The sequence below is a fragment of the Callorhinchus milii genome, unplaced genomic scaffold (genome assembly GCF_018977255.1).
Source record: "Callorhinchus milii isolate IMCB2004 unplaced genomic scaffold, IMCB_Cmil_1.0 Scaffold18, whole genome shotgun sequence".
Lineage (NCBI taxonomy): Eukaryota > Metazoa > Chordata > Chondrichthyes > Chimaeriformes > Callorhinchidae > Callorhinchus > Callorhinchus milii.
The window spans coordinates 12,268,470-12,410,253 of NW_024704759.1; the positions used below are offsets into that span (position 1 = coordinate 12,268,470).

At 39.0% G+C, this 141,784-nt stretch overlaps 2 protein-coding genes across 2 annotated transcripts; both read right to left on the reverse strand.

The window, feature by feature from the left end:
• Window positions 1-2,765: 2,765 nt before the first annotated feature.
• On the reverse strand, window positions 2,766-97,732 carry kcnb1 (potassium voltage-gated channel, Shab-related subfamily, member 1). The gene is made up of 3 exons (XM_042341952.1): window positions 97,166-97,732; window positions 9,113-10,861; window positions 2,766-2,864 (listed from the first exon to the last, which is right to left on the reverse strand). The coding sequence occupies exons 1-3, from the start codon at window positions 97,730-97,732 to the stop codon at window positions 2,766-2,768; spliced, it is 2,415 nt and encodes an 804-aa protein (XP_042197886.1).
• A 14,231-nt stretch (window positions 97,733-111,963) lies between these two features.
• ptgis (prostaglandin I2 (prostacyclin) synthase) lies at window positions 111,964-128,039 on the reverse strand. The gene is made up of 10 exons (XM_007911362.2): window positions 127,962-128,039; window positions 123,434-123,557; window positions 122,347-122,525; window positions 119,945-120,088; window positions 119,085-119,239; window positions 118,678-118,859; window positions 115,741-115,918; window positions 114,668-114,849; window positions 113,743-113,894; window positions 111,964-113,001 (listed from the first exon to the last, which is right to left on the reverse strand). The coding sequence occupies exons 1-10, from the start codon at window positions 128,036-128,038 to the stop codon at window positions 112,854-112,856; spliced, it is 1,521 nt and encodes a 506-aa protein (XP_007909553.1). The 5' UTR covers window position 128,039; the 3' UTR covers window positions 111,964-112,853.
• Window positions 128,040-141,784: the final 13,745 nt, after the last annotated feature.

Here is a 141,784-nt window from a genome sequence, read left to right on the forward strand (position 1 = left end):
TGCAGATGATTCCGTGCTGCCTTTCGCATCGAGAGGACTTCTCCAAGTGCTTCCCACCACCACCCAGAAATTAAAGGCACTATTTCCAATGCAAGGATTATTATTACTGTTATTATAATCACTCTGGTCTTAATGTATTACTGAGTTTGTTTGACAAATGATGATTTGAGTAATGTTTGCATTTGACCAAGCAGATTCATCTGTTTACAGTGAAGAACTGTATTGTTTCTGAGCTAAATATTTGGGGTAAAAAAATCAGCACTTCGAGGTTTAATATATAATAATAATTCGTTAAATAATAATATGTTAAATCATTTCATGAATTTCTGGTCTCAATCAGAGTGATTTTTTTCAGGCGAAACGCATGATAACTGGAGGTTGGTTGTATAGCAGACTTTAATAACTCTTTGCCCAAATTGAGATTTTTCTAATGTAGAATAAGGTGATCGCTCTCCAGGTCAATTGGTCTCTCGAGTTCTATGGGCGTTTTATTGGGATAATAAATGAAACCTTAAAGAGATGGAAAGAGAACCTTGAGCCCCCCCCCCCAATTATTGATGAGGGATGGTAAGGATATTTAGTGGATTCCTTGGTAAGCTGTTATTCTCTATTGCTCCGTAATATTCCGAGGCTTGAGAATCGTGCATGCTTCAGGCGAGAGAACTCAACACTCCAGAGGATTGTGCTTTGAGCTGTTATAGGTTCTTTTTCCTTTTGGTAAATTATTGAGATTATGGATTTGTGGAGAATGAACACTGACTTTCCAGAATAGCCTGTGGCTGGCGTCTTGAGTTTCCCACTATCATTTGCCTTGAGGGTCTGTTCTCTTGAAGATAGGGGCTCAAGAGCTGAGCTGTTGATGGGAGGGAGTTGTTTGTCAATATTGTCAATTACCATCATGAAATAATTGAGAAAGTGACATTAACGTTGAAATGGCTGAATAAAGTCATTTTACGCTACGGAGTTCAATGGATGGAAATTTATACTATGCAACAGTAATTTCCCCTTCGAAAAAATGCGCTTTAATATTTTATACCAACATGTTAGAATGTAGTTAGAATGGTTCTGTATATACTAGTGTTTTTATAGCTCTGACCATCATTCATGACGGCATTAGAAATTCTCTAAACACCAGGTTATTTCCAGTGGGTTCATGTATCTTGTATTCCCTGGGCTTTTGCTTCAATTCACTTTAGCTTCAGGCCAGGTGATACAATGGATAGTATTAATTTGCAGTCTGATGGATATAATATGCCACAACTAAGTAAGGTTGGAATGGAGCCAGGATTCAAATAGCTCAAACTTTGATGTACTTTTATCAGCGCTGGCAGTAAGCTGTGCGTTTTTCCTCTGATTTAGCATCAGATGAAAGAAGATCATACCAATTAGATGATGTGTTTGAACTCAAACAGCAGTGAATTCAGCATCAATTTACATCTGAAGCTGACTAATATGTGTACATTATATTAATTAAAAAGTGTCGGTGGACCATGCAGACTATAAAATCCAATTTGGGAAACACGTCCTCGGAATGTGAATAGATTTCATATTCCTCCCACGAGATCTTCCATTAAGCTGTCAAATTTTATCATGTATATATTACCTGAAGTTGTTTTAATCTATAGTGATGCTCTCTTTCTTCTCATATAATATGCAGCATTCATAACAGGAAATACACTGTATATGGTATTTAGTATTTGTTATTGTTATGTAGCAAGCATTCTTTGCCTCAATTACTAGACATTTATGATGAGAGTTTTTTTTAAAAAATGAATCCAGGATGCTTGATGGGAAGGAGTAGGGTATCTTTGATCATAGTACATATTGTCATTCTGTGGAGAATTATATCATTAGGAATGGGATTGAGAATTATAAAATCAGGTACAGGCAAAGGTGATCAAACACAGAATAGAACATAATGGTTCTGGAATGAGTTTCTTCTACCATCCATCCTTATTGCCTATTCTAAGTACATTTGTTGAGATTTTGTTTATTATTGATGACTCATTCCACGAGCATCTTTGCTGGCCAATGTCAGATGGATTGTGCTGAGTGTGTGATGTGTGTGTGTCTGGCACACATAAGAGTACAGACAGATTTCCTCCTAATAACAAGGCTCAAAAGGTACTTTCTTAGTGATTTTATTTACTGTTTTGAGTTATTAATAAAATTATGAATGTTATATAGCTATTTAATTTGACCTGACTATTTTCCTTATTGTCCAATTGCTTATTCTAACACATACTGAATAAAAAGACCACATAGAGTTTCACATTTTATACATACCCTTAATTTACTTTTTTAACAGTATGGAGTGGGGAACATTGCTTTAAAATCCTTAGATTTTTTGACATAATTTATCAGACGATACAGTATCTTAATGTCACAGATATCACAGTTCCATACCACTACATGCATACAAAGACATTGATCTTCACAGAAACAATTGTTAAATCATAAAATGCAATAATTAAAAAGACTATGCAATAAAATTTGCAACCAAAATATAATTCAGGAGACACGATTAACAATGAGTGATTTCTGAATGACACAGCCAATTCAGTTAAACCCTTTTTAGGTCAACAATGATTACTCAATTAAGGTAGAAATGCACAAATGTATTAGTCCTGACCATCTTCTGTGGAAAGACATGGATTCCTTCAAATTTTATTAGATGATGTAAATAGGTAACGCAAATAGGAAAATGTCTGACCTAGTGGTTTCTCAGTGTTATAAAACTATTGATCTGAACAATTAGCAATGCATCACAACTTATGTTCTACTATCCTCGAAAGTGTATAATTGTTGCAGCCTAACTTAAATGGCATCAGAGTAGCACACTGGTTGTCCAACGTATACAAATCCTACACGGGATTAAATATACAACTTAAAATAACATGGATTCATTGAGGAATGAATGTCACTGTTTCCCCCCGCCCCCCCCCCCACCGTTTACCTGTTAAGCCATCAGTATTTTGCTTTGTCGTGTAGACACTGAGGATCTGTTGACATTGCCATCAGCAGGGTTAACAACTCTTTAACTCTTTGACAGACAAGTGCATGGAGGCAGATCCCAACATCTGGCATGAGATGCCAGCGTTAAAGGCTCTCTGCTTAAAACTGCAGAAAGGCCTTTAACTATAGAAACAAGTGTCCAAATATTCGCATTATCAGCAGCCCAGGTTGCTAAATTTCAAATCTACTAATTTTCAATCAAGTGAATCGAACAGTTAGTGTGTACAGATGGAGGAATGTATTGACTGCAGTTTTTTTTATTAGTAGTAGTATTATTCAGCGACACTGCCAACATGGATCTAACACACAGGATTGTCTTAATAGTATTAAAGCTTCTTATATATTCATAAAGACAATTTTACATTAAAAAAAAGCCATAGATTCTCTTTAAACATGAGTACTTTATAAAGTGTACACTCCCACAAACTATATATATATATATATATTTTTAAAAAAGTGCTTTTTTTTAATGTTATGTTCATCAATGACACATTTCCCCGCACGTGGAGTTTTAATATCCATTTTTGCATTGTAGAAGCAGAAACGTGGGTGAAATTAAAAGTAGTTTTCTTGGTACTTATGGAACTGTGATGTAGCCCAGGGCACTTGATTCTCTCACATTTATGTCCGCACTTTGGTCTGCCTTATTTTTTTTTGCCAACTTCATTTTCTCATCAAACAGCATCTTCCCTGGAGAAATGACATGAGCTCTGCCTCATTCTCCAACCCCCTCCCCCCTCTCTCTCTCTCTCTCTCACACACACACACACACACACCCACACACACACATTTACTGCATCCATAGAAACCAGATTGTTATATGACAATATTAATTACTTGACATCAATCAGCCTTTGGTGACGTTTTAGCAGACGAGCAGTCAGCTACGAAAATCAATTCACAAATAACCAGTGTTCTAGGAAACGGACACCAATTACTTACATCGTTGAACGGAAAAAAAAGATGCTTTTTTTTTTACACGTCTAAACTCAGGAATTCATGATACGAGACCGTGATTTTGTTTTACTTTAATTGGCCTGATGGGAACCCGGCTAAAGTACCAGTAACGTTTATTCGAACAGAAAAAAAGAATAGCCTACTCTGAGATGGATGAAAGTTGGGTGTTTCATACATCTGCTGCTCAAAGTGCCAATGAAGATGGCGAGTGAGAAGAAACTGCAGAAGTAATGCAAACATCTGCAGCTCAAAACCCAAATACTTAACCAGCTCATGCTTGCATTCACTCCCACTTGCCTCTGCATTGAGCTGTGCTCAGATTGTCATAATTAAACTGTAAAGTTACAATTATATGTCAGATACATTTCAATAAGACAGCACAATGCCGTTTGCAGCAGGAAATAATAATAATCCTTGCATTTGATATAGCGCTTTTCACGTCGGGAGGATGTCCCAAAGCGCTTCACAGAACACACTGTAAAGTGAATTGACTGTATATTTGTGGGCGAATGCGGCAGACAATTGCCCACAGCAATGTCCCACAAACAGTCATGGATTGAAAATGACCAATTTATTATTGTTTTGGGTTTTGGAGGGATTATTATTAGGCGTGTGGAGTAAGGAAACTTGCCCGAGGTTTCGCCCTCTGCCTGGAATTGAACTCGGGTCTCTCGCTTGCAATGCGAGTGCTCTAACCACTGAGCTACAGGACTTACCGTTGGAGGTTAGTCAGGTTGGCGGGAGGAAAATCTTATGGGATAAGCTGGCAAGTGGCAAACGTTGCCTTGGCTACGATCAGATCTCAAACTCACTCCGCACCGCTTCAGCAGCAGTGTGGATGCTAATATTCCCCAAGCATGAAAGAAATATTCACTGGGAACACCCTTTGTCTTTCACTGGTGATTCCCCAGTGCATTTTTTTTTAATCTGGGGCCCTAGCACTTAAAGCAAGCTGGATATCAGAGGTTTTATTATGTACAATGTGCTGCCTAGACTAGACAAGACAAGGCACGGAGGAATCTACCATCATCATGTGCTTAAAAGTCCCCCAGTCTTGCTCATGAATTTGTAATAATGTCAGGCTTTTGAAACTGCATCTCATCCACTCGGTTTCTATACCAATGCATTCTTCCTTAATTGTGCTTTCACGCAGAAGCCCTCCTAGGACCAAATATGCACTCAGTGTGTGTTTTAAGTTTCCTTTTTTTGGGGGGTGGGGGTGGAAATACAACATCTAAACTTACAGTGGAATTATTTCAAGGTACAGTTTGAGTGCCATGTCTAACATTGTCCAACATTCATCCATATGTTCCTTCTGTGTTTGACTCTCTACCTCTCACTACCCAAAACTCAAGAGCTGCTTATCTTTTCTTTCGTTCTCCCTTTGAGTGGATTTCCCAGTGATCTGTTAACATCTCACAACAGTGAAGTTCATCAGAATGAAAGAACGAGAGAGCTTAATGAAATCCTGTTGAAATAGTCAGACCGAGGAACTCTGTTAAATAAACTGGAATGAAATAACTGTATGCACATGAGACGAGCAACACTTTTTGGCATTTGTTAGCTTAATGGAATGATCATAGTTTTCCCCCCCCCCCCCCCAATGAACAAAACAGGTTGGTTAATACAGATTCCGTTAACCCTCAAAGCTTGCGGTCAGCGACAGGTTTTCAAGAATAAAAAGTATATCAATATACTTCGTATGCTTTTCACAGAGGGAGCTAAAAGGTAACGTGCCACCACATGGATTCCTTGAAGCAATAAGGGACACAGACCGAGGATGCAACAGCAGAGCAGTCGACTGCTGTGAAACGTTACGCGTAGCAAATTGCAGTGAGAGGAGTTTTCCGAGTGGTTGTTTGGCAAGTGGGTGCATGTTCTCTTTGCTTTAATAGGCAGTCAGACCTGCCTTTGGTACCAAGGGTGAGTTGCACCATACTTCATGCAGATTCCATCTCTTTGACAAATCCTTTGGGAGTGTGGGCTTAACAATTGATCCCTTCTCTGTATCTCCACACCCATCTCCTAAAATGTAGACGCTATCGATTTGCAGGCATGTGGTCGGTAGGATTGGTATATGTTAGCTTGTGACCGAAATTCTCGACATCCTGTGGGCAGTGGTGATATGCGGGTTTTACAATGAAACCGAGAGGTGTGTGTGTGTGTGTGTGTGTGTGTGTGTGTGTAAAAAAAAAACCACAAAAAAAAAACAAAGTCCTTTCTCGGTGCTAGGAAATCTTTCTTAGCAGAAGAAAGGAATTGGATGATATTTCACACTGATAAGTTGATAATTAACACAAGAAAATAGAAAAGCATCATCACCAAAGCAAATTGAAGTTTACTATTAACCTTCTGAAAAGAGGTACTGTAAACAGTTTGATTCTACAGTGCAAAAGAGCAATTTCATAAAATGTGTAAACAGTCGCTTGTGTGTTTTTATATATTTATATTATATATTTGTTGATATATATAATATCATATATGCTTCTCATATATAACTGACACGCCTTGTCCCATACTCGTTTGCCTGGTATCAGTGTTATAGATTGAACTGATGTATACATATCCTTGGACAATCTAGAAGACCAACATTAAAGCCGTGAATTTCACCTCAAATTGCACGTACATCATCTTTTTTTGTAGACATGCATTTTTGTACAGTTACATTCAAAGGAATCTTCAGTTTCTATGATTACTATTGTGTTTTTTTTTAAAAAAAAAACCAAACCCCTGAAGATATTAAGATCGCTATACCAAAAATAATTTCTTTTAAAGTGCTAGGATTTTGCGTCGTTGCCTTCTGCTAAAGCCATAATGAAAAAATAAGCATTATTCCGCTTCTTAAAAATAAATCTATCATTTTTTTTGTTTCGAAAACTGTAAAACCTCGAATCTGGTAAAACGCGCTGAGATCGGGTTTTGATACAGTACGTGAACACGAGTCGTCTTTGCGCGATAAAGTCTATGGGGTCGATATTGTGTTTAGAATTGGAAACCTTTTGTGAAATCTTCCATTTAAAAGTGAACTCTGGGTCTGATTCAGGTGCTCCGGGAAGCGAATCGTCGTTGATTCACGATAACATAAAAGTTCAATGCTGTGCGAGGCATTTTTTTTTTTTCTTTCTTTTTCACGGAATTATCTTTTGACGATCAGAACAATAATTCGTGTGAATAGCCTTTTTTTTTTCTCTCTCTCCCTCTCTCTCTCTCTCTCGAAACAATCCACCAGCAGCAACTTAATGGAAAAAGCGAAGGCAGTGTTTGGGCAATTTGTCGCAGGGTTTGCCAGTGTGTGTTTTTTTTATATATATATATATATATATAACGTCAAATCACTTTGTTTGACAGACTGATAAGTCCTTCTTGTGCGTTGCATCGAGAGAGAGAGAACCTGTTGGTGCATCTCAATCCATGTACAGCCCCTAATCTGTCGCATTAACCGGTGCAACTCACCCATCTCCCTAACATGTTACTGTCCTGACCAGTGCCCCCCCCCCCCACCCACCCCCCACCCCACCCCCACCCTACCCCCCACCCTACCCCCACCCCCTGGAGTTTAATGCGATTAACTTGAGAAAATACACCGTCATTTTCCGCAATTTTTTCCCGCAACGCGCAATGTGTTTTTTTTTGTGTGTGTGTGTGTGTGTGTGTTTTTTTTGGGGGGGAGGGAGGGAATTAGCGAGTGTTTTTCGCAAGATCTTTCATCTCGGAGGGGGGGGGGGGCGGGTATTAGGACGGCAGTGCTCGAAGGGTTAACAGAGGAAATGTTTAGCAAACACTACAAATTCTACAGCCAAACGCCGCCTAATCGCGACTAAAATAAGTTGCATTCTCAGTGCAAGCGGTTTTTTTTTTCTCTCTCTCTCTCTCTCTCTCTGTGTCTCTGTCTCTCCTTTACTTGAAATAGTATTTATATCCACTTAGTACAGAGCACACGGCGCAGATAGTGTACGTCCCGACGCAGTTGCAGAGAGTGCGCAACCGGAGAGACTGTCGGCGCAGTCCAGGCAGTGCCCCCTTTTCTTTACAAAGGATACACCTGGAATTCCAGAGCGCTTTACTAAGTCTCTCCGTCCCTCCTCTCTCCTTCGGGTCCTTTTTTTTTTTTACCCCCCCCCCCCCCCCCCAAAAAAAAAAATAATTCGCTAAACGCTGATCCGCACTCCCCCTCCGAATCGCCCACCGCCGCGACGTGCGATCCCGACTTCGGTATTTCCTCTGCAAGTCATCGGATAAGTAGAAGGGGCTTCGTTAACACAACCCCCTCTCTCCCCCCCTCTTCCCCCCCTCCCCCAGAAAAAAAAAGTTGAGTGCGGTACCAGTCTCTGACGGTACAATTCACAACTTTTTTTTCGCCGAGAACGGTCCTTCCCTTCTTCTGCGAGTGCTCATATCCCACAGAAAGGACATTCTGCGATGTTCCCGAGGTCCCTTCCCACTAAACACACACACACACACACACTCCTTTTAGACGGTAAAGGTAACACCGGGGGGGGGGGGGGGGGGTGGGATGGGGAGGGGGGGGTGGGAGGGGGAGGGGGGGGGTGGGGGGGGGGAGGGGAGGGGGGGGGGGTGTGTGCTGCTCGAAATCGGTTTTTCATGCCATGCAAAAAAAAATTAATAATCATAATAATAATAAATTAAAAAAAAATACAAAGCTCTGTTGTTTTTTCTCTCTCTCTCTCTCTCTGTCTCTGTCTCTGAGGACAATTTGAACAGTTTCCACAGCCCACACACCAGCCCCCGGGCGGCGGGGGGAGGGGTGGGGGTGGGGGGGGGACGGGACGACCACCCCCCCCCTACCCCCCAAGTCAGATGTCAGCCGTGTACGGGGACGGGGACGGGGAGGCGCAGTCGCTCTCTCCGGGTGTCGGGCGGCGAACTCCCGGTGCGATGTGATTCTCCACCCGGTGGTCCCCGTCCCGACGGCCGCTTTTGCGGACCCGCAGCTCCGCGCCTTCCGCGCTCTCCACGCAGTTCAGGTCGAAGAGCTTCGGCGACTCCGCTAAGTGGTTCTCTTCCCTCCGGCGACCCGAGCGGTCGCCGCTGTTGTTGCTGTTGTTGCCGCCGCTGTTGTTGCTGTTGTTGCCGCCGCTGTTGTTGCTGTTGTTGCCGCCGCTGTTGTTGCTGTTGTTGCCGCCGCTGTGATGGCGGGAGTGAAGCCCGAGGACGGGGACGGGGACGGGTTCGCGCCGCCTCGGGGCTGATCGTCTTCGTCGCTGTCCGCGTCGATGTACTTCTTCACGCCGTCGTGGTGGTGGAAAGTGAAGCCCTCGGGTGGAGGGCTTTCGGGTGGTTCCCCTCCAGACGCGGCGGTGGGGGCGGTGGCGGCGGTGGGGGCGGCGGTGGGGGGTGTCCCTGCACCGGGCAACGAGACGGGGTCCGCCGCCGCCGGGTTTTGGAGAGGGTCGACCCCGCCGACGTCCGTGAAGTTCACCCTGAGGGCTCGAGGCTTCGCGGGGAGGGCGGTCCTGACGGCGGCCATGAGGAGAGGGCTGTGCGCAGCGCTCCCGACCCCCGCGCGGTTCCGGCCGCCACTCCCACCTCGTGCGCTCTCCGGCTCCCGGTGCCGTGACTGAGCGGCTCTGCCGGAGAGCGCTGCGGGAGGACTGTGACCGGATTTGGCGGAGTCGGGAAAGTCCGCCGCGCAGCTGATGAAGCTGTCGATGCTGGACACGCTCCTCATGTCCACGACCCCGTCCCCCGGTGCGCTCAGCAGCGGGTCGGAGGGGTCCGGGATCCTCCCCAGTTCCATCTGCTCCGGCTGTCCGGCTCTCGACCCGCGACCCTTCGGGCTCGCGTTCATATTGGGTTGAGACTGAGTCTTTCCCATTTTGCTGTACATCTCCTGGAGTTTCTGGACATCCAGGTGCTGCGGACTGGGACTCGGACACGGGCTGCGCGCCTTGTCCGGAGAGCTGTGCCCCGGGTATTTAGGGTCGAGGGACCTGATGGAGCTGGTTTCGGAGGCGTTGCGCTTGCCCCACTTCAGTTTGTTGGGCGAAAGGTGGTTGTCCTGGACCTTCTCCTTCTTCTCCTCGTCTTCCCCGCCTCTCTCCACCACCACGTCCATCAGCTCGACGCTGCGAGCGAAGGCGTCCTTCATGTTCATCGAGACGATGCTCCCGTTTCTCTTGGCTCTCTCGAGCGCCTCCCTCCGCTTGATGGCCTTCTCCTGTCTCTTCTGCTCTTTGTAGAACTCCGAGAAGTTGTTCACGATAATCGGTATCGGAAGAGCAATCACCAGCACTCCCGCGATGCAACAAAGCCCACCGACTATCTTGCCCAAGAGAGTCTTAGGATAGATGTCCCCATAGCCGACGGTTGTCATGGTGATGGTGGCCCACCAGAAAGAGGCGGGGATACTCTTGAACTTGGTGTCGTCTTCATCCTTTTCTGCGAAGAACACCAGACTAGAAAATATCATGATGCCCATGGCCAGGAACAATATCAACAGCCCGAGTTCGTTGTAGCTTCGGCGCAGCGTAAATCCCAGCGACTGCAACCCCGTCGAATGCCTCGCCAACTTGAGAATCCTCAGGATCCTCATGATCCGGAAGATCTGAACCACTCGCCTGACGTTTTGGAACTGGAGCACACTTTTGTTGGATTCTGTGAGGAAAATGGTGACGTAATATGGCAAAATGGCTAATAAATCTATGACATTCAGCGGGCCTTTGAAGAACTTCCATTTGTTGGGGGACGACAAGAAGCGTAGGAGGTATTCCATCGTGAACCACGCAATGCAGACGGCTTCCACATGAGCGAGTTGTGGGTTGTCTGTGACCTGTCCGTATTCATCCATAACTTGTAGTTCTGGAAGCGTGTTGAGCGACAAGGCAATTGTGGATAACACTATGAAAAGAATAGATACGATCGCCAAAACCTGCAAGAGAAAACATTTCACTTATTAGTTCGGTGTCATTTTTAAAATGATTTTCCTCCTAATGATAATAATATTTGCAGTGCAAATTGAATAGGAACTCTGGTCAGTTAGATCACAGTTACTGATGATAATAATACTAATAATCCTTGCATTTGGTATAATAATAATCCTTGCATTTGATATAGCGCTTTTCACGTCGGGAGGACGTCCCAAAGCGCTTCACAGAACACACTGTAAAGTGAATTGACTGCATATTTGTGGGCGAACGCGGCAGCCAATTGCGCACAGCAATGTCCCACAAACAGTCGTGGATTGAAGTGACCAATTTATTATTTTTTTTCTTGAGGGATTATTATCAGGCGTGTGGAGTAAGGAAACTTGCCCAAGGTTTCGCCCTGCCTGGAATCGAACCCAGGTCTCTCGCTTGATAAAATATCACAGACATCATGTTCGTCTGGTAACACTGCACGATACACAAACTCCTGAGAAACAACAGCGACTGTAATTGTAGGACATGCAGCAAAAAGTAGAAATATTCCGCATATCCAATAAAACCACACACAAAACCTTACAAAACAATGAAATGTTTAGAGTATATGGTTTTGTTTTGCTATTATACACATACAACTGTCTCTAAACTGAGCCAAGATCAATACCATCTCTGAAATGCAATCCCTAACAATACTTTTATCAAGACGTGGCAAAATCAGATCTCTACTTTAGGAATCAGCATTTGATGGACCCACATCATCAGTTCGGCAACAAGGAATGATTAATACAGTGACAGCATCAATTTAACATAAGAGACCTCATTAGGGTCTGAGACAAGAGCAGTTTGTTGTTTTATAATAATAATAATAATCCTTGCATTTGATATAGTGCTTTTCACGTCGGGAGGACGTCCCAAAGCGCTTCACAGAATACACTGTAAAGTGAATTGACTGTATATTTGTGGGCGAACGCGGCAGCCAATTGCGCACAGCAATGTCCCACAAACAGTCGTAGATTGAAAATGACCAATTTAGTCCTATCACTGTTAATGTGTTTTTTAACCCCTTCCTCAAACTTTACCACCTTTCCAATGTAAATCAAAAGTCTCTTTGCAGAACAAAATGACTGAAGCCAGTTTTCTGACTAGGTTTGAACAGCTACTTTAATTTACAGGAGCTGAAAATCATCTTGTGGTAATGGACAGATAATGACCAGAATATAGAATGAAAGTGCATGTCCTGAAATAAGGTGATAGTTATAGCAAGTAGCACATTTAGAAAGATTAACAGCTGTAAACTTGGAGTTATCCATTACCTGAGGCAATACACAGTGAAATCCAATTCTTTTATAATTTGGGATTTTATTATCATTGCCAAGGTTCTTGATTTGAAATTTTACGGTAGTTTTGAGCACCACTTGAACAACTATGAATGAACTTGCTTGGTTGATTTGGACAAACTCAGTGAGATTTCTTCAGGGTATCAATGGAAATGATGCATTAACATACATCAACGTGCAAAAATAATGGCAGGACCTGGTGGTGCAATGTCCGTTGCCACCTGACGGCAAGATAATCCATTTTTATTTGTTTAAAAATAAATGAAATAGGACAAGAAGTTCATGACATTTATTAGCATAGATTCTAATTGCTCTGTTGAAAATTGTACTAGCAAGAACAGCCCTTAGCGATGACGAATCTTTTTGCTCTACATAGAAGATGCCCCATCGGTGGCAGTGAATGTAAGGAACAATTTCAACATGGAGATGCTCATCAATGTGACGCCTAGCCATATAGAGCAGCACATTTATGCTCAATCAGAGCCTTTTGTTGTTAACGCGGCTTATTACAAGACTGAGCCGCGGTTTATAGACCTGTACATCGCATTCTAAAAGGTCAGCCTCTAGTCACTAGTCTGTAAACTAATTACGTTTGAACTATAACTGTGTTCACCTTCATTTTTCTGAGTTTGAATTGCAACTGTACCCCCTTGTTCTGGATTCCCTGATCATCTTGAACATATTGCTGTATTAAAGCTGAATTTATCTACAGCCTTTACAGCAGTTCAAGGGAATACAGTAGTTCAATGTAATCGCCCCTAATCCCTCTTCTGTGTGAATATTCCCAATTTCTGTAGCGCCACTTTATAAATCTGTTGGCATCTAATAATTTAGCTGCTCTTTGTTTTAGCCTGTGCAAAGCCAAGATACCTTACTGTAATAAAGCAAGCCGTATTGCAAACAGAATTCCAGGTGGAGCTAGACCATTGCTCTGTACAAGTTCAATATCACTGCTTGTGACTTAAGATCTAACCTTTTAGTTAGAGGTGAACAACAGAATGCATACATCCCTGTGGGAAACCCTACCTAAGCATTGTGATACAAGTAATGTTCTCTTACCAGGGCCTGCTGTTTGTGTCCTTTGAGGACATTGCACATTATTTCAAGTCACCAGATATGCCACAAACAGTCAGCTTCTCAGTGAGGTTGAGAAATGATTTTTTTTACTTTGCTAGGAATCTTGTACTCATTGATTACACAGTCAATTGCTTGAATGGAAGCTATTTTTCTTGTGAAGGAGTGGGGCGTATTTTGAAGGATGGATTTTTTTTAAAAAAAACTAAATACACTTAGAGTGTTGGAGGTGAGAAGGGTCAATTTGTATCACTCGGATAGCACAAAACTTGAAATTAATTAAAATCAGAGATCTAATCTCGGCATTTGGATTGAGTGGGAAAGGAAACGCAGATACTTAATCAATAATAAACTCTATTTTCAGATCACAGGGACAAAAAAACTCATTTGTTACTGGCTTATCCACTGCCTTTCAAGTGTATCTGTTCAAGCAGTTGATGAAGATAAAGATGGCTTGGAATGAATGACCCACAGAGCTGTTCGAACCTTTTAGTTTGGCATCAACACTTAAAATTTGTTTTTAAAAGCCTTGCATTAGATACAGTCAATTCACTTGACAGTATATTCTGTGAAGCGCTTTGAGACGCCTCGAAGACGTGATAAAGCACTATCAAATGCCAGGATTATTACTATTTGATGTAGTCGTTGTCACATCAGGAGGACAGCATAAAACACCTCCCAAGCTATACTGTAAAGGTACTGTTTTTTTTCTTTACTCAGAGAGTGATTTACTGGAACAGGTTTCCAGGAAGGATGGTTGAGTCCAGAACCCTGTGCTTTTGTAGGCAATAATGGCATATTTATTATGATAAATCTCCTAAAATGGAAGATTTATTCCAGCCACATCATCGGTCCACATGACTGTATGCATTATGTAAATAGCTTATACATTTATTGTGCGCTTCTACACAGGATTTATTTATTTCTCCACACTGTAGTTTGATCGATGGGTGGCAGGTCTCCATTTTGTGCAAATTATTCTAAGTACACACTGACTGACTAGGGCTACCTCGAATTAATTTTTTAAAACACAAATTGTTGAGGCCATTATTCTACCAAATACCAGCAGGGATATCACAGAAATATTTTACTAAGTGCTGCAATTACAAGCTGGAAAAAAAAGAGTGCATTGAGGAACTGTTTTCACTGAACTTACAAAGGGGAATGAGGAGAATGCACTGTTTGATACAGTGTTCATCTCTTCAAACAATTGCCTGATCTACTGTCATTTGCATTTTGTTTTTGAAATAGATGGGTTTTTATTAGTGAGCGTTAATCCCTTCATCCATAATTGTACTCGGCTCATTTGAGCCTGTTGTTCCTTTCATTTTAAAATAGGAAAACATAAATGTATGTTTGCACTGGAGGGCGGTCGATGTACGAGGCCAGGAAATTCAAAGTATTATTATTACAACACGGTCTTTAATTTGGAAGCTGCTTTTCTGTCAGTTATTTTAAGAACTGATGAATTCCTGCTGATGACAGACCAGCCAACCTGGCTCAGCAATGGTTCTTGGAAAGGGCAGACTGGGTCACCGGTGGGGCAGGAATTAGGGCAGACTCCTGTTAACTCCAAAGCCCGAATGGTTTGAATGATTCTAGTTGGACAAATAGTGGGAAGCTTGCCAGATAGTTTTGAACTGGTTTAAACTCCAGCAGTACCCCAAAACACACTCTCAAGCCATGTGGGGGTGGCATACGTAGGTGGAACTATAATCAGTCTGGTTTGGACGTGAAATTTTTTTTTAAAAACATGTTACAACTATGGCTGCCAAACTTGTGCTGGTATCAAGTTGTCAGCCCACCTTATAATAATAATAGTCCTGTAGCTCAGTGGTTAGAGCACTCGCTTTGCAAGTGAGAGACCTGAGTTCAATTCCAGGCAGAGGGCGAAACCTTGGGCAAGTTTCCTTACTCCACACAGTAATAATCCCTCCAAAACCAAAAAAACAATAATAAAATTGGTCATTTTCAATCTACGACTGTTTGTGGGACATTGCTGTGCGCAATTGGCTGCCGCGTTCGCCCACAAATAAACAGTCAATTCACTTTACAGTGTGTTCTGTGAAGCGCTTTGGGACGTCCTCCCGACGTGAAAAGCTCTATATCAAATGCAAGGATTATTATTATTATTAATCATAATTAATAATAATCCTTGCATTTGATATAGTGCCTTATCAGCGCCTTCGAGACGTCTCAAAGAGCTTCACAGAATTGACTGTATATTTTGTGGGCAAAACGCGGCAGCCAATTGCGCACAGCAGTGTCCCAGCAGTCGATCAATATAGAGGCAGCTCGAAGGGAGATGCCCAAATGGTGGGCTGTCACATCCTCGTTGGACATTTTGGCAGCAATTTGAACCTGTCGCCAATAAATATTATTAATGTGTGTTAATATGGATGCCCTTTAGTCCTAAACCTGCTGTTGCTCCAATACTGCCAGGCAAAGTATTGACTACCGGCCTCCTTCAAAGTACAACTGTCCTGTTGTTGTACGTATACAATAACAAGTGCAAATGCGTTTGGAATACAGCCGCGTACAGAACCTTTAATACTGTTAAGAACACATTAGTTTTCAGGCTCCTGTCAAGCCAGATTAACTAATAAATGCTCTAGGCACTTCTGTAGGGCAAATCCTTAGATAGCTGCAGGAAACTGCCTACAAAGCAGGAAAAGCCAGGTTAAAAATAGCATCGATATAATCTTTAGGATGTCTGCGGTAGTAAGACAGCGCAGATCTGGTGCTTTTTATAGCCTCTTGCATAAGGTGTAAAATATACTGTAAAAGGAGAATGACAGAAGGAAATAACATTTTAAAAACATTTGGAATAAACTGAGTATTGTACGGCAAATGAGCAGCCAATGACATATGAAAGCCTAGCGGTGCAGTTAAAATCTGATAATCATATCAGTTAATATTACAAAGTGCTTTACATTAAACATTTCTACCCCATTCATTTGGCACAATGGCAATTTAGTGCCATTAGGGGAAAATCATAAGGTGCTTTGCATCATTTATTTTATACTTAATGACATTGCAAATAGCCCAGACAGCCTTTATGTTTATGATGTATGTATTTAGACATTTAATTTTCCTGATTTCACAGCAATTAAATTAGTTAGGTGTAATTTCATATCAATCTCTAGCTCCCAAGGAGTTCTTATTCGAAAAGGTTATGTAATGGTTACATGTTAATCAATATCTTCTACACGCCCTTGGATAGTATAAAAGGTCATTTGATTCTGCCTTGGTTCAGGTGATGGAGATTATCCTGAAGATCTTTTACATACTTCATTCTACTCTTAAGCTGAGTAGAACCTTGTGAGGTTTTCCACAAGTTTAAAGCAAATCATGAAATACCATGAATTATTTGTGCCTCACATTTGCTTTGAACTCACAGTCTAAGCTGATACGCCAAAGCATTTGTGGGGGAGCACTTGGTTGTCAGAGGTGCTGCCCTTCAATCGAGACGTTAAACCAAGGTCCCGTCTGCCTGTTCAGGTGGACGTTAAATACAGTAAATTCCTGATAACTCGACCCTGGCTTAACTTGTCACTACCACTTAAGTCACCATGCTGTTAATATCCCGGCCGCATTTATTTATGCATTTATACACATGCCTAACTTGCCACTCCTGATAACTCGTCGCTGAGCCCTTTACCCTGGGAGTGACGAGTTAGCAGGAGTTTACTATTATCCCACGGCACTACTCACAGAGAAGGGAATTTCTACCAGGATTCTGGCCAACAATCCCTAAATCAAATGGGTGATTTCACTTCGCTATACATCGCTCAACATAGCTTCCTTTTATTATCTTGCTTTTTTTTAAAAAAAAAGTAAATGTGTTGGTTTTGATCTTGCCTGCTGGTAGCAAATGTAACCGATCTTAATGAGGATCCTGAATGAGTTGCCCTGCTTCGTTTGGGCTTAAGCTTTCTGTGCTCTAAATATTTAATCCATATCCACAGATCTTCAATTCACGAATTCATTAACTACAGATGGATTTTTAATTTGTTAAAAGTACATGTTAAGTAGCACAGCTTCAAATGACTGAACCAACGACAATCTCCTTCAGGGACTGATTGTGATGTTGATGATAATAATAACAACACTTGTATTTGATATAGAGCCTCATCACATCTTTGAGACGTCTCAAAGCGCTTCACAGAGTATACTGTAAGGTGAATTGACTGTATATTTTCACTCCTGGCAAAACAGATAGATAGGTCAAGGTGGTCTTTGGAGTATTACAGTTCTGAATGAGTATTATTTGTCCACAGTCAGTGAGTGGAGCTGTGTAAGGATATAGGTGATAGGCTCACAGAGCTTGGTGCAGGAGAGAGGACACGGGCTGCAGAGCTCTGGCTTCCTCCTCCCTTGCCTGTCTGAAGCCCTTCCTCCCAACCCCACCCCATTGCTCTCCACCCTTCTTGATTCCAGCCCCCAGCTCAAGTGCAAACCCTTGACTTCCAGCGCCTTTGGGACATCCTTCCGATGTAAAAGGAACTATTTATATATGAATGCAATATGTCGCTGTTGTTGTCTTAATCTTATGTAGGGAGGAGCCAGGGAGTTTGAATAGTTGATCCTGAACATAATGAAGGTATGAATGAGGGGCTTGGCAGCTCGGAGGGAGAGACAACAACAACAACTTGTATTTAAATAGCACCCCACATGCAAGGTAGTGCCTCAGAGCGCTTGACAGTGGTGGAGGTGGGTGATGTTGCAGAGGTGAGTGGGAGCTGAGCTCGTGAGTGAGAACCCAGAGAGGAACACAGAAGAATGCTCAGTTTTAAACTGCAATAGGATTCTTGTAAATAACCCCTCGTACTCCTTGGTGACCTTTATCAGTGGCTCTGAACTGGAAAATCCACGAGTGTTTGAAAACGCTGAGAATTCGAATGCTCTTGTGTTTTTTTTCTTTTTTGTTGCTTCAAAAAGTACGCGGACTGTGTTTACAGATGGTGACTTTTCAATAATTAATATACAGCATAAGGTCTGAGACGCATTACTTTCAGTTTAATGCAACTGCGTTTTGTTCTGGTCTGGCTCTCAAGGCTTTATGTTAATGAGACTGGCACCTTTCAACATACTGGATGCCCTTCATTCCCCCAGAGGGAATGCTGGGCAAATTCACCCTCGTTATTTATATTTTTTTACTGTACCTTCAGCTAATTTATCCACTCCTGGGTTCACGACCGCCACAAAGGTGCATCTCTCTAGGGTTCAAATCCCTCTTTTTCTACAGCACTTAGTGTGAGAGCTTGTCATTATCCAAGTCTAAGTTGCTGATTCTTTGAGGAAGGTGCTTGCTGAGGAATAAAATGTTCCACTGATTGGGTGAACACAGCTACTGGAGTTAGACAAAAAGCCTAGTTTAGTATTAATAATAATAATCCTCTGAGCATTGCGTTTACGTTATTCCTTTGGGCTTCAAGTCAAGTAATGCCATGGACAGATTCTTTTTTCCCCTAGTACTGTATTATCTCCATAGAATTAAAATTATCCGAAGACCTTGAAGGGTGAATGGAACAGCAACTAATTGGAGCAATAGGGTTTTTCTCTCCTGAATAAATGTGTCTCTTTTATAGTTTTAAGTAAGCTGAACTTGTAGCACCCTAATAATTAGACTGACTGAATATCTGCCAGAACTCTTAACTGAATCTATTTAAAATGTCCTTTATCAGTGACAGCTAAATGTCAGTAAATCAGTATGCGTTTTTATGGCCTATGTTAAAGGAAGAAAAACTTTGCACCATATCTTGTCAAAGTGTCTCGAAGAACTTCACTGGCAATTACTTGCAGTGACTGTTTTGTTGGCAGACCAGTTAATCTGGAGGATTGTTGGCCAGGACACTGTGAGAACTTTCCCTTTCAAACACTGGAACAAGATACTCCACAATATGCAGGCAGACAGGACCTCATTTGAAACATCTCATCTGAAAGATGCATCTTATCTTTAGCGCTCTGGGACACTGGGGAAAAAAAGCCACTGTCTCTAAAACTACCATTTCCCCTCATGGTAAATAAAATCCTTCTTCCTTTCCACAGACTTCTCACATTCGGTATAAATATTTGGGCTGCTTTAAACCCGAGGGAGGGAAACCTGTGATCTGCTGCTGTTTTATAGCAAACTACTAAGCTTCACAACAGGGGGGAATGGCAATCATTGTTGAGAATTCCTCTTCCATGCTAAATATACCATGAAGTACAGGGCACGCCTCTCAGACACCACCACACTCAGTGGATGCACTTGTTTTGACATCAAGCTTTCAAAGCTGTTTCTATAGTACTGAAAACAGCCATAACTAAACTAGGTCAGGTTTTTTGTCTTTCATCCCCCCCCCCACCCACCATCACCACTTTTGCCACTGCAGCCTTGAACAGCAAACTGCAGCAATCTCTAACTGAGTTCTTAATTTTGGAAAGAATCTTTTATTTGCGGTCGCTTTTCAGTTGCAAAGGATACTCAAAAACAAGTGCATCGTTCTCGTATTGTTGTTGTTGCCTCGCCCTCCAGGCTGCCAAGCCCCTCATTCATACCTCCATTATGTTCAGGCTCAACTATTCAAGCTCCCCAGTTACTCCCTACATAAGAATGCAACAGCAACAAATTGCATTTATATATCGCGCCTTTCACATCGGAACGATGTGTTGTACAAATGGATTCCGACTCATCATTGAATCGAGATCATGCAAGATCTCTCTTAGGCTATTCCTGCACTGATTGCCTTGTGTTTTCAGAGATCATTAGATACAAAATCCAATAACCCCATGGATGTAGTTTGGCGTGCTTATGGGAGAGGTTAAAAAGAATGCTGAGAAAATATATATATATATAAAAAACTCTCTCTTTTTAGGCTTTTAACAGCTGATAATTAGCACATTTATCTATCATCTTCAGGTCAGAGACAAGCATCCATTTCCCGTGAGATGGCGTACAATCCATAGCAAGGTCAAACAAAAGCCACTCAGATAGTTCATTTACACAGTGGATTACTCTCTGTCGACAGTCATATGGAATTAGTTGTAATTAATGCTGTCAGATCCTTTAAAGATATGCTGTTCAATCAAGATAAAGTATCTTGTCCAGTGCTCCGCTGTCACCAACTCAAGGCCCGTACAGTACTTTCTAACACGGTAATTGCAGATGGGTGAAAGGGAAAGTGATGAATCGCTATGTGGGAAAAAAATGTTGTTTGTTCTCTTGCCGTTATAAAAGGCGCTTTTCAAAATAGTACACTGATGCTCTCTCAGTCTGTACTGTCTTCAGAATCTCCATTTAGAGCACTGGTTTGAGGTCTCACACTCATTTCTTCTTACTTTAAATTGTTTAAATACACAATGTAAAAATGTATTCTGCATTTTATTTTGAGAAACACCATAGAGGGATGAGTGTTACTCCCGGTTTGGCCATTGTATGTGATACAAGGGTTCAAATGACTATAAAATTGGATGTTCTGCAAGTACTTAAAATGGACTTTACTATATTATTAACGTTTTCCGAAATCACAGCGGTGCAAACCACCTATCCAACAAATCAATTCCAGCAATTCTGCTTTGAAAAACGAGACAACAATAATTCATCATTTTAGAGGTTTTCATAACTTTTCTAAAAACACTGCTTCTTTTTCTTCACCTTCTCCCCCTCTAGCAATCTATTTAAAAAGGTGACACCTGATTCCCTGATCTGCTTACTGATATTTTACTCCAGTTCCAACATACTCTCCAGCATCATCTCTGACACCTTGCACTGAGATATAAAGACTGCAGTTGGAATGGATCTAATGGTTAAAAGAGTTAATGCAGTACTGTTTCTTTGTGAGTTTTGCTGTGACACAGTGACTACACTGTGAGCATTTTGAGATGTCTTCCCAATGTGGCCAAGGCACAAAAAGAATTGTTTAAGGAGTACAATGATATTAAGGCTCTCTATGCAGCATGGCGAGATGGAGTTTGGGAGCCACATTGCAGGATGTTGCCCAGTATTTTCACAGGACCTAACACTCCAGCAAGTCTCCCAATGTTCCAGAGACCCTTCACGTTGAGGGTAAAACAAATGCAGGGAGGTTTGCCTGCAAAATCAGCCAAGTTGCCGTCTGTAAGTAGAAGGAAATTCTGCCACAAGGGGTCTCTACACCATATCACTCAAGTTTGTGAAGAAATCCATTGCTGCACTGCAGACAAAAAAAATCGCTTGAGCTTGTCACTCAATCACTGAGTTGATGTTTGGCAGATTGTGCCATTGCACGTGCGTAGAATCTGCATCCTTTTAAGTCAGACAGCATATAGGCGAATAAAAGCACATCCTAGGATATGCAGCGCAAAGGCTAAACGGTTTGAGTTCACGCAAAACAATACAATAAAACCCAAATACAAAGTAAGCCAATTATTGTCGTTATTATCTGATGGATATTCACGTAATGCTTGTCCCGAGTGTTATGTATGGCCACATTGATTTCTGCCAGAATGAGAGGGCATTTGCCAACCCTTTCTGAAAGGCGTCATCTTTAAGAAACAGTGTTTGGCAAATCTTTCCTTCTTTAGGGAGAAAGCCGAGGCAGAGGATCCATTAATCATTTTTGTAATGACATCACGCACAAATGTTGTTGTGACACAGTTTACAGCACAGCGCTCTGTTCAGTGTGGTTACAAACTATAAATACTTGACAATATAATTAACAATGCTCTTCACCCTCCCCCCCACCCCCCCATTCCCTGACTAATTGTTCCCCTTTTTAGTAGCAGCAGGAATATGCAAAAAACAGAGCAAGTTATGCTCAGATTTCTGTGGCAATTTGCCAGGAAAACCACTTGCGAATTTTCGCGAAAAAAAACAGTACAAATCGACTTTAACATATACGATTGCAAAGTGATTTTGGGGGGAGTCGGAATGATGGCCCGAAGCGGGTATTTTACCAGGAATAAAAATAGAAGTCGCTGGAAATGCTCGGCAGGTCAGGCAGCATCTATGGAGAGAGGAAAGTAGTGAAGTTTCAGGTCAATGACCTTTCGTCAGCTGCCTGACCTGCTGAGTGTTCCCAGCGACATCTGTTTTTATCTCAGATTTCCAGCCTCTGCTGCATTTTGCTTTTTATTTTTACCAGGAAACCTCTTTATGTTGCTGCACTGTAGTTTGGGCAATCTCAGACCAGCTCTTTATTTTTAGTGAACTCTCAAAAATTGCCTCAAAGTAGGCTTCAATGGGAAACCGGGTTGTCTTGTGCTATGTATCTCTTCGAGCCAGCAAAGCAAGTAATCTGCTTCCATATTTCTACCAATTTTGCTCTGATTCCAGGTGTTGAAAGTTATATGACAGCAAATCAGTGATCCAGTCAGGAGGTGAAACACATTCTCCAAAGTGTTTTTGATGAGACTGGTCGCCAAATGTACAGAAAACTATAATGAATTATAAAAGATGGTTGAATGTATCTTCAAGGCTGTATAAGCCATTGGCTATTATTAATGGTATTGGGCGGCAATCCTAGAACTATTTTTATTCTTCTCCCAGTTGTCCCATCTCTATACGAGTCTCAAGTCTCTCTTGCTTGTCCATCCTTTCCTTTATTGTTTAGATTTAAACCTCTCCATGTCTCTTTCTTTGATGCTACATCTGACTTTTGTATAGCTCTTCTCAGTAAGTAAGGACTGACTGGAAAAAACCTATGTTTTGTATGTCTCAATCAATGGGAGACCTTAACTCTAGCATGACTGATTTACTTGTCTTCATGATTATATTACTCCATATCTTCACCAAGATGCATTCGCCTACAAAACACACAGTTACTACTTCAATATATCCTGTGAAGCACATTGAGATGTCCTCCCGACATGAAAGGCACTATACCAAATGTAAGGATTCTGGAAATTGAGCAAAATATAAAATGTCAAATACTTTGTGTTACTGGCAACACACCATTGGTCCTAGTCATTTGTGCAAAGAAATGATTACTTAGTGGTAGAGTGAGGGTACGACTTCAGAAGCAAGACTGATGGATTTATTTTAGAAAGCAGAAGAAACATTTGCAATAGTTCACTGTGCAATGTAAATAGGAGCTGAGGTGAGGTTGGAAGCTCTGTGCTAATACCACCTGGAGGAGGTGTTTTCAGGAGCAGATTGATTTACCCCACAGCAGTTTAAACACAGTGGGTGCAAAGTAAATTGAGTTCTGCTCCCCGTGTATCTCTTGAATGTAACCAGGCAATGCTCAGAGCACCTAAAACCTTTCAGGAACAATTTTTACAAAGTTACATAAGTGGACTCTTACAGAGAACAGGCACAATTGAGCCAAATGTTCCTGTGCGTTGAAAGGTTTTGTGATCGTACATAAGAAGTCAGTTGTGGTTCCTGACTCTTTAATGTCAATTTTGGAGATCTATAATTTTAGCGGCTAAGCAACATCATCAATTGAGTATTAGATTTTATGGATCGATTAAAACCAAATGTCCTGTCTAATTAGACAATTTCAGTTTTAGTCTCTCTTCCCTGAGGTTAATCAGTTATAAACCTCATGTACTTTTTTTCTGTTTGTTTGCTGCAGTTAAAGGTCTTTCGTTAGTAAATTTATTTTCAATGCTTTTTTGTTTCATAAATACACTTGTATCTTAGGACATCCTCATCAGCCACCTTAGGTTTCAACCAGCAAACTGGTAATAGCGGTGATTTATATTTAACCTCATCTCTGAGATGGATTGTTCTATCTACCCATGTGTCAGTCCTACTGTGTATTAGTAAAGGAACATTTCGATTAATTTGGACTTTAGATTCAGGTTGAATTTGGAAGATGAGGGGATGGAGAGATATTCTGAAGTTTCCTTGATTTCCTTTGGGAGTCGGGGAGGATTTTTATAGCTTTTTAACCCCCTGAGATTAACTGGATGAGGGCAGAATCTGCCCTCATAACAGGGCAGATTAAATGGGATCAGTTGAAGGAACACACTTGATGGTCTGAAGGATCCTTCTGACATCCATATCTTAAGATGCACAACACAAATAGGACAACCACTTCTTTCCAGTCGCTGGTCCTGGTGACTAACGGAACTACGTAAATGATTGGTGCATTCGTAATAATAATAATAGTGCGTTACTGGCAGTGCTCGTGTCGAAGAGATGAATGTGGAAATGGCCTCCAATCTCAGAAAATGACTGTTTTTGTTAGGGTACACTGCAAATACAAATAATAATAATAATCCTTGCATTTGATACAGCGCCTTATCACATCGTTGAGACGTCTCAAAGTGCTTCACAGAAAATACTGTAAAGTGAATTGACTGTGTATTTTGTGGGCAAAATGGGATGAACAGATGAGGCTTTACACAGCAAACCTCGAAAACTGGACTGCCCAGGCATTTCATTATATACCTGGGGATTTGTTTCATGTATAAGACATGAACACGAATCAAGTGCTACTGCTTGTCTCACAAATCTACCGCACCGAAGAAAATAGGGATCGTCCTAATAGATTAATGGTCCATTTCAGAAACTATTTTGAATCCTTCATTTAAAGGAAAAGTAGGTCTGATTGGTCCATGACAACATCTCAAACATTTTGATTCTATTTTTTAAAAAATGGGCTACAATTTAATGTGTGCACATGCATCAATAATTTAGCATCCTTGATACATTTTCTTTAAAGATTTATTCGAAGTGAAAGCATGTTTTTGTGCTACCAAGCTAGTGGGACGTCCTCCCGGCATGAAAGGCGCTCTAAAAGTGTAATTTTGTTGTGGTGGTGCATCCCTTGCATTGGCAATCTAACTAATGTCTTTCCATTCAAGGAGTTGCACAGACTACTCGCGATATTGTTTTATCACTTGGGATATCCTCCTGACGTGAAAGGCGCTATACAAATGTAATTTGTTGTTGTTGCGAATGCATTTTATCTGCAGTTGGACTGAGGGTAGATTGCATCATTTGCTTTTATCCCTTGAAAAATATATATGCTTTTTAATAAGATACACGGCAATGGGAATACGTGACCTATTTTTAAAATATAAAACATTTAAAACTTATTACTTGTTTTTTAAAGTACAAAAGAGGTTTGCAATTTGGCCTTATACACTGTCTTTTATTCCAAAGTCTTGTTCCCAGGACAAACAAAACCGACAATATCGGTGTTATTTATAATTTTAAATCATATTTATTCGGATATGAGTATTCAATGGCTGTCTACCACCTCAAACGTAATTGGCCTCTCGTGGTCTTTCAGCTGCCCATTGTTGGCAATTTGAAATGATGTTCTTCCCGTCATGTAAAGGCCCATTAGGCCTTCCTGATTTACACAGCTTAATATAGAAACTAAAGCCTATTACAGTTATCCTTGGCTGTCCTCGGCAGAACCCAGCAAAACTCTGCAACAGCTCATTACAAGCCACTGCCACCGTAACCTTTATCACAGGGTTAGTATTGTCAGGCGCATCAATAAGTTTCCATCAACATTTGTTGCGTTGCTTGTCACTCTTTGAAAGTTTTGATTTTCAAGAGGAAACGGAACACTGTGTATGTTTCGGAACGCAAAGGATCTTCCTTTGCTGTGTTGCTCACAGTCCATAGAGTTTCCTGTGCCTGTGAAATCATACTGCGCGGAGCTAGCTTTGCACAGACCATTTCCAGTCGTGTGCTTTGGACGTGTCGATATACAGCTTTACGTTTCCTGAGTTGCTGTTCTTTCCACCTCACTTCTGGTTCAAGCTTAACTCCACTTACACTACAGCAGATCAGGGCTATTGGACTTCAGATTAATGCTGTATGCACGCACGCACATGGAGTGCATCAGCATCCTGGAAAAGGTCCAGGATCAGACTCGGAAGTGCTTTATTTTCCATCAGAGACTGTTATGATGTCATCTGACAATAAACCTGGCAACACGTGACGAGGCTTTAGCCATGGATTGTGGGAGAAGGGGCTGATCGTTTCAGTTTTAGCTTACATCTCTTTCCTCTCCGTTACTATGTATATACCTAACTCGCTGCCAAACTCTTCACAGCTTTTCCTTTGGGAGATTAAGCCACCCAGTGCTGGCTATTTATCGCTGATTTTTCTTCCTGCATATGTCCAACTATTTATTTTGCGTTTCATTCTTTCTCTCTTATTGCTCTTTTTGTTTCTCTTCCTTTGTCCAGAGAGCTGACTTAGTCATTTAATATTTACAGTTTAAGGAGTGTTAAGAGTAATACATTCATCATAAGATCATGAAAACCAAATCCGACTTTTATTAAAACAAGCCCCTCTTGTGCAAACATTACCGCTATGGTTGAGTGTTAGTCATTCACATTAGATTGGAAATGCCTGTTGCAACACACTCCGAGATGATTGACAACATTCAGGCAGCACTTTTGGAATACAATCAGGATCCCTGTTGTCTCCAATATTCTCAGATCAGAAGAGCTGAGAAGGAACCCTTTTTTCAAAGGTTATATAGGTAGAGTTGTCTCCAGAATGCTTCCCTGATATTTTGGGAACCATACAAATGTCAAGAATTATACATAAAAAACAACCAGTGAATGAACAAGACTAACACAGGTTGGTTATGTTCGAGTGTGGTTGGGAGGCTATCTTCATATTTCATTTTATGAAATTAAATTGCTCTTGTATGAACCTTGAATGACATTTTTTTCATTAAATTACATTGCAGATAATTCCTACAGTGTGACTTTTCTTCTTTACTTTATTCCTTTGTCCCAGGCCCTGAATGTGGGAATCTGTTCTGAATGGTTTGTCTGTTCCAATTGGAACAGACTTCTTAGGCTGACATGCAAGTGCCAGGGAAATTGCCTAATCTGTCCTCTCCATGGCCTGCTCCCTTTTTTGTGACAAATCCAACTAAAAACCATTAACCCGGGCATTGTATGTCATGTGATTCTGAGTTCACGGCAAGTCCTCTCCACTTCAGCATTCATCTCTCCAGAGTCAGTGCTAAACTGACAACCCCATGTGAGGCCTGAATTACTTTCCCTCACAGCCGTGGACTGTTTGCCAACAAAAAGCCGAAGGGGTGGGAATCACCATGTTTCTTGACAGATTCGCTAACACCTTCCTCTACTTCGATAAGAATGGTCAAGTTTGAAGGTGGTCTGAAGATTCTGACGTCGCCATTATTGTTGCTGATTGTGGAACGTAGATAATCCAAGGTTGTTACTTCCAGGTTAGAGAGTTTCAGTGGTTCCCTGTTTCTACCGTAGAAAGTCTCAGCTCGTCTCTATTGACTGAAATATAATCCGATGAGACCAATCATTATTAAAATTGGATTATAGTGCAAATATGGTGTTGCAACTGTATATTAAATATGACACTGATGTGTCTGTCATGGGTCACTTATATCCATGCCGAGTATAGTTTGACCCACGATTTTTTAAAGTGGAGTTTGATTTAAAGGGCAACTTGGCCCAATATTCTTAATTTTGGATTTTCTTAGAAAATTTGTAATACATATTGTGCAAGTCGCTATTGTTTATATATAATTCTATGACAATTTGGATATAGAGAGCATCGTAGTTCAAGGAGCGGACATTAAGTGACAGTTGTTGTTGTTGTTGACAGTGTATTGAGGGTAAACGCTGAACTTTTTTTCCCGACAATTGTTTCATTACAATCGCCTAAGATTTGGATAACAAAGTTGTTCGTAAAAGCCTCAGAAATCAGACCACGGTCTGTCCGGTAATTCAGCGATGGGTGTCCATCCTTGGGTGGATTTGTTAAATAATGGTAAATTATTGGTGAACAAATGATGAATAATTTTAATGGAAATAACAACTAAAATTTGTGATGCTGAAAATTTTCTAACCTCAAGGGCTATGTTCTGTGTTCTCACTGCTGCTAGAGGGCTCCATTGCAGTGGATGGATGATCCTACACTGTTCTATGTCAAATTGTAACCTTTCTTAAAACCCTGACATTTCACTGTCTGAATGCTTCTTGATGATTTAGAATCAATATTTCTTTTCGCATTTAGAATTTCAATACCCGTCCAATGGAAGAAATGGAAACTCTGATAAAAATAGAGTGCGCATAGCATCGTGAATTTAGTAACATTTCATAAACTTCCTAACATGGCGAGCTGGAGCCCTGTGATCTCGCAATTTATTTTAACAGCGAAAAGATTGCCACTTTCCAGCCTGTCACTAGGTCTGAACTTCATTCAATATTAAAACTAGAATGAATTGTTTTTTTCAGTTACATTAATCCCTTTATATTTAACCCCTTACTAAAATTTCTATTTCACCATTACTTGTATCATTGTTCTTGCCGACAATTCTCCAGATAAACTGGTCATTCAGATCCTGATGCTTGCAGGACGCTGTTGTGTGCAATTTGGTTGCCGTCTCTATCTACAAGCACAATTTCTACACTTGACAGCAATTCTCCTTGAAGGGCTTTGAGAGATTTTAATGTTATAGGTTAGGTGCTATATCGAATTAGTAACATATTAATACATAGTATTGGATGTACATTTGAACGGAAGTGGGGGGAAATCCAAGTCAGGAACCTATGCAGTACAATTGGGGATTGACAAGGTGAGAACCAATGACATTAGTCTGGAGCGGTCATGTACAAAACAATAAGATTCATATCCAGGATCAGTAACTTGCGTGATATCTGCAATGAAACCAGATGCCAAGGTTATTCATTAGAACTAAACTGCCTTATTCACAAAGGCTAAATACAGTACGATTGAAAACCAATAAGAAGCTAAGGGAACCACAGGACCCAATAAGAATTTTAACACAGTATCGAAGATGGTGTCAGACGGGACCCAAATTTACCAGGGGGAAAAAAAATGTGAGTGCACACTGCATTCTTGTGATGTAGGATTGATAGTCCATAAATAATTCACTATAGTCAATGAGGAAATTGGCAACTGGGTTTGCTGGTTGGTGACTTATCAATAAGATTGATACACAATCAAAGTAGTGTTTATTTGCAAGTGATTTATCAATAATCTAGACAATTCAGGTCAGGAAACCGAGGCGAATTGCACTTGTTGTTCCTTGCTATGTGTACAAAAGGACAATGCATCTTTATTTTTTTCCAAGCAAAAGTTTAATCCATTAGACGGATTTTTAACAGTCCCACTCTCTTTTAAATAAATCTTCAACCTGATACGTGTAACCTTGAAATGAAGTTTGCACTGGCCCCATCTCATTGAATGTATCAAAGATCTGTTTTGCCTCAGAATTAAGGTTGTATTTAAATTCTCGAGAATCTGAAATGTTACATAAATAAAGGAAAATTATATCCAGGTGTAGTTTCTCTCTCAGCATAGACTACTGTGGCCGGTGTCCGTCCGCAAGCTAACATGTATGTATGCGTCTATTCTGCTAGAGGCAGTTTGTGTGAACGGAAAACAATGGCCATATTTTGGGCCTTGAAGATTTTTCTTGAAGATTTCCATGCGGGGCAGAGCTGGGTGCAAACAGTGACGTGAAGTGCAAAGATGTAACCCCCCTCCGAGTCTTCTGTCTGGACTGTCACTAGAATTTGCTGATGCGCTAGTCAGAGTCGTCATCGGTAATAAAGAGGTGAGCTGCTCACGATTCGTTGCCAGGGTAACCGTGCGTGCCACGAATTTAATCAGTTCCCAGCTGGGATGCTGAAGGGGATTCCCTTCTCTCCCAGTGGAATAATTGAAAAGACGCTGACTCACCACATTCATCAGATAGATTCCCTCTCTCCTCCCACCAACCCAAATAACTAACAATAAACCTGAACCGGGGAGTGGGTGGGTAGTGGGGGGCGAAATAAGTGACTGGTTTGGTTTGAATTGGCATGGGGCGGGGTGGGGGGGGGGGGAAGAGAAGCAGAAACTCCAACCCGCCTTTTTCAATTAAATGAATTTGTTTAACGGAATGCTTTCCTTTGATTAAACACAACAACATCTCTAGTTATATTTTGCTTAGTGATTTGCTGGAGCACTTGTCTGTCAGGCCATTTAATCACGACAGATACACAAAGGTTTGGAAACAAATCACTGACCTGCGTATACTCGTAAGGATCTGTTTGTACAGAAGGGAGGGGGTAAAACTTATCCGGAAGAATCTTTTTTGTAACACTTTGTAAATCTGAAGCAGTGACATATTTACGTATTAAGCGTATTGATGGATGTGATAGTTGGAAAGGAAAAGGGTCAATTTGCAGAGGAATGGTTGCTGTTCTTTGTGTTGGGAGAGCTACATATCCATTGACTCTTGTGGGGAGGACATCACGACTGATCAAAGAGCGAAGACAATATCACCACTTCAGATCGAAGAGCTTTTTAGTCCGGTTCTGTAACGGGGCTGTGCCCAGCCCATCAAACTGATCTATGCTGAGATGGTAAATAGACTGTAAATTGGCTTGTGCTGTCCCATCACTTATTAAAATGTACATTTAGGTCAAATGTTTCGATAATGGTCAGGGTTTTACGAATGAACCAACTGGCAGTAATCCAAGGAGGAATCGGCAGGAACTAGATTCTGAAATGCATTTGTGATGATGTTTTTGATCTAATTACTTACTCCAGTTGACAGCACCCATCATTTTGACTGTGACCTTATTCTAAAAGGTATCCTTGAACTTTCCGGTTACTAATCTCGTGCGTTGCTGTTTCTGTATTGGCGGATCGCTCATATCAATCCTCTGCCACTTTCTTCCATCAATTTTATTTGGTGTTGCCCAATTCTATTCAAGTTTTACAGCTTTGTAATTGTTCCAGATATCCACTAAAGATTAGTACCAACTAATTGTGGACTACTACTCTATTGAAGTCCAAGGTTAAAGAGGGACTGTCTTCTTGGAAAAGCGTAATTGATAATGAATAGAAATAACATTCTATCCTGTGTAATCTAATTGTACCATCGAGAAGAAATTATAAACCAGGAGAGAGAAGCTTGCGTGGTTAATCAGAATGCTGAAATTAACATTTTATAACTTGGAACTGTTTCCGTTAATTACATTTGGATTCTTTTGATTTGTCTTTAAAGCTTGGTTTGGTCAGTTTTTATCTGTCTGTTAGTACGATGTCCAAAATTGCAGTCCCACAAAAGCATCGTTGGTTTGTGATACCATTTATATAAAAAAAAACTTTTGTTGGATACAGAGCCTTTCGTCCCAGGAGGACATTTCAAAGCACTTGACAGGATTTACTGTAAAGTGTAGTAACTGTGTATTTAGTACGGCAAACACCGGAGCCAGTGTGTGTACGACAATGTCACAGGAACAGCCACAAAGTGAAACATTAAATTGTTATTTCATATTTACTAAGAAATAAACTGAAATTGATTACCAGGATATTCTACATAATGTTTGATTTGGTTATTAGTGTAAAAAAAAACTGGAAAAGAATTGTACAACTAATGTAACAAATATTAATGATTTGAAACCCAACATGTTTGTTCCCTGCGTGAAGATTTTACAGGACATTGTGTCAGTCTGCGTCAATTACCTATTCATCCGCTATAATGCACAACAGCAAGTATTCCAACTCCCTGACTGTGAAAGTCTCTCTCACCGCAGACTAGTGCTCTGTTTAAACAATGACCCCGTTCCTCTGAGACTCATTTCGGTTTCAACCAAGGTGATCAAAGCTGCGTGTTATTTCAGAGCGTTTTAATGTGTGGTTGTCTGTATTTAGTTTACCCAGCAAGCAGTATTGAATTGCTAGCCACAATGTACTGCAGTGTTCCCTTACCATACAGAAAAGGGCATTAACTTTGGGCTGCTTATTTAATAGCACTAAATCATATCTCCGGCCAATTCCTAGAGACTCTACTGTACTTGCAACCGTGAGTGTTGCTCCTGTCCATGGAGGGATTGAGCTGCAAATTTGCAACAAAGATACTTCAGAGATCTTGAAAAATCGGATGTCTAATGAGGTCTACATCAAATACAGAGCCAAATACCTCACTTTCACTGGGACATGCTCTTTCCTAATTTGTTTATCTGTCGCTATCAGTATTGGATGTTCATTGTTGGTGCGTAGATGATGCCTAATTTTGGAAACCAAGTACCAAGTCTGTACATAAGAATTTATCTTGTTTTGCAAGTCAAAATTGTCAATGAAACATGATTTTGTTTTAAGACACTTGCCTTTAAATAAACCTCCCTAATGGCCTATTTTACAGGCTTGTAAATATAGATCACTGTTGGCATGTTGCAGTTATTTTCTTCTAACTTAGCAATTTCGGCTCCAATTGAATGCTTTGGAGAATTGAAATCCTCGTGCTTTCAGCAGGATTATCAAATCAACAGAAAACTATTTCCAAATCGAGAACTGTTTTATTCTCAAATCTGACGTGGCAGATTCCAGGTGGGCTCCTGCTACCCAGCCTCCGACACTTTATGCCAGTTTGTGTCTTTGGCCTTCGTGCCTTTAGCCGTTAAACCCTGAGCCAGTTAATGGCCTTTGCTACCGCCTGTCCCCGTTAATTCTCGTCTCTGATCATACACCTAGCCTCTGTCTCTTCTTTATATGCTATTCTCTAATTCTTTTCTATTTTCGAGTTCTGTACACAAGGCTAATTTGCCAGGATTAGTTATCTTTCTTTTATAAAATACGTACTGAATCCCACCCTGACCTTCATGTATTAATGTGGAGAAAGAGAAACTGGACAGGATTATTTATAGTTGTACGAACTGAGTTTACTTTCACCTTCCTTTTCAGATTCACCTGATCCAGACAGATTGCAGGTGATGGGTAGTTTAGATAGATAAATGCTCTCTGTGTCTGACTGCTCGCATTATCTGTTTTGTCCTGGCCATTAATAATGTCTGATACTGGGTTATAATAAACAGTTTTAAAAGATTCAACTTAAAAACATTTTGTATTTATAATTCGAACCTAGTATGGACAAAAGCACCGACAAGTCATTGTATAAGCTGCAGAACAATTCGGGACGTATATTCCTAACATTTTAATATATTTCATGGTTGAACTCAATCCTATGCAACTGTATTTTGGATTACAGATATTGCCAACATCCCTCTCTCATCTTAAGTTTAGGTTCAAAACTGAAACAATTGAATTGGCCATTAATCTCGTTTCTAGATAGACATTCATGAGAATAGCTGCCGTATTTGCCAACATAACAATATAACGTATAAAAATCTAACTCCTTATGTCTAGTGTTTCGAGACGTTTTGGTATCAAACGCAAGTATTGTAAGATGCTTTTTTGGAAAATGGTTCAAGGCTGACATTTAAAATGCCAGGAGAAATACGGTGGTGAAATATGAGGCATGTGAAATGTACATGGATTCTTCCCTTGAAAAAAAACATTTTTCCCCACATTATTATTTCAGAAGCATTGTGGCTTAAGCAGTACGGATGCTATTCAATTGAGTGTTTTCCCTTTTGTACTAAGTAGATGGATTTAAGTGCGTTTTTATAGGATTTGTTTTGTGTAAGGCAAAACTTTGCTAAATAAGCAAAGTGAAATTTACTGCCTCCAGACAAACTGCATTTCAGTGCTGTAATTAGAAAACTCCCTGCAGGATGACACATTGCTAATGCGATGCGGATTGCTGCCAATGGTGCCATAAAAAGGGATATTATTTTGTTGAGTCTTAACTGATAAATGACAATAGCCAACTCTCAAATCCATTTTCAGCAATTTTGTTCATGTCAAGGCTACCTATAATTACATGATAATTTCAATGAATTACGGGGCATCATATCAAATCTATCAGCTGGTGATGTACAGTTTCCCCACAATAGGGAAGTCCTGAAATCCATTATATTCTTGGTATCACATGAATCATAGCATTCAATTAATTGTAACTATTGTATTGTTGAGTGGTTTCAGACTTTAGCCTTGTCATCACCTGATATTAAATCTCATTGTGATGATGACGATATTTACATGTTGTGACCTTGATTCTTCTATAACTGCACTATGGCCTAAAGTTGTGTGGAAGATGGCGTGTTTTTTAAAAAAAACAGCGATTATTCTTATTGCAATTAACGAAAGTGCTCCAAGGACATGATGTTGTGTTGTGAACTGATGCAAAGCCATTATTTTACACTCCAGCACGAAGTTGTTGTTTGCTATCCTTCCCCACTACAGCACGTCTTCACAAACCTTTAAATATGATTATAATAAGCCTTTTTGGTGCTTCCAAGCTGTTTGAAATGATTAGCATTTATTAGTCCTTTTTTCATTTTCAAATTAAACCAACCATGCATGCTTTGTTTTCCTTTTTTCCATTTTTAAAAATAATTTCCACGATAAATATAGTGTTTTCACGGATGAGGGGTAAATCAAGTTCCCGTCTACATGCCCAGATAGATATTAAAGATGCCATGGAACTACTTGAAAAAAGAAAGCAGTTTCTCTGAGTGTCCTGGCCAACAATCCCTCAGATGAAATTAGGCATTCCCTTCGTGGTTGTTTGTGGGATATTACTGTATCCTTCCAATGAGAAAGCACAGCGATTATTCCTGTGTCCTTCAACTGAAAGATTACTATTTTATTATATTTGCGTTTTGGGGAGAAGGAGAGAAAGACTTGATGGGTTTTGTTGGGTTTTTAGCATCAACTCTAATCAAATATTAGTTTTGGAAAATCACATGCAATGAATTTTGCACAGATTCTCAAATGCCGTCTTGTCTCCTGGGATATATTACAGTGCTTGATTGCAGCAATGTCTTAAAAAGCTCTTAAAATAACCTTCATTGTGATAGAAGTCATTTAGGTCTGATTAAAAGTTACATTTTGCTCTTTTGAAATACTGGTACAGTCACGACGTGTCACATGGCTTGCTCCAATATTGCACCAGGTTCATGTGTTCATCCATGGCCTTGCCCCCTCCTACCTCTCTGACCTGCTGACTCCCTAACAACCTGCCCGCTCCCTTCTTTCAGGGGGTTCTGGCCTGCTCCATGTCTCCCACCCGACCCGCCCTACCATCGGTGGCCGGGTTTTCAGCCTCTCTGCCCCCACAATCCCTGCGCCTCTCGTCCTCCGTTCCCTCCTTCAAGGCCAGTCTCAAGAAACCTCCTCTTCGATCGTGCCTTTGGTCACCCTCCCACCTCTCTGACTTCCCTCACCCGGACACCACCCCTCCCCCATGCTCGGGTCCTGACCCCTGACTGTCCAGCACCTTGGGACGTCCTCCTGCCATGAAAGGCGCTCTATAAATGTAATGTTGTTGTTAATCCACAAAGGCGAAGATTTCAACTTTTATTCTTCCAAGTCTCAGACAGCTGTTGCTTTAAATTCCCAGTTGTGGTATAAGACAAATCTCCTCTACCCTCTCTCTCACTGCTCCGCACCACTATAAAATATGCCATTGCACAAACGAGCAACCAAGCAGAGAAATGTAAGATGTAAAGATAATTTTTAATGACCTTTTTGAAAACGGTGACATTTCCAATTGAATATGTATTTATGAGCAGTTAACGTGGTTCAATCAACGTAATTGAAATTCACAACCGCGGTCTAACTGACATTTTTATTGCTATTTGCTTAAAGCGTCTCTTTCAAATACTCTGCGCTTTCAGTTTGACATTTAGGATCTAAGAAATGCAGTGATAGGCATTTCTTTAATCCACCTGTTTGCAGACTCCAAGGACCTCGTAATCTCATGGAGGGGCACAAACATCATTTTAAAATCTCTAGTGATGGATGTTTTGTACAACTGGGTTTTGCATTATTTACACATTGCTACTACATTAAAGGGCTAGGGTAGGTTCATAGCTGTGACAACGTCATTTGGTGATCAGTAAGAATGCAGAGATTGTTATTTTGCTATTAAGTAGACTTTCACTCAACTTTCTGGGTTCACAAAATGGTTTATAATCCTGCAGGTTTACTTATTACTTAATTAAACGCATCATAGTAGCATTCAAAAGGGACTTAAAATGCCCACTTTTGAGCAAAGCATACGGACAATACAATACTTTGTTAGATAATTGACCTCAGGCTTTGGGCTTGCAATAATACTTGGGAGTACCTTTGCAGTTTTTAATTGGAAGTCTATTAATGAATGTTGAAAATATTTGAACAGAAATAGATTGACCGAGTCAATGCGAATAATCTTCTTACAGATTCTGGAAGTTTAAAACCATTTAAAATTTGGGAGTTCTCAAGAATAAGGGCAATGTGGCTGAAACCTAATTTAAATGGCTGGGTGTGTGCTTTCATGTTACCAGCATAATAAAGTGACTGGGAAAAAAAAGATAGACTTTCTCTCTGTTAAAAATAACAGATGCAAAATGCACGCAGAGTGAAACTGGTGCGAATCATAAACATCTATCTGTCCTTTGATTAGTGATTTGATTAGGATAGGCAAAGGCTAAAGCGTGCGATAGAGAATTGCCTCCATCGTAACCTTGTTAACTGATTATTTTTGGAAAACACATCTGAGCTCCTTTTACACTCTGCTATTGTCCCTCTGAGAATCTCTCTCCAGGACATCTGCCTGTCCAATTCCCAGGACAAGTGGGTCTTAATGGGTTTTGTCTTTTATTACCATATTTAGAATATTTTTCTGTGTCGCTGTTTATCTATCCAAACACCGACAGCCAAAAAAAGCGTAAATTTTTTTTAATTGAGGGAAATAATTATTGCATCACATTTCACAAATTTCCACCTTTATGTCATCCATTGCGGAAACATGGGTGCAGTGATTTCAGTGTTCAGCCTTTAAAGATTTTTTTATGATTCTAAATTCATAGCATTTGGCAACATCTTCTAATTTTCTATTAAGCTAACAAGTTCGTTGATCTTTTGTACCATCAGAAAATGACTTCAGAGACCTGTTTATTTTGGATTAGACAGAGAAACTTAATGCAGTCTCTTTTTAATGATTTATTTTATGAGGCTATCCTTTTCACTCCAAACCACGTAAAAGTTTATAGACATAGAACCACTCTTAGTTATTAATTCCCCCCAACATATAACATTACAAAGTGATTATTCATACATATCTAGAACATAATAAAATAGCACTCCCTGCATTTGATATAATGCCTTATCACACTGTTGAAACATCTCAAAGCGCTTCATAGGATTTGACTGCTCTTCCCAGTGAATTTGCACACAACAATGTCCTGCAAACAGATTTATTTGGGTGATTGTTGTCCAGGACATTGGGGAAAAAGTCGCACATAGCCAACAGTACAGTTCAAGCTGATCTGAGCCACTTGTGCCCATGGAATATATGTTTTGGCTACAAAATATATAGTCAATTCACTTTTCAGTTGCGCACAGCAATTGCGTACAGCGGTGTCCCACAAATAATCATGGATTGAGTATAGCCTTTATATAGATGGTTTAATAAATCCATTAGAATCGATTTGACAATATTCTGATTTATTTTCTCACTAGCTGATCTCACTGCACCCTTATATAATAAGGTCATCATGTCCTTTTGTTGTGTGAATTGGAAATGCATAGAAATCATTTTGCTGTAATGGTACCAATTGTATTTGTAAAGGAAAGACACACACTCGGTCCAGGTATTTTGTTTGAAAGAAACCAATGTTTGTGATTATGTTTACGACTATCACTGCCTCGGGGTTTGGATGAAATTCATGAACCATTCGTGCTTTGTTCTTGCAGTTTCTGGTGTAATCTTGAACTGTGGATGCCTTTACTTTATGTTACTGGCACATATTGCAGATGTCGTTTATTCTACCTCCTGTATCAGACAATCTAAAACTTTACTGCAATTATACTGAAATTATTGATCGCGGCAGTGAACAAGGGAAGATCAATTTGTGAGGATGGAGCTTCCTTCAGGTAGGCACATAGGAACATGAGTGGGCGTTTGGCTCATAAAACCTGCTGTCCTATTTTATTAGTTTGACAGCTCTTTTGAATAGGTTGAACATAGCTGTCCTCAATTGAACTCCATGACGGGTAATACTCTTGCCTTTTTCTCTTGATATGGAATGCCCCACCATTTGTGGTTGAGAACAGTATAATTCACTGCCCATCAATGGCTATTTTATAGTGTGGTTCTGAGGGCTGTTTATGATGGATCTCAATACAAGTCACATCTCTTAGTCTGACGTGTTATTCACCTTATTTGTCACTTCAAGAATTGTAATTGTTATTTATGCATCATTTATGTTTCTGTTAATATCTCAATACAACACTGGGAGTAATTTAATTTGGCATATTCACCCCAACATGCTTTAACCACTTGTGAAATTAACTGAGCAACATGTAATCACAAGATGTTATCGGATAATAAGACTGTACAATAATCAGTGCATCTTTGTCTATTAAATCACATTTGGTGTTACTGTAAACAGGGGTTACATAACCTGTAACAGACGGGCAATAAATGGTGACAGTTTAGGCAAAGCCCAATGATCCTCTGCATGTACTTTCAATTAGACTGATTTACGTTTTAACCTGTTAACATTGGAGAGTCTATTCAGTAAACGAGAAGCTGAGACTGACTGCAATTGAGGATGATTTCAATTCCTGATGAGATTCTTTCCACATAAAACAAAATTGCATACTGCAGCAAAGAACAACAAAGCCTTGTGTGAGTTGGCACACAAAGCTGTTGGTCTCGCAACTGTAAAATCGCTTATTCTGTAAGGGGTGTCAGGAATTAGAAAAGAGCAAGAACGCTCATAAAACACCTGTGCGTAATAAAGAACTAGTGTGATCAGTATACACCCAGTTACAAGCTTGAAGATGACATTCCAATTAGTAAGCTCTTGTGGATCCTGTAATCTTTATTTACTGCAAGTTCATTCATCATGACTATTAGTGGCATAAATAAATGAATATATATGTGAATTTTGGAAGATCAATCAATTATATATGCAGTGTTATATAGAACAGAACAATACAATTCTCTTTTTTCATATTAATATTGAGGGGAGATACAATGAAGCACACTGAGTTATTGAAGTGACAAGTTAGTGCTTTTATTGATCCCCACATTATGTCTTCTGTTTTTAACAAGAGAATTGATTAAACCTGATGAACTAAAGACTTTGTCAGGAAGGTTTCAGACAAACACCCACTGCACTGATTAAATGCTGAGCTCATAGGACAAGTAGTTTAATCAAAAGTGCAATAGTCATGTATTGCTGAATATTTTCCTGCCAAAAAAATAGTAATACATTACAATCCTTAAAATATTCGAAGGAGCTTTTTATTTCTTTAGGAATGCTGAGCAGATTTTCCTCTTCCCCAAATTATTGCCCAAAGCCTGATGCAGGTGATGGTAACAGGAATGCTGATGTGAGGCCCATTATGATTGTGTAAGGCCACTTGGACAGGTTTGTTTATTGTAGTTAGTGCACTGTACCTGCTGGTTTTCAGAGTATGATGGACATCAAATAATAATACACATCAAGAACGCTGGTTGTTCCCAAGATCCAGCTGGAATAAATTCACTGCACAATAGCAATTTATGTGACTCAGTTCAGTGCAACGGGGCAAAACCTTAGGCAAGTTTCCTTACTCCGCACCCCTATGTTTACCTAGCAGTAAGTAGGAACCCGCTTGTTAGTTGATTGGTGGGTTGCTTTTCCTGGGGTAATAATCCCTTAAAAAACGAATGAAATAAAAATATTAATAATAATTTGTTCACTTCAATGTTTGTGGGACGTTGCTGTGCGCAATTGGTTACCGCATTTTGCCCACAAAATATACAGTCAATTCACTTTACAGTATATTCTGTGAAGCGCTTTGAGATGTCTCGAAGACATGATATGGAGCCATATCAAATGCAAGAATTATTATTATTTTTTGACCCAAAATTTCTCATAGTAGCACATGTCACAGAATATTAAACTTGTTCGCATGCAAAGCATCAGTCCCAGAGTCTCTTAATATATTCCCTATGAACAAAAATATATATCGATCTGTGAAAGAATATATTCAGGATGAGTTTTAATTAACTTAATTAATGCTCCTATTATTTTGAACCCAATAGTGGATGATGGCATGTTTTCTCTAAGGATAAATTCTCAAAAAAGATGTACTAGCTCAATATATGTTAAACCATTTTTTCTTAATCACCTACAGTGTGTAGAAGGATCATTATAAAGTATTTCCCAATGAATGCCTGAAGTCATGATAAAAACAATTGTACATTTCGGGGATTACTGTCACACTTTACAAACATTCTCACAATCAATAATACAGTGTCAGATGCCAGAACTAAATGGTACTTAAATGCTCATCTTAGATTAAATATTGGATGCATTGTTTTCTCTTAAAAGCACCTAATGTAAGTACAATCAATGGCTTGTTCCACTTCCTAAATCCTTCAGTTCACCGAATCATTAAAGGAAGGAAAAGAACACCTTGGACAGATTTTTTTTTAAACCAACCATCAGCCAAACAAATAACGGTCCTTGCAGAATAAAGCTGAGGAAATGGAATCCGTGTTCCTTTACTCTGAACCCCATTAGAAGCCTCTTCAAGGATATAAAGAGCACATCCTATTTGCAATCACTTCTCAAGCAATTGTGTCACCTGCACCTTTTTTCAGTTAGCCACAGTGTTGGGCCATGGAAAATTCACATAAACTCTGGCTGATTGGACTCTGGGATAGGACAGGACTGGTTTGTGATCGGCTCGCTCTGTGTGCCTTTCAAAATAGCAGTGTATTTCCTCAGCTACTTGCAAACCAACACAAAGTAATGTTGAAGGGTTGTTGACATTGAGTGCAAATTGGTTCTGGGTTCAGGTTGGACGCATTGAAATCAGCTCGGATCAGAGTATAGCTCAGAAATCCTAACCAGTTTCCGTTTGCTAATCCTCGCTTACATCTTTAAAGAAACACAAGATTGGGAGACCTAAAGTGTACTGCGGTAACGTCAATTTTGATGCCAATATGAGCCGCAGGAAAATCCGTTTATTTTTCTGCAGAAGTACCGGGAGTACATCCTAATTCAGATTTGCTCTAGTTATAAATATTACTCCTGTGTGAGTTGTGCTAGCATGGAGGTCAGAGAGCTGATTAAACCATAAGGTACAGTCGAGCGCTTTAATTATCTATTCAGGCACTAATGTGATAGGAGATTCATTATAAATCAGAGTGGATAACTGAGATCACTGATGTACAATTTCAGCTACATTCTCAGAAGCAGCAGTGGTCCTTTCAAACTGTGGCACTTTTACAGGTTTAATAATCCAACAGCACACAGAGACCAGACTGCGAGGCACCATTATGTCTGCGCCAGTGTTTCAAATGGAAGAAGCTATTTGCATAAATTATTCAGTACATCCTTTAAGTGAGCCTGGATTTATCTCGGCCCTTCTGAATTTACTGTTGAGTTATTTCTTCCTGGTGAAATGTAATGGGGCAGTGTTTTTGCAAAGTGAATGGATGTCCTACCTCAAATATCATGCATTTTATTTGACTTAATTGTGTTAAATGTCATTGGAACAAGATTACTAGTCGCTGACAGAACTAGGTTTAGGGGTTCAAGATGGTAGGATTTTGTGTGCCAAGTCACTGTTTGGGTAGTTTGTGAAGCTGTTGGGGGTGGGTGGGAGGGTGTGTTGAGGAGGGCTGGATTCTGTAACCCTGCAGAAAGGGGGGAGGGAGACACACCTCTTGGTGTCTTCCCATCTCCAGGTGCATTTTGTGCCTCATTCACTGACAGTTGACATTTGTACCACAGATGTTTAATCCACATGTTTGCTCTGGAGTGTTTGTTGTGCCACATCTGGGAATGTACCTTCTTGAAGCTAAAGTGCGCAATTGGCTTCCGCGTTTCGCCCACATAATAGTCTCAACACTTTACAGTATATTCTGTGAAGCGCTTTGAAATGTCTCGACGACGTGATAAGCCGCTATAACAAATGCAAGGATTATTAAAGGGAGAGTTGGGCCAGTCTGTAGTACAAGGAAGTCTTTCTATAATGGGTCAGAAGAGAAGCCAGATTTATTGAATAAAATAATTTTTTTTAATGATTATTTTATCCTTCATTTATATCCCCCAAAGTGTATATTGGAAACAAGAGACAAGAGGAAGGGTAAATGACTACAGAGTTTGGCATTTCCTTTATCGACGCTTGCCACACAGATCTGCTCAACTTCCAAAGATAAGAGTTGAAATGCGACACGGGATGAAATGCTGAGTGATATCCCTGCTTCCTCGGCTCAGAACCTCACCTCTGCTCAGGACAGGGCAACCCACCTAACGAATTGGAAACTTCTCCAGCCATGTGCGAGGAGATCAAATGCAAGCGTAAACTATTACTGTTATTTGAAACGGCAGCTCCCAGTCCCAATGAGACACAATGATTATCTTGTATTACTAGAGTCCTCTCTTTTTTAAGACAACCGAATGCGGTCTCTGTTTTCTTTCTCTTAGCATAGAATGCTATTTTGTATGTGTTTGTTTGGCTCTAAGTCAGCACAGGGTCAATACAGTTGTTTTCTTACTGTATAACTAAGTGCTCATATGTTGGGCTATCCTCTCTCCCTGGTTCACTGTTTGTAGGCCAAAGTGTGTTGCTAAAGGCCAAGTCTGTAATGCAAAAGGGTGATTTCTTCAGACTTTCTTCATGTTAATGCAATGTGAGTGGCATTGAAATGAAAATTGCCCTTCGAAGGTGTGGATAGACTATGTTTGGTTGTCTGGATTCCTCAAAACAAAGTCTTGCATTGCCTGGACTTTGTGTCAACTTAGAGCAATGTCCAATTCCTTTTAAATGATTATTTTATTTTTATTTTTTATTCAAAATCAATTCATTCATATTGTACTCTATATGGTGCTAAATCCATGGGTTGAGCCTTAATACAGAGAAGATGGTGAAATAAACCCTCCATGTTTTCCAGTGTTATCACTGGTTGTACTCTCAGTTCTTCCAACCCATTAAAAATTAATTAGTGTTTCGCTCCATTTGAGGGAAGAAACTGGATGTAGATTTCCTGCTCGCTAACTGCTCTGTGAAAGCAATTCAAAGCAGGAAATGGAAACCTGGTATTGTCCTCCAATCACTTGAATGCCCTCAGTATAAAGGTGATAGATGTGAAGGATTTAATTTTTTTTTGGTCAGCCGAGTGTCTGACACCTAAGGAAACCTTGGCTATCACCCTGCTTAAGAGCATCTAATCCTGATTGAGAATACTGCATGTTATGATACGCATTGAAAGGTCCCTGTGTCTGGAATGAAAATTAACACACTCTGGAGGGAGGGATGCACCCTGCTTACCTAATTCTCATTTCTCAAGACATTCTCAATGATATAGTATTAGGTTGGTGAGAGCCAAGGCTTAGGGACCCCAGAGTGTGCATTGGGTTACTCCTGCAGAGACATTCTCAATGCAACAGACGCTAGATACAACAACAAGATTCCATTTATAGAGCGCCTTTCACGTCGGGAGGACATCAATTATAGATAATTGCAAGGATTATTATATTGAAGTTTCCTCAGCGGTTTCCTTTTTTAAAAAAGCAGTTACGCAGAATTATAACCCAATTAACTCTAATAGCCTTTTGCTGAATTCAGCCTTTCTGTACTTTCTGCGCTGGAGAATAATTTTGTTTTTTGTTATCGGAGATGCTGGGTGTTCCGAGGCAGAAGATGTGAGAGATCAGAATTCACATCAGCAGAAATATAACCAGTGGTTATGTCATGTTAATTCAACCTGTTTGTAGTGTCTACTAATTCAATTTATATCGATGGGATCAGGAACTCCTGTCAGATTGCATCCCCAACATGTCACCTCTGGTTACAACTGGTGGCATGATAATCATCACCGGTACTAATTACCACATCGTTGCATCACACATTGCAATTCTCACAGCGCTGTTAGATGAAAATACTGAACCCACATTATGGCAAAAGAGGTTGTGTTATAATTTAGATTGTTTTAAAATGCATGCTGAAGGCAAAACTTCTTCCTTAAGGAATAAGGCACAACCATATACAGTATAATAATGGAAGTCTTGTTACAAGAACATCCTATTAATAGGAACCTATTTCCTTGAGAAACTAGGTTGCTTTTATATAAGAAAACTTCCCTTTTTCAGTACCATTGGCCAAAACATCAATCTAATTTCATTCTGCTTTTCTGTGTTCAACTGTTTTGTTCCCTGAAGGACAGTGCTTTATCTTTTTGCTGCTTAAACATTTATTAAACAACATCCCCACCTGAAGCACAAGCTAAACATTTGAGCTCCTGTTATTAATTTAAAATGATGACAATTTACAAAAATCCTTTTTATGCAATATAATTAACACGGTTCATTTTTTGAGGGAGAAATCAATTCCTGTCGGGTTTTTAAGAGAATAAAATGATACATTTGGTTTTAAATTTTGGCCAGGAATAATTAATCTTCTAACTTGTTGTGATGACTCTTTGACCAACTACATGTTGATGTCAATTCATTCATGAAGATTAGGTAGTCCAGATGACTAAAATGATTAGTAAAATCCTGTAGGTTAATAGACTGAAGTATGTTATTATCGATAAAGTATAATACAGAAGGAAACCTGACAACTGTGGTCAACATTATATTAAATTTTTGTTCTGGGAATTGAACCACTTCTCATTCAAATAGGATGTGGTTAAATTCCCAGAAAACATGCTGTCGTGCGAAGTCTTTTTGGTGTATTTACAGAATGTAGATAACATTTATTTCAGATCAAGAATTTTCTAAAGAATCTAAACACTACCTAATTGCATTCACATAGCACCTTTCAAGTCGGGAGGATGTTACAAGTGATAGATGCATAGAATGGGTGAGTGCAACTTGTTTGAGATCTGAACACTGTGTGTGGGACGCTGCTGTGCGCAATTGGCTGCCGTGTTTTGTCCACAAAATATACAGTCAATTAACTTTACAGTATAACCCGTGAAGCGCTTTGAGACATCTCAAAGACCTGATAAGGCACTATATCAAACGCAAGGGTTATTATTATAAGAAGGATTTAGCTCTTTGGGTCAAATTAGCGCTTCTCATTTTTATAAGGTCTTGCCTCCATTTGCTCTCCTTCTAACAGAATTGGGAGAAAAGTTACATCACAAGAAAGCTTGAGGTACCATATGTTGGAAAGTTCTGCAATTTTGGGTTAATCTCTTGATTTTGATCATTTTAATTCTAAATGATGATCAGTGACTCACACTTAATGACACTCATTTAGAGAGTCTTCAACGTATGAAAACTTGGATTTAGTGATATAAAATTTCAGCAAAAGTTAATACTCCTCGTGAAAACCTGGACCTTTATGCCAACATGAGGTCATGGAAAACTGAAGGGATGAAATTACTGTACACTCATTTAAGGACACTTATCACCAGTCCTGTTGGATGCCTGAAGGGTATTTACTGAAGTACAGTCTTGTGCTATAAAATTCTTCTCTAACTTCATTAATGAAGCACTGTCAATATTATTAAATACTCTCCTCTTCCTGCAGTCCTCGGGCTGTTGGCATTAATCGTGTTTTCTCAAGTAGAGTCAAGATAGATTGAAACACACGTTTGAGTGCATTATCAAATGGGCATTAGTACTAAGTAGCTCCTTATCTCTACACTCTAGCTGAGTTGGGTGCTGGATTGATTGGAGATAGATTGCTGCAGGTAATAAAAATGTGAGGAATTCAAATTAGAAATAGTCAGGATGAAAGGACTACATGTTTAATGGGGATGACATAATGGCAAGACTGTCCAAATTTTTCTTTTATTTGGTTTGTGTGTGCTGTGCGCAATTGGCTGCTGCGTTTCACGCACAAAATACAGTCAATCCACTTTACAATATATTCTGTGAAGCGCTTTGAGACGTCTCAACAACGTGATAAGGCGCTGTATCTAATGCAAGGATTATTATTATTATTATCATTGTGCGTTCAAGTAGACCAAGTACAGGGGCTTAATGTAAAAACAGATGACAGTAGAAATATTTATTGGAATAAAGGTAGACTGACTATCAGCAAGCTTACATTGTCGTGTTAAAATGATTTTGAAAAATGTAACTTGCTGAGCTCACAGTGCTCGGGCCTCAATTGTACTGGGTTGTGACAGTCTTTGCTTTACAGCGGTTAATAACTGAGCTCAGAGGGAAGCCCTCTTGTGGTAACCTTGTTATCACTGGAGTGCAGTGACCTTTCACTGTCACACTGCACGGACCCGAATATCTCATTGAAAGTAAGAAGATTAATTCATAAATTTGGATGTTTCTCCATCTAATCAGCTTTAAGGTATTAACAAAGGTCACTTCATTCAGTATTGATATATCCGTACTCCAGAAATGCCACATTCAGACCAAATCTCACTGAAAGACAGTACGTGTCTTGAAGGGGCTTGAGCAGTTTTTTCTTTGATTAGTGTCGTTTATGAGATGTTATGTTAATCTAAGCATATAATAAATTAGTAGGTGAGATAGATACAATTGAAAATAGTGACAGTTAATAACCTTTTAAATACACTATACAGGTACCGAGTACAGAGTATTCTTTCAGTATTCTTTCATCTTTAGAATCTAGGTTTGAATTCAACCCAGATTCCTAGGATTAAAGCCTCTCTCTCCTCTGCTGACTAAGCATTCCAAGTAAAATAAATTGAGCGGTGTAAATCTGGTTCCTAATGGCTACCAGTCTACGCTGCTTAACTGGTCTGAATTCAGTGCTAGTTTACAGTCTAATTGACAGTGTTAATTGCACAGCGGATGTAAGAATGATTTATGTGGGAAATGGAAATGTCACATGGGTACAGCAGCACTTCTTAAAATGGATTGAAGGCCAGAAATTGAACTGATCAAAATGAACTTTATCCTGAGTCTTATCTTACTGATCCTGTAGCTTACACCAGAATGCTCGAACATTAAACCACTTGTAGGTTGGGTTTTGGGGGTAAAAAGAATCAGCCTGGCACTTCCCTCCGAAGACTCCAAAAAAATGTAATCTCATTCAAATATAACCCACAAAACAAAATCAAAATAGAATAACCCAGAGTTCAAACTCCGAAACCCTTTGTCTAACTAAAAGTACTTTTTATTCCTATGTTAACGAGGGTGGGTGCAATTCCTGTAGTAAATGAGTAGGTAACAATGTGCAAATTGCTCACAGTTTTGCTACATCTTCCATTATGCCGCAAAACTGGAGTTTGTGCTGGTCTCAAGGCAGTTATTAATGGGCCAAAGCTAAAGCACAAAACTGCCCATAAATCATTGCTAAATTTCCAATTTTACTCTGAGGAATCATTAGGAGGTTAGTGTGGGAAGTAAAAATAGTCACACTGGCGCAATAAGGGGAGGTTCTGCTTAATGTGTGGTGGAGCAAAGGGAGTTATATTACATCTGGCCTGTATTGCAACTAACCTGGGGGCGTTTAGAGCTGAAACTGACATCCCTCAACTTCACAAAACGTTCAACCAAAATATGAATACTAATGATTCAAAACACTCTGGGGTTTAATTTCTATTAAATTACCCTTTTGCTAATGTACAGCACATTTCTTACGTTTTTACTTGGATGGGTTTCGGTGGGACGGTGCAATTGACTGCCGCGTTTTGCACACAAAATATACGGTCAATTGACTTTATAGTATATTCTGTGATGCACTTTGAGAAGTCTCAACGACGTGATAAGGCGCAGTATCAAGGCTTGTTCTGGGTTTGTGATACTGGAGAAAAGTGATGGAAAGGAATGAGTTTTATTTTGTGTTTTCATGTTCTGTTCAATCTTTTTGATTTCTATGACTGTGTAACCATTATCTGAGGAGGAGGTGATATTATTGAATATACAGTGTCTCAGATATCTATCAATCTACGCAGATTATGAATCTGAATTCCTGCAGGTTTAGAGAGGATCTCTTAATTAAATTTCCTTCATTGTTTCAATTTTGACATCACGCATATAGAAAAGACTGAATTTCTAGAATCTCTGTACACTTAACCCTGATAATGGCTAATAATTGCATCAGTGGAGCAAATCTTTGAGCATCCGAATAAACATTTCAAAAGGACAACTTTGAATCTGAGTCTCTAATGAAGCTTTGGAACATTGTGAGTAATGCAGTTACACCAAATGAAATGAATACAGGCATTCGTCTAATCCCAAGAGAAGAAGCACTTGTTTTATCTCTATCTACAACAAGGCTTCTTACAACACACCCAATAGTCATATGTGATCGAAGTACAATGGAAGTACAAAAGGCATGTGCTTTTGCTCCCACTATTTTGATGGAAGGAAATCTTAACCTCCCCTTGCAACCAAATTACACCACAGAACAACTGGTGAAACATAGGGAGCAACGGTAGAAGGAGAGTTGAGATGTTTGCAGGGATATAGTACATAGGTAGTTCAGGACATATATGCACGTGACCACCAGAAAGCTGGAAAGCGAATTAGATGGACCTTGGTCTTTATTTTGCCTAGCATTTCTTAAGTTAGCAACACAATTTAAAACATGTGGCAAATGACTGCTTTGAAGTCGGGGTTTCTGACTATCGCTGTGTGTTTGTATTTGTCGGTGTGAATAAGTTACGTTATAAATAAAGGAGAATGGTTCCTTTAACCGCCAACAGAATATTTACTGCACTACTTATGTAACATCGTTCACATGGGATAATGTCTCAAAATGCTTTGCAGGAAAGGTGTGAATATCAAATACATAGTGAGAGAGAAAGAGGCTTTTACGGATGGTTTTGAAAGTGGGGAGAGAGGTCGTAATGCAAAGGGATCTTGGGAGTTCTCAAGAATAAGGGGAATGTGGCTGAAAGCTTAGATGCTACTTTAAGGTTTTTTTTCCCCATATCTGCGCCACTTTATTATGCTGGTGACATGAAAGCACACACCCAGCCATTTAAATTAGGTTTTACTCAAATGCTTCACAATAATGGCATTTACTTCCATGAGCATAGGATTGCCATTGGCTTCAATGTTAGCCCTGACACTAATAGCCCAAAACACTGCCCAATTAACGGAGAAGCCGCATAAGATAAATTATTTCATTGAGCAGCTCAGTGAATTAATGGACATATTCACATTGGGCACGATGTAGCAGCACATTAAGTTTCCCGGAAGCAATCCAAACCAGTGCGCAATATGCATGTAGTTTGTTCAAATTTATCCATCCAGTATTCTTGCTGTTCCTTAGGCTGATTTTTTTATCATATACATCAATTAGCAGATGACTGAAATCCCAAATAAATTGCAAAGAAAGAAAGAATTATCACTCTCCAAGCTAGAGTGCGTATTTCTAAATGCTGGCATAATAAAATGTGAAGAATTTACAAACGGGTAATAATGCAATTTTCACACGTGCAAGCTTATTTTCTTTCGAACATCTGTGACATTGCATTTTTAATATTTAGCTTGTGGTGCTGCAGTCGATAGCAGATTAATATCTGAGCAAAATACACACTTGTGTTTAATAATTAGAGCACTTGTATATCTCCATTTGCTTCATAGCCTGGAGGCTAACATTTAAAAGGAGATTGACTCAATGGGGTAATGTAAAAACACAATTTGATGTAGATCTCAGTAAATTTCTCTGAAAAGCACCAGAACATGGACTTGAATTCAGACTGCTTTTAATCTGTTTACTATTAACTTTATTCTCCAGATATTTCTGCCTTTTCTAAGATGGATTTAACCTTTTGCCCTCACTGCCATAAACACTGTCCTAAAAAGCTCTCTGTTTGGTGGAAAAAAAAGTTGAAGAGATGAAAAAATCTTCACAGAATGATGAGATCATTCAAACAGGCTCCAAACATTCTCCTCCAGAAATAAGTAATGCATTAAATGCAGATGAACTCTGCCCTAGTTATCAATGTAAATTCACACATAAACAATTAATTCAGAAAAGTTTGCTTGAACTTTCATTTACGCAAAGTCAACGTGATGCTTGTGAGAATTTAGGTGGTAATTAATGTTAGCATTACTTATAACCATATGTGCAATGGGACAAACTGCATATTTTATATAAAAAAACACAAGAGCCATAATGACAGAGATGGACTTTGTCTCTTACGTCTCCCTCTCCTTAAAATTAGAATAGATCTCCAGTATTTTGACATGACTCATTTCAAATACGAGTTGTCTTTGTGCTGCTCAGAGAATAGAAGGTAAGCAGTTCGCTTTTTCTTACTGCTGGTGGGAGGGACAGACTAAAATAACTGAATAGCTGAAGATAGAGGGTGTTTTCAATCTACATCACAGATGGGATTCAAAACGCACTGAGATTGCAAGGCCACAGGAACAGATGTTTGGCATTACTTTATCAACAAAATGAAATTGGAATGAAAAGGACTGTCATTTAGTAAAGACCTAATAAACTGGTTTGTGTGTAGATGTGTGTTTGTGTATGAGACGGTCTCACGCTGTTGTGCTCAGTTGCAATAACACAACCCTGACTGATTTTTTTTCCCCCCTCTCTAGAGCCAAGAGGAACTGAAGCCAATTGTACCACATCAGCCTCTGTCCCCGTTGACATCAGCAACTCAGCTATGGTCCAGTGATCCATCCAGGAATTTTCCAGTTCAGTAATGGTTTAGTTTCGTTCTGGGCTGTGGCTTTACCAACTGAGCCCGATATTTGGCATTGCGAAATATTTGTTATAACAATGAGAATCTAAAGCCAAACAACTCATCTAGAATGAGACGTAGCATCTGTAGCATTGGCCCAGTTTTTGATGCCAATATTTCAGCTGAGACATTGTCAAGTAGGTAGCTCCAGGAAACGACTGGATCAGAAACCAAAACTCAACGTGATTGGGGTGTCAACAACCCATTTAAGAAGTTGTTCTCCCAGGAACAGCCCTTAATACCAGAATTAAAAATCCAGCACTGCAAAGATTTTCTCTTTAATAACCACGACTGAGGATTGTGCTAGTGTCTGTCTTCCACGTGATTTAGACTATAACCCAAGCCCTAAGAATTGTCCAATGGGGGCTCCAGCAGCACTCAGTATAGAGATTATGGCTATTTTCTATGTGGAATTTTACCGACAATGAACAGGTTGGGGTGTGACATTCATTGCTGAACAAGATTTATTTTTAGAGTCGTTTAGAATCTAGTCAATTCCGCGAGTCACATGCCCTTGTTATAAATGGGGCATTTTTAACAATGTGCCTCCTTTGCAGAGTCTGGGCTATACTGAATGCAGTCGGAGGTGCTCCAGTTTCCTCTGAAATCGAGCAATGACATTCCCGGTTCTGTAGGTTGTGTGGCTTGTTTCACCTACCTGAAGATTAGGGAATGTAATCCATTTGAATTCTCAAAAGCTATTTGCTCACGTTACACCACAAAAGTCTTTGAAAGAAGGTTAAAACTTAAGGAATAAGCACAAAATAGCCGCTTGGTTTAAAAGTGAAAATCGTTGCCACTGGTTGACGCTCAATATATCAGTAACTATTCACAGAGAATGGTTACTGAAAATCTAATGATCACACTCGTCTATCATACTAGTCTATATTAAAATCATAACACATTCTGTTTTCCTAATTGTAGGAGTTTTGTTCTGAAGATATTAATATTTAGTATCTTTAGTTCTGCTTGAATTTTCAAGATTGTTTGGGACATATGTGCATGCGACCGCCAGGAAGGTGGAAGGCAAACTAGATGGACCTTGGTCTTTCTTCGTCTAGTATTTCTTATGTTCTTATGTCTTTACACTTCTTCACTAAACCAAAGAACTACAGCATTTAATCTACCGGTTTACCTACTTTTCTTTCTGCCATAAGGTTCCTTATCCAATAGCGATGTGCAATTTTACCTCTGCCTCCAACAATTTTGATCACGCAAATATTTTGTAGAACTTTTAACCACTGCACGTTAAGTAATGAATCTTTCTATACAGTTATACAACTATGCAGTTATATATCAAGCCTAGTTTTCAACTTAATTGAAAACAAATTAATTTTATTATATAGAGACCAAGGACAAATTTCTGGCTCTATCATGGAAACAGATTGATTTTTGCCAATTTCTTCAATCACCGCAAATCTAAAGTGCTCCAAAATTGTGACCTTCAGTTGGAGTCTGATTCTTTTTCTCTCACAAAAGCATTTACGATATGTGTGAAATAGATGGCATAATGCTCCTAAAGAAGGCACGAACCAGTCAAAGAAAAATCCAGATTAAAATGGTCAATTGTGTTTAACCTGAGTCAAACGAGGAAAACACAGGAAATTAATCAGAGTTAGATGCACAGCATGATTAGGCGATTAGTATTTTGGGGGGAATGGGATCATTCACATACAGCAGTTTGAATTGACTGCCACTGAATGGCAGCAAGAATTTTACACAAACACAACCATGAATGAGATACGCAACAATAATATGCTGTAATCTTAAAATAGTTTTGCCCTTTCAGGCTGACCTTAAATGTGCCTATTACTAGATAAACACCACAGCTACATTAGGTTCAGAAATTGGCAAGCCAACATGCAGAACTAATAGAACCGGCTTCACAACGAAAATTCCCAACTATCGGCTTCTCTTTATAATCTTACAATACGGTTACTGTAGGGTTCAATTTGGATTGTGGCTATTTCTGGCAATTCTACAAAGGGCAGAGTCAAACACTGGTGATGGTTTGTTATTCGCAGCACTGAATTCCATCAACTGCATTCAATGAAATAAGAACATCAAGGATGTGAGAGGTGAATGCAAATACTTCATAATGCACAGGTTTGCTGTAATGAAGCCTTGAATATGCCTGTTGAAACAGTAAGATCTAATAAAGCAGGGATGTGCTGTGAAACAACCTCAGAACTCAAACCACCCCATATCGTGGGTAAATTGGAATTCAGAATAGTTTATGCGATAGTAATTGCATGTTAATATTGCATATATTGAAAAAATCACGTAAAACATTTGGAAATTCTCCTTTCTCCTGGCAAATGTCTTGAATTTGAAACGCATAAATTGATGCTTTTGTAGCCTAAGCTGTCTTGAAATTGTTCTTCCTCCCTCCCTCCCACCACCCACCAGCCAGCATTGGTATTTCAAATGTGAGTGGTGAATTGCTATTTATGCAGTAAACCATAATATTTTTCGCATTGCCCAGGAAAAGAAATGCAAACCATTTTCTCTAAAAGTTCAGCAGCATTCCAATAACGATAATAATCCTTGCATTTGATATAACGCTTTTCACGTCTTCTGAAATGGTGAAAATCACAGTGTTCTGTTTAGTTCTAAGGTACATTAGCAACAAGTGTGAATGACTTGAGGGCTGATCCAATTGGCAGTAAAACACATTTACTTGTACTGAGAACTTACAGTACCCTTATAAACTGTATATTGGTAATAAATGTATGAAGAAAACACAGTGTGTTCTAACTTCACACATCAAGTGACATAAAAGCCTGAATGGGCAAAAAAGCAAATTATTTAATGCAGTTAAATACAGTGTGATGGATGGCTCTCATCCATTTTAGCTGAAAAATTTAGCATTTATGATGCATCCGGGGCCACTTAGAAGTTGTTAAGAAATGGATAATTTACTAAATGATTTGTGAATGTTCAGATGCTAACACTTAAAAAAAACTTTTGAAAGAAAGAACTTTAAAAATTGTTTGCGCATCAGAATGATGTACTTCAACAGAAGTGCTGAATTCGTGTAGTGCTAAAATCTTTGGATTTTACATTCTGTAGATTACATTCCTGGATCAGAAGAATGCAAGCAACCATTATGGTACCAAGGGATTTATCCCTATCAATCAGTAATATTTTGTAGAACTCTGAAATGTTGCGTGCATTAAATATTTTATGGATGGCAAACTGATGTCTGATAACAGTATGTCTTGCAGGGCAGGCTGTCATCTTGTACTCAAGTACTTGGCTAAGAGTACAACTACTATACATCAGAGGCTCAGATTTCTACATCACACAAAATGCTGCAGTAAGCATTTTAGAGGAAAATGGGGCAAGGATTCTTATTATTATTAGTTAGTGAGTCTGTACCCCATTCTCAAACTATTGAGAATACAATTGTTTTCAGACTTCGCATTTGAGTTTGTACTTTGTTAGGCTACAGCTATAATGGCTTGATTCCCCTTTTTATTTCGGTGTTAATTTTCAGTTTCTCTTTATAAACTTTAACGTATTTCCTACACTGCCCGCAGATCATCATCACAGTGCTGTCTTAGTAAGATACTGAAAACAAATTACCTCACTTTATTTTGGTGGATAATGCCATGTCTTTATGATCTATACTGTGTATAGATACTGTATATATCATAAAAATTCTGTCAATCTTGCTGTAATATCACTGTAACGGTCATTGACCTCAAGGAAAATTACTATTTCCATTCAGTTCCCCAGATCATAAACTAAATTTTGAATTTATGTCCTTTATATTAAAAAAAACACTATCTAATATCTAACACTGGCTACAATTGTATTACAAGCCAGTATCACAATCTCTGGGTATAGATGAAATTGTAAATCATCCCTCACAGCTTATGACATGATGTGAAACTCTCCAATGTATTACTGATTTGTAAGTCACTTCAAACAACCATCCTTCTGGAAGCTGGAGAGTATTAGCGTCTAATACACCTTCACATCCTCGAACTCTCCATGCAAACAAATATCCTGCTTTTGATTGCAAGTTACCACTATCAACAACTATTCAATTGGCGTACAACAATATCATTATGGTAGATTTATTTCTTGGGCCCGCCAACACCTGTGCTGCACTCAGTAAGATCTCGCAACCCTCATTAAGATGAAATTCTGCTCGTTCCCACAACTATGTAATAAGATTTGATTGTACTGTATAAGTGTCACTCATTTCATTGATTGAAGATTAAGTAGAGAAGGGTCTATTACATGATCGTACCAGTGGAGTATGATTTTCAGTTTCTTTGGCCTAATATATATAAGAAATGTCTAGTGTATTTGGTAACACTTAATATATCAGGAGGTATTTATTTTTAATAAATGTTGCTGAATTTTCAGTCTATCAAGCTTATCCTGTTCATTTTCCCACTTACTTTCTGTTCCCATTTAATATTTTTACAGAAAGTTTTTTTCATTACCTGCTTTCTCACACAGCAGTTTATCATATTGAAACTCACACTTTCTGCTCGCAATGTGCTGATCAGCATCATTTAGAAATGGTCTGAACAGTAGGAAACCCCAGGACTGATTTGGGTTTAAAAGCAAGATTACTACACTGCTCAATTAATATTAGTACCATTAATAACTGTAATGGACACCAAATACCCAACATCTTGCTTTATCTCATGAATATCCATTCAGTCATAAGCTTCTTGTAAGGAATCGTATTCACATTATCATTCTACCCCAATGTTGTTGCATCCTTGAAGAATTCCAATTAAAGCAGTGTTGTTCCTGTTAAAGCCATATTGTCTATGTATTGCTTTTACTCACTAGTTTTATTTACTTACTTTATACTGTAAAAGACTCCGGTATTTTCCTTATTTTCAATATCAGTGTCCCAGGATCGTTCTTTTGTGGTGCGACAAATATTGTGATTTTATCAAGGGAAGCGAATAGATTCTTACACTCTGCCCCAAATATGCCTTAACCCCGATTGTCGGAAGAGCATTTTTGTGACTGTTTCCTCTTAGCACAAGAGTACTCCCGGAGGCCCCTTTGAGAGAGTGTTCCAATTAGTACTTAATTAAAGGAAAGTTTGTGCCTAAGAGAGACTACCCAGACAGTTCACATAGGATTATTGCAACATGCAGAGAGAGGAGACTTCCACCCTAGCAATCCCAGGCGTGTTCAAACAGTGTTGAAAGGCCAAATCTGCCACCCACTGAACTAACTGCCTATTCCACTAATACTTTGTTATGAAGATTTGGATGAGCAATTAGGTATCTTCTCATCCTTCGGAACTCACGTTTACTCGATCATTATTACAAATTCGGAGAGCTTTATGCATTTCCTCTTGTGCTATTCCAGCCTCTAATATTTTAGATATTTTAGATATCAATTTTAATATCACACGTCTAGGTATTAGTAATAACATTCTGCTTCCATTCTGTGTCTTGGAGTCCTGTAGCTAAGTGGTTAGAGCACTTGCTTTGCAAGTGAGAGACCTTAGTTCAATTCCAGGCAGAGGGCGAAACCTTGGGCAAGTTTCCTTACTCCACACAGAGCCTAATAATAATCCCTCCAAAACCAAAAACAATAATAAATTGGTCATTTTCAATCTACGACTGTTTGTGGGACATTGCTGTGCGCAATTGGCTGCCGCGTTCGCCCACAAATATACAGTCAATTCACTTTACAGTGTGTTCTGTGAAGCACTTTGGGACGTCCTCCCGACGTGAAATGCGCTATATCAAATGCAAGGATTATTATTATTATTGTTTATTTGTGCTTTGTACAAAATTTGATGCCGTTGCCTACGAAATTGGCCAATTTCTATAAGTAAGGCAGTTTTCGCAAAAATAGATGCTTGTTCCCTGCAGGACCTCAATATGTAAAGGTTGGGAATACCATTCTCTTCACATATGGAACTCCTGAAAAGAAAGATGTATTGCGTGATCGGCCGTGTGACATTCAATGTAATGAATCATACATCACTGCAATGCAGTCGCTAGGAATTACTTTTTTGCCTCGTTTACAGTAAATATTCTACGGTGAACCACTGTACTCATGGAAGGCACATTGTTAGAACATTCCTGAAGAACTTTGTGAAATAATTCAAATCATTGTTATTACAATAACAAGTCAGTATACGTTCAGATCCACTTTCTATGCCATAGCAATGATAGACAGACACTTTACTTGCATCGCAGATTTGACATGTAGCATCATTCAACAAAGTACAAGCTTTGAATTGCAAAGTCCAGTACCAGATGTACTCGCATTCTTGTGTTAAAAAGTGATTTGCAGCTAGTGAATTATGAGGTCACTGTTGAATATGCTTTGCATATCAAGAAGAACTTGCTTATACAGAACTTTCTAAGCAAAACTACTACACTGACGACTTTACTCGAAGCTGACAGGTTACCTGGCCAACTTTAATCAGCTGGCATAGTTGTACGCTGGATAAACAAAACCAATACTTTATTTGTTTTATTGCTCCAAGTACTGAACATTTGAAATTATATTACTTATACTTAAAGCAGTTTAAAGAAAAGCCTCTTTCTCCACCACTTCTCTCAGAGCAGCCAAGGATGAACAATAAATTCATCCTGAGATGAATTCAATAAATAAAACAGAGTCTAACATACACACAGTTAGTTATTTGCAAACAAGCTTCAAGCTCTGAATATATTTCTCCTGGAAACGTGTTGTGTTGGTGTAAAATCAGCCATTTCTCAGGACGAGTAGATCAGACAGAATGTGAACATTAAACAATTAAGAGTTTGATGACCAGAAAAATTAGTTTACGGTTATTCAGATTAGAACTTAAAATGTGATGAGACTGCTTTAAGATATCAAGATCGTCTATCTAAGGCTTCATTAATCTGCTACCACATGAAAGTCTGAAGATCTGAGCAGAAAGACACTGAGGATTGACCTTGCTAGGGTTTGGTTTGAGGGGCAAGGGTAGGAATATAAATGCAGATAAAGGTAGCAATATCCTAACACTTTATACACTGATCATAGTAACACTATGGGATAAGGAATTTAAAGCAGCACATTTTATATATAATAATAATCCTTGCATTTGATACAGTGCCTTATCACGTCTTCGAGACGCCTCAAAGTGCTTCACAGAATATACTGTGAAGTGAATTAACTGTATATTTTGTGAGAGAAATGCAGCAGCCAATTGTGCACAGCAGTGTCCCACAAACAGTCATGGATTGAAGTGACTAATTTATTATTAACATTATTTCTCTTCAATATAGATGAATCATTCATTGAAATTGGCCTTTAATTTTGCTCAAATAGGGGCAGTGCAACAAGCAATGAACACAATTGGGGATGTACCCCCATTGACTTAGAAATCTGCCCCAAATTCTCATGTTTTCTTGCTAAGAATAGTTTAGATATACTTTTACAAATGTGGGTTGGCATTTCAATGTCAGCCAGTCCAACAATCATAGCAAACTAGTGAAAAATATATGCTGCTCCCAACTCTTCTGGAGAGTAGTTTACATTCGCAATAAATCCTGCAGCACATTGCGTACCTAGCAGCAAAAACAGTTGCAATCGGGACAGAAAAATATATTTGTGCGTGTGTGAGTGTGAGAGAAGCCGTGAATATTTATGATTACCCAAAGCTACCAGCCAGCCTGCCATCAGTCAACGTGAGTCGGTGCAAATATAAACAACAATTATAAAAACTCATGTCAAAAATGTATCTAACACAGGGACAGCCAACTTGCACGACTATTCTACACATGCGTAATGTGCCTGCATGTTGTACATCCAAGTTCTAATATATCTCGTCCCCAACTTATCCCTTAAAGCACTCTATTTCTCTTAATTACTCTGTGTCTTGCAAAAGAATAGCTTCAAAAAAGTATGTGGCTGTTTTTCTTTTGCCCTTAACTTGAATCATATCAAAGTTAACTTCAACTTTGATATGATTCTCCCTCGTGAAATCTCTCTAATTGTCTTTGTAGGTTAAACTTGCACCTCAAAATGTGTACTCGCCTTGACATTGACGATATCATATCTTCTGTTAACCTCTTATTCTGTTTGATTGAGCATCAATTGCAACTTTACATCTTGTACATTAACCAATATTAATAAACTCAGCACTTTTGCTTAACAAATAATTCTCTCTCTGCACTAAATAGGACTTGACAAGGGTACAATAAGGTTCTCAATCTCCAAATGATCAGTTTGTGCTATCATACTCTCCAAGTCAGGTGGAATAGTTTAGATCATATCATATTGTATACATTTTAGCTAATCCTGCAATGGTTGAATAGCACACAAACCACTTCATGCAATGATGCATTGTTCAATAATGGCTGAATGTAATAAAGAAAACTAATTTTTTTTTACATACAAATTAAATTGTGTTCAATGAGATGGCAACTCAGATAATTCCAATAAATGCCATAAATGTTTTATTCTTCAAAATATAAACACTGTCATATAATATCCCCGCTGTTAAAGCATTGTGCCTCAAATCAATAAAGTAAGAATTTCATCAAAATAAAAATTAGATTTTTAAAAATATATATTATATTAATTCCTTATTCTGACAATGAGATTATCTGATTAGTGATGGTGAGTTACTGCATCTGTTTCATCAGCTTGAAAGAACCTTAACCCTCAGGTCCCACCTAGAGTAATAAGTTATGCTAATTTCAACACACTTTTGAAAATAAATTGTACAATAATTAGCCTTTCATTTGATATAGCGCCCTCCACATCGGAAGGCAGCCTCAAAGTGCTTGCAGGATTTTACTGTAAAGTGTAGAGATTGTATTTTGTAGGCAAAAAATTGATAATTGCAATGGTGATTACATATTTCTTATCAAATTTTAAGTTATCTTCTGTATGACTTTTGGTAAGATGAAAACTGCCATTTGTGCAGTAAACATCAACCACAAAAATCTCATAGATGTATTTCTGGTAGGTAACTTTTTAAGTCACATTATTATTATGTTAACTACGAAACACAGATCCGGACGAATCTCAGAATGTGTCACCCATGATTGATTTATAAATGAACATTTCTAAGAGTGCTTTTTTGTTACAGTTGGATTCAGCTGCCAAAATTATACTCTGTAACCAAAATAATACTTTACGTGATTATTGACTACAGATACATCTGAGTGGTAATTGAGTCACCAATGCCATTTCATTTAGAGTTTGTTTTTTTTAGACACTGAAGTCTGTCTCCGTCACTATTGAAACATTAAGCAATTTGTTTCAGCAATTTTGTTTTCTGCAAAATGCAATTGGCTTTTTAACCCTACTTTCATGCTGTGCAGAAAATGTTATTTTTTTTCTTCCTTTCTTTTAGACATGTCATGCATCATTCCCCAGCTGAGAAGGAGACTGGTGATCAGTTACAGTCTGTGTCATTGAAGTTCTGAAACTGGATGCTGATAGTTGCATGGAAATAGCCTTTTGATTTTTCTCTCCTTTGCTGGTTTAGTGAACCCGAAGTAACCTGGCAATGTGGCAGAATTAACTAACCGTGTGCTTACGGGAAATTAATGAGCACTCCTTTCATTCAGGACCACTATATCAGACCTGATAGTCCAGTAATGGTCAATATTATTCCTTAGCAAAGCCCAGAGATAGATTGTTTCGATCATACCTTTGTCACCAAACCCTAACTGGATAATAGACAAAAGAAAAAGAGCACCATCAGTTTGTGAAACACGCACACATTTTACTTGTGATGCACACGAGACAGTACAACCAGATGGAATCATTGCCCCGACACCTCAAGATGTTCATATCTAAGCTGGTACTATCCTTACTCAATTAAGTATTTAAGTTAAAGAGGAAACGTGTTGGGTGGAAGCCAGCCAGCTCTCGTCTGATATTTCAAATCTTCCTCTCCTTCCTACGTCAGACAGAAGCCTTACAACACATGGAGCTGTCAAAACTGAAACATCAAGCAAAAGCATATTATCCTTTCGTCAGAGAAAAAGAGTTGGGTCATTGTACCTTTCAGTGTTGTTTGCTGTCATGTCCAGACCAGCTAACAAGCTTTGGCCATTTCCCAAGATTTAGCAGTGATAACAGTTAGGTAAAAAAACTCCTACATGCTGTATATACTTTAGTAGGGAACAGAGATGACCTGTTGCCAATTTAAAGCAGTCTCTCTTGCAATTAAATGGTCAGAAGGAAACCCCTTCTGCAGTCCATTATTTCCATTTCATTTGACATCTCAGCCAATCCTAAAGGTTCCTGGCAATGCAATGTTGCAGTTAACTATATTACTGATATATTTAGAACCTTGGGATGTCCTCCCGTTGTGAAAGGCACTATATAAATGCAATTTGCTGTTGCCTTTATTGTTGTTGGTAAATGTCTTGTTATTGGGTACCATATTTAGATTTGTAATCAATTTAATATATTCAAGTTCAAAAGAGTTTGAAGGCAAGAATAAGAGGGGAAAAAAAAACAGGCATTACTATTATCTTCACTACACCCAAAAGCTCTTCTTTCAATTTTATCCAGAACAAATCTCTCCCACATTCACTAGATGGATAGCAGCCATTCCAACGTCATCTGTATTGCTTGCTAAGCCATAATTTTTATCATGTTGGTCAATAATGTGTTCTGCGACAATATATCCCGAATATGTGGAGCACTTGTACAACCTCCTTACAGTCATCACTCTTTACTTGTCATAACCCTTTTAAGATTAATATGGAACTCTTCCATCTTTTGAACAATATCATCTGGTGCAGTTTGAAGTCTACGTTCACCAAGCAATTTACTCTTGTCATTTAGCTGAACTACGGTATGTCACTATATATTTTAGCAACGTCCATTCAATACCTGATTTTGCATTCTCACATGCTGTCCACTCAGCTCAATCAATACTGTGATTATTGCCTTCTTGTACAATGATTTTATGTAATATGTCAACTCTGGCCTGGATGTTCAATGAAGAGAAATAGACTGAAATGGCCCATGATCCATAACTGAAGAGGAACCTGAGCTGATGTCAATAATTAGAGCAATATTTTTGCCTAACATTGACAAGCAAACTGCTGCAGTCACTTATATTAAAATAATGGCATTCCATTAAATGTGATGCTAGGATCAGATTTTGAACAGTATTGCCTGACATATTGTATCAATATTTGCAATGTTTTGCTCTACCCAGTGACCAATTCAGCTAATTTCCAGACAAGAATTGAAATGTGATAATAATATGGAATTAACCGAATTTCCAGAATTCAACGTATTATCTTACTCGGCAAATTAAACAATCTGCTGTGAATTCAAATGGATGGATGAATTCATATAGTGCGTCAAAATGATTTTCTTCAAAACGTACGTCTAACAAATGCGTTGCTGTTCCTCTCCAACAGTTTAACTTGCACTAATTAGATCAAATCTTAATGTGTGGTTTCTGTTACTGTGGCCATTAAATTAATGTGTATCCATCAAAGGGAATTTGTTAAATGATTATCTTAATACATTTCATTTTCTAATTCAATATGATCTCTTTCAGAGCAACAGAGCAGAAAATGCATCACTGAAATTGGTGATGTTAATGTGTCAACCTGCTGATATTTCATACATATTATGTTCTTTTTATGTTTATTTACTCATGTTATACAATATATATATTTTTAAAACTTCTGTGCAATTCTCTTTATCAACATATAATTGGGATCCTAACAAACTATTATGGACGTATGCAATATTCTGCTCTTTTCAGGTCTCCCGAACATTTCTCTAAACTCTGCCCTTGAACGGATTGAATATTGAAGTCATTGGACATGGCTTGAAGATGGTAATTGCATATTGCGCATTGATCAGGGTTGCAGAGAAAAAGTCCATCTGCTCTCCCCTACAAATGGTACGTTATCTCAACTGCAAAGAATTCTACTGCACCAATCTCGGCGACATCACACACCAATCATCTTATCAACCGACACCTGGGAAGTTTTTAACCACTCCTTGCTCGGGAGGAATCAAACATTCTGCTTGCCATCAACTGCAACGTTAATGCAAGGAAAAGTAAAAGGATGTGATCCTTTGCATTTACTTCCTGAGCTACACTAGGTTGTTCATCCCCCAAATTCTAGGCAATAGCCACAAAACTGTTATGCAAAATTCCATGTATAGAGCAATGGCTTGGCGCTGAGTAACATGGTGCCTCCTGTGCTCTGAGTTGGATTAGCCACCAGAGCACCACTATCCGCTGGCAGCAAGAGAACGGCAGACTGGCTTACTGTGACTGACCGAATACAAGAGGAACATTAATCACCTTACACATTAATGAGACACTTAATCCCGGTGAACAGATTGTTTCCTCCACCGCGCTGCTGGTGTCTTTATACGTTATATGCCGAGAGGCTTGTCAGGGCATTTAAAAGAGATTGGCGCCATTTTGGGGTCCATTTTTCAAATGATTGATATGAATATTTTAAATGATTTTTTTTAGGCCAGACTTGTTGTGTGACGTAGCAGGCTATCAATTTGGGCCAAATGCACTGTCCTCCACAACTCTTCAGAGTGGCAAGCAAGCATCATATTCAATCACAGGGAAACCATCTCAGAATACAGGGATAGCCCTTAACACAGAGCTCTGGCATTTGGTTATAAGATACACTTTCCTCCACTTTATTATTTCTCTCCTTTCGAGAAAGAAGGCTTTGCAGTGGTTCAGCTCCTAACTCGACAGTTTTGTGTCATCGACTTGGGCCCATATTTTTACTTAGGATCCTTAACTGTGGTTAAAGAGAGAAGACTTTCATCCTATTAGTTGAAGTATATTTGACAGTAGAGTTCACGGATAAAAGGAGAATGCTGTAATATATTTCACTATTTATTCTTTCTGAACAGCAGCTGACTTTATGGTGTTCAAAGGATGGGAGGAATAATAATCCTTACATTTGATATAGCCCCTTATCACATCATCCAGACGTCTCGAAGTGCTTCACAGTATATACTGTAAAGTGTAGTGACTGTGTAATTTGTGGGCGAAATATATGAGGTAGTGTATGACCACTAGTGGGTTGGGTGATGCTCAGATGGTTAGACTGAGCTGACAAAGTACGCAGTAATTACATTTTACAGTAAATCCTGAAGTGCTTTGAGATGTCTTCCCAATAGTGAACGACGCTATATCAAGTGCAAGGATTATTGTTATTAATATAAAATTCTAGAATGTTCAATCATTTTTATGTATCCTGTGAGCTGCGTGTGTTTTTAAGCTTCTGGAGTTTTATGCCTTGGTTTTGATATTAAATCAAAAACGCAACAATTGTGCTTACAAATGGGTTTTGGACATTAATTATTTGGAATGAATTGCAATCATCGTGCAATAGAAACAACGGATCAAAGGCAACGATCCCACACTCTGAATATGCATTTTTCCTGGTGACGTATTGCACCATTGTTATAAATAAACCTCCCTACCTGGAGTGGGGGGGGTGGGGGGGTGGTACAGGAAAAGTCTTTCTGCTTCATCAAGTGCTGGCATTCACATGAGAAAAAACATCAAGCCTCGAGATGTGCCAAATTAAGACAATTTTGTCTGTCTGCTGCTCGCCTTAACCGTGTTTTCTGTCAAGTTAGGAGCTTTATCATTCACCCAAACTGATGTGTCCAATTCCAATTCTCTCTTTCAAACTGATGATTTTCTGTGACTTGTGACTTTAAAGCTCAGCTTCCAAATATTTTTTTCCCCCCAGATAGCGTTGATTCCTCACCACCTACAGTGAGCGAGTGAAAAAGTCTAACCTTTTTTGGCTAATATTTCTTTTCAAGTGATAACCAACTCCTAAAATGGCTCATACCAGAAGACCAAGCTGACCTAGGCTGTGTGTATTTCGTCCAGAAAGGACAGAAGCAAACTTTTTTTTTTAATTCAATCACTTTTGGCTCTTCTTTCACTGCGGCTTCTGGTTTCTATCAACTGGAAGATGGCACTGTTGAAATATTTCCATTAAACTGTAGGGACTGGTATTTCAGTTACAGAGTGCAATGAACTGCATAAAAGTTTACTTCTGTCCCATCACGGACACTATAAAAAAATCAACATGGATTTAGAAGCAATGTACCTCCCAAGCTAGCTCATTAAAAAAAAGAGGTAATAGAAAGGACACGATCCAGGTCACCCAGCAGAGTCCTATCACACACATTCATTGATAGATTGTAAACATAACATCTTTTATCTCTGTTGGATGAGACTTTAAACCAGGTTTACATCTGCAGTTCAGGTGGTCGTTAAATAATCAACAACAACAACACGATTACATTTGTATAGCTCCTTTCACGTCGGGAGGATGTCCTGAGGCGCTGGACAGTGTACGAAATTTCAGAATAATCCTTACATTAATATAGTGCCTTTCACGTCAGGAGGATGTCCTGAAGCGCTCAACAGGATGTACCGTAAAGTGTAGTGACTGTGTGTTTTGTTGGCAAAAAATCCCATGATGTGAAAACCTATGTATTACCGTTAGACGGTAAATCAGGGTAAAAGCTTGCTTCTTGCAATAGAAATCTTCGGCTTTTAGGCAGTTTACATAACCAAGTAAGAACAGAGAGATTTAGGGTTGAGTAACTCTAGATTCAAAGCAAACTGCACATATTAATCTAATTCAGTGTGCTCATCCCCTACATTGTGTCATTTTAAACTTCAAAGGTTCCACCCAGCTTAACTTTTTCAACGTTATTTATTTACATACAGGCTTCAATTGGATACATTATTCCTACCATCATAAGAATGGAATTTATACTTGGTAGTTTCGTTCAGGGGCTTCAATTATAATTGTGAGTTTAGCAACTGCAGAGATTTTAGATACATTTCAAATTCACTTTAACAATAAAATCCATTATCTATAGTACATTACCGTCACCCTTCCAAAGCAGCTTCAGACATTAAGTTCCAGAATCAGACAGACTTTAAACTCTCACGTAAGCAGCACATTGCTGTTTAAGCAGAAACCTGAAACTGTGTAAAGCGTCTGAAAGATAAACACGTCAGTAGGGCTGATGAAAACCTGATCCAAATTGTAAACAGCGTCGGACAAGTCCTGGGGATCTACGGGGGATGTAGGTGATTCAGTTTCTATAAACTCTTTGACTTTTTGAGTTCAGATGTGTCCTCTGCAGAAGCCTAGAGTACACCTGACACTGCCCAATTCATTATGCATGTCGGACGGGTTTGCAAAAAGTTACTGTGCTTTAAACTTCACACGATATACGACTTCAGATTTCAGCAGGCATGTTACGTTCTGCTTTCGAAAGCAGATAAATGAAGTTACAGAGTGTTGATTTTGCCATAAAGTAGCTCTGGCACGCTAATCCGCACGAGGAGAGCTATATAAATGCAAGTTGTTGGTGTAATTGTTTATGACTGCTTTTTGGTGCTTTGACACACATTGAAACCATACTTAAGAGCATCCAAAGCAGACTGAGAATTCCATGTACGTATGCTACCTAAACATGGAAATTCCCATGTCTGGTAATCTGGTTCACGGTGTCTGGTTTATTACTGGTATATGAATGTGATACACTTGGAATTTTCAAAAATCTCTGACTGAAAACATACATACTTAAATTATCTCCTCCCTTTCTTTACCTGAAATTGCTCTCACGGATGCAGTTGTGATTGATTTTGGTATGCAAAGTACTTTCTCAATATAAACTGTTTTACACTGTTGACAATGACTAGCTCCACGCACTCCACTTGAGAGGCAACTATTCCTCTTCAAACACACGCAACAGGAACCTTCTAAATGTTGGTAAACTCAACTCCTAATACCCTTTCACCTCAACATCTCAATTAAAAACTTAACTCTTGCTGATTTCTAGCACACTTAAAATAATATTATATATACATATATATAGGAAGTAGGACATGTAGTGGGGATCTATGGGGTATGTGATTTGATAATTATCGATGGTCATAATCACATATCGCTATTTTACCCCATCCCACATATACTGTATAAAAGACTGGCATTGAAAGCAACTTTAAGAGCGGGCAAACAAAACAGAATCTTCAAAGCACAACTGTATTGTAGAAATAATGACAGAAATAGATTTTTTTTAAAAAATGTAAATAAACATGTATTTTTTAAAAAAAATCTACAGTGGAATCTCAATTACTCATCAAAGAGATTACCTCCTAGGGTTTCAATGCAGTTTATCTTGGCTACTGAGATGGTTGCTGCAAAACTGTGCATTGGTATGGATTTGACCCTAAAAAAAGCCTCAACTTAGCAGAAAGAAATGCAGCGGATGAAAGCAAAACAGAACGGTAAGTGTCTTGTGTTCTTGAATTAACACTGATTAATATATAGAGTCACTCTAATACAATTGCTATTTACTTTGGCCTGGCCCACTTCATAGTTATTATAGTTAGAAGTTTAAGACATTTAAAGAAGAACACAGTTCAACATTGTAACTAAATTAATGAGTGAAATATTAATGGATGAATTCTTTTGAAGACACTTTCACATAGGTAAATTAATTACTTTCTTCTATATAACTGTACAGCGCCTGTATACACCACTTCACTATGTCATGTGTAAGATGGGGCTTTCCTTCGAGCTGCTTGCCATATACAGTGGTGATCCCAGCGTGCGTTACATTATTATTAAAAGTGTATAACATTTGTAGACCAATTATGGTATTGTTTTGACACTTAGGCAATGAAACACTTTTGTACAGTCAGGCTATTGCAGGGGCTGTTGAAATGGTAATCAATTCAAGCAATAACACTGTCAATGGTACATATGCTGCCAAGTAGTAGCTTTGAAACATGAGCTGAGATTCTTGTTTATCAGTTATTCAGTGACTAATGAAACTAAGTATTTACTATAAATTAACACAAACAAAGTTGACTTGAAGTTTTGTCAGTATGGTATATTTGACAGGGTTTGAAACTTACTTTAGTAGATTTTTTTTAATAGTTATTAGTTACCTTTAAAGTTGGAATTAGTTGTAATAAAATGTCAAATAATGTGTTACAGTACACAGGCAATGCAGTGCCTTCTCTGTTTACAGTAAGTTTGTGAAGCTCGAATCCAAACACATATTTCAAGGAAGAAAGCCACCGCGCCATTAAACACTTGAGCGCTACATTTCATCTGTAGCTTTTGTGATGCAAAGTTCTGTAAGTATCATTTTCTACAGATTCTATTGATAAACGTTCAGTCGAATTAAACAAACATATTGCACTACAAAAATATGGTGTTTATTGAGAAGATCCCAATGAGTGCAAAGAAGGACTAGGAACAAGAGTACTGTGCTGACACAGGAACAGGCTTTGAGAGATTGCTTGCTTTATGCCCGGAACGGATGTAACCATGTGCTTCTTTCCAATGGGTTCACTAAATTTGGAAAGTAATGTTCAAAAGATGTCACAAGTTCATCCTGTGGCCTCACAGAATTATCTAACATTTCAAATAGTGATAAGGCAGTGGATTCCTGTAGCTCAGTGGCTAGAGTACTCGCCTTGCAAGCGAGAGACCTGGGTTCAATCCCCGGGTGGGGTGAAATGTTGGGCAAGTTTCCTTACTCCACACGCCTCTATTTACCTAGCAGTAGGTAAGAACCCGGTTGGTAGTTGATTGGTGGATCGTTTTTCCGGAGATAATAATCCCTCAAAAAAACCAATAATAACTTGGTCACTCAATCCACGACCGTTTGTGGGACACTGATGTGCGTAATTGGCTGCCGCGTTTCACCCACAAATGTACAGTCAATTCACTTTACAATGTATTCTGTGAAGCGCTTTGAGACATCTAGAAGTCCTGAAAAGTGCTATATCAAATGGAAGGATTATATTATTATTTATTATAAGGCATGGAAGCAGGTCATTAATAATAATAATCCTTACATTTGGTATGAATTGCATGACTGCAGTATAGTAAGTAGGGTCTGTTAATAACTAGAGAAGAGAATTTGGGAGGAAACACGCCCTCACCTAGTTATGACAGTTAATTCAAATCATAATAATAATTATCCAGGGCTGGGGACCTTGTAAGGCAATTAACCCCACGCTGATGACACAATGAGTATCTGCCTAGGGACATCCTCACGACGTGAAACTCGACGAATAAATGTAATTTCTTATTGTTGTTGTTGGTCTCCCAACAAATAATGCACCAGGAGCACCAGCAACTCCAACAAGTGCCAGTCTACGTTATAGCCAATTTAAAGTCACTGTTTAAATCATGTTCGGGTTGTGAATATGCTCTGTGTAATGCTCTTCTTAATCCCCATGAAGGGCAGACTATTATAGAGAGATATTCTACTCAATGGATGTGATAAACAGAATCCCTCGTGAACAATGATCCCAAATGTAATAGAATAATTGCTTTTCTTTTTCCCACCAATTTTCTTTCCCTCTAATACTCTCCTAAAGGCATTTTGAATCCTTCCCCCTTGGTACAGTTTAATGGGCTCCGGGTATCTCCAGTACCTTTCCCCAAAGGCCATAACACATTACAGGGTCACAGAGTGTTAGATTTCTGACTGCAGGAGGGATCCCACTGAGCTTGATCCTGTCCTCTCACACATGAACCTTCAGGTAGCAAACAGGCATGGAAAACCCCGCCTGATTATCCTCTTGCCTACTTCTTGTCTCCATCAGTTTCCTGGCAGCTATATGACATGTTCATCCTCCTTTGTGATCTAATAATAGACGTCATTCATGAAAAGAAACACTTTAGAAGTGTTTATGTATCTGTTTTCCTTACGGTTCAATGATATGTTTGTTTTTTCACCAGCACAAGTGGAGGAAGTGGTGATAATAATAATACTTGCATTTGATATAGCACCTTATCATGTCTTTGTGTCAGTCGACTCCAACTGTCTCACAGAATATGCTGTAAAGTGTATTTTACAGACTGTATATTTTGTGGGCGAAAGGCGGCAGCACAATTGCGCACAGAAACAACCCACAAACAGCCATGGACTGAGTGACCGCTTATATTTGGGGGATTGTTGGCCAGGACACTGGGAGAGAGAAACTCCCTTCTCTTTTTGAATAAAACCATGGAATCTTTGATGTCCAACTGAACAGGCAGATGGGACCTTGGTTTAACGTCTCATCCGTTATGATTTATGAGCTGAATCTGTGCTGGTCGAAGGGTTTAGGATGTATCAGGGTTCCCAGGAGAGTCGAAGGGCTTTAACTTCTCAAATTCTTATATGTCAGGGACTATTAGAGACAAAGATTCAAAATCACAGATTTTAATCATAGACTTAAACTATCCGGGGAATCAACAGTATAACTTTGAATCCAGTGCAGATGCAGCTCAATGTATTTGGTTAGTGAAGCACCAGAATGAAATGGGTGCTAATCATTTCATGATGAGGCTTGAATTTTTACCCTTCATTTTCGTGTCCTAATGCATGTTGTAATCTGCGTATTTTGTACATAATTGGGGTTGTTTAAGCAAAGGGTCATAGCCTTTGAAGTGCTTTAAATGCCCAAATTTGTTCCCTTCACATATGCCAATCTCATAGAAGTGTTTAATGAGACAAAAATTTCCTTTTAAGTACATATCTTTACAGTTCATACCCTTCCATTCTCTCCATCGTGACAAGTCAATCTGTTAGTTGTCCACACTCTTTAAGTAATCCCAAACTGTCTTATTATCGTAAATGTCACAGACTTTTTCCAAATAAATTACATTTTGTACTACAAAATGCTTAAAATGTAATCCTCTAAACTGTCTACTCCGGGAAGTGTATAAAAAATTATGGAAAATTAGTTACATACTTAATAAGAGCACACTGGTCTAGTTGTCTATAAATCTTGTCATTTTTCTCATCAATTTTATAAGTGTTTCGTAAACTAATGGTGGGTTGCGCTATAAACCATTATTCATTTGTTTTTCTAAACTGCAGCCGTATGATTTTAACATGGGATTTTTTTTTAAAAAAGTTTTTTTTTTAAAATGGACTAATTCAGACGTTGGACGCTCTTTGTGATAATACACAAGACGTTGAATATCTCATTAACAAACTGCTCAAAAAAGAAAGATTGGGCAACATCTTCTCTTGTCTCGTCACACACCGTCCCACTGTGAATAATTCCATCATAACGGTTGCAGCAGGAGATGCAAAGTGGAACAGCATGGTGTTTGTAGAGGAAATAAATCTGGTAGAGGAGTTTCTGATGACTACATTGAAGATAAGCAGACCTAAAATGTCCATTAGTGTTGGGAATTCAGGTTAATATTGTCGCTACAGCAGATCCCTGTTGTTGTTACCTTTTCAGTAGCCCTGCCTCGCTTATAGTCAGGGCTGTTTTACAACGTATATTGTTTTACCCTGACCAGTGGTGTAGGGGAGACTGCATGAACATTACTGTAGTACAAAGAATAGTTACATGGAAGTGCTTTCAACAACAACAACAAGATTTCATTTATAGAGCGTCTTTCACGTCGGGAGGACGTTCCAAGGCGCTGGACAATTGGGTCGTGACCCGAGCAGGGGGTAAATGGTGAGGGGAGGGAAGGGAGGGAGTGAGGAGGGGGTAGAGAGTCGAGAGGGGAGCTGAAGACACGGTCGAAGAGAAAGGTCTTGAAACCGACCTTGAAGGAGGAAAGGGAGGAAGCGGCGAAGGCACTGGGGGATGGAGTTCCAGAGCCTCGGGGCTGAGAGGCTGAAGGCCCGGCCACCGATGGTAGGGCGGTTGGGGCGGGGGATGTGGAGCAGACCGGAGCCAGAGGAATGGAGGGTACGGGCAGGTAGGTAGGGGGATAGTAGGTCGGAGAGGTAGGAGGGAGCGAGGCCGTGAATGGCCTTGTAGGTGAGGATGAGGATCTTGAATTTGAGAATTTCATAGAATCATAGAATTATACAGCACAGAAGGGAGCCATTTGGCCCATCGTGTCTATGCTGGCTCTTAAAAGAACTACCCAAATTAATCCCACTCCCTGTGCTCTCCCCATAGCCTGCTTTGATATTGTTGTTTTGATATCTCCCAAGGTCATGATGCTCACAAAGTAAGAAAAGGAAACAGAGACAACAACAACAACAAGATTCCATTTATAGTGTCTTTCACGTCAGGAGGATGTCCCAAGGCGCTGTACAGTTGGGTCAGGACCCGAGCATTGGGGGGAAATGGTGAGGGGAGGGAAGGGAGGGAGCGAGGAGGGGGTAGAGAGTCGAGAGGGGAGCTGAAGGCTGAAGGTCAAAGAGAAAGGTCTTGAGACCGGCCTTGAAGGAGGAAAGGGAGGAGTCGGCGAAGGTACTGGGGGATAGAGTTCCAGAGCCTCGGGGCTGAGAGGCTGAAGGCCCGACCACCGATGGTAGGGCGGTTGGGGCGGGGGATGTGGAGCAGACCGGAGCCAGAGGAACGGAGAGTACGGGCAGGTAGGTAGGGGGATAGTAGGTCAGAGAGATAGGAGGGAGCGAGCCGTAAATGGCTTTGTAGGTGAGGATGAGGATCTGGAATTCAAACGCTTTCATCTTCTAAGGTGAATGCTGATATCGTCAAATCTAGCCACGTGCAAAATCTACCCATGCAGGAAGTTCTTTTTCTTCAAGAAGGCAATTACGTTGCTATCTCCTGAGCTTTCTGACACAGCATATGGTGGGATCTCTGAACGACACACTCTTATCTACTTTTTTTTAATCTTCCCAGAATATTCTTTGTTTAAACAGAATCTTGTAAGGGCACACACCCAGTGAACCACTTAACCATGGCTTCCATTAAAGAGGGCATCAGGCAATCAGAAGAACGTTATCAATCACACAAAAATCTCACATTTCTTCTATTCTGACAAGTAAAAGATTGTGAGGAGAGCCTATTTTTAAATATTCACAGTGGCTGTCGTTTTGCCTAGATGCTGTTTTGTTATTAATTTGCATGATATGTCCAAACTGGGAGTCGGACTTCTGCATTTTTAGAAATAACTAAATTAACTATATTATTAATGTGCTGTGCGCAATTGGCTGCTGCATTTTGCCCACACAATACACAGTCAATTCATTTTACAATATAATCTGTGAAGCGCTTTGAGACATCTCAAGGATGTGATAAGGCGCTATATCAAAGGCAAGCATTATTATTGTTGTTGTATGACTAGTTCCTGGGAATAAATTGCTTGCCAATTGCAGCCACAAAAATGCTGAAAACACTAGCAAATACTGAAACCCTAAAAATAATTTCCTTGCATTTGTTAGAGCACCTATTGTCATTAAAACATCTCAAAGCTCTTCACAGGCTTCACTGTAAAGTATAGTAACCGTGCGAATGCACCAACCAGTTTTGCACACAGTTGTGTCCTACAAAACAGCCATTAAGTGAATGATCAATGTCCATGACACAAGGAGAAACTACCTTCATTTTTCAAATATTGCAGTGAGATCTTTAACGTCCACCTGAACAGGCAGAAGGGACACTTATGATCAAGAAATACTTCCAGGTTTCTCATCTGAAAAGCAGGGACTGTTTTTTGATTAGGAAGCACTCCACCTGAACTGATTTAGTTTAGTGTATTGGTGGAACTATTTTTAACACCTCTTTTAAAATAAAAAGGACCTAAATCCATCAGGGCTTTCCAGATACGAGAATCAACTTCCCTGAACTAGTTTAATGCACTGTTGGGAGTTAGGATGTTCATTCGGCTTGGGCTGCTCAAACCAAGTTTTGTGAGTTAAAGAAACTCTGCTGATAGCATTCCCTTAAACGTTCATCTAAAGATGGACAAGTGCCACTAGCATCCAGCAAAAAACAGCAAAATGATTTGGAAATCCTGTTTTCCACTGTGTTATTGTAGTCCAAACCAATTATATATCAAGCAGGTAAAGCTGTGTGTTTGGGTTTGGAAATGGATTCTATTGCAAATACAACTCATGTGGACGATAGCAAATCCAAAGGTGTTCAGAGGCAAACGTTGGATAAAAAGAGCAACATTTATCTACGGCTGGAAATGCTGCAGTTGAGATCAGACGGAATTGGCACAAGACGCAGTCTAAATGAGCCATCAAATGTGATCTAATTTATGCAGGTTTTTTTCTGCTTTTATCCTTTAGAGAAATATCTCAAGCAGGCAGAGTAAGTTGATTATAACGTCATAAGGTAAGGTGCAGCTCCACTGCACATCACACATGAAATCAATCCTCAAAAGCATCAACTGCTGCTTCAGTAGTGTAAAATAAATGGCTAAGCACATTTATAGGATTCCCCTAAGCAGCTAACAGCGAGTGAGCTACAGTTCTGGAACTGCCTGTGAATTACAAATTAAAAAAAAGATGCACAACAAATACCTATCAATAAACAGTAACATCTTTCAAGTTAACAAATCTTTTTTGTTTTCCGCTAAAAATAATTTTTTTTTTGCAGTTAGGAATTAATGAGTAAAACAAACTAATCAGAAGGCTTTTCTCGACGAGATGTTTCATTTCTTACTGCAGTACGACTGGGGTAAAACTATTCCTTTCCTAAGATCAACGCATCCTAAGAGAATGATAATGCAATAGTAATGAGTTGGATCTTAATTTGCAGGCTGGTCCACAGAGTCCTCTTACCCTCCTGTTAGAAAACAGCGACATGAGACTACTGAGGAGCTGAAACAAGCTGTTGGACATGCATATCGCCTCCGCACTCCATCATGTTGGAGTCCTGTAGCTCAGTGGTTAGAGCACTCGCTTTGCAAGCGAGAGACCTGAGTTCAATTCCAGGCAGAGGGCGAAACCTTGGGCAAGTTTCCTTACTCCACACACCTAATAATAATCCCTCCAAAACCCAAAACAATAATAAATTGGTCATTTTCAATCTACGACTGTTTGTGGGACATTGCTGTGCGCAATTGGCTGCCGCGTTCGCCCACAAATATACAGTCAATTCACTTTACAGTGTGTTCTGTGAAGCGCTTTGGGACGTCCTCCCGACGTGAAAAGCGCTATACCAAATGCAAGGATTATTATTATTATTATGTTACGGAAGATGTTGCACTCAACATGGCGAGGAATCGTTATCTGCTATGAAAATGATGGTGCTCACACACACTCACCCCAACTGATCCTCTGGACGTCTAAATACAGTTTAAATATCTAAATATCAAATGCAAGGATCGTTATTATAGTTAAACACTTATACTGAATAGGATTAAGTTCTTCCACACATTTCAGTTGTTGGGCAGTGCACTGTAGAAAAGAAACATGGGCATAACAGGACTTTTTGGAGACCCTGTACAGTCCTTCAAAAATTGTTTACACGGAATCGACCGGACATGAGAACGGTTTCAGTGAGGAGTAGCTCTGAAACGTGCTTTTATAAAATTGAACAGATTCAGGAACACAGATCACACATGCCAGGGGGGACGGGGAATGTCTCATTAAAATGCAAGAACAGTGTTTCGGTACTTGTCTTATCAAAGTTAGCTAATAATTTTGGCGATTGGCGATTATTTTGAATAATGCTGTACAATTCATAGTTAGAAATGGAGTCAGTATGAAACGGAAGGTAGATCCACGATGGCTCAGGCTGTATATAAACGTGAGGTGGTAGAGTGCTGAGCACCGCAAACCAGGAAGGTTCTGTGTTCAATCACAAGTATGGAGTTCAAATGCTCAACTGACCACATCAGACACAGTCAATTTACTTTACAGTATATTCATGCGGTATATGAAACATCTAGAAGATGGGAAGGACGCTATACAAATGTAATTTGCTGCTGTTGTTGCCATCTGAAACAATCTGTTCGTACATGGTAAACACATCACTACAACTAAGATATCATCTTTGAGAATGGTAGCTACTGTGACTACAGAGTTAACATTTCACCTCTGTATTGACATGGCATTATTTTTCCTGTTGAAATTTCAAAGCCTTGACGTCAAACTCGGTCTGAAGTTAAAATCCAATGCTGTGAACGATTGCCACATGGATTCGATTAATTATAATCTGAAACTCAACGATTCTTTTCAATCAGACCACAAGGACAATTGCAATTCACTGGAACATTCCCTGCGCAGATGGGGATTTACTTTCATTATCCATACCTTGGACGAGCAGTGTGGGTTGAAATTATATTAAGAGAAATTAAGACATCAAGCATTATTTATTGCTCCATTGCTGGAGTGGTGCCTTCTGGTCTGCTTTTGCAGGTGATGTTAATTTCAGTATTCAACAGTAAAATTAACTTGGAGCCAGAGAGTTGTCCAAAGTTTGGCCACCTTCCCATTTCTTTCCATGTGTGTTTAGCTGAGAGTGTGGTGCTGAGTATATTCTCCAGAGCAGGGATCAAACCTTTGACCTTCATTTCCAACTCAAGACGCTGCTGTTTGTGAGGAATGACTTCGCTCTCTAGCAAAACCTAATTGTCTCCGACAAGAGACCAAAAAAGATACATTCCTGTTTGCAAAATTGTCGCCAAGCTTAAAATGTCACCACCACCTGAGATAATCCCTTCCCAAAATATAAGCACAATTAAATAACGGAGGTTTCTACACAAGACCAGCTTATTTAAATTCAGCAGATGTAGCATCATTTGAAAGGAGAATGGAGGTGATTCACAGCTCACTAACTACCTCCTTGGATACTGGTGGGCAGATGTTTGGCTAATTCCCTCTTCTTTTTATCTCTCCCTATCTTTCTGAACATGATAATCCAATTCGGTGGTATTAAACGCTAAAGCTTCATTGAGCCGCATTCATTTTTCTTTCAACACAAAACACAGCGGACCACAAATTATTACCTGAAGAGTGGGTGAGATTAAAAGGAAGAGCAATGGTGTGGAGAAATCCTATGCCTAACCTGCTTACCCAGCATGATAACTACCGCACTGAATCTGTGAAGGAACATTGAACAATTTCATCCCATAGCCTTGAGAATGCCTTTTGATGGAACTATTGGAATATTATTTTTGAGGGCATTTATTATTTCAGATCCTACGATAATTTTTGAAGCCAACTGAAATACAATTGGCAAGTGCTAGGTGCAGAAGGAACAATATGCAGCATTTCAGAAGTATTGCCTGGTGAAGAATTAGAGGCACATTATAGTCAGTGAGAGAACTGACAAATTGCCAAATGTCAGAAGTAGATAGCTAATGGCCTTTTAATTAATGACAGGCAAATTTAAACCAACCTCAGTTGTTGCAATTTTTGCGTTGAGGTCTTATACGGGAATCTATATGACAGCTTGTCTACATAGATTGAGAGGTCACTAAGACTTCAGTCTTTGTTATTGCCTTTAAACCAGAAACTATCCTACTTATTTTAATGAGTCGCATACTGTGATTGTAAGTCCAGAAGAAATGATATTAAATGTATTAAAGAATTCTGTTATTTGAGACATCAAATTAAAACTCCTCTTTCAATTGAGTTGAGGGAGGCGTTTTGTGCATCGGGTGAATTGAGAAAGTATCAGGTGCTTTAAAAGGTGCCACAAGGGGAGCTGGAAAAGTGTTAATCCAGATTCTTGTAGGAAGATTAATTGACAATTGTTACTAGGATTCCTCAGCCATCTTCTGGAACTGGTTGCTTCCTTAGTAGTCTAGGAAAAACAGCACAAGCTTTTGCAGGTAGATTTGTAAAGAAACACTATATTAATGCACACAACAGCCAAAAGTGTTTTATTGATCATGAATCACTCCATATAGCTTTAGTGCCTTTAACATACCACTGTGCCCTTTTACCATTTTTGGTAGTTTATACTGGAAATGTGTACGAGACGTAAATAATTCCATTTTAGAACGTGGTCAAGATGACACGCCACAGAGTGTGTGCTGCCAGTGAATCGCATAACTCATGCTTGAACGAACAAACTAACAGCTCTGTGAATTGGGGGAGGGTGCCTCAATTGAATGCAAAACAGCAGAAGTCTATCATTAAATGGGGACCCACTTTGCTCCTCTGACTGCTGGAGCCTAACTACAAATCTGGGAAATTGTGTCTGTATAACACGCGTGGTTATCGAGTGAAAACAAATGTATCCATTTCAAGCTTACATTTGTCGTGGGAGGAAAAGGAAGGCTAATGCTTTTTGTGTCTACTGTCTGCTCCGTATTGAGAATATGGACTTGTCAGCCTAACTGAGAATTGGTTGTGGTGATTATTCTTCTAAAAGGGTAAAAAAAATAATAATAATGCTTACATTTGATGTAGCGCCTTATCACGTCTTTGAGACTCTCAACGCGCGTCACAGAAAGATATTGTAAAGCGTAGTGACTGTTTATTTTGTGGGCAAAATGCGATAGTCAATTGCCAATTCAAATAAAATGTACTTGAACATGACGGTCCTTTATGCTTAAACGTAAACCAAGGGCTTGCAGTCTGCTTTTTTAAGGTCATGTCCATGTCAATAAAAGAGGTTTCATAGAGATTGAAAATACAATGGCAAAGTGTGGTGAGTCTTTTTCTCTCTATCTCTCTCTGTCGCGCGCACACACACGCACGAGATCGTCCAACTTCCTCTAAACTATGGAGCACAACTGTGCCTATGGAGGGATAATACATGCTTTGTCATTGTATTACAGATGTGCAGTGGTGCTGAGCTGATGCATTGGCTCTTGCCAGACGACCAGATTGGGCAGGTCTCAGTACAGACAGCACAGCTTGAGTAGCTGAGATTCGACAGCTCTGTACAGTTCTATGATCTTCACGCTGCAGCGAGGCCTCACCTTCAGCACAATAACTATAGCACAAAGACGGCACAAAGCATTGACTGGATCCGACACGAGTGTTTGTCTCTGGGTTTTTTCCCCCAACTGTCTTGAGCGTGCTCAAACCCTGCCTTTGATTTCACGGAATTGGCATTCCAGCTATTGAAACCTAATTTTTGCAGTAATGTGGTCGTTGTAGACTTCTAATCAATAATGTTAGTCACCATGGCTATTAGCTTCTGCACAATTACTAAATACCGGATAAAACTTTACAAATGGGTCTCCAAGTAAGTACTGGTACACCAGAGCCTGTTCTAGAGCAACTCTTGTGTTAGCTTTTAAGTAAAAAAAATTGATCAAAGACACTGAACCTTGTATATGCCCTGCAACATAATTTCCTATTACTGTCCCAATGCTCTCTTCATTCTCCATGTCCTGTCTCCAGGCTATGGTGGTGTCTGAAAGATCAAACTAAGTTCACTACTCTTCATATTACTTTCCATGAGAAGTGTACTGAATGCCTACGGAATAATTCTTTGTTTTCTGGAAACTCTGCCCCTTTCGAAGATATCACTGATTTTTTCAACCTTTATGATGGGTAAAGCACGCCACAGTACAATAATAATCCTCGTGTTTGATAAAGCGCCTTTCACATCGGGAGGAAGTCTTGAAGTGTCTCACAGAATTCACTGCGAAGTGTAGTGACTGTGCAGAATCGTGGTTTTAAAAAAAGGTAACTAGGCCAGAACCGCCTGCAAACATAGTCACTTTTCAATAAATCCTGTGAAGCACTTTGAGACGCACCCCAGATGTGAATGGTGCTACATCAAACGCAAAGATTATATTTTTTTTAACTGTGATCTGATAAAATACTGTAGGTGGTGGTGAAATTTGTGAGGTTTCATAACACATTTGTGATAATTATTACAAGCAACACATGGTGAAATGCTACGAATTTCATCCCTTTTGTGTATGTATATTTGTGTATATATATATATATCTAAAGTGCTCTTCTTTCTAATAAATTGCCCTCCTTTATCTTTACAGATCACGGTGATGAAATTTGAGGGGTTTTTTTTCTTGCCAAGAGACAATAATTGTTACAAGAGTTCTGTTAATAAATAATGAGACAATGCAGACACCTAAATGACCCCTGCAATATTCGGTGTTTGATGCCTGGATACTGTTCCTTCTAATGTTTCCCATTAGCTTTCTCTCTACCCGTTCCCTCCCCTCATAGCTCCGCTTTGTGCTTCCTCCTGAAAGATCAAAATGTAAATGTACCCAGTGTTCCTAATTAATAATTGACCACTAATTAGGCAAAAGTGTTGTGAGCTGCATTAAGGAGGGGGAAGCACTGACCTGCCAGATCACTGAGCCTTCAAGTGAACTATTGTCATTGTAACAGGATTACTATATTAGGGGCAGAAAGATTTGTACTGAACTGTAAAATATTGCTAAGTCGAAATTATTTAAAACTTCTGTGTTGAATTGCTGCACAAACCATAACATCGAAACAGGAGGAGGCCATTCAGCTCCTCAAGCCTGTTCCCCCATTCTGTAAGATCATGGCTGATCTTTAACTCAACTCTAATTACCCACACTTGCCCCGTATCCCTGCATGGAGGGTGCTTTATAAGTCCACGTTGTTGTTGTATCCCTTGATACCCTAACCTAACAAATATTTATCCACCTCAGCCTTGAAAATGTGAGCGGATCCAGCATCCACAGCTTTTTGGGGGGAGAGAGTTCTAGATTTCCACTATCCTTTGGGTGAAAAAGACACACAGGGTCTAACTGTTTAGAACGATCAGTGCATTAGTAAGGCTGCATTAATATTGTGCCCTGCCTTGCCACTGCTTTGAAATTCACCTCTGTTTACATTATAGTGTGCATTCTGCAGTATACAACCCCTATGAAGGTGCAGTTATTTGAAAGCTCTTTGAGTTGTGACTTCTGGACCTTTTCTGATGGCTGGGAAAGACCTGTGCAGACAGCAAATGGGGGTGGGTGGGGAAGACACCACACTGCAGACCTGTATGGCCAGACTGTGTGCTGCTCAATCTGTTATCCAACATTGTTGAGTTGCATTCTCCAGCTAGTGAATATTGTGTGCAACAGTTATTCCTCATTCCCTTTAGTGATGGTTGCCGGGAATGCTGGCAGTCTCTGCTTTTGGAGGCAGTGTTTATTTGCACCAGGTGACCAAAACGTCGTGATATCATTACAATGCCTTAACGAGTCTTAAAGAAATGATGATATGTTTTTAAGATGATAGGGTTGTTATCACGACTTTTTGGTCAGCCTGCATTTACCATCACTTTAGGTGGGATTGCTTCTGGAGACACCAGGGCCACCTCATTTGAATGTGTTGCCATAGTCGGAGTTGCCATTTCGTGGCAATGCAATCGTACAAAAATCATCACACCCCAAGGCAAAGGCATAAAAGATAGTTCAGTAAAGTGCTGTACCACTGTAAATGCTTCACTCTGAATTGGGGAGAAATTCCTCCTGTGATTACATTTACTTTATTTGGAGAACATGCTAGAGTTTGACAAATTTTGGAATTCAGCCTCAACATTGGGTCAAGTTTTCTTTAGTTCTGAACATACTCGTGAAAACAAAAGTGGCTTCAGAAAAATCGTAAGAACTTGCCACATTCTGGACAATCTAAAATGCATACGTAAATAGCCAAGTAAATCAAGACCCAGGTGGAATTTCTCCCTTTTTTAAAAAAAAGTAGACCTTTTTGTAGGTCAAGCAGCAAAATAGTCAGCTCCTACAGATTTTTATTTATCAAGATCAACCAAAGAACTCTTCGCTGCTAGGTGCCAGTGTTCATTACATTTTTCTTGACATTTCCTATCATGTGACCTTCACATATTGAATAGGACAATTCTTGTACATTGTGTTCTGAGATCCCAAACCTCTAGGGTCGCGCTGAACACTAAATTAACAGTCTGCACCAAGCTGTCTACTGTCACCGCTGCTATTTTTAGTTGCCTACATCATGAATCCAGGACAAATCAACATTTGTTGGTGCCAGAGACTAGAGACAGACACTCCATTTAATCTGTCTACCAACAAGTTGGAGGGGTAACCCTATGTTATACAATCACAATTTTTTTATTTGAAAAGAAAATCAAAGAAAATTGAATAAACACATTCTTGATGTACGTACAGTGCTTAATTATCTACAATAATAATCCTTGCATTTGATATAGCACCCTATCACGTCTTTGAGACATCTCAAAGCATTTCACAGAATACACTGTATAATATAGTGACTGTACATTTTGTAGGTGAAACACAGAAGCCAATTGCGCACAGCAACATCCCACAAACAGTCATGGACTGAGTGACCATTTATATTTGGGGGATTGTTGGGGCAGGACACTGGGAGAGAGAAACTCCCTTCTCTTTTTGAACCACACCATGGGATCTTTGACGTCCAACTGAACAGGCAGATGGGACCTTGGTTTAACGTCTCATCTGTTATGATTTATGAGCTGAATATTTTTGTAGGTGAAACACGGAAGCCAATTGCGCGCAGTTATAGCTGTAAAAGCTAATGTTTCTCTTGCTGTGCTGGTACATGAATACCTCGTCTCATTGATTCACAACCAGGAATGATCCTATAATCATTGCTGGAAAAATCCTGATTAGTGCATTTTGACATCTGTGGATCTCCTCTCAAATCCTTCCGATTGCAGATTCCGCCCCTCCCCACTTTTCTCTTTCCCAAATTGTAAACCTCAACCATAGTGTTTTGAATTGCACTCCCTGTTGGGTTTAGTGCCAAGAAAGTTCCATCACATGACTTGTGTTTTGTTTTCCATTTACAATTTAATTTTTGTACTAATTTGTCATGAGTCTCTGCTCGATTTGTTTAACGTATAGTTTGGTTTGGAGCATAAACCACTTAGAAATGTCACCCAGCCGAGCTGCAGCATTTTATATTGCTACTCCTGCTCATTCAAAGATTTAAAACAAACGCATCCACGCATCGAGAATAAACCCACAGCTGTTTCTGTGGACTGGTAGATGGTTTCTGCTCCCTGGCTAGTGTTTCACAGAGCAATTCTATAGTTGTACTGGGGGGTAGATGGAAATTGAAGACATGCAATGGGCTATAATAGCACAACCTTGCTGAGTAAATACAAGTACATTTGTGCAGTATTCATGGTGGAAGAGAGTGAAAGGTGCTGTTTATGGAATCTGGGGCACGATTGACCTACAACATCAAACACTTGTTTGTCATTACTTGATGTTTCTTCAACAGGCTAAACTTCACTGAAGAATATATCATTGCACAAAGGAGTCCTATTATCATCTGATCCAGTTGTAGAAAGGCCAATGGACAGCAGCCGTGGATCTACGTAAGCCCCGTAAACCCCCAAATTCCACTTGGTTTTAACCAATAAGACTATTTAATCTTAATTTTTATGATTGAGCAGAATTGTGGAACATGCTTAGATTCAGTATAAATTTGGAAGCCAGTTTCCCGCAGCTCTTTTGAAACAAAAGCTCCCAAATTAAAGAATTTGTCTTGCTTCTCTGTGATCTTGAAACCTAAGATAAATGGCCTTATTAGCTAAGACAGAGTGGAATTTCGTCCCTTATGATTTTCTGGTCACTGGCTGCTTGCATAAGATCCAATGGCCATGTATTTCTGCTGCCATGTGTGTTTGTCACATTTAGGTGGGCATTCTGGCTATTTACGTAACATGACTAGTGCGGTGAAAAATGTTGAGTACTTACCAAATTTGACTTTGCAAAAGGAAATGTATTATTTTTTACATAAATGTACTAAAATATATCAATATCAATATATCTCCATAAATCCTGCAGCATAAAATAATGTTTATATGAGTGTCGGCAAACATGTTGATTTTAAAACGTTGCTATGGATCCTAATGCGGTCTGTCAAAGTATGTGGAAGAATTTACTACAGTATTAATATCAACAACATCTAAAATGGGACTCTATTCCCCAGGCAGGCTTTGACATCATGTAAACCCAACTTCTCTCAGCACAAGTATTTGCTGAACACTCTGAGGGAGTTTGTGATTTATTCATCTCTTTACTGTGGTACTCCTATACCATTTACGTTTCGTCAACAGAGTAAATACTTTGCTGAGGATTATATCGATGCATCAAGCTGTTGTACAATAAGAAAGTGAAATTTACCATTGGAGATTAATTTGGAGTATTACTTAACTGGATTTCTTAATGAGGAATCCCATTATAATTCCGAACAACCCGCAGGAATTCTGCTCTCTGAGTAGATTGTGCTGAAGTGTTCCCGTGGGTTGGCATGACTTACATCGGAAAGCTTACTTTGGGAATCATTTGCAATTTGCTTACTAAAGAATGCTGTGAAGAAATATTGCAAATTAGACTCCACAACAGGGCTTGTAGTTGAGAGGTAGGAAAGGTTTACATTCATGGGAAGATGAAGGGAGAGTGGGAGGTGAGGCTGCACCTGTAACTAGTCTTTAGTAAGCAACTGCAAATTACAGTTTTTCTTAGCAGATATAATAACACCTCAAATCTATTGAGGAACATTATTTCTGCAAACACACACAACCTGATTTATTTAAACACTGTTAACACTAAATTGCAATCAGGCAGGGACTTCAAAAATCAAATTGGAAAATGGGCCAAGGTAAATGTAAAGCTTCTGTCAGAGCAAAAAAAAANTCAGAAAACAAATAACATGGGTACATGCATTAGAAGATTATACCTACTAATGGTAGAAAAAGATTTGTCTCGCATTTGACCCTCTCTCCAAGGACAATCTTCTAAACGCCATTCTTTTAATCATGTCTGTCAATGATGGCTAAGATTGTTTATGTGGTTTAAAGTTACTTTATTAATTTCTGAGTACAAGGCAATCAGCATGCACCTTTACACGCAAATTCGTGAATCTCTAACGTGAATCAAATTAAGAGCCTTAACACATTTAAAACTAGAATAATAAATCCCAGGAGAAAGACCATTCATCGAGAAAATTATTATTGTTTGTACAGTTCAATTCAGTTCACCCAGCGAAGCAATGAAATATATTAATTTCCCAACTACTGCATTCCAAAAAGATATGAGTATTACTAACTGCAATTGATATTATATTGAGCATTATAATTACCAGCAAAATTTTGGTTACTCATTCAGTTTGAAATTAATATCCAGCCATGAGATTTTTTGCCTGACTTTTTCCAAGAATACTCAACCAGATGTGCACTAACTTCCAAGAATATTTTAAATCCTGTTCTGCCTTAAAACACGCAACTATAGTCTTGTTTCTAGGACATGAATAGTTTGTGATTTTCAAGAAGACTTTACAATCTTAATCCGCTTTTTTAATTTGCACTGTTGTACTGCAAAGACAAGCAAATCATTGCGTTGCTACGGTTAAAATGGAAATATTTTGCAAAATGATTTAAATAAGAAAAATGATACCACTACGAATGGCAATAAAATTGCTCTACATCCCTTGAAGCATTGCTTGATGGATAGCAAAGTTACTAAGGATTCCTCCTGAGCACCATATTGAGCAACACACAACCTTGTGATGACCTAGAGTCTGAAGATTACCTTCAGACCATGACCCAGCTCTATGCTATTTCCAGATCAATCAATGAATCTAACAATTGGAAGTGCGGAACAATTGATAGTATTGATTCCCATAATATCATTATCAACCATGATTCTCTGCAACTCCTGAGGGAGTTATGAAGCCTTCTGCAAACTTCAGTTAAATGTCTCTATAGTGCTGAAATGCTTCCCCATAGAGCAGAGATGGATCACTCTGGATTTGAAGCTGTCAATACCCTGCTCAGGATTTACTATAAAATGTAGTGACTGTATATTTGTAAGCAAATGTGATGGTCAATTTGCGCGCAGCAATGTTCCAAAAATAATGGTTCTCGGCTTTTTTTTTAAAAAAAATCAATCGTTCAATTTCTATCCGCGTAGCTTTTCCAGCAGCTTGTGAGAAAGATGAGCGATAGACACTGGACTCTTTCACTGGTTTGAACACTTGTACTCCAGGCACCTTTTACTACTTCACGTGACTCAGCCAATAAGTGCTATTTATGTGCGTGCGGAAGACAGATCGAACATCTGTTCCTTCCATAAAATGTAATCCTTCATCACTTGGCAACCCAGCTGAACATAGACTGCAAAGTTCACCATATGCATAGTGACTCTCATGTCAGAGTGTCTGTCTGTCTGTCACTTTTGGAACCTCAAAGGTCAAAATATGATGGATTGTCTCAAAGATTGTCCTAACTGGCTTCTCCAACATAACGCTAATCAGTAGCTCAATCGGAACATAGTGCCAAAGTCCTCTTAAGACTACTTAATTAACTAAACAGTTACTATAAGATTTTAAATTGTGTTCATGCTGTGAAGAGCGGTGAGAGAAGGCAAAGTTTATGCTTTATTACTGACTCTGTGGGAAAAGACTGATGACTGAATTCAAGCATGAACATAATCCATTCAAGGCCCACTCTGCCTCCCATCCTTTTAAAAGGTTCAGCGAAATCCGCCAATATGGAAGGCAAACAGGGATTCCTGTGTAGCACAGGCAACCCTGTCATGGATAATTGCCAAATGGTACTCCAGGGCCACAATCAAAGTAAAAGTGAGAAACTTGTGAAAAATGATTACATAATCTTCCTGGAGAACCCTATCAAATAGCATCATCAAATTGCAGAATTTCTTGTCCGAATTGTTACTTGCTTTTTTTAATTTAATTTGCAGATTGCCGCAATATATATCTGTACACAATGAGTAAATTCCAGAAGTCATCTCCAAAACTGATATACTGTCGTCTCAGACGATACCCGATAGGTTTCTGCCTCTAATTCCAATGATCTTATTGAACCAGACATATCTACATTTTCCCGAGGCCTAGTTGTGAACATGTCCATTGCTATTGCGTGTTAGGTATCTGGTCTTTGGCTGCTGTGATAGCTTTTAGGCGTCCAAGTTAAAGCAAAAACTAGTGGATGAATAACAACAAACATTCAACCCTACTCATTGTATATCAAGTATAACGAAGGCTGACTATCTTTAGGACATTTTCCATTCACTTCTAATTAATACCTTGTCATTAATGTAGTAATAGTTCCAGCTCTGATCTGCATAAGTAGTGCTCAGCAAACATCTTATATCATTGTTTAGAAGTACATAGCGTCCCTGAGGACTCCACGCGCAATCAAGTATTCTAATGATCTACAAGATTTAACCACAATAATAAATACTGTATGATAAAGTTCATATTTGCTGTGTTGATAAAAGTCTCAACTATTTTCTTCCAACAGCATATACATCGGTTATCTGATGTACATTTCAAGCATAAAGCATCTAATTTATTTGTCCATAAAACAATTTGTATCGTGGTTGACTGCTGCCAGGCGTAAATGATGCAATAATTTAGAATGGCTAAACGTGCCAGCAAAATTAAACTCCTTATTTACTATGTGCATAGATTTCAGGGCAAAATCAATATTAATATTATAAAGCTCTTTCTTGCTAGCTGAAATAAAACAAAACAAATCTCTGAGGTATTCAGTCATGCTTCTGCAGTCTAGGAATCACCCTTTATTAATGTAAAATGCAAGAGGTTTATGAGAAGATAAAAATATCGAAGGCAGCTTTTGAACAGTTGAAGGTTTCTAACATTTATGAACATGATTTATGAATACCCTAAGGTACTTTCTGCTTTACCAACTATAGTTTGTAATCTGTGCTTAATATAGCTGCATCTATATTTTCTTTTATGACTAACTGAGAGTTTGTTTAACAGATTGTGGTGGTTTATTATTATTTATGGTAGGGATGAATCGGATCTACTTGGAATACCCATGAGTTATGATTTAACATTGAATTGTTTGCCACCCAACAAAGACAAAAAAAAACTGAGCTAATTGGCACTCTGCAATCTTGGGAGGTGCTGTCCTTCAGATGAGTCATGAGACTGAGGTCCCATCTGCCTGTTCACGCATATGTTAGAGATGCATAACATTAATTGAAAAGAGAAGGGAGACTATCCCCCACGCCCTGGCCAAAAATCACCGCCCCTCAAATAAAATTGGATACTCGTTTCATGGCTGTTTGTGGAACATTGTATGAAATGCATTGCATTATAAGGCGTTACACCAAATGCAAGGATTATTATTACTACAACAACAACAACAACTTGGATTTATATAGCGCCCTCCACGCCGGACGGCGTCTCAGAGCGCTTCACAGTAACAGATCCCGGGACCGGGGAGGAAGGTAACCGAAGGCGCGGTCGAAAAGAAGTCTTCAGCGGAGACCTGAAAAGGGGAAGGGAGGGAGCGAGATGAAGGGAGTGAGGAAGGCAGTTCCAGAGCCTCGGGGCATAGTGACTGAAGGCACAGCCGCCGAGGGTGGAGTGGAGGACTCGGGGGCCGAGGAGGAGGCGAGACCTGGAGGAATAAAGGCAACGGGTACTGCTTTGAGGAGAGAGGTCAGAGAGGTCGGGTGGTGCAGAGGAGTGCAGGGACTTGAATACAAGGGTGAGGATCTTGAAATCGATCCTCTCTGGGATAGGCAGCCAGTGCAGTCTGGCCAGGACTGGGGTGATCGGGGAGCAGAGTTTCGTGCGGGTGAGAATGCGGGTGACAGAGTTTTGAATGATTTAGATTTTATGGATGGTAGTCGATGGGAGACCAGTGAGGAGGGCGTTAGAGTAGTCCAACCAAGAGGTGACAAAGGCACGGACCAGGGTTTCAGCGGCTTTTGGGGAGAGGTATTGGCGGAGACGGGTGATGCGTCAGAGGTGGTAGAAGGCGGCGCTGGTGAGGGACCAGATGTGGGGGAGGAAGGATAATTGCGGGTCGAACCTGATGCCTAGGTTGCGTTCGGAAAGGTCGGGTAGGAGGTGAGAGCCATGAGATTTTAGATGTTAATAATATTGCTGCCACATTCATCCACAAAATAAACAGTCACTCTACTGTAAAGTGTATCCAGTGAAGCACTTTCAGACGACATCCTGACACGAAAGTGACTATATTAAATGGAAGGATTATTAACAAAACACTATTGCTCTGATTTTAAAAGGGGAGAATGGAACAGTTGCTACCGAATTATGCCATTGACTAGCAGTGTATTTTTAGCTCCTGTTGGCAAGCGGGGACTGCAATTTAGTTTTAATGATACTGTTTCAAGTGCATTATGTTGGCCTCAGCTGATTCTATTTTATTACAGTACATTAATTTATACTTTGAAACTGGGTAACCCGTTTTCATTGCTTATTGTCTTGTATTTGAATATATGTAATGTACACGTCGTCGTTTGGTCTTCAAGGATTTCTGCACTGCAAAGAATAGCATTTGTAATAGTCCAGCAAAAACATGGTTGTGTTTTAAACCAAACAATAAAATCTATCGAACCGAGATCTTCAAGTATATTTCCTGTTTATGCTGAAGTGCTTTAAGCAAGTTCCATTTTCACAAAGAGATATCATCACTTAATCACGAATGATCAAGATGTACTTTTAATGTGAATAATTCAAGATGGTTAGCTAGGCTTTCTCTATATACTTTTACAGATGGAAGTTAGCAAAGAAATGAATGGATTATGGCAGTTTATGTCAAGAAAACGTGTTTCAACTCTAGCATCAGATAATGCAGCTTTGTTATTCTGGCCATTTTAATGAAATGCCAGAAGATAAGAGACAAGACATGAAATCATAGTTAAATTATACTTCCTCAGAGTTGTTCAAATACAAGTTTTAAACCATCCATTCCACTCCAATGTGTTTTTATGCAGCCACCAGTCGTGAATTGTTGCTCCCAGGTTATAAGATAATAATGTGTGGTGCAAGTATCACATTAATAAGAGAGAAACTGCAGAACAGCCAAATTCAGTCTCTTTTTATGTGAAAAGTTCAAATCTGGATCAAATGTAGTTCAAACGCAGCCAAAATTTACTTGTTAATGTTCAACTTCCCTTGAACTGTCTTATCTTTGAATTACATCACCCTGGACCTTGGGACCACTCCTATCAAAGTATACAAGAGCTACTTGTTTTCCTATTCTCATACAACATTATCCTTCCTACAAAATGCACCAAGAGTTAAGATGCATCTTACATGAACAGTAGTTCCATTCATCTCTTCTAGCCAACACAGCTGAATACTTTCTCAAAATATTTTGCTCGGTATTATAGCTCTTCAAACCTGAGTTTATAGTAAATTATTTGCCACCTCAATTTGGGGGAATTTTTAATAACCATTTCTTGCTCCAAGTCTGAAAACAAAAGAGCATCATTAGATCTTATTTTGAGCAATTTTAGCAACATGATCAAATGTTAATTTCTTTATCATCTGGGACACAAGCCGTTATCTTGCTCTCGCTCTGACTGTCTAGTTCCCGATTTCTGCTACGATTTCAAATCAAACCATTCTGACAATAGATCATGGATTTAACCTATCCAGCCTTCTCTCTGATGGCTGAGTCTAAATCATCCTGGCGTATCATTATGTCACCGAGCTTGTTTGATAGACAGCAGAATTGTGGTTCTGTTATCAGGCTTGCCTTGCAATGTCAAAGGCTCCATCCACTTTGTCAGTTCACATCTAAGGTGCCCTTTTTAATTTATCAATGTTATGTGGCAATTGAAATAGTACCCTCTCTTCAGGGAAGCTTCACACAGTTATAGGAATAACTCCTGACAATATTTTGTCTCTTATTTTTTTTCATCAGTCTCGTTTGGTGAATGTTTTAATTTTGGTAGACATTTAAATTTCTGCGGAGTCAACCCCATTTGCAAAGCTGAAATGAAGCTTCCACGAAAGAGGTGCTTAATGATTCTTACAATTTTTCTTAAAAAAGTCAATTCAAATGACAAAGGTTTACATGAAATATACAAGTCATGCATTATTTCCATTGTATCTATGTGCCCCATACACCAATCCATCTATTTGTCAATACAAGTAATCTACAGGAATATTTGCCATATTGATAGTGTTCAAATCCAGAACAGTGTAGAATCAATCAGCAGTTCAACTCTTGGCACGAGTGCACTCTCACTTCAATAACTATTTGTTGACTTTCATGAGTTCATCTTCTCCAATGTACAGTACTGCTAAAACAAATTAAATAGAATAAGACCAAAGAAAAACTGCTTTAAGGTATCTTTTCATTAGCGTGGGAGTTGCACTCTCTTGAGGGTACAATCCAGCATGTTAAGGAAAAATTGCTAGATTGAGCTATACCATGAGGGAACTAACTAGGATGAATTCTGCTCTAAAAGAAATCTTAATCTGACATTTATTATAAAATGTTGATGTATGCATTATACTACCAGAAGCAGCAGTATGCTTTTATGACCTCCAGACAGAAAAATAAAAATACGGCCCTCATTCAATCAATCTGTGAAGAACACTCCTTTCTATATCCAAGGTGTAAAGGATCATGATCCTATTAAATTATTGATTGATTATTTTAATATATATTTAACTTGCATTTTAAATCAATAAATAAGTACATTACATCCAGGTTTACTGGAATAATGTGTTTTGTTCAGTAACTTCTGCTTGAAGATATAGGTTTTTTGTGTGTGCTTAGCCCACAAAATATACAGTCAATCCACTTTACAGTATATCCTGTGAAGCACTTTGAGATGTCTCAACAAAGTGATAAGGCATTATCTCCAATGCAAGGATTATTATACTATTATTTTCTGATACTGAAATCACCAGTTTAAAAATCTAGCCACAGTGTTTTGTTCCACCAGCAAAGTTATAACAAATATGATTTAATATATGACTCAACAAAAGCTCGATTGGCGCACTTCATTTGTTCAGGTGGATTTATAATTTTGTAGTTTAATAGCGATATTAAATAAAGAAATCCAGAATAAATTAGTTAAATACATGGTGAAACATTCCTGTTGGATTCTGGTCTAACAAGTTGGTTTCAAGCAAGAAAAGTTCTTAGTAGCCCAGCAAAATATCCATTAGTTGCAGCTGTGGCCTGTTCGTTTTATTCCATTCCACGCAGACTTATTGAAAGACTATTGGTTATCAATCGCAAGAAGTTAATAATAATAATCCTTGCATTTGATATAGCGCCTTATCACATCTTCGAGACGTCTCAAAGCGCTTCACAGACATACTGCAAAGTGTAGTGACTGTATTTTGTGGGCAAAACAAGTTATCTTGAATGCACCACTATCTTTCACCAGGCCATCACCAAGTCTATGTTTTTTGGTTTGTACAGATGAGTGCTTGTTGACAAAACATTTTTTGATACTTTAAGTCTAAATAGGAGGTTTAATGAACTGCAGGCACAATAGGAATAAGGTGATAAAGTAATTCAGTTGGAAGGCACCTTAGATTTTGGTAGAAATTTAGGAGGATTTGTGTTGTCAATCCATCACCTGATCACCTTGTAACTGGAGTATCTCTGAATCAAAACTGGCATAATCTCATTACTTCCAGTTTCCTTTAAACTGCACTGATTGGCGCACTTCATTTGTTATGATATTGCATGTTGCAATTTAGTTTTCAGGTCTCATCTGAATTCGAAAAATGCATTAGAATCATTACATAAGATGGTCGTAGGGCCTTTGCAAAAAATAAGCAGCAATGATATTTCACCAATACTTCAAGTCAAGTTGAGAATCACATTTTGCATGTATTAAAACATCAGATTGGATTCCCACTGTGCTGGCCTCTGGGACGTGCAACACAACCTGTGGGAAACCATTCTCATTGCAGCCCAACTGAATAATCCCAGAATACACAATGTCAATTAGTGGAACTCACCTGCAAATAGAGTTATGGAAAAAAAAACGCAGAAACGTTTTTATTTCAGTTTAAAAGCTGTCTAGGTTGAAAATGCAGCATTTGCTAAACGACACACAAGCTGATGTGCTAATCGTGATTACCAGTTTGCAACTGATTGCACAATTTACTGGGTGGGTGGGGGAAAGAAATCAGGATTCCGAAAGCAGTTTTGTTCTGGTGCCTTTTTAGCTTGCATGTTACAGCCCAGTGAATACTGAGCATCCTCTTGCCTTGCTGTTTCATGTACTTTAGTACAAGTGGAATCCTATAGAACAGGAAATATCTTACTACAAGTTGTGTACTAAAGCTATTAAAATAGTTCATAATGCTGTATTGCACAGCAAATTAAACATATTTTTCCTGCATTTTTTTAAAAAAAAACAATGTTTCTTTGTATTCTTGTGCTAATTTGAACTGAACTTACAAGGAAGTTTGCAATACAAATATTGCACAAGGTATATCAATACTGACTTTGGAAAAATACTAGAGCTCCAAATAAGGTCTAGAATGTAGGTGAAAGACAGACACTTCAGGGAGCATTTCTGATTAATCATAGGAATTACAAATGTTCTGCAGGATACATAAATGCAATACATAATAGATTCTAATCACACTGGATTTGAACTTGTGAAACAAAATCACAATAAAAACTGTTACCGCTACCTAATAATAATAATCATCATCAGGTGGATGTTAACAATCTCATGGCACTATTTGAAATGAGAAGGGAGTTTCTCCTGGTGTTCTGGCCAACAATCCCCCAAATAAAATTCATTGCTTATTTATGGGACATTGCAGTGCGCAATTAGTTGCCACGTTTTGCCCGTAAAATACACAGTCAATCCACTTCACAATATATCCTGTGAAACTTTTTGAGATGTCTCAACAACTTGATAAAGCACTATATCAAATGCAAGGATGATTAATAAGCTCACTTTGTGAGAAATGATCAACAATTCAAGAAATCCCTGTATGAAGTTGTGTACAGGAACAAGTTTTGTGAACAAATGGAATAATGTATTTTCCTCCCCCAAAAAACATTTTGTTAAAAGATTGTATTGGCAATGTGTTTTAACATTAAAAGACATTGCCAATACAAATTTGTGTTCGTTATATAACAGATTAAATGGTTTAACAGATTAAATGATTTTAATAGAAGTTTATCTTATCTACTTAGCCGCATAAAACGTCTAGGAGTTTGAATATACTAAAAAGCTATGTTTTTTTATTTAAATATATACATTTGTCACTGTTATCAACATGATAGGGAAACAATTCATTAAATTCTGAAACTAGAAATATCTATTTCTGACAGTTAGCCACTTCTGATAATCATGTAAAAGAATCTTAAGGCCTAACCAACAGATATCACTGCCTCAAAATCAAGATATGTAGCTACTAGTACCTTACCATGTTGATAGTCAGCAACAATATTTCTGATGCATTTTTCCCAGCATTTCAAATAACAGGCAGTATTAAATCTTCAGTTGCTCTACATACCGTTTATCAAGAATAAATGTGTAAAATGGTAGGACTATTGAACTTTAGGATTTTTTTTTATATACTGTAATGTGACTGAAGCATTCAATAATGTATAAACTTGAGATGTATTTTTATTGATTTGATTTTTCTGGGGACAATACATTAACCAAAACAATAATCGGACTGGAATACTGTCTACTCAAGACTTCAGCTGAAGTGTGGGATACGATACCATTGCACTCTGTTAAAATCCAAATTATACACACAAATCCCACAACACAAAATAAAACAGGATGTTTAATACCACTCCTCGTATGCTGCTTTTTCCTTATTCCCTATATTCAAATCTACTTGACCTTCATTTTCTGCTCCGTTAATTCTCAGAACACGTCCTGGAAGTGGCCAATGTGGCAGTTTGCTCTCACTCCAATTGACTCACAAAGTACCTTTTGCCTTCCTGCAGTAAAATGTCATCGCTACACTTGGTGCCTCCCAAGCCTGGCTCACATTGGATATGACGTAGAGTGATATTAAACCTAAGTTCATCCACTGCAGTCATTTCTTTTAAACTTCTCACCTTTCAATAGCACAATGATCATCATAAGCAACGCTGTGAAACCAGTTGCACTTTTGCACAGAATATACTCCAGGCATAAATCTTAAAAATGAAGTTACAGAAAGTGTGTATCAAGCCGTTTCAAACATGAACTATATAGCTAGACATTTGCTGAAAACATCCTTCAATATGCATGGAATAATGACAAACAATCTACATTGTTGCTGGTTTCTCATAATTCATGATAAGACAACCAAAGCCCAAGGCCAATGCTGTTACAACTGAGTTGTGCATTTTTCTTAGTCTTGAATATTGATGCCTGTAAGAACCTCACCTCATGACCACATTCTCTAGATGTTCTGCAATAAACTACAGAAATCTGTTCTCCTTGGATATTCCACTGTCTTCACTGTCTTTTCACTGGATTTACAAAGAATAGCTTTATTGTCAGCCGAATTTCTACTAAAGCTGAAATGAACTCTGAATGCACTTTTAGTCTCCTCTCTCTAAATAGAAATAGAAGAACGTAATAAGCATATCAACCAATAAACCTGAATAGATTCTAACTTAGATTGTCTTCTCCAAAACTAGACCATTCCCATAATGTATGTTAAAGGGATGAGGAAACAACAGATGGAAGGAAGGCTCTATTGGAACAGCCCCTGAGCTACCAAACCAGTAATACCCGACTCCTTGTAACTGAACTTCCCCAGGTTTAGCAGCTCCAGGTCACATTGTCCTTCTCCCACACAATTCAGTGCCACTGCTCTAAATCTCATGTAAGCTGATAGATAATCATACAACACCAAATAAGACAGTTAGACATCGTTTAAGGAAACTTTGCAAATAAAGGGGATGAATCAAAAGGGGAGGGGGGGGGTGCAGGGGAGAGACCAAGAGCAACCACAATCTTGCAAAATAGGTGAGAAGGGATGAAATAAGGCTTAAATAAATGGTCACAACTATTCACATGTTAGTTTATTCATGGTACTGGTCATATGGTAACAACAACAACTTGCATTTATATATTGCCCATCATGCAGAGCACTTGACAGTGACAGAGCACAACGCTGAGCTGAGAGGCAAGGTGGAGGGATAGAGGAAGAGTATTCCAGAGTTTCAGGGGAGATACTTGAAGTACAGCCACTAATGGTGAAACGCAGGGCATGAGGGCAATGTAAATCACGTGACCAGGTTAAGTATGAAAGTTTCTGTGCATTTCTAGTAAATTGTCGCAGTTGACTGATGTAGCGATATTAAGAAATTAAATATAGTAGGATAGGTTATATAAGGTTAACATGAAATAGTTTGACTCAGAGTTGGGAAGTAACAATTGGATAATACAGCAATGAATCATTTTCATTCTGGCAAATAGAAATGGCTTTCTACTTGGTTGGCTGCTCAGAAATATATAATTTGGAACGAAATCAAGTGAAACTCCAAGGTGAACCTTTGTGTGGTCTCTATCCAAATTAGTTCACTCTATTCTTCCACCTTTAACTTGGTTTCCAACTAAACCTGACACATTGTTATACCAGAGGAGGCAACCTGTCAGGAATGACTAATATAGGTTATAAGATTTGCTAGATATTCTGGAGTTTTTCTCAATTACCTTTATGGGGCAGAGAGAAACCTTGCAGATGCTTCGCTCTGGAGAATTAATAAATTGAGTAGAAAAGGTAGAGTAAATAGAGCAATTTTTGTTCATGATCAATGGCTGAAATATGTTTGATGCACTGAATGACTTTACCGCCATTCACTGTGCACTGACCCTTGATCTCCATTAATATGAGAATAGATAGCATATAAATGACATTTCCCACCAGGTTGACACTAATGTATGAAAACTGTTTCAATTGATAATTAGTCACTGATTTTTTAAAAAAATCATTCAATACATGTTTTTAGCTCCACTGTAAGACATGTTCACGTTATATGTGCTATGCATATGTGTAAAAAGTGGAGTTATTCAATTGAACAATTCTACAGTAATTCAATGCAACTTCTATTTTGATCACCTTCTGGCCTTTGGTCGTCCCTTCCATTGAATTAGCAAGTGCACGTGAAGCATTAAGCAAACATTCACACGACTAATCTAATATGGCTGACACACCAGATAATGACAAAACATACGTTAGGTTTTGCCATCATCAGTCTTTATTCTATCCAGTTTGTGGTGTTTTTAAACCTCTTTCGCTTGGTCAGTTTCATGTGGAAAGGTAAGTTCCCGTTCGCAAACCATTCTAAAACCGCTACCAACCTTACTTAAACACAACGACTGGAGTTATGGCACTGAAGATCTTTACTCCCAATCAATGAGGAGGCTCATGTCTAAATATTATTACGTGTAGTAATAACAGAAAATCTTCCAAACATGAGTGCCAAGAGACATTCCTCAGTGTAAGATAAACTAGCCTGAGTTCTGTCTCTTCATTAAGTGGCTGAACATTTCTACTGAGTGCTAAGATACTATACTAAGATATGTCTTACTATACAATATACTTGATGCATGATCCCGTTCTTTGCTGAAAAATAATTTCAATAACATTTCAAAGTATATTGTGCGCAGGGTCATATGGCTATAAAACGTTATTGTAAGTTACTTTTTCCCACCACATAAGCTTCTTCAAATAGCTGTATTTCAGTGGAATGAGGGATGGAAGGGGGAGGAAAAGCAGTTAGGACAAATTTACATAACTGAACACAAACACAATTTAAGTCTGAATAATGAATCTACAGGTAAACAAGTGGCTTTAAAAGGACAATGCATTTAACCCAAAATGACCATCTTTATGAAACATTTGATATGAATTTGTTTCCTCCAACAGCATTATGAATCATAACACAAGCCTCAAATATACAAATGTATGCAAAACTAATTTTAAGTTGGTTAAAATTGATTCTCTATAATGTATTACATGCTTTCAGAACAGAGTTCGTCAAATTATATCGATATATGAATGTAATTTATGTTAGAATACAATGTGTGCACTCAATTGACCAAATGATTACCTTGGCAGCCACTGAGGAGCTGGGTTTCTCTAAGAGGTCCCATAGTTTCTTCCTTTTCTCTGGACAGCACGTGTCATCGAATTCTTCCCCCTCTCTCTCCCTCAACGTCTCAGCCTCTCGTTTCAGTTCCTCGTTCATCTGTTCCTTTTTCTGATGATACCTGGCCTGGCAACAGGACTCCAGGTAGATCTCATCTATTCCCCAGTAGTCAAGCTCCTGACTGAAGGACAGGGCGCACATCTCTTCCATCATGTGCAGCTTGCCCGTGCGATAGAAATTCAAGATTGATGTGAAAGCCCCCGGGTGACGGTCGAAAAAATATTCGTTTTCCTCCAAGTTGTAATCATCACAAATCTCCATCAGGGACTCGTGGGTATTGCAATCCCGGAGCTTGCCCAGTCGTGTTCGGGGTAACCTATCCAGGGTTCTCCAGAGTACTTCATGTGCCAGGCCTCCAACATTGAGTTTTACCCTTCTGGAACAGGCCTTGCTCCTAATGATCTCCATGGGATCTGGGGGTAGGGAGTTGGTGGACCTAGATCCTTCTTTATTGATACCCACAGGCATGTCTGTCCGCAGTTTCTAACCAGCAAAACCGCTGTAATCTCAAATGCTTACACTTTACTGGCTCCCCCACTCCCCCGGAATAATCAGAAGTCAGTATGCAATCTTCATCTGGGCTCCTTCACTTTACATCCATTCTCTCGAGGCTGCAAAAAAATAAGATGGGAAATGTTTCTTTCTTACGCCCCCAAATGACCTCGAAAAAAAAAAAAAACACCCCAAAAAGCATCTAAGCACAACGCCAGGTAAAGTACAATACAGTACTACCGGTGGGAGAAGGTTTATCCATTAATCAGAGGAACAAATAGCTCGTTTAAGCTGCTCAAGAAGCAGATCTGTGTGTGTGTGTGTGTCTGAGTTGCCTTATCTCTCAATGGACAGAGCTGTGTGTGTGTTGTTTAGTGCAGGAGGGATTCTGAGCGCTGTCCAGCTGCTTGGCTCCTGAACTGCAGCGACTCCACCACCACGAGCTACATAGAAATGTCTGATTTATTTTAATATATATATATATATAAATAAAATCCAACCAGGAACAAATAACCACACGGCCAGCCCCCCCCCCCCCACCTTGTGTTGAATTGCAAGCCAAAAGAATGGACTGTAATTGTGTTCTCCAAAGTTATTATTCCAATCAATACATAGCAGCATTCTGATCTGATGGTCAACACCTTCGTTTTCAATGTTTGTGCAGGAACAGGTGAACACTGCAGTCTGCTCATCTCACCCACCTCTTTCTCTTTGCCCATCTTCACAAACTTCAAGTTAACATGTTTATAAAATCTATAGACCATCATCAGTAGCTTGAATCATCTGAGCTTTGCTTACATTGCAAACCATCTTGGACAGTGTCAATTGCTAGTGGGTTTTTTTTTTGTTTTAAACTGGCAATAGATTTAGAATCGAGTCCACACACACAAACACACACACACACACACACAGGTTGATTCAGAGAGCCTGACGTCCTGAAGGCAAAAATCCAGGACCATTTGCAAACAATCGATTTCCATTCCTAAACTAGTTCAGTTACTTTCATCTCATTGCATCTTACAAGCTGTTGCACTGCACATAGACTGCAATAATGATTTTTTAAAAAAAAAACATAATAATGATCCTTGCATTTGATATAGCGCCCTGTCAAAAAAAAAATCTATACATATGCTGAAAACTAAACGTGTCTGACATACTCAAGCTTCTGCATTCATACCCCCACCCCCCCCCCCCCCTTCCCACAAGACAACCACATCATTTTGAATCATTTTATTTTCAAGTGACCAAATTATGCTGTTCAGGGGTTCAGTCTGCATCACGAAGTCAATATCGTCTGTATGATATTTAATTAGAATTTAAGCAATAGAATGCTCCCAACATGTCGAGAAAGGGATTAACATTCTTTGAAAAAAAACCCACCTAACTTCGTCGCATTTTTACCTCTAGGAATTGAAAGCACTTTGGTGCATAGCTGTCACATGTAAAACGAGCAATGCAATAAACGTGCAGGTAAAGTTCCCACTGTTAGGATTGCACAGGAAAATACCAGACATTTCTAAAACAAATTCCCTATTCAAAGTCACTGGTGCTATTTACTGCTCTCTCTCTCCCCCCTCCCCTCCCCCCCCCACAATTATTTGTCAATCATCCATTCCATTGCCCTCCCTCGTACTTAACGTGTACTGAAGTTGCCTTCAAAGAGACAAGACTCTCACTGCACAATAGTAATGACAACAATAAATGATAAATTAATGTGAATCTCCCTTTACATTCGGTATTTGCGATCTGTTTCCCCCCCGAATATAAACCACAAGTGAGAAAGTCACATTTCTGCACAACTGACAGTGGCTCCATCGAACCCTGTCTATATATATTATATATATATGGAAAGCTATTTATTTGACTTGCAAAAATAAAATGCAAAACACAGCCCAGGGTTTTTGGAACTACCGCGTTCAAGGCAAATACGGTTCAGTGCTCTTATATGCAAAACCCCCTCCAGAGAAAAAAAAAAGACCTTTTTTTTTTGTTGAGTGGCGACAAAAAACAGCTTCTGTCAGAAGGGATTTAGGTTTTTCATCATCAACATTAGGTACACAACCCTGACCTTGTCAACTCAACGGTCAAATGTTTGGGTTTGAAACAATGTGCAAATGAGGAACAGACTGTTAAGGAATATATATATATATATATATATGTGTGTGTGTGTAAAGACTTGGTGAGTGGTGATAGAAAGCATATATATATATATATGTGTGTGTGTATTATATAATGTTAGAAACTCACAGCATTGCAAGTAGCACTCACAACATTGATGCTCAGCATTGCAAGCAAACCTTAGCCTGGGAGCTGCTCATTTGGAGAGAAGCAGTTCACAAAAACCTTCCCCTCATCGCCCTTCAAACTGTGACTATGGTATCTCAGTCTCCCCATCCATTCTCTATCCTCTTAAATGTGACTCACCGCGGTGTTTAAAGCTGAAAACCGCGACAAAAGTTTGACAGAGGTCATTTAAGGATGAGTGATGGATATATCCTTGTATTTAGATGTAATTGCTTCCCTGGCTTCATCAATGCAAACCTGCGCTGTGTGTTGAAATCTCTGCTGAGTGCTAATATTCCCCCATGTAACAGGAATCCTCCGCCATCCTTACTGATCAGGTAATCACAGGGCTGACAGGACAGGACTCAGTACCCAGAAATATAATTGTGCAATTTATGTTTAAAAAAAAAAAGATTTTCTTTGGGTTTTTTTTTGGGGGGGCGATAATAAAAAAAAATCCCTACTCTTGTGTGTGTTTTTTTTAAAAAAAGAAGTGTTAAGCCCTCAACCCCTCTTAAAATTGAGATGAAAGTGACAATTCTGTTCCAATACCTGCTTTAGTCTCTACACAACTAATACCAAGCCATTCGGGAAGGTCTTGTCTCATTACAATTGGGTCACATCCAGGCAGACACACTAAGTACACACACATATTATATATATATATATATATAATGTGTGTGTGTTCCTTCACCGAAACATATGTCTATCTTCTTTTTCATTAACAGTAAAGGGGGGAAAAAAATACACAGCGTTGGAACAATTCTACCAACGTTTTAATCTTACAGAGAATAAAAGAATTTCACATCTTCAACACACACACACACACTTATCCCTTTCTCTTTCGCACACACTCTCTATCTCTCCATCTCTTTCACACACACTCTCTCTCTATCTCTCACACACACTCCATCTCTATCTCACACACACACACTCTCTCTCTCTCTCTCTCTCTCTGACACACACACACACACTTACCCAAGGAAATCCTAATATATATTATATGTTACACATATGCAGACCAGGCAAACGTAGATGGCATCCTTGCCAGAAATGACCAGCTGCAGCTGCCCGGGTTAATGATGGGTTTCACGAACCTTGTGCGAGAACCTTGGGGTCTCCTTCTGTAGTGAGGAATAAAATCCTCTTGGATCAGTCTGGACCTTCCGGAGTGAAGATGTGGACGCCTTCTCCACAGCAGCAACGTTAAATAACCATCATACCGGGAGCCAGGCGTTCCTCCTGCAAAGCTCCAGGCTCTCTCTCTCTCTCTCTCTCTCTCTCCACTGTCCAGCCCAGTTGGTATCCTTCTGCAATCTTCACCAGTAATCCTCCACGGTATAGAGTGAGTGAGAGAGAGAGAGAGGGAGGGAGGGAGGGAAGGGAAAAAATAAAGGCTTTCCTGATTTATTTCCGCTGCCCGTTAATGGAGATCAACAAGTCCAGTCTAGTCCAGCTCTGGGAAAGGTTTGCCTCCCATCCTGCCAGCCCTCCCCAGCTCCAGAGCAGCTCGTAATCCAGCAAACACTGAGAGGGGGAATGGCGGCCCCAGCTGGTCCCTTTTGTACTGCAGCTGATTCCTCTCCAACCTGCTCCCACTTCTAATCTATCTATCTATCTATCTATCTATCTATCTATCTGTCTGTCTGTCTGTCTGTCTGTCTGTCTGTCTGTCTGTCTGTCTGTCTGACCATCTATCTGACTATCTATTAGATAGATAGATAGATAGATAGATAGATAGATAGATAGATAGATAGATAGATAGATAGATAGATAGATAGATAGATAGATAGATAGATAGATAGATAGATAGATATCTGTCCATCTATCTCTTTTTTTTAATGTTTGTGGGACACTGCTGTGCGCATTTGACTACCTGTCTATCCGTTCACAACACCCATTAGAGCGAGCTAACATGTTTACCTGGACAGGCAAAAGTATTCAACACACAGTCCCACATGTCAGTCCTCATGCAATAGCAGAGTGTGTGCATTCGGGAACAAAGGTGGATTTTGGCCTCCTCTGACAAGCAGCTCCAGCGTTAGGGCAAGGGCAGAAAAAAAATGTATTCGAACCTGTCAAATGAAGGTGAAGATCTATCTATTTCAACCTGATTTGTTTATGAGAGTGTTAACATTTTAAGCAGGGGTGAGTGAGTATGAAACACAAACCTCGAACCCACCCAAACATGGTAACTTCAGTGGGTTGTCAGACCATAATTGGTCCTGGTTTAACTTCATTTGACTTGAAATGGTGAATACTGCACTGTATCAGCAGTAAGCCAAGAGCAGTGAAAGACCTGGCATCAGCCTGCTATAAGGCTTAAAACACATTGAGAAGTCATGTGTGTAATTATTACATACACACCCTAGTGCCGTGTGTGCTGAAAGGGTACTTTAAATGTCAAAGGAATTATTGTAGTGACAAGCCCATCAAACATGATGTTATCCAATGGCACTGGCTGAAAATCACAGTCCAGTGGGTAAGATGAATCGTATGAGATAGGGAAGATCAGCTCAGTTTTTTTTCGTACCGTTGTGATTAAAGTACACACCACACGGTTTTTGTTTTAAAAACACTCCAGACACTGTATGTTTACACGCTCTGAGACACTACCCTGCAATGGAGGGCGCTATAAAAGTGCAAATTGTTGCTGTTGTTGTTGTGCATGCTGGTCATTCGTCATCTTCGCTCAGTTGTGTGACTGCTGCCTTGTCTGCCCTCCACCGTACTTCTGACTCACAACCTAATTGGGTACATCTGTGACCGTAGGTGATGGAATGGAAATGTTGTTCATAAACCATGACAGGTGTTTTACGTCACCGTAGACATTTATGCTATCACACCGGTGAACAGTCTACTGGTAGGAGGCTGCGTGCTATCTTGGACATTGCTAATCTAAGCAGCAGGAGCAGGATTACAAAGTGCGCACGATTAATTACCATTATGATAGATCTGGACTTGCAATAATATTCAGTCAAAGCCACTAAAAGATTCAATGGGTCATAGAATCATAGAGTATTTTACAGCACAAAAAGAAGCCCATCATGTCTATTCAGGTGCTGACTCCCCCATTGCAGCTAGAGTTTTGAATAACTTGAATAGTTGATATACAATATCTTCATGTTTCTGTTTGGCACTCACAAATGTTTCCAATATTGCGAGGTATACAATTCAAAGTGTTTTCATTTAGCATTAAGCAGTAGGCATATTAACTGATGTTGACACTAGCTAATTTCGGTGTATGGAATGTAAATTAAAAATAAATAATCCTGTGTTTCATTTTCTGCCACATCCTGTCAAAATATTCCAAAGTGCTTTACATAATGAGTTACTTTGGGCTTGAAGTGAATGTTATGCACACAAATACAGCAGCTAAACCGTGGCAATCGTGCCCCACAGGCAGCAATGAGATTATTTAAAATTAATGATCAGAATTTGATAGAGGAAACAATATTAGGTTGGACACTGGGAGAATGTTATTTTTTTCTTCAAAATAGTGCTGTGGAATTATTAACATCACCTATTTGTCCTTCCTTGGCAAATTGGGTCAAACTCTGTATGCGGTCCACTGCCATTGAGAAATTTAGTGATTGCCACCATGAAATTGCGCTGAACATTGTGCATCCAAATAGTTATGAACACAAAGGTAACAATTCAGTCCACGGAGAATCTAACTGTATGAGTTGACAGGCTTGACAGCTATAGACAACAGTGGAACATGCAGTGAGCGATATTGTGCTAGGGGAATTTTGACAATGTATAGCTCTTTGTATGTGTTTCAGATCATGTGTGTGTGTGTGCGCGTTATTTTTAACACACAACAGAAGACTTGCTGATGTCATTGCCATCTTTCATAGCAGAGTATTTGTTGCCATATCCGAAACTGACGAACAGTTCACGACGATCAGTTGGAGTTCATTTGGAGTGGTAGGAAATCCCTCTTGAAATGAAGATATCAGAGTAATAATAACAATAATAATAATAATATTCCTTGCATTTGATATAGCGCCTTATCATGTCTTCAAGACGCCTGAAAGAGCTTCACAGAATATACTGTAAAGTGAATTGACTGTATATTTTGGTGGTAAAACACAGCAGCCAATTGCGCACGGCAGTGTAAGGACAGTTTTGTGAAAAAAGAGTTAGAGAAACCACAGTCACTGGCAGTTTCAGAATCAAAATCAAAAACAAACTTTGTTGTGATACGGAAAATGGCAAATGCAATTCACCTTCAAACACAAAAACAGAATTTGCAAAACAATGCAGTTGCTGATTAACTTTGGTCACTTAAGTGTTACTCAAATTAAAACCTTTTTTCCCATTGCAATAAGACATAAAAGAAGGAGAAGGATTTATGTGGGATTATGGATAATTTCCTGAAAACTTCCAGTCAATGTGAAGTTATCAACAAAGCTAATCAAATACTAGGTTACATCCCAAGGGCATTTGAATATGTCAACAGAAGTTATTCCTAACTTGTATATAGAACACTGGTGAGGCTACATTTAGAATATTGTGTGTAATTTTGGACACTGAACCTTCAAAAGGATATCAATGTGTTAGAGAGGTTCAGAGAAGAGTACCTACTAGGAGAATTCTAGGACAGAAGCATAGAATTAGAGGATCCAGCTAGAGAACGTAAAATAAAATGGATGACACTCATTAGCATTTTTAAGAGCTCCATAAACACTGTCGATAAAGCTGAGGACTGGATGATGGCAAATGTTATTCTGTTATTGAAAACATCTGTAATGCTTGAGAGCATTATACAAAATCCTAACTGTGCTCATCCAGAGAGGACAAGATGCTATAAAGGTTAGTAGCAATACATCTTGCTTCACAATTCTGCTGAAATTCTTTGAATACTCGTCAATGAGGGCATTGCGCTACATTTCAAGTAGGCAATTGATAATGTTCCAACATGTGAGCATTTTAAAGAAGGTTAAAGAGTATAGAATTAATGGAAACTTAGCTTGATGGACTGAAAACTGGTTTAGTAGTAGTGCAGAAAACAGAAGGCGCTGATAAATGGTAGTAATAATCCTTGCATCTGTTATTGCGCCTTATCATGTTCTGGAGACATCTCAAAGCACAATGATAGAAGCTCTATGGGGTGGGGGAGAGGAACTTGAGAACAATATTGTAGGATATAGGGACTGTGCAAACTAATGAACAAACACTGCTCAGGCCAGAATTATATCTATATTACGTAGAAACAATTCTATTAAAGTTAAAACCGGCAGCTGGAAATCCCATTATAAAGATCTAAGAGAGAGTTTGCTATTTGCATATCAGTTAAGTTAGACCATAACGTAGTGAACAAAATAAGAATTCTACAGAAGCTATTCTTATATAAGGCTTTATATTGCAACAGTAAGACCTCATCTAGAATACTGCGTTCATTTTAAATATACTTGAGAAAAGATTTCAGAGCAGAGTAAACTAACTGTTCCCTTGTGTGTAGAAGATGAGCTGTAAAAAAAATCAAGGAAACCTAAATTTTACAGTGTTTAAATGAGGCACTTAATGGGGGACTCTCGATGAAGCATATGAAACATTACAAAACATTATGAAACATTACAACGTACAAAATGTACCTAAAGCTTAACAGCAGTGGATGTTGTCAATCCACCGATTCCCAACGCTGAAAACAAGGTTTCACCATTTACATCGAGTCTGTAATGAATTATAAGGCAATGCTCTCCAAGAATAAAATCATGCAAAATGTTACTTCGTATCTGGTATCTTACATTTTTGCAGGTTGCATCAGTGCTTGACATTTCTTGCCTGCTGTGCTTTGAAGGAAATAGTTCCTGGGAAAGCTAATTCTATCACAGAACCAGCCTGGGACAAAACGGATTCTAAATTTTTTTAAAAAAAAAATGCTATTCAAATCAGCAGGAAATAAGACTTTTATACAAAGAATATGTTGATGAATTCTTGAGCCATCATTTGTACCCAAACATATTTTGATCCCTTCAGTACACAACAGATGGGATAAATGAGAGTGTTTTGGGGGCACTCATTTTCTTGCTTTCAGTGGGCAATTAAAATCTTAGCATTATGAAATGACTATGATTGAAAGGTTTAATCTCGAAGGAATAATACTACCTCAAACCTAATGAAGAAAATTAAATATTGTGTGATAACCTGAGAGCCTTAGCACAGCAAAATAGCGTGGGAGGTTTTCATAGCGATTTATACGGTCAGATTGATACTAGCACAGCGCTAGATATAGCTCTCTATGGGCAACAAGGACTGTAGAATAAACAACAACAACACAACAACAAAATTACCTTTGTACAGCCGCGCTTCATAGGAAATCATTTCAGAATTTGTGGAAAATGGAAATTTTACTTCTTATAATTTTGACTGTAAACCCATAAATACTGGGTATAGACACTCGAGAAATAATTTGGTGAAAGAAAGTTAGTCCAAATATAATATTTTAATACGGTAAATTTAAAGTTATGATTCAAATTTTTTCCTGTTTTTAAAACACTAACTCAAACCATTGCTACCTATATCTTTCCTTTTGGAGTTTATTCGCCAAACGTGTTTTCCCCCCCAGTGGTTTAGGACTGGAAAAGAGCTATACAAATGTAATTTTTTTTTTTTTTGGTTTCGTCAGTGCAGCACTGTGTTATGAATCAATGCTAGGGTTTAAGTCCTTCTAGTGTGTTAAGTAATTTCAGCCTGAATAGCAGAGGGGGAGACTATAAATGACCTCAGTGCAGGGAAAAGAAACTCAGTCCGGACTCCCTACTGAAAGTGCACATGCACAGACTTTCAGTGAGGATTGGGTTGATTCCAATGAAATTGTGGTCAACCTAGGGACATTAATGTAAATTGGAGAGTTCCTTGAAGCTATGGACTGCTTCCCAGTATGAGTCACTGCATTCAAGGGGGAAAAAAAAGATTTTTTTTATAAAAAAGATAAAGCATTAAATTAATTTAGACCCTCACAGAAAAGTAATGTTATTACAATAGTATTACAGCAGCATATTGAACAAAGATATTTTCTTTTTGCAAATTGATAGCTGTTGGCTTTGTATTTTCTGTCAATCAGATATTTTTAATGTAAATTCTAGTTCCAAAAGCTTTGCATACACAGTACGGATAGTTAGCTGACTGAAGGCCACCGCCAAACACACATCAGGGTTCCTGAACTCAGATCCCATTTAATCTCTTTTATCTCTTTCCATTGTTGTGCAGAGGCAGATTAAAGGATTTACAAGGTTAGTACAAGATTGGACAACCGTAATCCACTGAGGTCATCATATGCCCTTTAATTATTCAATTTTCCTAGTCAATCCATGCAATTACTTCCGCAATTACACATGTATTAGTTTTTATAATTGACCGTGCTTAATACTTTCAAATGAATCTTCAGTTTAATTTCGAAACGCTGGAATTAAAAAAGGCATAGTGTGTGTGGTGGGGGGTGGTGGTGGGTGGTTGGAGGTGGTGTGTGTGTGTGTGTGGAGGAGAAACCTTGTCTTTACAATTTAAGAAATAGGATATGCTAGAAATTGCTGAGGGAATGTAAAGTAACAACCACATGGCTTTAATGTTCACAGTTTTGATCAAACTTTTCGAATAGAAAGGGGGAACTTGTGTTCCCAAATGCAGTCCCAGCTAAAACCAGAGTTGCCCTAGTTTAATAGACGAGGGTCAAATTTGATAATCCACTGTGACTACTGCTGACCCTGGTGCTCTGAATGCAATTCGAAATATTAATTTGGTTATTGAATCAGTTTATTGATTGTCACTTCTAACTTCAAAATTCGTTGACAGTAAGATATAAGAAGTGTATTTTTTTCCCTCGGCTGATAATGTTCTGGGAAACCCCTAACTGGCCTTTAGCTATCACCATCACTAAACGAGACGCTGCCTGCACATTAATCTGATAGGTCCACGGTCTGACAATGGCTGCAGTAAGACCCAGAATTCAAGGAGAACTGTGTCAAGGGGCAAAAGTACACAAAGGAGTCTTTCACATTGTGAATCTGCCAATGTTGGCAACAGAACTAAACGGACGTAAATTTGTGCTCTATGTTCTTGTGCTGATAAGCAAACCGACTTTGACAGCTCTAGTTGTTGAGTTGACTCAGAACCATATGACTAGTTGTATGTTCTGTAGGCCCCTCTTTGAAGTAGGCAGGTCTGCGGTGGATTGGGTGGAGTGTTCACAGTCTAATCACTATCTGAATTTCAATTGATTAAGGAATACTGCGGTGAGAATGAGCATTTTTTATTCATTTCGCTGAGTTTCTTTCAGAGGTGCCCGTGTTGCTGTAAGGGTTTTAAAATGCCATGACTTAATGAGTGTGCAATAAATATGGCTTCACACTGAGAAGAGGAATGAGACATTACTGCTTCTTACAGTCGTTGACATGGGCACATTTATTTGTGTTGCCTTATAAGATGGTTTGCCACAGAATAGCAATACATTTTCAGCGTTCGGATTTGTGGAAGAGGCACGCGGTATTGTTTGACGGTTTTCCAAATGTTCTCTCACATAGCAATTTCCTTATGGCATGTTGAATACAATTTACCTATGGGACTGAGACATAGCTGATTTAATTTCTGACTTTAGCCTAAGGGAGTCTTATCTGGGATATGCACAATATTGGGCTGGAAATTTAAATGCAGCCAAACTTGCCAGGCTGCAACCAGCTTGTAACCAGCTCGGAATCAGCCTCTATATCCCAAGCTTGTGCTGGATTCATAAGTTGGATGTCAGATAAACACTCTCCTGTAGTCTTACCGGGAAGGGTGGAGGCCTGGTCGAAGAGGTAGATTTTTAAGGTGACTTTCCGATGCAGCCACACGGAAGTTGAGTTAGGGAATTGAGTAAAGATTTGTGGCCACAAAGTACACAGTCAATTCACTTTACAATATATTGCATGAAGTGTTTTGAGACATCTCTGTGACATGATAAGGGCTATATCAAATGCAAAAATTATTATTATTATTAAAAGCTTGGATGTCAGTGGTGTGTGTGTGACCCTAACCCTAAGTGTGTGGGGTGGGGGGGATGGATTTGGAGGGGAAAAAAATATTTTTAAAAGACTATAATGTTCTTTACAATTCTATAAAATCATTCTGTTGCATAATATTTAAGTAGACATATTATATTCTATTTTCACATGTGTTGATGCTATCAGGATGCATTTATGAAACCGAATCCTCGAACGCCTCATGGGGCTTCCATTAAACCTTGGAATAGTTCAGAAAATCAATGTGTACGAAGCAAACAATTTTGTGCTTTGGGTAGACTGTGTTGCGGCAGCCAGTCTTAAACTGTAGGCTCTACTTCCTGTGCTCGTTTAGAAACTTCAACAGCTTTCTGTAGCAATATGGAAATATGATCCAAGCAAAATGGGGAAGGGGAGGGTGCTCACATCTCATCAGAAGTCCTTTGTTGTATTACAGAGGTTGGGAGTCCTAATAATAATAATATTAATAATCCTTACATTTGATATAACGCCTTATCAAGTCGAGATATTGAGACGTCTCAAAGTGCTTAACAGAATACACTGTAAAGTGAGTGGACTGTATATTTTGGGGACGAGGTATGTTGTGTTGCATCCTGAACCTTTTCACTAAGCTGAGCAGAACAAGGAGAGGATAATAAATGCCCTGTCAAATAAATTGCAAAATGGCCTTGTACAAAACGTATATACCAAGGAAATAAGTTAAAAGAAGATGTCTTCACTTCTCTGGGTTTTGTTCTATTTCCATCCATCACCAGCTAAACAATGTAAACTCCAGTGACATGTACTTGATAAAGCAATTGCAATTTATTCAACATTTATTACGCAACTCTGCTAACAAGGCCTATAGTAAAATTGCTGATTGGTGACGAAAGGAAATCTTGCCTGCTGTGTACTGCCCTACTGTCATGATAAGTAATCATAATTACTTTTGGAAAAGTGCAATAAATGCCTCCATTAATCAATCCGTGTGTGAGGATGACATTGACAAAGAATTATTATTTGCTGCTCCTTTACTGTTTGTGGATTAATGTCTGAAGGCACACTGCAGGTGCATTTCAGAGATATTATTCAAATAGATTACACTGAGCAGGTCTTGTATCTGTATGTTTGGCACAGTACGCTTATATTTTAAAAAAACTATCTTCTCTAGTATTTCTGAGAATTGATTTCATGTTTAGTGGAGTGAGCACCGCAGGTAAGAGAGAACAATTTTGAAAAAAAATATGAATCGTTTTTTAAAATAAATTGTCGTACTGAGACCGACAGAATCGGGTAAACTTTCTTCAAAATAACGTTCCTATGAACTGAACAGCAATACAATAACATTTCACTTGAGAGGCAATTTGCAGTGAAACACTTGGAATGAGTTATTACAATAATTAATTTAGCACAAAATTATGAATAACATTAGCATTTTGGATATAGGAATGTGACTGACACAATTAGGAAAGGCAGCAACGCAAACTATAACCAGTGCTCAACAATTGTGTCCCATCATTTGTGCTGGTGTTTTACTTATAATATTAACTGAATTAGATCTGTATTTGACTAAAATGTTGTTGATTTACAACAGGAAACCACTTTGGTCTTAATAATAAATAATAATCCTAGCATTTGATACAACAACTTTCACGGCCAGAGGACAGCTCAAAGGGCTTTGGAGGATATACTGTGAAGTGTTGTGACTGTATTTGGTTGGTGAGTACCTGTTACTAACTGCAGTATTATATCTATTGTCCATTGAGATTGTCTCTTCATATTCGAATGATCCAAAGCAGTTTCCTGTTGTGTTTTAGTCTGTGAAATGTTAGGTTAGTGCAATTTTATGCTTCTGTCCCAATAAGGATTCAAATATGTCCTTCTTCATTCCTGTTCTTATTTAAATGCAGACAATTGCCTTTTCTTAAGAACTTCTACAAAATAATTGTCAAACAATGAATTCACAACAAAGTGCATTTTACATTCACATAAGACATACATGAAGTCATACTTAAATATCAGTTAGAATATTGCACCAAATATAAACACTGTGAAAAAAAAACCTTAGATTTTGGAGACTGGTCTAGCATTTACATTGGTCAAAATAAGTCAAAATAATTGTTCTAAGACTGTAATTTTCTCTTGAAAATGTAACATCATTACAAATTTCAACAATGATTCTTGAAGGGTGAATTGCTGGTATGTGTGTATATAGTATATATCCATGTACAGTATACATCATGAAACCTATAAACAAATTATTGCACTTGAGCACAAACATGTTGTACACTTAGCAATGTACTGCCGTAGTGTGTTTGTTACTTAAAGGAGCACAATGCTAATCTGTAGGCAAAGTGTATTATATGGTCAAAATTGTCACTTTCAGCCTGCAATGTTGAAAGCATTGTCTTACGCATTAAACCCTCTCCCCTCAGCCAGCAAACAAAATCAATGATATATAATGGCATTTTGGAAGGAAAACAAATAGATAAAGAGGTGATAAAAGGTTCAGGAAAATAATATTAGCATTTTCTTCCTGGCCTAGAGAAGGCTTCCCATCCACATCAATGTTCTGAGTGACATGAACAATAGTTTCATTTATTATAATCTTAAATACTTTTTGATATAAATAATACAAAACAAAACCACTTGATGCCATGGTAATAAGTGGTGCTGTATGGTTTAAAAGAGCAGTTCAACCAGCATCCTGCCTTTGTAAAGTCTGTAAAACGTATGAATAAAACTGTACAGATAAAATCAAGATTCCACGGAAATAGCTCAGAAAAAATACAAACATCATGTTAACATGTACCCACTTCCAACAATCTAGTTTAAATGCAGCACTAGATGAACAATTGACTGTGCAATACAATACAAATAAACATTTATTTTGTGCCTTTCATGTTGGGAGCACTTCCCAAGGTGCTTACAATCCAGGCTTGACACCTGAGCTGAGGGTAGGAGCTGGGGGAGGTGAGGAGAGGAAAGACGACCAAATGAATTTAAGTTAAATGATTGACCGTATGAATTAAGAAGGCACAACAAGAAGCTGCACTGAAAAGGAGATTATTTGAGTTTTGTCTTCTGAACCTGTGCTCCACATAAATATCTCTGTCTCTATTCCATCCCAGCTTGAGCTCATATGCTTCTACAGTTCTCTCTCACTGATTGGAATGTGTCCATTTACTTCTGGACAATGTAGAAACATTTTGAACTCCATGGGTGGATCACTTAAATGAAAAGATTGAGCCTTTCAGGAGATGGTCGTTTTTGGGGGTAACATTAATCAGTTAGCACTTACGTTTAGATCCAGCCCAGGAATTTATTTTATTAATATTGAGCTTTGACAGCATGTGCTCTCCATGGGGCATGTGAAGAATAATGTAAGATGGATTGTGTGATGTTAATAAAGGGGATTCTGATGAGAGTATGGCTGTTTCTTAGCATTGGTACCAGTGCATAAGTGAAGCATCTTTACTTTCATTTTCTACTTACACAAAGCAAATGTGCACCAGACACTGAATATAACAAAAGACAGCTAGCTCACTATTGATCTGAAACCACGAGTGCTTGGAGGCAGATGTACTCCAACAGGATCTCCCCAGCTAAGGTCACTTACCAGGCATTTGGTTAGAAGCAGATACAGGTGAATCTGTCTGTTTATTCTCACGCAAGTTATTAATGGAAATGATAATGATCCTTGCATTTGATATAGGGTCTTTCGTGTTAGGAGGTTTCTCAAAGCAGCTGTGTGAAGTCATAAAGTGTCAGAAATTGCTTATCCCTCTCCAACTTAAGTTGCGATGTGTACTTCTCAGTTGTCCTTGGGTCTATTCAACCTTTGGTTTATACTGGAATATGATATCATGTTCAGGCTGCATCAACCCAAATCCATATCTGCTTGTATCAAAGACTGGAATTCTTGCTTCTGGGTCAGCGAGTTGGAAATCAAATTGACTGAGCATCATGAACACAAACCTGTGTTTTATATATATGTATATATATAAAAAAGAAAAGAAATAGAAGAAAATTTGTTACGATCAATAACGAGAGTATGTTGGAGAATTTACGTAGAAGTTAACTGTCGTACTTGAAGATAGTGTTGCATATGTTTGGCAGCGGCATTTGTTCGATTTTTAAAATTGATTTTTATTTTTTGGCTTCCTGTGTTCTCTCACTGCAGGCTGTCATCCAGCATGGAATGCCTTCCAGCTGGGGACGGTCAAACCTCAAGACCAGATGCCCACTCAGTGAAATGACTCCAGGAGGCACAGAAAGGGCAATGTGAGTTTGCACTCCCTCCCTTAAGACAATAGATCTTGTTGCAATCATGAGTCCAGGACTGTCAAGATTTCCCCAGTCGACTTGAGCAGAATCAAGTCATACGCAAAACTGCAACTCAAACTGACAGCCTCTGGACGGGAAACTAGAACCTTAACTGAAGAGTAGGCCTAGGCTTAAGAGTTTCGGAAAGGCCACAGAATGGCCAGTTTGGCACGTGGAGAATGCAATTAGCCAAACTTTGCTTTGTATCTAAACTATACGGGGAGGGCTAAGTGCCTGATAATGGATCTTTCACGGCATTAACATCCCTCACCGAGCTGAGCTGGATAAATAGCGTCTGGTGTAAATTGGAATGATTTATGTGATGAAATGGTACTTCCTTGGCTTTCAAAGGGAATAACATATTCAGTTTGTACTTTTAATCTATATACTTACAATTTTATGCTGTTTATTGCATACACTCGTGCAATGCACACATTGCCCCCTCCACCCCAGGGCATGTTGTAGTACTTCAACTGCTTTCCATTCTTGAAGAAGTTCTTTTTCTCTGTTCCATCTGCATTCAAAAATCGGTCGTACTTAAATTTCTGTAAGAATCAATAGCAAGTGTTATCGTTGGAAGTTTAGGAAGGGCCTTGTGCATAAAAGCGTTTGGGGTAATATAGAGTGTTCTGGAATAATATGATACCAGGCCCAAAGATGAAATGGTTACCAGTTAAAAACCAAGATAGCAGCTATCCCAATGCGATTGCATTTAAGACTATCAGCCTGTGATTGAAAATGTGCGTATTTATACTTGCATTTAGACAGCGCCTCTCACACAGGGTAGCGTCCCAGAGCACTTGATAGTGGCAGAGCACGATGCTGAGCTGGGGTGGAGGTGACTGTAGGCACGGTTGAAGAGGAAGGTCTTCAGGCATGACCTGAAGTTGGGGGAGGAGGGGCGAGGCGGAGGGATAGAGGAAGGAGTATTCCAGATTTTCGGGGCGTAGTGGCTGAAAATACGGCCACCGATGGTGGAACAGAGGGCACAAGGCAATATTACCCAATAGAGCAAATGAACTACCAACAAATATAGCATTTGTATAAAGCTAATATAATGCTTGTAAAGTTTGTGTTCAGTTTCTGTTTGTAGTTTTATGGGTCAGTGACAATAAACATCAAGCCATTTTAACTAGGTTTAATTATCATTTGACATTAAATTTATAATAAACATTCAAAAGCCTGCCTGAGTCAGAAGAATGGAGATACAACTGTTTTAATTTCATTTTAATACGATTTTACTAACATGCGATTATTCCTTTATGAGACAATTCTAATAAAAGATATGAAGTATGACATCAAGTGCCATAGAAAATACCTCAGGCTCTTCGTAGATTTCTGGATCCATCTGGGGGCTTAAATAAGGAAAAAGGCAAAGTCTGTCTCCCTTTCGGAGATTATATTCTCTGCTATCTGCTAGCCGGAGGGTCATATTTTGAAGAATCTCTCTGCTTATATAGGGTGCTGCTGTCAATCTCAGAATTTCATTCAGAATGCTATCTGTTAATAGCAAAGGAAACATAGCATTGTATTGTGCAAAACAAATGAATTATTGGCACATTACAGTAAATAATAGTTATCTAATTAACACATAGAAGCTTGATTTTGTATTATCTCTATTGGTATGAGCTCAGGGCTGTTTGCTTTGAGATCTCGGTGACTGTAGAAGGGTCTGTAAGAAGGATCTCTAGGATCTAACCCGTTGGAACTGCTGATGAGAATCCTTGATGTGTACTCAGATGCAGAGACTTAGATCATGCCAATCTGCAAGAACTCTGCTTTGGAAAAGATTGCAATGAAGCAGTGTTCCTGTGGGTTATCATTACGTACATCACATGCTTATTAAGGACATTTTCATTCCACCAGTTTTCAGTGGATTTACACCAAGATCACACAGGTGAAAGGCTATTTTTATTATTATTATTAAAGACTAATCCATAGTCATCAAGTTCTTTTGTTACAGTGAAGTTCAACTGTATTTGATGCAGATATAGGGATTAATGCATTAAATACAAATAGGCCAGTTACTGTCTTTAAAAGACTAATGCCAGTAAAAGAAATACATGTATGTAAATTTGAGATTATGAGTCCAACCAATGATCTAAAATACGGCATTGTCAATTTGGAAAATTTATGAGCTCGAGACTATCAAATCAAAAGATAGCAATTCCAACAGTTCAAATGTAATTTGAGTGACGGGAGATTAAAGATGTTTAAAAAAAATGTAAATCTAGCTGGGTCAATAGATAGATTGAGGACTACATTACTTTACAAATAATAATGCTTGAATTTGACGATATGCGTAACAAACGATCTGTAAAAAAAATCTTTCTTTGCTTGTGATTCTGAAACGAGCAAAACAAAATTTGAAGAACAAAAGGTAAACTGTACCGAAGACAGGAGTGTTGTCGAGAAGATCTTGACTGATGGTAAGTAGCGGATTATTAAATTGAATTTTATTTCCGTGGAGCTTCCCGTTTCTGTTGATTTCGTCCAGGACTGCAGTCATTGCTTCTGGGTGTTTCAGCAGGAACGCCAAGAGCCAAAATGTTGCAGGACCAATGTTACCCTGAAAACATCAGTAGCAAACAAAGAGGACTTTGGATGAGAAATGTTTTGGGGCATCAGTCCGTATGCCTAAACTAAAAGTCTTAGAACATTGTGTTTTCCATAAGCAGACAAAACATGCAGTCAATTCACCTTATAGTATATCCTCTGAAGCGCTTTGAGACGTCTCCACTACTTGATAAGGCGCTACATCAAATACAAAGATTATTATTATCACAGTTTGTGGAAATCATTGCTGGCAAAGCCTACAGCAGAGATTTGAGGCAAATGCTAGCTTCTCCCACCCAGCAAGAGGATTACAAGTTTCCAATGACTTCTCTGGTAATACATGTGCACTTGGCCTGAATTTTCAAAGGGCTATTTATGGAACGTAAGACACCAGTTCGCTCCTCTTTCTGAAAATCCTGTTGTTTGGTTGATGCATTTTTAAGCAAACTAGCTATAAATAGAAATCTTGGTTTAAGAATGTCAGGCATGTTTGTAGACCTGTTTTTTTCACAGAGCCTATAAATGTTCGATTGCGATCGCATCTGAATAAAACAGTTGGATGTCAGATCCGTCTGCATTTGCTTGGAGCAATAACGAGATGTTTTACTGCAACATAAGATTATCTCCCTCAGAATAACATTAACAAACTTTTTTTTAAGATTATTATTATTCACTTGATTGTTCGCTTTGGATCTCTTCCTGTTGCGTGTTTGACATTTCTGAGGGCCTGGTGCAGAGCAGGTGCTGAGCTTGACAAAGAGCTGAAATCTCAATGACGTTTTAATTAAACAGGAATACTTCTGTGATGAATAATTCTACAAGGTGGTTGTGGTAAATATGTGCACAGATAAACAAAATTAATATTAAAAAAAAGTCATCAATGCACACGCCTTTTCGACCACAATCTCTTCAAGGTGCTTGGATTTTAATTTTAAAGGAAAATAAACTTTCAAATAAATAGGCCTTGAATATTTCAAAAATGTAGTTGGTATCTAACTTATAGAGTGGTGCGTTCTTATTGCATTAACATCCCTTTTTGTCATTGAATCCACCAAAATCATTACTCTCCAGTTTTAGTGGCACTATGCGGGGGTTAAAAACAAGCACACATTTCCATTTTCTTTATTCTTAAAATAAAAAAAAATCACCTCAGAAGGCAGATACCCACTAAAAATGCCAGCTTACAAGCTAAATAATAACGGACAGGCTGTCATGTAAAATTCATGACAGTAAATGAGCATTTTGTCTCCTGGGAAGGCTGCACCTTGCTCAAGGACACACATTTCTATTCCAAGACTTTAAAAGCTTCACCTAGTGGTTATGAAGCAGAACTGCCGAGGGAGAAGGGAGCCCTTCATTTGCCTGTGTACTTCACGATTTGCTTCAGAAGCAGCAGAAGATGAATGAGACAATGCAACATTTTCAAGCAAGTCATCAGGGTGTGACAAATATAACTTTCGCTCAGATATTTCCCTAAGGGGGAAGAATAAGCAGCTTCTCACAGTCCTGCTATCATGAGTTTAAAAAAAAGCAAACTGCTGCCGTAAAATAGGAGTGAGGGAAGACCAAAAGCATAGTTTTGGTTGGCTGAATAAAACCCTTGCCCGTGGCCTGGAACCACACGCGTTCTGTATGTGCGCTGTTTTGTGAAGATAGCATGATCCCTGATAGTAACAAATGCATCAGAAAGCCTCCCTTGCCTGTTAGCACGGGAAATAGACTGAAAAGACGGTGTGTGTTTCTCCAGGTTTCAGCAGACGTGGGTAATGTTTATAGCACTTAGCTTTCTTTGATGCTCAGCTGCTCCCTGAAGTGCTAAATGCTGTGCCTCTCTTTTTTCCTCGACTGAAAACAAATGTTTCAAATTTCTTGGCAATGGTTTTCTTAGATACTCTTCTCCCTTTGCCAATTCACATTTTAAACGACTTATCAGAGTAGTCTTGCTATTCGCAATTTTGGTTTACCAATATTGCTTTTTAACTCTCAGTTGCAGATTGCACACAAACCACTATACAAAAATAGCTTTGTCTCTTGTCTAGACTTAAATTTACTAGATGGAGGTGTTTCTTTTAGTATATTAATTCCTACAAATACACAGTTGCTATACTTCACGGCAAGTTTGTGAAGCACTTTGAGACGTTCTCGATTATATAGGCACTGTAACAAATGCAAGGATTGTTATTTTTATTATTAATGTGGGCTTACAGTCCATCTTTAAAGAAACTGCTATCCAGGACACTTTGAATCTATAATAATCCTTGCATTTCATATTATCACAGCGCCTTATCACATCGTCAAGACGTCTTCACAAGATATACTGTTGACTATGTATTTTGTGGGCGAAATGTGGGAGCCAGTTTATCAGTAATGTCCACGAACAGCCATGGCATGAGTGATCAATTTTATTTGGGGGATTTGTTGACCAGGACACTGGAAGAAACTGCCTTCTCTTTTCGGATTGTGCCATGTTCAATCTGTTTCTTAAATGAATCCAGTGTCCTGGCTCTAACAGTCCTTCCCAGTAAACAGGTTCAGCTGCTTTGATTGCCGTTATGTGAACCAATGTTCTCTGGCACTGCCCGAAGATTGCTTTTAAGAAACCTGAAGCAGTGAATTTAACTTGAAAACCGTTAATTCATATCTAATTTCGCGTAGATATGAAAACACAAGAGGCATTCCCTCTCCCTCCCTCTCTCTCTCTCTCTCCTTTAGCAATGAAGGATCATTGCTTTATGCTCGGAAAAGTTTCTCCTTCACACAATAACTGGTTACCTGAGTGGCCCAGATCTGCAGCACCATTGCCCTGGCCAGCATGTCATCCTGTAGCTCCAAATCTTGAAGATGATTTCTGTAACCTTCGAGCCAGTTGCTCCTGTTCAATTTGCCATTGAGATTTTCTCCAGACAGTAAGCTCCAGAGGCGTTTCTTCACCGAAGCTGCTTCCTTCTTCTCATCTAACAATAATGAAATGAATGGTTGATTTCAGCACCACTGGAAATGATTTTAATTAAAGTTCCTTAGAAAAATGTGACATTATTGCGATCATCACCAAAATAAACATGGAAGCTTATTAGATCTGCAGGAATCGTAAATGAAATTCTGATACTCTGATTTATTATTTTTCCATCAACAATATTAGATGGCCTGTGAATATTACAGATTATTTGCTAATTACTCACCAGCAGATAGGGTTGAATAGGCTAATTTTATCAATAGTTGGTCAAGTCTCCTGTATTCATGGTAGACAGTTTCGGAATGAATCCTGTCTTTGTTTTTTGACGTCTCCTTATTACTATGCTCACGTTCATTTCCAAACAGCGTAAGATATCCTGCCCTAATTAAGCAAGGGAAAGACTGTTATCGGAGTAATCACATTCCTAGGTATTAATTGTATACATGAAGATTATATTATACGCTCTCCTGAATGACAAAATAACTTAACATTTGTTTCTGATCTGAATTAATCAGTCTTTTTTTTAAAAAAAGCTCAGATATAATACGTAGAACATAATATATTTTACTCTCTATTTTCTCTGTCCTGTACAATGAGCTATGCAGTGAATGTCCAATTTTATCCAGGACAATGGAAGAAACTCCATTCTCTCTCCAGGTAGTGCCATGGGTTCTTTTACATCCACCTGAACAGGAGGAGAGGTCCTTGATATAAAACCTCTAACAATGCAGCACAACCTCAGCACTGCACTGGAGCATCAACCTGAGCTAAGACCTCAAGTCATGACATGACTGTAGGCATGGTGGAATAGGAAGTTCTTCAGGCGAGACTTGAAAATGGGGAAGGAAGGGACAAGGCGGAAGGATAGAGGAAGAGTGTTCCAGAGAATCGGGGCCTGTGGTTAAAAGTGCGGTCACCAACGGTGGAACAGAGGGCGGACATGCAGAAAGCCGTTGCCAGTTGAGCGGAATCAGCGGGTTGTGGCTTCTGACTTAGGGGCAAGAGTTCTACCAACTGAGTCAGTCTAGTATTGTCCACATTTTCGAGCAAAGTGTGCACTATTTATGCACCATCAAAGCACTTTACCTGAACAAGATGTTGTAACAGAAGTTAAATAGTCCTTCTTTCATCCACGTCTTCGTTGTTCCCTTTGCTTCAGACAGCAAAACATTTTGGAGGTTGGATGACATTGCTTGTGTCAATGTGGAAAGGTTTTCCCCTTGCAGTTGCCTTTAGAGATACAAAAGGATCAGTATTAACTACCATAAGTGTCTTTTGCGTAATGATATCGGGACCATTTTGTTTTGAAAGAAAACTATTCTCTGTTGGTTGAGTGTCCATAACTGTTACAGGTCAACTCTTTAATTTTCTTTATATGGTCCAGAATTATTTAATGAAAGTCATGGATGTGAATGAGGAGAGAAGTGGGCACGTGAATTTTCAAGGGTGCCAAGCAACTAGTTCTGTCATTTCCAGATTTATGATCTTTCCACATCACGTCTTCAAAGGGACGTGACTTCAAGAGCATTTGTTTTCTTGGATCGAATCCTGTCTCCACTAGAAATGATCTCTCTGTACATTTCTCTTGCAATGAAAGGGAGGGATGCACCTATTTTCAAATCCTGTACTTTGAATTAAAGATTCAATGTCCTCCATTTCACCACTCTTTCTCTCTCTCTCATTCTCTCTCTCCGCCTTTTGTGGCAAGCTCAGGTCTTCCCACTAGAGGAAAGAAATCCATTACTTACGAATGCTTCAGGCGTGAGCCTGGTTCTGAAAGATCATCAGAATGCACAATCACCCCATTGACAAAGTCTGTTGATGCAATTGATAGCGGGAGCTGGAGTGTGAAATCGTTTCAGAATACAAAATTATGAGGTGATATTTCACCAGTGGGGCCACGCTGGTTTCTTGTCACCGCTGCATGTTAGAAATAAGCGGTGGTAAAATATATCATTAATTGGCTTAACATAATTTTTTATTGCACGTAATATTGCATTACATTTCGAAGACCATAAAGTTCTACTTTTTTTTTACCTGTTCCCCTAAATAAAATATTTTCAAGCGCCAAGTGAACTGTTAACTCTTCTTTTGATCCAGTACGGTTGTCATTCTTTTTTTCCGGTCCCTTTTAAAGCCTAATAAACTAAAAATTAAGACCAGCTCATCTTTGCTGAGTCAGCCTCCAGAACCTTTAGCCTCTCTCTTTCCCACCTGCTCTATAATAATTCAGTTTGTTCCCTTCCTCCACCCCCGTAGACCCACGCCAATCGTATGACGTCTTATATCGCATGCCCTTGGAGAAGGCTGACTTTGTTTCTCCACTGATTTGAGTGCTCTCCCCCTATAAATAACTGATCCTTCATATAAAGGTGTCATAGTTCATTGACCATTCTGATGAAGCAGCTGATCATTTTCTGACACACATACGCACACACCAATCAATCTCACGCTGAACAATTTTCAGCTCATCTTCAAGTCACGTCTCTTCATCGCAGATCTGATCTTCCTCACCTTTGCATATGTTTGTAAAGCCCCAAGTCACTTTCATTAAGTGAAATGTGATGCAAATGCGCAAAAAGGGGCCGATCGTCCATTAATTTGCGGTTATGTTTTCAGGGATTTAAAGCAAAACTTTATTTCTTGACAAAACCTGGCTTGAAGCAGTGCCTTTATTTAGACATTCCAACTGGGACTCAGAATTGCTTTCGGTAGCATTTCAGTTTGCCAACAGATACACACGCAGTCATGATGACACATGACCGCTTTAACTTTGAGGCTGATTTTCTGTAAGATCTTTCAAACCGGTTTCAAGAGCAAGGCTGAATTTAAGGATTTTACCAAATTCTACACCCCCTGAAGTGCTAAGAGAATAGAGTAAATCTAGACCCAGGCAGAATGTCTGCCCCATAGAGATCACAACATAGCAGGCAGCAGAATGCTGGACCTTAGATTCTTGAACAATTCAATAGGCGACATGAACGCTGAATTGTCTGCGAATTGTAGACAATTTTCACCACGTCCAGTGTATTGTGTGTACTGTATAAATCGATGCAGCTCACGGGATCGTTACAGTTTTAATGACACAATTTTTCACTACCCTTATTTGTTACCTTATACTTCTGTGTTTTAGTCGAGAGATTGCTGAGCCTCCAGAGGGTACTTGGTGCTTTTAAAGAAATCGCGTGAAGCTTATTTAATTGGGCTCGATGAAAGTCAGAGGTGTATTCGATTGTTTATACGCCAAAGTCCATTGGTTAGTTAACAAAAGACTTCAGTGTTTCATATCACTCTTGCAATATCAACAAGGATATCAGTGACCATAATCAGGCAGTTTAAAACAGGCATCACTAAATGGACAAAACTAGAGGAAACATTACACAGAATATTACAAAGGTTTACGTTTAAGGGGGTAATATTTGATGCAGTACACTAACAATGTGGCAGGCACATATCGAAATATCGAAAAAAATATAGAGAATACACACGTTTTCATCATATTCTTCTCTTTGTGGGGATCATAGTTAGGTAGCTGAACATCGAATATTCTATCCATTAAAAGACGTGAATATGCCGCGAAGTCCAGTTTTGCAGTCGACTCCCACAAGACGGAATCATATGAATGGGGATCAAGCAATACAGTCACAAAACGTCCTGCCATTTGAACCTATGAACACAAAAAGTACAGTACGTAGTGCAGATTCTGCGCAATTGGCTGCTGCATTCCGCCCACAAATATACAGTCAATTCACTTTACAGTCTATTCTGTGAAGCGCTTTGAGACGTCGAGAAGACGTGAAAAGCGCTTGATCAAGTGCAAGGATTAGTATTATTATTATTAACAAGTTTCTCCAAAACATTCCCTTCTGAATCGACACATATGGCAACATGAGATGTTTAAGTGATTACTGTACTTCTTTCTCTTGGCCTTTATGTAACTTATTATTGCAAGGTCAGATTTTAACATTGTTTAAACTGCCTTTGGTTCAGCGCTGAGGTCCCCCTTGTTGTTGTGTATTCTCATTGATGATACTCAGCCGGGTGCGAAACAGAGGTGACACTAGATGGCAGTGTGTGTGGTTGACTTGTTTTAACGTGTACAGATGCATAGCGAAATGTAAGCAGTTATCCTTTAAAGTTGTTGCAACCATACCAGTAATGGGGATTAAAATAAGGTTACATTAAAATAATTTTTAAAAAAATTGACAGTCCACATGTTAGATAATAATATCTATAATAATATTTGATGATGATAATAATAATAATCCTTGCATTTGACCGTATATTTTGTCAGTCATAGATTGAGTGACCAGGTTTTCTGCTACTCTTCCTGAGCTGGGACTCGAAAAAGTTCACGCTGTCAGGAACTTTGAGCAGGGAATGCAGTGCTCTAATTGCTACACCTGGTCCCACAATGAGATAATATATAATGACAGATACTGCTCAAAGAAGCAACCAATGTTAAGGAAATAATGCATTTGGGAGTTTGCACAATTAACACGTTCAATTCTAAATGCAGTCAATTCTAAAATCATTTAAAGTAGTAAAGAATAAAATAGTAAAAAGAATTCTTACTGTGAAAATATCTCCATGCTTTCTCTTCATTTTCAATAAAAAGGTTGCACTGTCCTTTCCAAATTCCACAGCGTGTCCCAACCAAGGGACCAGACCTTTATCGAGAGGTGGCTCATTTGACATTCTGTGTTATTTAAAAAAAATCCAGTTAACTCTAAACTCATCATTAAAATGGGATAAAACCACATCAGTGGAAGGACAATAATAATAATAATTATTAATAATAATAAGTCATATATCTTATAATAATAGCTCTTGAAGATGTGACAAGGTGCTATATCAAATGCAAGGATTATTATTATTTATTATTATTATTATTATTATTATAAGAATTGCTAGACTTAAGAAGTCCAAGGTCCATCCAGTTCATCTTCCACCATCCTGGCAGTCGCTTACACATGTCATGTCCCAAACTACATCCCTATCTTCACTGCAGAGCTTGAGTCCGGGACCTTAAACGCTGCAGTGTGTTTTATTTTTTAAAAAAAGAAAAAAAATGTTGATCTTTCAAAAAAAACACAGTGGATGGTGTGTTCGGAGAAACTGACATTCTATTTTGTGAATGCAATCCCTAAGCTGCAACGATGGGCAAACCTCAAGTCGTTCATTCCAAGTATTTAAAAAGACTTGAAATCAAAGGATTAAAAGACTGAATTTGCATAGGTTTTTAATATAGATATTTCCCCGCTCCCTGACTGTGGCTCATCGCACCTCAGCACTCAGAGCTTTTTCCAGGTCTATCACTGTGGCTGCTCAGATCTGGCCACAAGGGGGTGCATGAGGCAACACCCAATGGGGCCATCGTGATATGGATGACATCTCATTTCTGTTCTTTTATACCCTTCCTTTCAGCCTTGTGACATCAATGTGATCTCTGTTGCTGTATCGCTTCAAACATTTCAGCAACCTCACCGTTTTCGCAAGGGCACCCTGCTTTCATCACAATCAGACACATTTGTGGAGTCCTGTAGCTCAGTGGTTAGAGCACTCGCTTTGCAAGTGAGAGACCTGAGTTCAATTCCAGGCAGAGGGCGAAACCTTGGGCAAGTTTCCTTACTCCACACAGAGCCTAATAATAATCCCTCCAAAAAACCAAAAACAATAATTAAATTGGTCATTTTCAATCTACGATTGTTTGTGGGACATTGCTGTGCGCAATTGGCTGCCGCGTTCGCCCACAAATATACAGTCAATTCACTTTACAGTGTGTTCTGTGAAGCGCTTTGGGACGTCCTCCTGACGTGAAAAGCGCTATATCAAATGCAAGGATTATTATTATTATTATTATTATCCTGGGGACCACAGGTTGTCCCTTCTTTTTCTACCTCCCTGAACGCAAAGGACTTTGAGCGCGCAAGAAAGTACCACGCGGTACCCTTGTGACCAGGTTTTTCCTTGGTGGAGAGGTTGGGAGAATTTCTTTTCGTGCGCAGAGCAGTTAGAATATGGAATGCCTTGTCGGGAGTTGCGGTCGAGGAAGAATCCATTTTAGCGTTCAACTACCTGCATTTGTACAGCGCCCGTCGGATGTGCTAGCGTTCTGTAGCGCTTTTGAAAGGGAACTAGATAAATACCTAAAAAGGAGTAGGTGGAAACGGCAGGTAGATTGGGATACAAAGAATTGCTCTTAAAAGAGCCAGCACAGATAAGATGGTCCAAAGGGTCTCCTCCTGTGCTGTAAATGTCCATAGTTTCTATGGAGTGTTTTATTGGCTGTGCATATATAGAACATATATATACAGTTTATTTTTCTCTGATGCTCCCTTCTTTCTTTATGCTCTTCTCTTCCTTGTATTTTATTCTGTTCCCCATACTCTTCTCTTGTGTTTTTCTGATTTTTTGTTTGAAATCCATTCATCTGGCTCACTTCCGATCAAACATATTTCTTTGTCCTCCCTTAATCATCTTTTCCATTCAACCTCCTTCACATTCTCACTCAGAGAGAGAGCTAAATCCAGGCATATTTGCTCACCACAAGCTGTTTAATGATAGTTGTCTGTATATTTAACAATTCAAAGTGTTCCCCTTGGAGCAAGTATTTCCCTTGTCAGATGTTGACGTTTTGTAATTTTGGTTCCAGCTTCTGTTTTAAATCTGACCATTTTTGAGCACTTTAGATCAGGGGAATTAGGCTAATATCATGCCTTGCAAAACACGAGCATCCCGACAAAGGCGTTTGCAATGTCGTTTGCACTGTCAAGCGCTTTGAGGCATGATGCGAAAGTCGCTTATATACATGTAAATGGTTTTGCTGCAATCTTGGTTCAGTCTTGGTCTGAGGAAACACACCTCAAAACCAAATACAGACAGCTTTAGGCAGAACACGTAGGCGTTGAGTGCGTGCCGGTTTTTGTTTCCTCCCACCTTGATCTTGCCACATAACTAGTGCATTGTAATCTCTGCTACGTTAATCAGATATTTATTTATAGAGAACACCCACCTATTTTAACATGCATTTCTTACATTTCCTAAGGAAAATTATAAAGAGGGAGGGAGGGAGGGGATGTCCCAAGCGAGACTGATGAACTTATGCTGCAGTTTCTGTAACGTTCCCCATCCGTGCTATTGAAGCAAATAGTCGTGACATGAAGTTCAACACAAAACTCCTGCTATCTAACGCAAGCCTTGGCCGAGCAGTTTTGAAGCGATAGAAAAAAAGGATCATTAAATGGGAGGAACACCCACTGCAAAAATTGGCAAGGATTCCAGCCAGCAAATCACTTGAGCGTTCACCCTGACTCTCAGAGGATAGGTTTCATGTGTTCTCTTCCCCCAAGTAGCTGAGTCAGAGTACGTCCCAAACATAAAGCATGCAATTTAACTTAATTTAAGCTGACCTGAATTTTACCTCGCCGTGCCCAGCCTGAATATGATTGATCTCGGCTAAACCTTCTAACGAATGCGACAGAAACGTTTATGAACTATGGATTTATCTTTTCATTTGTTTTCACCATTTTAAGATTTTTCCCACAGTTTTATATTCAACGGTAGATCGGTCTCTCTTCTGCTTTTCTTCGACTTCAACCCTTTCCAGTTACAGTCCTACTAATGACCCTTTTCATGGTTGTTGTTTGAGATACAAAAGATTACACACTTTTCCACAAAAGTCTCAAGAACTTCCACTATTCTCTGTGCTCCTGACATTTAGAATGAATTGAAAAACTAACTAGAATTTGTTTTCCGTTTACCAAATTAGGTTGTGATCCCATTTCAGGCAGTTCTAAAACTCACCATGAATTCACCAAGTTTAATCAAGTCCTAACTTTGTAATTGTTGCACTTGATGCAAACAGACTTTTTTTAATCTCCTTATGCTTTGGGATAAGATTTCTCTACATAATTAACATCACTAATAGTTCAGTCTTTGGTTTCTGGCACAATAGTAAAGTTCAGTGACCCCTAATCTTCGGTATGAGCACTGCAAATATGGTATACGTGAAAAGCACTATTGCCTCTGAAGGTGATGGTCACTTTGTTTACCCTGAGATGGATGTTCACCCTGAACCTGGACTCGACAACAACAACAACAACTTGTATCTTTAGGAGTCCTGTAGCTCAGTGGTTAGAGCATTCGCCTCGCAAGCGAGAGACCGGAGTTCAATTCCCGGTAGGGCAAAACCTTGGGCAAGTTTCCTTATTCCACACGCCTAATAATAATCCCTCAAGGAAAAAAAACAATGACAAATTGGTCACTTCAATCCACGACTATTTGTGGGGGGACGCTGCTGTGTGCAATTGGCAGCTGTGTTTCGCCCACAAAATATACAGTGAATTCACTTTACAGTATATCCTATGAAGCGCTTTGAAACATCATGAAAAGCGCTATATCAAAATGCAAGGATAATTATTATTATATCGTGACCTCTACGCGAGGCAGTACTATAAAATGGCAGAGCATAGCACCGAGCTGGGGAGAGAGGGGAGGTGGGAAGGTCATAGAGGAAGGTCTCCAGGTGTGATCTGAACAACTTTCTGGACAAGAAGATAAATGATGCCGGACTATTGCTTTCAAATGTGCTGGCTGCCTCCAATTGTTTTTTGTCTGAGCAAATTAGTACAGTTATGTGACTACTGTTAAGAAAACTATCATCCTCATATTGTAAAATGTTTCTTCCAAATGCCGTAGTTTGGATAGTCTGGTCTCTCTGTACGCTTTCATAGCTATTGGTCAACTCATTTTCTTGAACGTTTTAAAATAATAATCCTTGCATTTGATTTAGCGCTGAATCACATCGTTGAGACGTCTCAAAGTGCTTCACAGTATATATTGTTAAGTGGATTTACTGTGTATTTTGTGAGTGAAATGCGACAGCCAAAGGCACACAGCAGTGTCCCACAAACAGTCGTGGATTGAGTGATCAATTTTTTTTAACATAAATGCTACTTGACTTGTGAATAAACTATGTAAAACATGTTTTACCACACGTCTAGAAATTAGTTCTCAATATTAACGTTGAATTGATTCTGCTTATTTGTGACTAAGAAAAAAGCAAAAAGTGAAAAATATTTGAGTTAATTACTCAACTTACCTTTTTCTCCTTTTCTTGAGATACAAAACAATGCAGAGACAAGATATGAGCAATATCCACAAAAATATCCACACCATTCTTTCCTTCCAAAAATGCTAATGCCTTCACTTGTTCTGTAAAGAAATTTAATCCAGCTCTCTCCGCTGGATCTTTGGGAATTCCTGCGGGTGGATTGTTTAAACTCTGAAGGCAGAGATTGATGGTTAGATCAACAAGTTTGTCTTGTCTTGTGGCTTTCTGCCTTTCTTCTGTATGGCTGCAGACCCAGCGACAGCTCTTTATAACTGGAGTTGCCAAATTGTAAACTTTAAATAAAGTGACACAAAGCTACATTGACTAATTACCATGGAACAGCCCGCCTTTTCAACAAAGCTGGTACAACCTTCACTCCTCTACTTTGTAGATTCCGTTCAGATAAATTATGTCATAGGTCTCTATTGCCACGACAAATATTTCAATCATGTTTTGTATTGGATTACAGCAATAATGCGGATATTTCACAACCAGTACAATTGAATTATGCAAACTGCAAATTTACAAATACTTCATGTGATTCCTGCTCATATAGCACCATTGTTAATATTTGTTAATCTGCTGTTATGTTGAAAACTGAATGAATCGGCCCAAAGAGAAATACAAATAAATAATGATTACATTTGATAATAGTTTTATTTAAAATTTTAACTGGGGGACATAGATTCAAGATAATTGGTAGAAGAACCAGAGAGGAGATGAGGAGACTTTTTTACACAGAGAGTTGTTACGGTCTGGAATGCACTGCCTGTTTCTGTACAACTTTCAAAAGGGAATTGGATAGGTACTTGAAGAGGAAAATTTTGCAATCATATGGGGAAAGAGCGGGGGAATGGGATTGATTTGGAGAGCTCTTCCAAAGACCTGGCACAGGCACGATGGGTCGAATGGCCTCCTGTGTTGTAATATACTATGACTCTACGATATAGTGCCCTTTATGTCAGGAGGGTGTCTCAAGCTGCTTCACACGATATACTATAACATGTAGTATTGGTTGTATTTGGATGCCAATGCAGCAGCCAATTTGCCCATAGAAATGTTTTACAAACAGGCACAAAATGAATGACCAATTCTATTTGAGGGATCACACACCGAGAAATTTCCATCTCTTTTCAAAGAGATCATTGAAAAGCCACAGGATAACAATAAATAATAATAATCCTTACCTTTGATATAGGATCATTGACACTCCACGGAACAAGCAGATGGGACCTTGGGTTAACATCTCATCTGAAGGACAATAGTTTGCTTTTTAAATTTTAAAATAGAATTGTAATAAAAAGTTGAATTGTAATCAATAATATCTGTTTCCTAGGGTCGAGGAAACACAATCCAAATCATTAACAATTTAACAACTAGTGTTTCACATGTAGCATTGCCTTTGAAAACAATGAAAAAGCAAAAGATTATGAAGGGATTCAATCTAGCTGTGTTTCAATTCACAGCCTTGCAAGCCAAACATGTAGCAGATATAATGTGAGTCCAGTCAGGTTAGGTCTTAAATAAGTAACTGCATTGTTGACAGAGTTATTATTTAGAACAAATTCTTGATTAATCAAATTAATGGCGCACAGGTTGCAATAATTACATTATTGTAATTACTGAGAAAAATAACCAACTTCTCTATTTTTGGGGTCTGACACATGCAGAATCCAATCACTACCCTTAAGAATATCCAAACTAAAATGAGTTGCATGCCACCTACACACGGAAATTCCAATATTGTGTCTTTCTGGCTTGGATCAAGCAAGATTAGGGTGATAGAGGGAAAAATAGAAAAAAAAAGTCAAGCGAGTTTCTACTGATGCTCACTCAGCCTAAATTAGGTCTCTTCTGCCATCATTGTGTTTACAATAAGAAATATGTGCCAAATGTCAGACAAACTGGTTCCACTACATAGGAACAACATTCAATATACTACGTGACACACATACTTCTAATGTTCTAGTTCCATTTAATGATTCAAGACCTCCATTCTCACCTCTCTGAGAGTCTAATATTTATCATGTATGTTTACATTTTCTACAATCCAAATAGCCATGTTTACATAACAGTACAGGACCTAAAATTCAGCCTACGTTGTAAAAAAACATCACATTTTTTTCATATAAGAATTGACTCTAGATGTAGATTACGGTGTTTAGAATTACTTTAACTTAAATAGTTCGTTTATTGAAAGCTGGTGTTCCTCTGCCAACTGTCAGGAACAGGTTTAAGTTTTAAAGAATGCTTGACTTGCATTTGTTATAGAGCCTTTCACGGAAATTGAGATGACGTCTCAAACTGCTTCACAGGATACACTGTAAAGTATAGCAACAACAACAACAAGATTACATTTGTATACGCCTTTCACGTCGGGAGGACGTCCCTAATGGCTAAAGTTAAATGTGGCAGCCATCCGCACACAGCAATGTCTCACAAACAACCAGGAAACAAATGACCAATTTTACCTGGGGGATTGCAGGCAGATGGAACCGCGGTTTAAAGTCTCATCTGCAAACCTGCACTTCTTACACAGAGAATCCTTTTAATAGATGAGATAATGGAAATAACTGGCCTCTCTCACTTTGCCATTTTTATTTTTAAAATATGCTTGAAAGGTGTTTCATGTCATCCTCATATTGCAACTGTCATTAATAATAATAATAATAATAATCCTTGCATTTGATATAGCGCTTTTCACGTCTTCTAGACGTCCCAAAGCGCTTCACAGAATATACTGTAAAGTGAATTGACTGTATATTTGTGGGCGAAAGAGAGCTCACCATAAAAGATTACGCAGTACAGATGGAAACATGGGTGTCGTAAACACTGATCTCAAGACAAAGCTATTTTCTGAATTGTACATTGTGTTTTTATTTGACGTCATTTTCTTGTCGGTTTAATGAGCCATGCCCTCCCTGCTTGACCATCACAAGCAACGATGCTATCCTCATTTAAAGCCAGCACATATTGTGACATTTCTATCATAATTTCAAGCTGTGCTTATCATCTCAGCAATTCCAGCAGTGAATATGTTTGGAGTCACACAGTGCACAAGCATAAATCTAGCTACGTTTTAAACGTGTTACGACAATTTCAATAGATTTTCCATCCAAGATATGCTGAAGGAGCTATGAATACTTTGGCATTTCTTTTTTAATGCTATTTCCTGTGCAATTTAACTGTCATCTTGGCTCAGTTGGTAGCAATCTGGTCTATGAGGCAAGAAAGAAACATTTATCAAACATTTAACAGATCATGTTTCTAAATAGTTATGAAATCCCTGTGAAAGGAAGTGATGGTTAGGTTGTTGGTCGAAAGGAACGTAAAGGTCAAGAACAACTACGGAAAGAGAAATACTGTATGAAATAAAAATGACTGAAAATAAGGCATGTAGCAATGTTATGTGAGATCATTGAACATAAAACTGTTTAGAAAAAGAATATTGCTGAAGCTTCTGACAGTTTGAAACTTTGTTGTTAAGTTAACATAACGTTTTGATAAACGGATTCACAAGATAAAAATATTAGTTCAGATGAAGAACCCATTTGATCTCATCCTTCCAGAATACTGTCCATCCATCACAACATCAAGCTGCTTTTTAAATGGGTCCCAGTTTTCCCTGGCCTCAAGCACTCTTCCTGGCAACCTGTTCCAATCATTTATTGCCCTCTGAGCAAAGGAAAACCTCAGTGTATGCCCCAGCCTGTTTACTGGTTGTTCACATTAATAGAACCACAATAGGATCTAAATGTGTGACGATTTGTAACTGAAGCTGAGAATAGTGACACCGAGTCACGTAAAGTGCCTACCACTGGCAACCTGTAGTGTGTCCCGCTGACTCACGTAAACTCCGGTAACTGGAGTCGATGCGATGGAGTGGTTTTCCCGAGCTTTGACACTATGTGGCTGTGCTTTCCGGGAGCAGTTACTATTTACAACTCGGAGCAGCTATCAATGGCTCCAATTATGGATCTCTGCCCGTTCGACACCAATGTCAAAAACTGATGCCTTTCAAAACCCAAAGGAGATTATGAAATTTGAAATGTTATCAGCCGTTTTGGGGCTAATGTTTGCGATAGTGTTTCCAAAACATGCTCTTACATCAAAGAGAAAATACATATTTACTTTATGACTTTTAATCAGGATCTACCCTTCGATTAGGGTATACTCTGTTTGCTATACCAGACAGTATTCAGCGACGTTATCGGTTTGGAAGGAAAGTCAATAAAGCGATTAGATCTCACTTTTCATTCCGCGTTAAGATTGGATCCTATTTTCATAAGGGTAAAGATTTAGTTTCTCTTAACCTTAGGTCATGTCAAATCTCAGCCAGTGGATTGAAATTCCTACCTGTCAACTGGCATTTCTGCTTTACCTCAAATACGTCACCAATGAAGGATTCATTCCCACCCCCACTGCTTGCAGTAATTGACAGGAATGCTGTGCTCTGTAGGTAGGCGTGCATGCGAACAGGTATTCTGTCACATTAAAACAAATAGCAAAGAGAAATCTCATCTGGAATTGAGATTTATTTGGTACATCTTTGTTACTAGTTCATTGGCCCGGTCAATGAAGCAGCCATCATTATAATGCCTACTTCAATTACTGGTAACTTGATCCCAAATTATCAGTTATTATTATTATTATTCTAATTGTATTATAGCTATTATATTGTACAATTGTAAGAGCAAGATCCTTTTTTAAGCTGTACTTACAGACATTGCTTCATGTCCCCACCCCACCCACCCCATCATTAGTTGTTGGGTCTCCAGCATTTCTGCCCTACCCTCTGGAACTCCATCCCAGAATCTCTTCACCTTGCCATCTCCTTTGTCTCCTTCAAAGCCTGTTTCACAACCTTCCTCATTGCCCGTGGTTTCAGTCATCCTCTCCCTACTTAGTCTCCACCCCTCTTGATTCCAACACCCAGCTCGGGTGCAAATCCTTGACTGTCCAGCACCTTGGGATGTCGCCCTGATGTCAAAGGTACTATTTAAATGCAGTTTGATGTTGTTGTTATTATTCACCTCTTGATTACCCTTCTGTGTGAAGTCGTTTCCTGGTATCTGTCTTTAAATTGTCATTCTGAGCAATTAGTTACCTGGTCAAGGGAAACGTAGTAATCAGATACAATTTTATTAAAGTGCAAACAGCTTGAGTCAATACAAAGACAATTCTAAATACAATTGAATTTGTGAGGTTATTAAAAGCAACAGTCTTTATTGGATGGAGGCGGGTGGCTATTAAATCGCACTAAACGAAAAATACTAGCAGATCTAAACAAAGACCATTAGACCATTTCATGGCTATAATTTATTTTGACTTAATTCTACAGCAATTTACTTAATTTTGCATGAAGCTGTTCTAAAGCACTTCCACAACATTAAATTTGATGGACTATGTTTTGGTTAATTTCCACACTAGTCATTAAATCCCATTTTGCCTTATTTTCATATTCCAATTTAAAGAAATCTTTCCTGAGTGTAATGGCATTGAATTCACCATGCATATCTTTTTAAATAATCAATTAAATCTTAGGGTCACACTATTTATATGTTCCTCGTTACTAAATATATTCAATTATCAGGAGACTTTTTCTGATCTAAAAAGGTAAAGCATTAAAAGCTAGTTTTCAGCCCATCAAAACCCAGACAATCTTTTGAAAATTTTCCCCCACCTTCAAAACAGACAACAAGAAGCAGGAGACAGAAGAATGGCATGAAAGAAAGGGTTTAAATTAATTAGGGTTTAAGACATCAATGGCAAATAACAGTTAAAGGTAAAAATAAATGATAATAATAATCCTTGCATTTTGTAACGTGCCGTATCGTGTCTTTGAGACATCTCAAAGCGTTTCACAGTATATACTGTAAAGTGAATTGACTGTATATTTTGTGGGTGAAACACAGCAGCCAATTGCACACAGCAGTGTCCCACAAACAGTCGTGGATTGAAGTGACCAATTTATTCTTTTTTTGAAGGGATTATTACCCCCGGAAAAGCGATCCGCCAATTGACCTAGTAAGGGTTCCTACCTACTGCTAGGTAAAGAACAACAACAACAACAAAATTACATTTTCTACCACTGATGGCAGGCTGCTGATGTTGTTGGTACCAGTGCCAGAAATTGCCAGAGTGAAAACATACCTCACATCAGTGTTCGAGAATGTTAACCAGAAGGTTTGCTTGTAAAAGGTCAGCATCTTTAGCATGATTGGATGCAGCAGACTGCGTGTTGGTCATAGGTCAGAGATTATCAAGGGCAAAATCTCAAATATTTTGTGCGAATTGAGAGTAATATTGCCAAAGGACTCCCAACAAAGTACTGTTGTCATGTAGGAGTTTATGATATACTCCAGGAGGCTAAATAAAGTCAATACTTGGTATTTTCTGTTGTGAAATGTACCTGGAGCAATAATTTTGAAGATTGTGTCCTATAAGGCAACTGGTTTGCATTTCAAGCACAAAAACTTATTTTACTTCTTCTGGATTGCCTTCCAGTCACACCTCCAGAGCATTTACTCTGTGAGTTTGTTTTGCTGTGTGTATGTTAGTTATTGTGATTTCTTTGATTCACTGTCTATTGATGTTGTAGAAAAGTTATTGGAGTCCAGTAGCGTAGCTTTGCCTCACAAGCGAGAGAACCCGAGTTCGATTTCCGGGTGGGGCGAAACTTTAGGCAAGTTTCCTTACTCCACATGCCTCTGTTTTCCTAGCAGTAAGTAGGAACCCAGTTGTTAGTAGATTGGTGGAATCGCTTTCTGAAAGTAATAATCCCTCAAATAAAAAAATTGGTCACTCAATCCATGATTGTTTGTGGGCACTGCTGTGCGCAATTGGCTGCCGCATTTTGCCCACAAAATACAGTCAGTCCACTTTTCAATATATTCTGTGAAGCGCCTTAAGACGTATCAATGACGTGATAAGGCACAAGATTAAATGCAAGAATTATTATAATTATATCTATGTCCTCTTGCAGTCTGCTACAATCCTCCTCACTGTTTGCTACTTTTCCTAGCTTAGTATCATCTGCAAACTTGGAAATTGTACCCCCTATACCCAAGTCCAGGTCATTTATATAGATAACAAACAGCAGTGGTCCCAATACTGACCCCTGGGAGACACCACTGCACACTTGTCTCCAGTCGGAAAAATAACCATTCACGAATACTTTCTGCTTTCCTTCTCCCAGACAGTTCTGCCACTGTCGCTTTAATACCATAAGTTTCTATTTTGCTTAAAAGTCTTTTATGTGGCACTTTATCAAATGCCTTCTGAAAATCCATATAAACTACATCAACTGCACTACCTTCATTCACCCTCTCTGTTACTTCATCAAAAAGTCTTTTGTCCTTTTCTGTTTACTCTCGCAAGGGTATTAAACCCCAGCAATATAACAGTGTGAAAAATATGTTGAAAATGCCAGAAATGTAATCACTAATACAAGGAGTTGGGGAGCAAACACAATAAAGATACGTTTCTACATTAATCATCATCTGTACTTTGCACTGCCTTACATCAAGTGTAGCATTTTAGATCATGGGCTGTTTGTAGTGCTGCATTTCCTAAAAGTTTAAAACCTTTGACTTTTTAAATTACACTACTCACTGCATCAATTATTATTATTATTACTCAGCCTAGTTTTGTCTCTGCATAAAGCAAATGTTGTTAAGCTTCCTAGAAATACATAGTAACTTTGATATATTGTTTCATTAAACCGTTCAAGATTGAGAAATATTGTCTCCTTTGCCATTTTCTATACCGCTATTTTTGATCCTTTACAGTTGGATTGAATAAATAAATTACATTTATTTGATTAGGTCAATTAGCTATGTCCTGCTTGTTGGAGCAGTACATTTCAATCAACTGAACTAACATCCTGTTAGCTGACACCAAGCTAAGAAGCAGTTGAGTGTTGAACTTAAAGGTAAATGTAGTGTTAATGCTGAAAAAAATGTCTCAAGTGCATTTAAACGTGGTCAATATACGACTATACAAACAGGGTGCGATTCGAGTTATTCTTATTTGAGGAAACTGGGATTGTATAGGTTTTGAACTATTTACGTGTGGGAAAATAAAATGTACAAAAATATCATGAAAAGAAATGAGAAAGAATACCTTCAACTTTCAACCTTCAACATAATAATAAAATTGTCAACAATCACCATTGCTAAAGGTAAGATAGCTTCACATAATAAAGCTTGGCCATCTCAACATCATATGTGACATGTATGCAAATCGGCTTTTAATGCAGTATATAGATATGGAAATATACTATTCCCATCACTTCATCTCATTGATTTGACCACAAAATACATAGTCACTACACTTTACAGTAAATCATGTGAAGCCTTTTTTAGACGTCTCAACTACATGATAAGGCGCTATATCAATTGCAAGGTTTATTATTAGCTAAATTTATTCATCAGCAAATTAATTTTTGGTAAAAAAAATCAAAAACTGTAAGACAAGGCAAGCCAACAGCTTGTTAGTTACCCCACAGGCGTTTTTATGACTGGCGATTTAATTCACGAAAAAACCAAACCCACATTAAATCGGATTTCCCCAATTTCTGGCTTGGTACTGAGGAGTTTAATTGATATTGCGTGTTTGATTTGTGGATACAGTAACCATATCAACCCTGTGACTAAGTGGTTGCTGTAAAGATAAAGCAAACATCCTGTGTCAAGTGTGAGGGATGGGATTGACGTGGCTGGAAAAGCGCAGGAATTAACTTAAAGGAATGATGGAAGAAATATGGGGCCATATATCAGCAGATTGGAAACAGTAATGAAAAGACAAGATTGCGTGAACATTTAAACTTCCATCTTAAGGAATGATTGGGTGGGGATTGACTCATCAATGTGGCAATAAATGACATGGTTTAGCAAGCCTGACATCTGCAGTTTTTAAATGGAGATTTAATTTGAGCCTTTTGCTAAACACTGGAACTGCTTGTACTTGTACACATTAATGCATTCCAGATGGTAATCAGGTCCATTCAGAATAAATGATCCCTTTCACCTTTCAGCCAAACAATTTAGAAGTTTTTCCGTGTGACTGTTTAACTGCTCCATTTTTTTTTCTGTTCTAATATTACAAACAACATAATGCCCTTTGCTCTGTGACAGAAACCAATGCCAATTATGTCTGTAACCGGTTGGTAAATTATGTCCCCTTATCACTCATTCATGTTCTCCTTGTTTTAGATAACCACCATATGTGGAAATGCCTTGAAATCAATGAAAGTGCAACCTTGACTTTCCATGCAGTTGAAAACTGAAACACAGTCTACTGTTAGCAAAAATGACAATGTTGGAATGTAGGAGGAAAACCAATATCAAGAAGAAGAACTCGCAAGGTTAGAAGAGAAAACAGTTTGGCCTATTTATAATAGTCCTTCATTTGGTCTTATCCTTCCAAAATACAGCCCAACCTTTGTTTTATTACAGCATTAAGTCCTCCTTGACCTCTCTGCTGCTTTCGACACCATCGTCCACTCTATCCTCATCCATCGCCTTTCCTCTCACCTCAACCTCCACAGCGCTGTCCTTGATTAGTTCAGATCGTACCTTTCACACCGCCTGCACTTCATCTCCTCAAATGGCTTCTCCTCTATCCTCCAGACCATCTCGTGTGATGTTCCTCAGGGCTCTGTCCTTGGTCCCCTCCTCTTTAACATCTATATGCTCCCTCTTGGTGACATCATCCGCAAACATGGGGTTAATTTCCACATGTATGCGGATGACACTCAACTCTACCTGACTCCACCCTTGACTCCAGGGCCACTGCTGTGCTGACAGAATGTCTGTCAGACATCAAGTCCTGGATGAGAGCCTCCCAAGATGTCCCAGTTCTGACGAAGGGTCGTGGACCCGAAACATTGACTCACTTTCCTTTCTCCATAGATGCTGCCTGGCCTGCTGAGTGTTCCCAGCTACTTCTATTTTTGTTTTCAGATTTCCAGCATCTGTAATATCTTGTGTACTGAGCTAAATAGCTACTCTTGTGTACAGTAGCTTGGAGGAAAAGCTGTTACAGTCGGTAAAAGGAATTTCAAAAGCATATGATCTAGTACACACGTAGCTTTAGAGTGTCAGGCAAAGGTAGATTTACTAAGATTGGTGGTCATTGATAAAGTTAAGTCCAGAAAATACAGCACTTTCAGACAAGGCAATACAAAGTGGCAGGTATCACTGAGATCAGGAACTTGCTGTGTGTGGAATCAGATCACAAGCCCGCATCCGACTATTTAGTCGCAAGGCATAAATGCCCCACTACCCTACCATTTTATGCTTTTCTTCCCTTTATTTCTTTGGATTGCTATTTCCACTGCAGGTGTTAGAACTTGTAAGTAATGACTCTGTTGCCCTGAGTATTAAAACATTTTGAGAACACACCCTTTGGGCAGTAACCAACACGTTTCATATGTCTGAATGCCTATCTTAAAGGATTTTTTTTATTAATGAGTGGAGGGGATTGCCTATTTTTAATTTAAAAAAGGATTATCAGTGGAATGCAATTTGTGGAATTGGTGGAAAGAGGAAACAACAATAAAGATTTAATTATCTTGACTATCATTTCCCCAATTAATTAAATGACAAGGCTCGGAAAGGGCCTCCTTGCCATCTGATCATTTACAAGTCGCAAGATCACAAGATTTGCTTGGATTAAGAGGGAATCCCATAGGCAGGGCTAACAGTGATGCATCTAAACTATACACTCTAATTCCAACTGCCTGCCAATGAATAGTATCACAGAGTAGATAGCAATGTCAGTGTCAAATGTAAGGTTCATGGATTTACAAATGGTTGTCATGGTTCTATTCTCAAAACAACTGGACCACATCGGTAATTATGCTTGCCTAAAAGGGTTACCAGATTGCATGAAAAGGTTCATCTGGGTCAGAATGGATGCCTATTGAGTAAGGCAAGCTCTTTATATTTCTTCAGTATGTGTAGGAGGAACAAAGGATAAATCAATTGAAAGACACCTGCGCAGATTAAAGGGTATGAATAATGCCTGGATCCACAATGTTACAGTGTGTTGCCTTTTCAAACTAAACATTGTTTCTTGAATAACTAGGTGGCAACCTATATCCATCATTGTGCAATTAGTGTAACATGTATCAAAAGGTGGTATTGCTTTTCTGCAAAATCTGCATGATAAATTGCCCATCCCCTCTCACAAGAGAAATACAAACAGAAGGAAAGTCAATAGACATCTTGGCAACCATCAATATTATCCTCTCATAATTTCAGGCAGGATGAAACTCGTTTCTTTGTGCTCAGCTGGATGTCGGACAAATTGAGAAACCCATGGCCACGCTTGAGCACCCGTAACAGACTGAGAGTTCTGCATGCTGCAGACGCCTCTACATAGAAACTTCCCTTTGTCTTCAATGGAACGCACAATTTCTCCCCGGAGCAACGCACTCTGTTTATCTACGTACAGAAAGTATTACACACAGGCTGGCAAGGTTCAAGGCTTGCGAACCATAGAATTTGCGTTGGAGTAATGAGTAAGGAGTAACGAGCAGTCGATTGGCAAGCTTGCAGCTATGTGTCCAACTAGAACCGTCCTACTCTTACACCTGCTTACATGTCTGCACACCAGCACAGAGTAAAGCAAAGCCATGTACGTGTGTTCACATCTGGTGGCAATAAGCACAGTAATCAATGATGTGTTACAGAGGGATTTCAAGTGCGTTGTATATAATATATTAGTGTTCTAGACACTATTTTACAGTACTGTATGATATGGCTCAAATTCCTCAGTGGTCTATTGAAAAATATAACCTAACTCGTCCTTTTGATGCTGCTGAGGCAGTAAGTACTGCACAACTGAATCAAATATTTAACAGAACAATGTTTTTAGGAATATTATTTTTACGTGGAACTCAATTTAGTTTTGTTGGCATGATGGTGGCAGCATCAAATTAATGTCACAACATCTCAATGTCAATACTCTTTCACATTTCACCATCACCCCAAGCCACACCAACATCCATTTTTTTTCCACATTTCTCACCTTCTGTCTTCTCCTCAAATCATTTGACCTATTTTTTCCATCCTGGGGTGCGCATTTCCACTATAGTCCTTGGTCATTATTCATATGTGAGTCTCGACAGTCAATATTGGTAGATCATGGGTAAGCTTGTGATTGAGTCTCCTTACCTGCCGTCTACACACATATTCAGCAGGGCCAAAACTTACCATCAATACCTCTGATCTCATCATCTTCTGCCCTCCACCTATTTTTTTCCTTTGTCTGTCTTTCCTCGCCCCCTTTTCTGTTTGTCCTCATACAATGCTCCTTTCCAACAGCCCCCAGTTCTGACGAAAGGTCATCGACCTGAAACATTAACTCACTCGCCTCTCTCCATAGATGCTACCTGACCTGCTGACTGTTCCCAGCGACTTCTGTTTTTAGATTCAGCAGAGTATGGATTGCAATGTGGAGAGGGAAGCTTTGGGCTCTGCAAGGGAGCCACTTGAGGGAGCTTTCCAACACTCTCTCTTTACTAATAATATTATCTAATATCTAATATTCTGAAGAGGCATGGTCTGATGCAGGAGAGACGAGCTTTCAGATCAGTCGAGTCATTTTCATTGTAATGAAATCGCTTGTAGTTGCAGTACGGCATCTTGTTTTATTAAGTGCTAAATCCCAGGCAAACTGCCACTAAACCATTGTAAACAAAGATGATGTCTCTTTAAATCGAGACATTGAGTTGGTGTGGTTGCATGCCTTAAATAATACTGTATGGTTTTATTGGATCTTAGCAGTCACAAAGATCAGCTGACATCTGTGTTTATTACAACAGCATGAAGCCAAAGTAAATGGCCAAGCTGTTGTTGGAAAAGTGGAGGCGATGATAGCACGAGGAAATGCTTAAACAAACCAGCACTGGGAGGCATACTTGGATTCCATTACATATGGACAGAGCGAGAAGCTCATGACAAAATTTGTCCTTAAATGTATGCACGCAATGAACAGCAATCATCCTGCTTGCACTATTTGCTTGTAGGATATTACACATGAGTTGATAACGTATCCTGTTTGACAATTTTGTGAGGCTGATCAGCAGATCGCACAGTCATTATCGTCTCACTCTTCCAGCAATTCAACATTTTTTTTAGTTTAAAACAAACAGCTTTCTGAACACCCACTATGTATCAGATGTATTATCTGACAGGAGCCAATGTGACAGGTTACACCTGTTTTCACAGGAGGTTATTTCATTTTCTAAGCGGCCAGATGACAATACCTCTTTTCACTTCAACGACAATACCTCTTTAACAAAGGCATTTTAAGCATCAGAACTGTCCTGTACTTTTTTTTAAATGGAAAGATAGATGTATCCTCCAATAGTCAGATTCTAGAGGCTTACAGGAACGAGACATTTAAAAGATAACTGAGTGCAGGGAACGCACAAACAGGAAAAAAAACAAGAAAAATGTAGAGGGGGCAAAAATAAAATATCGTCGGCTGGATGACGTATAGCAAGCATGAGTAAATAAATAGTTTCTTTTAAGATTTGCAAACGCATGTGCGTGGCAAATATCTGCAGACGTCAGTTGACCACTTAAATCTTATTTTAACTATCTGTGACGTGTATAACTAAACAAACTGCAGCATTAGGAGATATTAAAAGAGCCCCAGTCAAACCAGACCGTGTAAGAGCCGGGGACTTTGCATGTGCACGTGTCAAGATGGCAGTTTATCAGGGAAAAGAACGAATCTAATTCTTTCATAATGTTTTTATCAGTTTGTTTGGATAAATACACAGTTGCGTATGTTTA

Bases quoted from the DNA above. Each gene is read 5' to 3' on its own strand.
- kcnb1 (XM_042341952.1), bottom strand. From the start codon at position 97,732: ATGCCTGTGGGTATCAATAAAGAAGGATCTAGGTCCACCAACTCCCTA. The intron at 10,862-97,165 runs GTAATCATTTGG...TTTCTCTTGCAG, and splicing joins GCTCCTCAGTGGCTGCCAAG to GTTTTGGCGATCGTATCTAT. The intron at 2,865-9,112 runs GCAACAACAGCA...AATCCCGTGTAG, and splicing joins CTCCCGCCATCACAGCGGCG to GATTTGTATACGTTGGACAA.
- ptgis (XM_007911362.2), bottom strand. From the start codon at position 128,038: ATGGTGTGGATATTTTTGTGGATATTGCTCATATCTTGTCTCTGCATT. The intron at 123,558-127,961 runs GTAAGTTGAGTA...TAAATAACACAG, and splicing joins CTCAAGAAAAGGAGAAAAAG to AATGTCAAATGAGCCACCTC. The intron at 119,240-119,944 runs GTAAAGTGCTTT...TTGCTTAATTAG, and splicing joins TGTTACAACATCTTGTTCAG to GGCAGGATATCTTACGCTGT.